The sequence below is a fragment of the Pholis gunnellus genome, assembly GCF_910591455.1.
Source record: "Pholis gunnellus genome assembly, chromosome: 11".
Lineage (NCBI taxonomy): Eukaryota > Metazoa > Chordata > Actinopteri > Perciformes > Pholidae > Pholis > Pholis gunnellus.
This window is the reverse complement of record NC_136538.1, coordinates 19,593,449-19,737,627: the sequence shown is the minus strand read 5'-3', so window position 1 is coordinate 19,737,627 and position 144,179 is coordinate 19,593,449. Positions and strand designations below refer to the sequence as shown.

Below are 144,179 nucleotides of genomic sequence, written 5' to 3'. Positions count from 1 at the left end.
GATTATGTAAAGACAGATCTCTGTCGCTGAAACCTGATAACGCAGCAGCCATATGTCAAGGCAAACAGCTCAATGTGTGGAGAGGACTGTAAAAGATAAAGCATATACAGTCACTCAAAGTCATTCAGTGCTACAGATTACACACTCGCTAGTCAGCATATGAATGAAAATCCACACACCCTTTTAAATCCTCTTGGATCTTGGTATTTTGGCTTCAGGCATTGAATTAAATCCACTTAAACCCACTTTTCTGGATGCCCATTTGAAAATGATATATTATGATTCTTCCAAATTAAAATAAAATAATGAAAAAAGATCTTTTTAGTGTAAACTCATTCTCATGCGGAATACTAATTTGTATGTAGATTAAATCATAAAAACTATTTTTTGTCTCAAGTGACAAGCTGTTGTCAACCGCTTTGGATGATTTGTGAAGAAAAAAATCATCTTTAAATGACTCACTTTATTTTCTCTATCTAAATTCATCATTATTATTTTTGAGTTGAGTTCAGGTATTTGGTTGAGGTTGGGATGAGGTATTTGGCATAATCTACACCGGGATGATAAGAATTCATCCTGATTCTTTATTGCAGAAGGCAACAGATTTCCTCCAATAATGTATTGGTATATAAGGCTCTACAGCCTACCCTGCACAAAAGACGTTGCATAGATACTAGTAATTCACATTTCAAGGACAAGGATTTAATTATTTAGAATTTTTATCTCAGAACACTTGTTCACTTGTTATGAACTCTCTTCTCTTGATTATTTGATAAAAAATCATTTTCTGATTGTTGATGACATTAAAAAGAAAACATAGATCAATTCAGGTCGGATATGAAGTCACTATGTTACACACTAACTGTTGACTACCAAAAGCACAGTATCAGTTCCTAATTAATATTAAATAGAATATTATTACATGGTCGCTCATTTGGTTGCAGCGTCAGTCAGAAAAAAAAGCTGGATCAACAGACGAGACAAAATACACAAAATAAAGATTCTGTGATCATCATAAAACAAACGTAGCAACATGTATAGCTGTTTGTGAATTTAGCTTCCGTTTCAAACAGTTTGTATATTTATTATAGACCACGCATTTAGTGTAGAGAGACAAACAGCAGCAGCAAGTTACAGCTCTGCTCAGCGGCGAGGTAGACTCGTATCTGTGTGTCTTTGAGTCTAATGGGTTTTAAAGGCAGCACAAAGTGCAACAAAAGACTAAAGCGTTTAAATCTTCAGTAATATAAATCCCCAATCACACACACACACACACACACAATGGCCTGCTCGGACAAAGTTACATGGGCGTGGAAGTAACAGCATATTTCACATATATACTGCATGCTGTCACACACCTGCTGCCATAAAACAGAGTCACACCCACCCACAGACACACACACACACACACACACACACACACACACACACACACACACACGCACAAGGCACCATAGATCTCACATATAGAACACACACGCCTTTCTTTCACACTTTCGCTCATCTCCCTCTCCTTTTTCAGTCACAAAATCTTTATTTTCACACACACACACACACACACACATACTTCTTTATCATCAGGCTGCAAGTCAGACTATTATGTCATCTTTCTATTCCAGAAAACCACGTGTGGCTCAGTGACACACACACACACACACACACACACCACATTCTTGTCAGCATCTCGGATGATAGAATGTGAATATATTTTGGCCTCTTACATATACATTTTTATATCTGTATTACATGTATGGTTTTTATTTCTGTCCATGGCTACTTTGGTCACAGTCTTTCTCTTACATTAAAACATATTAGTGGAAATATTTCAGTTGTATTTAACAGTCCTGTAGAGATTATGAGGACTTTCTGAGTATTGTAAACTGTATGTTCTACTCGTAATGATACACCTAACAAAAATAAACAAGACATTTAAGGCAGCATTTGCATCTCTTTGCCTGGGAAAACCAGGCTAAACAAATCATCAAAGCTGTGGGTAAAAGTCACATGAATAACAAATATACTTGATTAAAATTTGGGTAAAAAGGTAAACAAAGTAAATCCTTCCACAGGGGTCCTCTAGAAGGCATCGGCCCAGTATCAAATCAGCAGGTTCACAGGCCAGACTCATTTACATTTTGCAAGGACAGCTCCTTATTGAATCTGCCACACGGTCCTTATTTCACAATTCAAACTCACCAAGAGAGAGAGAGAGAGAGCACCTCTTTCAACTTTAAATCATCCTCCTGCTGCTGCTGCTGCTCCCATTAGGTTGGAGCAGAAAATAGAGACGCACTTTTGCATAATTCATTTCGGACACACAGGACAGAGAGCGACTCCTTTGAGACAGTAAACACCAACAACTTATACAGTTGGGGAGCACATGTAAAGGGTTTCCAGGTTTTTGTTTCAGTTTGTAGCAAGTTCTCAGAGATGTGCTCCACACACCCCATCAGTGACGCATGCACTTAATAGTATCACAAATCACATGCTCGGCAGGCTCTCTCATGTACTGTATCCGCCGCCTCCTGAGCCCTCACACCCTGTTAAATCTGAAGGACCTCTGACCTGCAGCCATCTGCAGTCATGCAGTCACTCCTCTGACATCCTGACCGCCAGCTACAAGTAGCTGGCTCAGTACACCAACATGACATTCCCACGAATGGCTGTCGTCGTTGAGCCATGTGCTGAGTCAACTGCCCTGCTTGTCGTCATAACCGTCGCTAACACACTCCTAGTATGTCCAGCAAAACCCTCACATACGGGAATAGGCAAAATGAAGTCATGTCAGTTTGATGTAACGAACTAAAGCTGTCAGAAATGCAGTTGAGTAAATATTTCCACCAGAAAGAACTCAACTAAAAGCACCTTCAAGTATTCTTAGGTACAGGACTTGAGAGATGAGGAATGTACTTAGTTACTCTTCACCTCAGGTGTCTTGTGCAATCAGAGAACCAAATGTGAGCCCCTTCTTCTGGGCTGATTTCGGTGTCGAAATCAATTCCAGTTAGCAGCCAGCTCCGGGTCAGAGATGAAACATGGAACGAGCCCAAGTATGCTCGAGCTGATTCTGGTGCATCATCCATCACAGGCCTGACATGTCTCTGGCAACCACGAATGCCAGATTGAGGCCATTCTTGTATAGGGCCACTTTGGCCATCAAGGATGTTTAACAACACTAGGCACTGCTGGCAGAACCATTGCTGTTGTTTGCACTGCTCGTGCTGTTAGCACCGCTAGCTGCTAACTGCCGGCTCAGCCGTCGCCATGTTGAGAGTCTTTTTTGGAGGCAATCCTTCAATCATAGATATGTTCTAAAATTATAATTTAGCACTTTTATTAAACACACACACATTCCTACATGCATGTCTCACATATGGTCACACATAAACTGAAGCAGACGCTTTGACATTAACTTACAGTTACACATGTGTCCGCTGACACACATTCATCACATTCATCATATGCATACTGCAGCACTGTCACATGGCGTTATACATGACCTCACATACATCAAACACAAATGTCTAAAGTTAATCCTCACACCACGCCTACAGACGAAAATGTCCTCATCCTCTTTTTAAAAGTCAAATTGGTCCTTTAAATAGACAGAAGTACAAGACACCCACCCACACACACATCTACACACCATCTCCTGTAATGTCACTTATGAAAATAACTTACATGTTCATGTTATAAATAGCTCATACCTCAGAATCAGAATCCACTTAGAATCATATTTTATTCATTTCCTCATTCATTCATATTGATTCACAATAGCAATGACTTGAAATAAAAGTAGATACATATTTGGTGACATCAGTTGTCTGTCGCAAGTGCTACTGCAGAAGTAAAAGGTAAATATTAACAACACTCCCACTTAGGGATCAGCACGCCCAGCCCGAGAATACACACTGCCGCTGCGTTACCGCCTGTTACCGCTACCATTACTGTTAAAACTAGAGGCCACTAAAAGTTTGAGTTAGAGTCGGGTAGTCTGTGGACTAAATAATCAACACAAGGGCACTCGATTAAATGTCATTTTCATTTCACTTTGTCTTTAATATACTGTATTTTGCAGTGATCCAACAAACACAGTGTGAACATGCACTTGTGATGCCTCAGTGTCACACATGTAGGCCCTCTCAGCAGGATTCTGCTGGCTGCTGTTTCTCTAAGCAGACACAGTGTCAGCTCCGCTCTGTCTACGGGACGTCCCGTGCCATCTGCTCTTGGCCCAACCTTTGACACACTGATATCTGTGTCGAGTGTTGATACCCAGTGGTAGGATGGTCTCAGGGTGAAGTAGCGTCATGAAGCTGCAACCATGACACATACTTCCTCTGATATCAGAGGGTGGCAAGTTCCCGACAATTCCTCTCAGGTTATCTAATGCGCCAAATGGAGATGTTCTTAAAATCAGGTGCATTGAAACATACTGGTTTGAGGCCACGTCAAAATGTTGTTGCCGACTTTAATTATTCCAATGGGATTGCAGTGATTTGTGGATTTGCTCGGGTTGGCGAAGTGACTCTTCATTCATTTATTATTCAAATTGAGCTCAACTTTGGTGACCCTCAAATATGAACTGTTGACCAATAGACCCTTTTACAGTGGACGTCATGAAAGACACGCGTGTACATGTTGGCAGCTGAAGGGGCGTTCTCACCCAAGTCAACCAGACAAGTTAGCAAGCATTAAACATTGAGTTAAAACGGTGAACAGCATCAACATGTCTGGTTTTTGCATGTTCAGTCGTCAGAATCAATATTCCAACAGCATGATCAAGATCGCTTCAGAGCAGCAGGTGTTTCAGTTTAACGAGTTACTGTGTTAACTGGTGACTTTCAGCCGAATATGTCTGTGGTTGCTCTTCGTAGTTTACCTAAATGGTTGGTGTGGAAAATAAACACTGATGAGTAAGCATTTTAAATTGATTAAAGGCTCTTACTAGGACAGCTACAACAGCAGACGCATCCGATTGAGAGTCACCAGTGTTTAGGTTGCATTTACGCTCTTTGGTGGTTAATGCCTTTGCATCAACTTTGCTAGTTAAGCTATTGCACTCTATTGTACTTCCAATGCTAGCAAGCTAACACATCTGCTTCCTGAACTTGTTATACAATCAATACTCCTACAAATAACTCATGATTCTGTGTGCACATTTTCATCTTTGTCAACACTCTCTTTCTTGCATATTATACTAAGGAGTGTATTCAAGGTCAAGAATGAACTTTAAATCTCACTGACAAATATGTTATTCAGCTTTACAGTAGAATCACACTGAGGACAATATATTCATAAAAGAAGGACATGGCTGGATCCAAGGTTGAAGCTCCGCTGTGACTGCTGCTGCTGTCGGTGCACCTGAGCTGCAGGGATGAAACAAAGTCGTATCTCGTGCCAGTTACTGCTTGCCTTCAATGCCACTGATACCACTGCATTGTTTCTCTCTGTCCGACAGACTGGCAGGAGTCCAGAGCTGCAGGACTCCGCTTCAGCCTCCAGTGTGATGTGACAAAGGATGTCTTTAGAAACTGGACTGAATTCAATATTGTTTTTTACATTTTTTTTAAATTTAGAAATAATGATTGAAGAAATTTGCATTATCTTCTGTTGCCTCCTAATTGTATGTAAGTGAATTTGAATTTGCCACTGTAGAGTAATGCTATAACCTGCTACATCAACATACATGATTCTATTATAGCAACACAAACTAATAAAAAGTATTTTTGTATGTAATTTAAAACATAAGCATGTGGGCATATATAGCATATGGGTGATGTGAAATTAGATATATTGTGACAAACAAATCGTAACTCATGGTCTACTTACTAGTTTTCACAATCTTCATTAGTTGATTGAGTCAGTTGCATCCCATCATCACTAAGTAAGGAACTTCAATGTTGACAACTGAGCAAAATTCATCTGCTGATAAAGACCATGAGATCTGGTTAAAAGCTCTGGAAAAAGCTTGTGAACCACCCTTGAGTTAGGTTAATCAATGTATTTATTCATGGCTGTGTTATTTGTTTTGTGTTGGTGTTGAACTACTGTTTGGCTTATGACTGAGTCATCGTGTGTGCTTTCATTTATCTTTTAATTCGTCGCCCTTTTTTAGTCTGGTTTGTCTGTGCGTTGTTAGGAAATGGTGACAGACCCTGTTGTTGTTGCCACGTCATCAATATAAAGTGTCCGTTTCAGTTTTTCACCCAATCCTTTGTTTGATTTAAGTTTGAGCACCTGTAATGAATCAAAGAAGAAGTGAAACTCATCTGCCTTCATACAGCAGCTTCACTGAACCAGACGGCAGGTTGTGTTCTGAGTGCAGAGACAGAAACTCTCTCTTTCACTTCTTCACAGATAGAAACACTATTGCTTTCTTGTTGTTACTTTCAGTGTTGATAAAGCTCATTATTACTCTCCATGCACATGCATAACAAAACCACAGCAGGGAGAGAGAAGTTCAGACACCCGCAGAAGGTTGATGAATTGCATTCTGGGAAATGTAGAACTTATACAAAGCAGACAGAATTTTAAGGAAATTCGAAGCAGTTTGAGTCATTCCGTACTCAACATTTTAACCACAAATTCTGTTTTGACTTTTGACGTGAGACCCAGCAATGTGTTGCATTTCATTGTTTCAATGATTCTCATGTACAGTGCAATGGAAATAAAGTTCAATCTAATCTAATAAAAGAGGCAGTATTGGCAGTGACAAAATCAACTGATGAAGTTGAAGTAATAACAACGCTGTTTTGCTTTGGTATCTGGAAAAGGGAATGTGAAAAATAAAGTATAAACAAATAAATGATAAATAAGATTGCAGAGCGATTTGATAGATTAAGATAAGGTATTTATACTCCAGCACGTATTTTTTGTTAACATTTAAGAAATCTTCTTGTGTAGCCTTACAGTCGGACAAATGATGAATTCCATTGTCTGTATGATTATAGATTCTCCATCAGCCCCTTCTCTGAATGAGATATAAAACTAAAGACTTTTGTTTTTCATGGCTGCATCATTCCATCTAATAGAAGACATCTTGTGCTTCATTTTATACATCTAAAATTCAGCCTCACATATTCTATCTTGTATGAAATTTTGGGGAAATTCTGTGGGCCACATTCGGCTGCACAGCTGGAGCCTGGACTCATTGACCCACTGGTGGGTCAGTGTGGTCGAAGTGTTTTAGAAGGTGAGCTGGTAACTTCTTATTTCAATCAAGATTTGTCTACTTTTGCCTTTAATTCACCTTTCACATAACCCCAGTGGGTTTTACAACGTTGAGGATCGCTGAGTCCTGTTAAAGAACCACGGGGACCTGTGGCCGACATAACTGACATGAAAAACCAACTGCAAGGGCAAGACCAGCAGCTGGAAGGACGAGTGTGTGTGTTTGAGGAAAGCGTAGACACGAGCCTGTGAAGGTGTGTACAGTATGCATGCGCGTGAGTCTGCATTCACACAATTGTAGGTGTCAGTGTGGAACGGATGCTATGATCTACTGCAGTGTATATATAGGTCGTTTTGAGGTGTATTTGTGTGAGTGTGTGTGCACTTATATTCCTCCCTGCTATTCTCTGTCATCTTCATTTGGAAATTCAGACACCAACATTCTTCACCTTGTAACATGGTTTAGTGAGCAGACATACTCTCTGTCTGTAAAAACTAATATTTTACTGTCCCTTTAATAAAATGACCTTAATCGATAAATGGTTGCATGTAATTGCTGATAATCATTGTCATCACCTCTCTGCAAGAGGCAGAGCAGCACTCAGTTATTGCCCTCATGACTCCCTGAGCTTTGAGTCACCAAAACCAAAATGAGCAGTGAGAGCAGTGAGGGATGGAAATAGAGATGGAAATGATTTTGGCCTTTTCAATGGAAAGAGATGCTCTGTCTGTAACTAATTAAATAAGTTCATGTAATGTGCAGTCCGTGACAAGTGCTACATCGTCTGTCAAGAGGGTGAAAATTGAGTAAAACTATAAGTACACATTTCATTTGGACTTACTTCTTCTTAAAGCCTTCCGCCAGACACGTTTTAAATCATGGAAAACTCTGCTTTAATTAATATCACGTTTGAAGTGGTTTTCCCACTTTAAAAGTACAAAAAAAAATACTCGGAGGAAAAGACTCGGAGCGACACGTTTTGGCCTCTTGAATAATTTCTCTGCAAGAGGAAACATCGGAGAGATTTAGCCTTACATGTTTGACTCAGAGACTAGCCGACATATTAGAATGGTAAGTGTAGTTAGCATCTTTTAATGTTATTGTTTAGCTTTTAATTGGCAGTGGTGGTTGTGAAACACTATCTGCTATGGCGTTCCAGTGTGCTCACATCTGCCATTGTTTTGAAATGATATACGGAACAGGTATTACAAAATACCTGTTCCTACACCTGGCTCCCCCTCCGACGCCCCTCATTTCGCCCGAGCATACGCTATGATAAAGAAAGCCCCACCCGCAAGTTGACTGGATTGGTTTCTTAGGTATGTGACTCATTAAACCCTGGCTGTCTGACTGTGTTTCTAACACTTATTGGTACACTGCAGGGCAGAAATGCACAGCCATGGGATTGACTGCTTATTTTCCTCAGAATGTGTCTATAAAAAAAACATCATAATGGACATATCAACAAGGTTAAAAACTTGATTTTCATTTCAGCAAAGATCTCGGATAGATATGATGTATCAGACCCAGATAAACCGTACAAGTTTTAGGCTGACCGTTAGTTCTATTAGCCTTCAGATAGTGAGAGCGAACGCGATAAAATCCAAGTGCAGAGGCCGACATCAAAACAACCATCAAACAGTAGAAAATCAACATTTAATCTACAGAGTTAGACAGGCAAAGTGAAGATATGGTCATACTTCATTTGATCTCAACAGGTTTTTAGGCACAGGGACAAACATTTAAAAATATCATATATAATAGCATATATTATTCTATGTAGCATAAAACCTCTTTACCATGACAACGTATGCACTTCATCATTGGCTGTACAAAAATACATTTGAATCTCTCTTTCTCTGCACATTGTGGGCATGTTTGTAATTGTGTTTGTCCAGGTGCAGATGTAGGTGCTCCTAATGTTTTCTAAACTTGTTATGTATGCCTGTGTGTGTGTGTGTGTGTGTGTGTGTGTGTGTGTGTGTGTGTATATGTATGTGTGTGTGTGTGTGTGTGTGTGTGTGTGTGTGTATTTGTGTGTGTGTGTGTGTGTGTGTGTGGTCCTCTTCTTGCAGCTGTGGTTCAGCCAAAGTCGATTCGTGGGCGGTACTCAAGAACCATGGGATATGTCTGAGGGAGAGACAGAAAAACGTGAAACTGTTTCAGAGGAGACAACCTGTCGTTCTTTGGTCTTCAAACCGTAAACGTTCACCACACGGCTGCTGGAACACTGAGGGCAATAATTAGATACTGAACCACTGAAGCTAGAACATCCTGTGCACAGGTTATCGTTTATTAAACAGGCTTTTGGAATTTTTTGAAAAGGTGCAAGAACAGTTGTCGCATCAACAACCTGTATTTTCAACCCAATTCCACATGACATGCTGAAACACAGACACAGACACACACACACACACACACACACACAAATCTCCAGTAGTTAGATTTGCAGCCGTAAGAAGTCAGACTGACAGAGCGAAAGACAGACCGGGCGACTCCTATTTCATCTGACGTCAAACTGCAGGTTTTCATGAATTCAGAGCCAAAGAAGAATGTGAATCCGTTTCCATTAAACTGCCCAGGATCGACCTGGCTCTGCTCTGCGAGGATAGAAGCCAAGTGTCTGATGCAGAAGAGCCATATATGAAAAAAAAAAAGTAATAAAGGCGGCTGCTCGCTCTGCTGAAGCTCAATTGAAAAGTGTATCATTTGATATCTGTGGAATACAGAGGGCTGTGTAACAAGCTACTCTTTCTATTAGCTTTAATGGAGCATTCTTTTTCCAAATATGAATCCAGAAGCAAGCCTGCTTATCACAATGTATTTGGGTTTAGCTTTTGATTTCAGACAAAAATAAAAAGCCTGTACGTGCTTATTTGGTGCATTGAAACATGGAACTAGTGTAACCAGATGTTTGCACGTTAGTGCTTTCATAACAATAAATAGTCTCAGATTTCTGAAGTGATTTAAATGGGTCTGGTGTGCTCAGCAACAGCTCTGCCAGATTCACCAGAAAGAAATCGGGTGAATCAAACTGTGACCAGCTTGGATGAGATCAATGCAGCTGTCCAGGTTATTGTTATTCAACTTGACACATCAATATAAAAACAATTAACTGTTCCAATTTATGTTCGTCAGATGGATAAGTCTCTTGCCATAGATTGGTAAGAAGAAAACACCATAACACGAACACAATAACAGACTTCAATCAAAATCAGTCTACAACATGTTCAACCACTCTCTATGGCTGTATTCAAACAAAGATCTTGTTGTCGACATCACGAGGAAACCTTGCTCATGTACGTATTTGTCAAGTTGAGAAACATGTCAACATGTCAACAAATAGCAATCTCTGCAACTTTGATCACGGTTGCAACATGAACATTCTTGCAGCGGCGTCTTGGAGCCTGTATTGCACAATGTCAAAAAAAAGTACAGCAGGACAAACAAACACTTCCTGATATTCATGTCAATATCTGTCATGTAGCATGCTCATGGTGAAAGTTTAGGTTGTTTCAAAAGTTAACACTCTCTTCGTATATAGATGAGCCTTGACCTTGCAGGTCCCTGTGGCTCTTTCAGTAATTCATCCATCATTCTGGATAACTAATAGAAATGTCAATGAGGACAACTTGTACATCTTGCCTCCTTTGGTTGTAAAGCACATTTGAAAGAGTTAAAAGATGTGCGCTACCCTTTTCATAAAAAATTCAAAAAGTGGATGTTTGTCAAAGCAGCTGCAAAGTGAAGACTCGGTCTCCTGTTTTTGGAGACTGTCTACTATTTCTGGCAGCTCGAGGCTGCTGGTGCAGCAGAGTACAGCTGCTGTCGTCTCCTCTGGCTTTTTGCATTTTGCTGCATCATGCCTCGGAAATAAAGAACAACACTGAATCCAACCTAAGCAGACTCTCGCTGTGCCTTTGTATCTGCATCCCTGACAGCATTTTGCTCTCCAAACACTTGAATTATACTGCGGTAACAGATTTTCTCTTCAGCTGTCAGACACTTTTAAGGGATTTTGTTGCAGTGTCAAATGACGACTGTAGAACCTTCCAACCTGCAGCACCAGCAAATCTCCAGGAAGGTGAAAATACTGAAAACTAGATTTGCTGTGAAATATTACAGAATTTACGTACTTTTCCATTGTCTATTTCCTTCAGGAATATGTGGTTATTAGACTTAATGCAAATATATTCTACTTTCATTTGTCCCCTCTGGAGTCACACTTAAGCTCATTAAATGTACAAAGTGTAAAAGGTTCTTCCACTGGGGACCCTGACTATTCGCAACATCTCAGTCTTTGTAATCTTCTGTCATGAAACAAAGTATCAGGGTCAATGCTAAAAGAAACAGGGGTCAACAAAATCATTAGGAATCATCCTTCAGAGTTCTGAAGAGTACACACTTCTGTAGCTTCAACATGGACCTGCCGGCAGATAAAGCAATGATTCACCTTGTTGATGTAAAACTGATATTATTTATCAAGGACGAGGGACGTGATTCATGGGAAGGTTCTCATTCCAGTGGGGTTGCCTGTCGAGATGGTTTAACCCGAGTAGATACGATATAGGTTTAAGGCCGGGTCACGCCGCTGAGTATCTGCTCTTTGCTTGGGTGAGTGTAGGAATGTAAGGCTGCTCAAAAGGTACATTACTCAAGCGTTAGAGAATGTTGTCACTTGTCAGAGGGCTCAGTAGATTTATGACGACAACGCCTGATACCCATTTCAGGACTGGGACGAATGCTCATCCAACTTCCAGCACACATTCAGCACATAGTACATTGATTCAATGAAAGATTTTAAATAATTTAAAAATAAATATGTGACATGTGTTACATTTTGATTCAATGAAATGCTGGCCACCCTGGCCAAAAGTGTTGAGCTTTTTATTGATGAGATAATAAAGTGGTGGACTGCCTGTAGGAAAACAAAACAAAAACAACGGTATCAGTCATTTGATTCATAGATTAGGATTTCAGATTAGGATATCTGATATAATAATTGTTTTAGTGGCAACTAAACTGTACTTTAATAACAAATGATGTCCTCTTGAAATTAAACATGTATGTGGTTTTCTCTGTCTCAGTGGGATTTTCGCCTTATTTTAAACTCCACATCTTGAGAGTGTGCTGTGTTTGAGGTGGTGAAGAGGTTCATCTTTCTCTGGTTGGGCCATTTGCTTGAAGGTGTTTAGGAAAGAGTTTTGTGTTTCATTTGTAAGTTATGCTCCATCACTCAGACAGAAAACCTTCCTGCTTCTGAACAAACGGTGCCAACACCTGAAACTGATTTGTGCTAACGAGGTGAGTCCACTGCGTCTCAATAAAGAGGAGGGATGGAACGACTGCCACAGCTGCAATAAGTGACTTTGTCTGATCTCAGAAACACCGTTTGAGGTTAAAAACGATGAGAGTGCTCTTTCTAATCTGAGAGGGGTTTGACCTTCATCTGAACAGAGTACACAGAGACGGACTATCTGGGACGGCTCCGTCTATCCAACACGGCCATCTAACATTTAGGCATTTAGTATGTTGTTTAGACACTTCAGGACAACAGTCCGGTTCAGGGCCGTAGTCTATTTGATCATATGACAAAGAATATATATTTGAGGACATTATGTGTAATTCTGTACTCCCCAGATGAGCATCTTAGCCACTTATTGCGCAGTCCAAAATGATTTTAATCTAAAGGCCTTAACACACCGGGGGTGTGACAAATGAACAACACAAAAATGTGAAATAATCTCCTGTGAATATTACATATCCAGGGCTTTTATTGTGAAAATTAAGAACAGGAGTGGAATATGGTTTGTGCTGCCTTTGTCTAGTGTAATAAAAACGCCAAACTTGGTTTGGACTACGGCACTTCCGTGATGTTTCATAAAGAACTCAACCCTCTTCGCACAACGCGATTGGTTGATGCCTTTATTTGTGGAAGTGTTCGTACTTCTGGATCCCCAGTATGAACACTTGAATAGCTCTTATTTGTATCATTAGATTCTTTCCCTCTATTCATGTGAAAGAGCACGAGAAGGTGGCTGGACCGAGGCGGGGTTAAAGGAAACGATAGAGCGCTATCTCATATGGGACCATGGATGAAATATGGGACCATGAAAGATCACCGGATGAAAAGGCTAATTTTATACTGTGAAGTCAAACTTTGCTGTTCCACTCATTATTTCAGCTCTCGGGTCCGGTCTTGCGTCCTAGGGGGAAGAGCTCTAGACCAGATAGCAATTACATTTTACCCAAAACAGATTTGCTTTAGGGTTGCTAGGACAAAGTATTCAATGGTAGAACGTCTTCCTGATGCAATTTAAATTAGTGACAATTTAGTTATCTAACCTAATAATTTTGGAACACATGACAGTTAATAAATCAAACTGAACAAACTCAACTGCTCAACGATATAATTAACTGCCAGTCAACAATAACAGGCATCAGAATGTGTTCATTACCCAGTCAGCACAGACAACAGTACTTCCCAGATACATTTTGAGCGAGTGTGCATGTTTTTTCTTCTTCTCATCACCATCAAGGCAATCAGAAGGTAGTGTCCTGTTCTGGCTAAATGACATCCCAAGACACTGAGTGGTAAAAGATGAATTTTTCTCATTCCCATGTGAGTGCAGCCATCCTGACCGGCCTCTGTGTGTCTCAGCGTCAGAGGGAGAAAATCAAGTCAAGCTGCGTAGTTGTCAGTAGGATGAGACTGATGAATGACTCGGATCTTCTTTCCCTCCCTCTTCTGTCTCCATTCCTGTCTTTCATGCTTGGAATCTGTCTCTCTCACCCTCTCCGTCACTCCTCTCCTTACCTTATCCTTAACCGGACAGCATTTCTTGGTGTTTGTCCTTCTGACTCACCAGGAGGGACATAAATAATTCTGACGGGCTGATTTCTGTCTGTTGTTTTGGAGCATGCGAGTTGTGGGCAAAGTGGGGGCGGGGGAAACACTGCTAAGGAAAGATTGTGCTTATAAAGAAGCTAGAAGAAGCTAGTTTTTCACTTTGAAGAAGCCATCTTCACATATTCAAATTCAGTGCTTCAAATACATTCAAATTCAGAGCCTTCACCTGGAGTAAATGTGATTCATCCATGGCATCTGCCAGTCTATATAAAACCATCAGGCGTTTCTCGTCCTCATGGAGTATGTTGAGCCAAGTCACCACGTTTCCACATCTAAACTAAGTCATAAAGACTTGCATGCTATTATATATTTGTAATCATTGATTGGTGATTTGCCAATCCATCATCCTCCTCTCCTTGTCCTGACCTGGTATCTGATGCCACCTTCGGTAACAGCTGTGGACGGGAACTTTCAATAGCTAATCATTCATGTGAATACACACACACACACACACACACACACACACACACACACGCATGTGCAGATGAACGGATAAACAAGTCCCCATATACAGGAATTAATGCACTCCACCCAAGCACGCACATAGTCCACTGTAAACTATATCCAGATGACGGTCATGGCCACACACGCACACACACGCACACACACACACACACACACTAGTCCACTGAACCAGATTGGACCCAAAAGTGTGAGAACAGGACAACTCCTCCTGGTGCTGTGTGTGTGTGTGTGTTCTAGTGCTTCTATCTTTGTGAGGACCAATTCACATTTCAGACAGAAGACGTTTCTTGAGCAAGAATTTGTCTTTTTTGATGGTGGACGTTAAGGTTCACACAAGTGTTAGTGCAAGCATGTGTTTTTTGTGTCTATCTGTGTATGTTGTTCGACCTTCATTCCCTGAAGAACACTCCCATACATCGAAGTGTGTGACTCCATCTCCAGCACTCGGGAGTCCTCATCCGCAAAGCATTTCCTTGACTCTTACTACTATGAATCTGTCAATATTAACTTTTATAATCAGGAAGTCATTAATTCCTGCGATGATATTCAAAGGAACATTTATAAGGATGGATATTGTGTACCACTGGATTGAATAGAAAGCTCATACTGATTTTAATTTAAGATAACGTGGGAGTCAATCCAAAGTGCAGTCAACTAGAATTTACTTCAGTATTCAATTTGACCCTCTGAGTTTACAGTGTTCACAGTGGTGAAGAAACCAAACAGAATGTAAGCCTGTGGCACTTGAGTATATATAGTGTGTAGTCAGAAGTACAGAATCAAGGCTTTGAATAAGTGAAAGGAATATTCAGTGTACATGTCTAAAACGCTGATCATTAAAGGAAGCATAACTTTCTTTCAAGAATCCTGAAAGAGAGTTTTAGTGATGACAGATTATTTGACTAAAAACTTTCTTCCTGTAAAAAATATTTAGAATAGAGAAGTAATTTAACCAGTGCTTTCCTGCTCCAGTGCATCTACACACAAGCATGCAAACACGCACACACACACACACAAACAGGAAGTGAGGGTGACAGCCTTACATTCTCTCCATGTAGCCTCCATCGGGTCATGTAGATGAACTCCAGAGTGTGATCTCTTCCCATGATCTCTCCGTTACACAGCACATCCAGCTGGACACAGCAGAAAGAACAAAAAAAAGTTAAATTATTTTTAGAAAACAAAATTAAAGAATAAGATTAAAGAATCAATTTTATTTAATAAAAGGATCAAAATGACAATGCGGTGCGAAAACCTCAAAGGGTGATATGACACGGAAATTGACAAAGGAAATGAGAAAAAAAAAATCGTAACCCTACTGCACAAAATGAAAGAAGAGGGGAAGTTCACTGCGGTAATGCGTGGGAGGCTGCACTGAATGTGTGAAAGACTGTTTGAGATTCAGTACAAGCTCAGTCTAAAGCAAATGTGGACGCCGTCAGTTTTTAATCCAAGCTGACTGATTTTTTAAAAGAGTGGTTTATGTTTTGTGTTATGTTTATTTTCTTAAAGTGGGACATGTGTTGGTTATTTTACTTTAATTGTATTTTTGTGTTATCTTTTAATTAACAAGTGTACTTATTGGATTGGCTGGTTCATAGTTCTGTGTGGCAGCTTGATCACTTTTGGGGTCTTTTGGGTTTTTGAGTCTGTAGCTATTAAAACCATTGCACTAGCTAATAATAAAGCATTTGACAATAGTTGAGATAAATGTTCCTTATTTTGCTTTAAACTCACAGCGTATAGGTAATGTTGCTGGTGGTCAAGTCACCTAGCCAGTTACTCATGATTGAAAATAATTAGCAATAAACTTTAGGCTATATGAGACCAGTTCAATCATAAAGTCATAGTGTTTGAATAGTAAAATGTCTGCATCGTATAGCATATAACGTAACTGTTTTGTGTGGGTTGTATGATTCACTGGTAATATCATGTGATTATCACATGTATGTATTTAAAGATGGCATCTCAGTTGATATTATAAGTGTGAAGAAGAGCATTAACTCGAAACGTCAGTTGTTTATGTGCTAATAAATTGCACTTAAGGGAAGCTGCAGTTTACGGACCTGAATTAAAATTTGCAATGAATCTGTTCCTTACCTCATAAGAGCTAGGCAGCTTCAGTTTAAGACTGAGAAACTTCTTAATTGTTCCCACTGTGACTCTACTGGAGCAGCGGATGAACCTCTTCATCAAATCCTAAACGGACGAGAGACAAATTCCATTACACTCTAATCTAATGAGAGAGATAACTAAAAGATATAATTTAGGAAAAGTCCCCAAAACACATTCAAACCTTTACAAGAGATTAGTTACTAACTGTCTAAGAAGCTCCGAGGCATTTACAAACCAAGCTGTTTTTAAGGCTTCTTGATGAAAAAGTTGCACATATAATCAATAAAACACACAGACGCACACACACACACACACACACACACACCGTGACAGTGCTCTCCCCCGACTGTCCCGTGTTGCGTAGGCAGTCCAGACAGATGGCTATCTGAGGGTCACTCCTGTGGTAATCTTCATCGCCGCCATCGTCATCATCATCATCACCTCCACCGCCACCATAATCGTCTCCAACATCAGGCAGTCCAATCCGCTGACACCTCAAAGTTTCTGCTGTGGTATGAGACAAGCACGCGCACACACACACACACACACACACACACACACACACACACACACACACACACACACACACACAAATGTTAGAGTGTTAATAAGTGAGATGTGAGCCACTCAAATCTTTCTTTGAATAGGAAAAATTGAGTATCAAAATGTCATAAGGATATGATTAAAAGTTGATAAATGACAATATTTGCCCTCTACAAAGCTTGTGTGGGGTGTGTGATGCATATGAGCAGGAAATTCCCTGATGTCCCACATTTTGATGAAACTTCATCAAAAACTTCCCTCATCTATTTATTTGACTTCTGCCTACTCTAACAATGAGAGGAAGAAGACAAAAACTGTAACATGATTTACATACACGACATCTGACATTACTACACATCCCAGGGTTTCTCCTGGTACTAACAGACAGAAAAATACAGTATAACTGTATATTAATCCATTACAATTATACGGTTCAATTATAATCACAGTTTAAATGTGACAGCTTACCTTGGCCGTTTTCTCTGGGTTGGTTCTTCTTCCAGAATTCCACTTCCTGCTGTTCCTCTTCTGGTTCACATAAACAGATAAAACAGAACAACAGGTAAAAAGACAGCGTTAAAAAGCAGCACGGAGAACTCAGACAGGAAGTATTTCTATAAAGAAGGAAAGGTGATTCTGATAATGCATAAGCTAGTGCACTGATTGAAATCCTGTCCAGATAGAGACCATGTGTTTAAAGTATTTGTGTTTGAAGAAATCTATTTTTCTTGATTGAGCTTAGCGTTTAATTCAAGTTCTTTGGGGTGTAATGGAAGAATCTGGGAAGGTTCATCCTAATTATCAATGCGTACAAGCTCCTTTGCATACAGTTCTAAATTAAGATTATAAAGAGTAACGCAAGCTTGTAAAATAGCCTACAGTATGGATTCTGTCCAGACAATAGGCTGCCTTGCCATAACTGATTTATCTACAGTGGAATTTGTTGTCTTATATGAGCTCCCTTCACTCATTTGGAAATACAAAACATAAAGCACTGTCTGGGTAGCCGGAAGCGTATGGATAATATCTTTGTTTATAACAGACCCATTTAGAACTACAGTGCAACCTAGACAATCATTTCTGTTGTTGTTTCTGTCTCCTGTGGTATTTCTGTGAATTCAATTAGATTTATTTCACACTCTGTATGAAGTATGTTCTAGCCTCTAATGAACAATGAAAAGAGAAATTGTAATAATGCCAAATGAGGTAAAGCTAGCCGCGGGCTAGCTTGATTTTAATGTATAGTGCAAAGAAATCCTCTGCATGGACATGACACGTGTGTCAGGTACAGAAAAAAAAACAACAGTCTACTCTTCAAAAACCATAAAACAGAATTCATACGATACAGATTTTTACAGCACTTGGCCGAGCGACACAAGCCCTACTAAAACACAATACGTTTGTTCCATCAATCGGCTGCCAGAGCGCTCCGTCACCGGAGGTAAAGTTATGGAGTCATAAAATTATAGCACCTTCACAGCTTTAGTTAGACATTTTGACTCGGCTTCTTGGATCAAAACTGCAGAGCAGTGCCCAGGAGCTTGTAGGGATTCTGTTTTGCTCAAAAGCACTTCAACATGCTTTTCGGCCATGCAGGTTTGAACCCAGTACCATTTGAGGCCATTGGGTCTGATTAATTACTAGCTTCTATACTCTGAGAACAGGCATGTGTTCATGTGTGTTACTGTAATGTTAATCCGGATGTTGCTTAGCACAGTATATAATAATATGTGCCTTGTAAAAAAAACGATGTGATCAAAGTGCTATTGTTTACTAAATAACATGTCCACCCCCCCATGAATAGTCATATAATTAAACATGGACTGCAAACTGAGAAGACAGATTGATGAAACCATCTGGCAAGCTCACTTTCTCTGAGTCCAGGCACCAGCTTGAAAATGATCTCCTCCAGGGTGTTGTCCAACCTGAGAATATGGAGAGAGAAGAGTGTGAGAAGGAGGTGGAGGGAGAACATGATGACGAGGAGGTGAAGAGGAAGTTGCATGACGATTTAAAGTGACAGTGAGCAGTAGTGGAGGTAAAAGAGAAAAGGGATCAGGTGGGCAGAAAGCAAAGAGAAGAAGTCAAGAAGGAATACAAGATTAGAGAAAAAAGGAAGATATAATAGAGAGGAGAATGAGTTGGTGCAACAGATGAGTAGTTGTGGTATAAGACAAAGCAGATGACAAATCAGAATGAAACATGAATGAAGAATAGATAGCACATAAGGTAAAGAGACAAAGAGAAGGATAAGAAGACTGAGATAAGGTAATAAGGGATGAGATGATCAAAAAGTAGAAAGACCAGAACATAGCAGGTGGACCAAGGGGGCCACTAATCAAATGGAAATTAATGGAATACAATGTGTGGTACTTTTAAGCGTTGAAAACCCCATTTTTGAAACTTAGAAACAGAATCTCTTTTAAGACGAAGAGAAAGAGCCTTAAAGTAGATTAAAGAAAGTGAAGGGTGACAAACTACCAATGAAAAACAGAGGAAATAAGCTCACTCAAATAAAAGAGGTCAGAAAAAATGACATCTTACCTGAGCATCTCCAGAGGGTTGGTCTCATGGACCTGAATGCCACATTTAGGACAGTCATTACTGTCCTCAAAGTGCTGCACAATACAGCTCTTACAGACTGCAGAAGAAACAACATAAACACAATTTATTGAGGTTAAATTAGTATATCTAATGGCTACTCTTTGTCAAGACAGTTTGACGTCATCTTGTTTAAGGATTCCAAATAAAAGAAAGAAACCTGCCTTTAGCACTTGACAACCACATGCTAGTTAGCTTAATATCTCGCTCATTAGCAGGTTAGCTAACTTGTCGATAGTTTGCTCACTCACAAGCTTGTTTATAGGTAGGTTAGCTTGCTTTGGTAACAAGCTAATAATGTGTTCACACAATGCACTGTGGGACAATTCCAAACAAACCACATGATGTCAAACTGTCCTGATCTTCTGCCGTTGATTTCCACTCATTGAAATGTGTAGTGTCACAAAGAAAATATGGCTGTTGTTTCACTCACAGGTGTGCAGGCACTCGGTGACCGTGGTCGGTTTTATCAGGTAACCTCGACACAGGTAACAGGTGATGAAATGGTTAAAGTCCCTCACCAAGTGCTTCCTTCCTGTGGCAGCCATGTTTGGAGTCTTTTTTTAGCAAAGCTACAGCGAGATACTAACCAGGAGTCAGAGTTACAGTTTAAAGCTGAAGGGAAGCTTTAGAAGAGTCAGACGTCCATTCACAACAATAAGGAATGGAAAAGATTACAGTTACAGGTGAATATTGGGTGTCAAAGTTTGGTATCTTCACCAACACTCGCTAATGTTAGTCCAGGCTAGTGCATACAAATGTTCGCTATCCACAATTTATGAGAGAAATGAGAGAGCCTACTGTGTAAAATCCTGCTCCATCCTTGACCCAATTTCTATTTTGTGATCAGTTTTTCGTTATCAACATCTCCCACACAGAACTTATTCCATCTTCACTGAACCATGTTACTCCCATTGAAATAAAAAATAAGACACCAGGTTTGTCCAGTCTGTGCAATCCTGTTTCAAACAACCACGCTTGTTAAAGTCCCAGAATTCCTGGAGAGTAAGACGTCACGCTTCCCTCCGCGTCTCAGCCAAAGTGCCATTTTTAATCCATGAGGGGTCAGAGGTCAGCTGACGACAGTGAGGCCAAAGACCTCTGCGTAGTCGGCCTCATCCCAGTCAGTTCATTCATCATTATGGTGCTGCTGCTGTTGACGTCCTTCTAGTGGCACATGGTGACACGGGACCGTCTGATGACCTTTTAACCTCAAACTCAAGTTACCTAAAGACAATAAAAAAACAAATATAAGGAAGTGTGCTATGTGCAGAGTACAGATAAAAAAAACTAGATTTAAAAAAACTGGAATTGAAAGATATATTCATGAAGATATTTACAGACATATGCACAACCTTGCACAACTTAAGACACAATAAGAACATTTTGAAATGTCTATAGAGTCCCTTATAACTGAATAACAAAGACAAATTAAATATAACTATATCTTTACAGTGATTTTTGAGGAATGACTGTTTGCTCTCGTAACGCATTTGATAAGATTCTGAGTAGAAAAGAAAACATAATTCATCAACATTCAATCAGATCAGAAAGTTGTGTCCATGACGTGCAATACTGCCTTCAACACCAGGAATATTATCAACAACCAGAAAAGCTCCATATGACGATTTCAGGCTGTGAACTGGCTCACAGTCAGTTTAAAGGGCAGTGATTTAACCTATTTATCAAAGTCACCTTGTACTGACTTTCTGACTCGTGAGGATTAGATCTCTTCAAAGGATTGAATAACTCCTGGCTCACCACAAGAAGTTACATGTCGGTCAAACATGAACACAGGTTTTTTGAAGTATTTGGACAAATGACCAATGTTGCCGTCTTTCTGGTCACTCTCTTATTGTTCTGTATTATTATGACCCTCGGTGGTTTATGTTTCTAGGGTTTTAAGACTATAACTGTCAGGTGTTTAAGACTATTTTTCTATATCTAGACAGTGTATAGCTGTAGGGTGTACACAATCATCATTTTACTGTAATGCTTGTGCATCTTCATTCTTTCCCCAGCTTTTTGGTTTGTTCTCTCCTATCTGCTTTGTTGTCTAATTAATGTATTTATCATTAACTAACAATGAAATGAACATTCACAGGGTTGTTGCAGTTGCTGACCTACATGCATCCGTCTCTGGATTACCATTACTATGAATAGCTAAAGTCTCCAACTTGGATCAACTCCATCCCCATTTTGATGGATTTGAATGAATTTTAGTTGCCCTACTTCAAATATATTAATATACAATATTAAGCGTCATAGCGGTGGCGGCAATTCCATTCAGAAATGTCCTTTCTACTGTGCAAAGCCTTTTATTCAGATGGTAAGGTGTCAGTGCTGCTATTACAGTAAATTAAGTGAGCAAGCCGGTAAATGATTCTGGATGTGGGATTAGTCACTGTTCTCAGGTCTGATTCATTTCCTTTGGAAACACACAGCAGTCTATAATTACCTGGTAATATCAAATACTAATCATCGTGCAGATTATTATAATAACAGTTACAGAATAAACAGTTTGGCAGGCAGGTTGTATTTATTGACTTTATCCAAAATCAGTTTGGCTCTTCTTACTCGATTTTTACTATGAATGCAACCAATATGCAAAATGAGTTTTGGTGGGTTTACCTCTTTTTTTTATTAATGGTAGGGGGATACCACAACATATGATTGTGCCAGAAGTCAACACAATGAAGCAGGAACAACTCACCACTGCTTATCACAGACAAATTATACGTTACTATAGGAATACAATCAAAATAAAGTTTGTGATACTGTAGCTCCTGTGTGAATACTGTATGTATAGGGCTCAAATAGCTGCTCTAAATGCCATAGAACAATATGGTGACATACACAATATATCTGCCAATGTGGGCTGTCTGCTGCTTTGACAACTTTCTTTAGATATGTGCACACCATGAAGAGACCAAGCAATACAGTCAATAAGTCTTATGTTATGTTACTGTTATATTTCAAAATTAAATAACATACTTCTCCGTACTAGAGAATTTCTTCACGTGAATTAAGTTATATGTCCAAGATACTTTTACAATTATATGTCTAACTGCGTAATTACTTAGTCTAGCATATAAAGTAGTATTTTGACTATATATGTCTGTTTTATATTGTCAATTTATATGTATGGGAAATATGCACTTGAAATTGAAACATTGTGCCAAACTTTGCACAAAAAAATAGCAATAAGCTCAATTCTGGTAACTGCTTAAACTCTACCAAGACTTTAAATACTCAGAGTGATAGACAATTATGGGATACATGTGCCATGTTTCTAGGTGAAGAAATATTTTTTAAATTCCAGCAACCCCAACACAAACGACCTCACCTGTCCCTTAATCCATGGCAAAACGTTCTAAGAAATTAAATAAATCAAAATCTGTCAAGACAGGCAAACAAACTGATGTTTCTTGGTACAGCTCTGTGTATTGAGATGAGGCAACAGAACTGCATGGCTACATAATTGACTTACTCAGCCAAATTTATCATTATCAATAACTAAGTCATAATATTGACTCACTGTCAGATGTATGAGATGTAAAACGTTATATTCATTTTCTTTTCAATTTATTTTAATTTGACTAATCATCTCAAATTAATAAAAGTAAATGTTGATGTAGGTGTTCATTTGTGGCATTAGTTTGTTGTTCTAAATCGTAGCTCATTTTATATCCACCTGATGCTGCAAACATAATAGGTGCCAACTGTAATATTCCCAGAACCAGCTACTTTCATTTGGGGTCTACTTTATTCTCACGTGCATACTTCCATCATTTTGAAACGACGTCACACAAACGTCTACGTCAGGTGTGTAAACAGTGTTGAACACATGCAGAGCTGGCTCCAGGCAGCTTACTCACTGAGGAAACAAACAGACAGGGGACATGTTGTGTACTCGACTCCAGACGCCTGCGTCTTTTTTAGCGTGTTTCGCTTTTTGCTAGAAAAATCTCAAGTGCGCAGTTCTGAAATCCTCCCCCCCAGTATCCGTCAATGGGGAACAGTGGCGCGCGCACAGGCGTGCTATTTATTCACACGCAGCGGATCTGCTTATCTCATCGTTGAGGCGCGTCACGGTTTACGTCACCTGTGTCAAAACAACATCAATGGACGACACACGCACATTACAGTGACATACGCCGATACATAATAGCCAACACGTTCAAACGCGCGCAAGCATACGCGCGTGTCGCAGCTCTACCCATCTATCTACACACTCGAGCACACACGTAGACACGCGCGCACGCAGCACGTATCGACAGTAAAAGTTGCAAAGCTTCGTTCCACGGCCTTTTAACGACACCAACGGGAAGCGCACTGTACGCGGGTTATTCGCTGTTTGCGTGAACATACCGTAATCCCGCATGTGAGTGTGCACGGCGACGCACTTTGCGTTTCAGGAGAGCGAGAGAGCGAGAGGGGGAGGGAGGGGTGGAGAGAGAGAGAGAGAGAGGAGGTCCAGCCAGCAGCGTCAAAGTTTGGCTGTAACGTATCGCGACCGACGTCGACTGATGAATTCGCAGAAATAATAAGAAATAATAACACATTCCTCACCTCCGACCACACTTTCCCTCTGCCCCCGGAGTTATGGATGCCGCGGCTGGGCAGGAATGTCCACCATGACACTGCCCGGTTCTCCTGTTCACTCCGGTCCGTGCACTGGGTGAGGAGAGAACGCGGAACTGGTCGGCTCGTATCTGCCCCAGTCCGCCCAGCAGCCAGGCAGTCGGGTAGGCAGGCAAGCAAGCAGGCAGCAGAGAGAGCAGCGGTGGGCGGGGAGCCACCAGGCAGGCAGGCAGGGCTCGGAAACTGAAAGCGGTTGTGTAACTGAGTGACTATTGGCCTACAACACACACACACACCACACACACACAGACTCTCATGTGTGTAGTGATGATCAGGGATGAAGCGAAGGCAGCTCAGTTTGGTTTGGTTTCATTTTCATGCATCATACAAAGTACGACTACAATAGCAGATCAAGTCAAGAAATAACATTTTAAATGTGCATTACAGTACAGGTACCATAAAATACACATCATAAAATGCATATACAAGTGGCATTTATCAATCATATTTAGGCCATATATCATGAGAAGTCGAGTTTATGAGAAAAGTATTAATGCTCCCAAAAAAATGTATTAAGTACAGTTCAGACGTTTCAGCACAATTTCTTAACAAGATACCGAGCATGGGAAAGTATCAAATACAGACCTTTAAATTAGGCTACTCAATCTCCTCTGGGATTGAATAAGGACACAACATTAAACCTTATGGAAGGTTCTGTTTGTCCGAGACGCCTTATTACCATTCAGTACGTACATTAGTTACTCATGTGTGCCACCATCCTGATGAAGACGTAATGGCCCAACATCATATAAAGCTGTACCCAATAAAAAAGGTTCAGTGTGCTGGTGCCTGATATTCGGATGAGCATGTACACTACTTTGTGCCTTTGAGAAAGTTACGTTAACATTGTGAGATAAAAACTACTATAAAATACTAAATCATATTAATGAGAAGGTTTTTCATCATATAAAACCGCATTCACCCACCTCGATCAACTAAGATTACTGTCATCCAAAATGCAAAAACACCAGCATCTGAGGCGATTAAGACTGAGAGATTAAGTGCATTGTTGTAGTTGTTTTGTCATATTATCATGTTTACTATTTATTTTGTCACATAGCTATTGCAGATTTCAGTGTAGTGTTTTTGTAATCTTGGTGGTTCTTCTATTGTATATAATAATGTTGTTATTATTCTATAGTCTTTTAAAAGACTTATGTTGGATGTTAGTTACACCTGATAGCTCAGCTGGTTCAGAACGTTTGTGTGGTTGAATCTAGTTGGGGACATTTAATGAATGACTTTTCTCCTGTTCTCAAGTAAATAAACATGATGACAGTATATCACACATTTCCTTCTTCTCATGTTGCATATGCAATAGTCTGATTTGTGGCTCCCTTGGTAGAGAGATCAGTAGGACTGAAAGAAGACCTTGAAAGGAAAACAAGAAGTTTCTCTCTCTTTCACGCTCCTCCTCTCTTTGCTTCAGCTGACATAAGGTAGAGAAAGATCCGAGGAAAAGAAAAAAGAAAGAAGGACGTTGATGTGGCAGGAAAGTGAGAAACAGGCTAAGAGATGCAGACTCAAGTTTGATTTACAGGTTTAATTAGAAAGACGGAGGCAGTGAATGATTCAACTGTCCTCCCACTCTGTGATCCCACTGTGGGACCCTTAAGTGTACCACATGTTAATGAACGCACATATACATGTTCCACAGGCTTCATCAGGACGGGGGACAATTACTACTGCCAAGCACACCTCTCAACACACGGACAACGCCTCAGCAGGCAAAATAAATGTTGTTTTGTCTCCCAAAATCCACCAAAACAAAGTTCATTTGAAAACTGTATAATAACATCAGTAAACACAAGGATTGCATTGGTGTGATATACCATATATACGGATTGCCCGATACCGTTTAAATCTAAACACAAGGTATTTGTCAGTGTGCACAAGCGCAGGCTCAACGCCCGACTGACAGAAAGCGCTTCGAGCGTCATAGCAATAGCCTTGACACCGACACATTGACTGACTAACAAGCATTCTATTATTTCTATTCGTATTTCTATTATTATAATGTAATTGTTCTTTTCACTATGTAAAGCGGTATGTTTGAGTACTTTACAGATGTTTGTTGGGACTCGGGACACCCAGCTTTAAAACCGGAACAAGACTCGGAGTCTGTTGCGATATCGGCTCTGTGAGGCTGTGCTTACACTCAGCAGGGCTTTAAGCTAAATGCCAATGTCAGCATAACATGCTCACAATGATAATGCTAGCAAGCTGATACTAAGCAGGTTTATTGTTGATGTTAGCATGTTGCTCAAAGCACTGCTGCACAGAGTCACAGAGCTGGTATGTGGCTGTAGATTCTTATTTTGCATCTGAGGAGTCTCTTCCAGCTTTTTGTCAGTCTGCAGGCCTTTCATCTATATGTCAGGACTGTTAGCCATGGCTACATGTACCTGATGCTACTTCTTGTTGGAATCAAGAGCACAAACCTCTACTCCTCCTCCTCCTTCTGTGAGTTTGAATCAAAAGAATTTTAGAAATGCCTGTAGTTTTTTAGCAGAGTTGTTGGAGCAGCACTGACACACATACAGTGAGGGGCCACTGGAGGGATAACAAAGTCTTCAGTGACATCACCCTGTGGGACATGACCTCTTGTTTTGGGAAGTGGAATGTATCACCACGGCAACACAGTCCCCAGCCACACAGTTGGACAGTTCTTTGGATTGTAAATTCCAAAATGACATTTTTGCCCTGCAACATCTTCAGTGAAGAAATGTGTCTTTTTCTCTTGAGGGGCAACGATCCGTATTGTTTAATGAATCCGTTCCCACCGTCTCCTGAGGTGCTGATAGTTCTCATTAGATGTGGCCCAGACGTCATGCATTATTTCCTACCTGCCAGATGAGTTGACAAAATGGAAATAATGTCTGTTTTCATCAAAAAGAGGGACTCACAAGTCGTCCCCAATGAATGATGCTGAATGATAGTTTGAGCATGAATATGAGATTGGGAGTGTGACAGTTTTAGGGGTTTGGAAGTTTGAAATGTTGCCTGTTAATTGCAGTGCTTCCACTTGTTACAGACTCAGGTCGGATCCAAACGCAGGACACGGACAGTGGTGGTGGTAAGAGGAGAGTTTTTATTTTGATGATGGAGACTGGTCTGAATGGTGAGCAGAGGTAGGTTGGAAGCTTGGTGGTTACTGCAGGCAAGCAGGGAGTCAGTCAGGTGTATATATATATATATATATATATATATATATATATATATATATACAGTGATACAGACCTTTTCCAACTTCACAACATAAACATTCTAACATCCTCCTTTGTATTTCCTGTTTGCAGTATAGCTGACAGGAAGTAAACTTGGACCAAAGTTGTTGAGAGAGAGAGAGCGCGCGAGAGAGAGAGAGAGAGAGAGAGAGAGAGAGAGAGAGAGAGAGAGAGAGAGAGAGCGAGAGAGAGAGAGCGAAAGAGAGAGAGAGAGAGAGAGAGAGAGAGACACACACGAGACCACTGGGAACACAGGGAAAGTGAAACACAAGGATACACCAGGGATCTTCAGGGGACACAGCCACAGCTGTAACACCACTGGCACACAAAAGCAACACATTGTTTGGGAGTCTTTCTGCAAGGTAAAATAGCGATGTAAAAATGCACAAGCGGTGGCATAAAAGCTATCTCGTATAAACAGATGCACAACAGAAGGTTAAAAAAATACAATGATACAAATTGTTTTTTAATTTAGGGCAGTGGGTTTCACTAGGAAGTGTATGTAAATATCAAAATTGTATTTCAATTTGTGTTCCTGTTTGCCACAGAAGTAACCACAAAAGTAAAACCACAGAAGTAAAAAAAAAAAGAAACTGAGAATAATAATAGCAAAACTAGTTGTAATAATAATAATTTAATATATCAGTTTAATGCATAATTTATTGTTACTGTGACTGACCAGTAATGTTGGCGCTCTCATTAGACCAATTAGTGCCAACTGCAAAGATTGGTGTAGCGAGGCTTATGTCCGTCCGCATTAGGAGTAAATATAGAAAACAGCGAGAAAATAGAGAGACAAGAGGCTACACCTGAAAGAGCAAGACAGGTCAATGAGAAGTGGGAAAAGACACTTAGCAAAACATACAGATACAGATGAATCGATGAGACAAAGCAGGGAATGAGAGTGGTGGAAGGGGAACAGAGACACAATGGAAGTGAAAGTGACAGGAGAGACATTTTATACTGTATATTCAAGATAACGAGACAGAGGAGGAGGAATATGGTGAAAGAATCAAGGGCAGAACTGAGATGAAGAGAGAAACATAAGAAGAGGTAGAGGGACAAATAGAGAGAGAGATAAAGAAAGGCAGACAGTGACAGGACTCAGATACAGTAGGTGGATATCACAGGAGAACAGAAGACAGCTGCAAAGAAAGAGAAGATTCAAAAAGACCGACAGGGAAGAGGAGAGAGAATGTGTGTGTGTGTGTGTGTGAGAGAGAGAGAGAGAGACTCAGCTGTCTACTTAGGATGCTTTATAACATGGCAACAGTTTCAGCAGTTTGTTATTTTTATCTGTTTATTTAAATAACACAGCGTCATACTTTACTGTGCAATGTGCACGCCAGTCTACATAGATACAGAAGCTAAATACGTGTTGTTGTTTTTTATAGCTGTGTGAGAGTATTTTATAAATTCAATTCTACTAATGAAGAGGTATCAAGTACGAATCTACAGCCATGCTAATGGCTCTGTGAGGCTTTCCTTTGGCACAACGTTGTCAGCCTGCTAACATGGTAACAATGACAACATTAGGCAAGGCAAGGCAAGTTTATTTGTATAGCACATTTCAACAACAAGGTAATTCAAAGTGCTTCACATAAAACCTATTAAAAGCATCAAAACATAAGGCAAAAGAAAAGGAGATTTAAAAACAATTAAGAACATTCATTGAAACATTAAAAACAGTCATTAAAACACAAACAAGCAGTGTAAGAAATAAAATACAGTAGAAAAATGCAGAAATGTAGGAAATTGATTAAGATCCTTGAAAATGGTTCAATTAAAGGCAGCAGCAAACAGAAACAAAATGAAGGTTAATTGTGTTCCCAAAATGCTAACGAACATTTGTCGCGATCAACACAAAGCACAGCTGAGGCTGATTGGAATGTCATTCGTTTTTTTCTGGGATTTTGTCATAAACCAAAGTATTGGACAATTTACAAATTGGAGCCGGGGATGGTGCTTCAGTAACATTTAGGGTATCAACAAAGTACTCAAAACCCTCTGGGCAACATCAATATGTCTTTCAATTGCCATATCAACCAATGCAATAGTTGATGAGAAATTGTACATGAAACCACAAATGTCAACCTCATGGTGGCGCTAGAGGAAAAGTCCGGGATCACCAAAGACTGTGGGATTCATTTTAAGGGGATCATAAATATTTGCATATCATTTATTGACAATCCATCTCATAACTGTTGAGATATTTCAGTCTGAACAAAATGACATGGCGAAAATAATAATGCAGTTTGACTTGTTTAATTTAGTTTAATTTGTGAGGATAAAAGAAGGCTGATTACTGATAGATTGAAGAAAAGATGGACACATTGTTGCATACCAGTATTCCTTAGAGCAAATGCAAATGATAAGAAAAGGTTACTAAGGGGAGAAGCATCTGTCCTCCTCGTCTCTCTCGTCTTGAACAGGATCTTGGGGTGTCTCTGATGTGCCCTACATACACTGCTGGCAGCCATTGTTCTATATCCTCACTCTACAGGAATGTGGATCGACTTCTGAACCCCCCAATTACTGACCACTGCCTCAAGAATTCCCCTCTCCTTTCTTTCTTTTTCTCGATTCTGATGCGCTCTGTTCTCCTCATTTCTCTCTTTTAGCCCATTCAGCCCTTAGCTCTTTATTTCTTCTCATCCTCTCTGCTATCTTTTCCTCTCTTGTCTCTAAGTCCTTATGCTTCTTTTTCATTATTTTCCTCTTCTCCTCAAATCTGAACCTCTAATTTATAATAATTCCCTTCTGTTCTTTAATCACCTCTCTTCATCCATCCTCCTCTCCTCTCAACTTTATTCTCTGTCTCTTGATCAGCAGGTTCCCGAATGACTGACTGGCTGACTGACTCATCATCATTACACTTGGAATGACTCATTATTCTCTGTGCATGATTTACACCAGTCACACACAGAAACACTTCCAAATTTACAAGCAATGCGTTAAACACAAGTTAATTTTACAGCAGATTGCTGCTGAGCCGCAGTTACATTACGGGCATTGGTTCAGACTGAAAACCACATGTTCCATTGTAACTCTTTTACTTCTATTCTTTGTTTTATTTTGATTCATATTTTGTATTTTGTATTTTCATGTTGATTTGCCTTTAGATGGTGTGGTTCAACAAGTTAAAACATTAATTGTGATCTGCACTAAAGTGTCCACATGTCTGTATCCAAGGTCTGCTCAGATGCTCGCGAACATGGGCAGATAATAAAATATATGTTACTATCAACCTCGTATCATTTGAGTTTAAAAGAATAAGTCCAGTTGCTTTTGACTAAGTTCTTCTATAAGCTACATTATGACTTGGATGAATGGGATCCTTCAGATACATTTCTCTTATTCATTCAATTGAATGTGATTGTCATTTGTGCATTTAACACAAATGTAGTTTTACAATATGTTCACCCTATAGCCCAGAGTAAAGACTGGAAAAAGCCACTTGAAGACAACACAATGAAGACATTGTACGCTCGAACCAACGACTTTTACATCTTCAGCCTAACTCTCTCCCAACTGATATATTTCAGCATAAAGTAGTGCTAATGCACCATTAAACCCTGAACAGTGTAGAAAATGGATGAATGAGTATTGAGAGTATACTGCTGTCAAGTACCTTGTAGGTTCAGATTAATGATATCGGCCTCATCAAACCAAACCATACAAACATTACATTCCTAGCTTCTTGCCCTTCTTCATGGTCCGCCGAGCAGCAGGTTTTCTGACTCCACTTGCAGACTGCATTATTGATGCCGTCATAGCTGAACTCTACGGTCACTTCCTGCGTCCGTGAGGGACGTAAGTTTCGTCATCAGAGGGAGTAGGCTCTGTGCCCTTCGTCCACGTACCGAAAATGAGTTGTGACCACAACAAGCTATTTTTTCAACAAGAAAATCCAGTCAAATAGTAAACAAGAAATCGAAATTTCAGTATCCTTACAAGTAACTTTATAAGTCGCTCTTTTTGCCCCACAAATTTACTGTGGTCATTTTGTTCCAAGCCCATTTATTAAATCAAACCCTGTTTTGTATCCAGTATTGCCAAATGTTCAGGTTGAGTGCCCAACCCTTTACATGAAGCGAGCGGCAGCTGAACAGCAGCTGAGTCAGGAAATAAAAAAACTGGGATTATTTTCGGGGTGTGATGGACACCAGTGCAAGCAACACTGCAGCTCTGACCACAGATATGCTCCTGGGAATTAAATCATGCTCATACAAATCACACATTGAACTCCTTAATGATAAAACACACCTTTGTTCACTTGAATATAGAAAACATTCTTACATGAATGGTGGTTTATGATGACTAATGTTAGCAAACATAACTGACATTACTGAGTCAGTTTTTTGGACTTTATGAACATCCTCTATCCTCTACTTTTTCGCATCACATAAACACTTTTATCACAGCAGTAAAACAAGAATAAAACCTCGAGTGAGTCGCCTCACTCTCAGTCACGACGCATTATGCCTTCACAGCAACTGACTCAAGAGGATTTTTTCATAAACAAACAAAAGTTATGCTTACATGCAGTGTATTCTCAGCAAAACTCACTGTGTGGATCATTGAGGCCCGACAATATGCTGCTGAGTGCATTTTCTTCCTCATGAATTATTTGCTTAGCCAATATTTTGCAAAGTTTGAAAACTGAATTGTTCACAACTTAGTTTTTTCTGTTATACAAATGAATACAGAGCAATGTAAATAAACCAAAGTGTGAGAAGGCCGGAATTATTCCTTACCCGGTATGGCACTAACCTCGCTGCAGAGGCATGTCACATGACACTGTGGCAGTGTATTACATTATTAATCTGATCATTAGCTCTCCCCTCCCTCTCTCTTGTCTTTAACCTTGAACCTGGGGATCAGCGCTAATCCTTCTGAAGCTGCCGTTTGGTGGTGACGAGCCTTTCTTCACCACACGGCCTCTGACGCCGTGTTACTGCGCCCGTTCCACCTGTTCATGGCGAGCAGTTGGCATTCTATGAAAACACACACACACACAAATTCATGCCACAGGATTGTTGCGTCTGTGTCTGGTTTAGCATTGGTCTCTGTTCACAGCATGTAGAGCTGCAACTTCTGTGTTTGTGGACTAGCTACTTAAAAATGATTACGTTTTTCAAAAGAGAGCTTCACATTCTATCATATATACAATCCTCACATGCCCAAATGTAGATTGAAAGAGTCCACAGTCCTCATTGTGTGTAAAGAATACAGACAAGCTTAACACAACAATCTGATATGTAGCCATTAGGTAAGGGGGTCTCCTACTGAGCCTCTCAGTGCTGGTGTATCTGGTACCTTCTTCTTTTATTACATTCTACATTTTTACAGTGAATAAAAGACACTAAATTATATTTACTTGACTTAAAACGAAGCAATTTCACATCATTTTGAACCATTAATATTTCTATAGATAATGCCCTGAAAGCTTTAAGACTAAACTTGCTCAATACAAAACTCAGAGAATATATATTCTCCACATGGCCCTCAACATAGCGACGGCTGAGCCGGCGGCTTGCAGCTAACGGTGCAAACGACTGACAGAGTTAACTGTGTTTACCTAAGGGGGAACCGGAGTGTGGATACTACACCTCTGCGGCAACGCCGTAGGTCTTAAAGAGTTATCTGCCCAAACCGCCGTATTAGAGCAGTGAAGAGCTTCGGCCGTATAGAAGCCAGTGGGGCACGCTCACGTGCACTAAAAGCATGCGTGGCTATTTCAACAAAGCACAGAAGGAGAGCGACCTCATTCTCTGTTCAGGTAGACATTACTTCACTATATCTTTACATAGCAAATAGTTAATACTCGTAACAAAAACTTTAAGCAGTTTGGCCATGTATTCGTTTTTTTCCCAAACATCACGAATGCAAATTGCTCGTGAGTGCAATTCATAGAAAACATGCTTGAATACAGAAATTCTGATGCTTAATAGAGATTAATTTACAGATTTCATCTTATTTGATTCTTTCTTTTATGTGACCAACAATTGATGAACCGTCCTGTATTTCTGTCCACAGCTGGACTTCCCTTTGTTAATCTGCTCTGTGTTGTTGCAGAGTGGAACTTTGTTTGAGGAGTGAAGGTGATTAGAGGAGGATTATGGATTGTTTATTATCAGAGGTGTCCAACAGAAATAACTTGTATAGGGTGTTGTGTAGCAGTGTGTGTGTGTCTGGTTACAGCAGGTGCTGGATCGTTGCACTTGACTTTTGCCCACACTTTTATGAGGATGATCACATGTACACACATGAAACCAAACATACACACACACACACACACCTACACAGTTCCCCTGTGACCTTGAGCGGTGAATCTCTCTGATAGCAAATGTTGTGAGTGTCCATGTATGCTGATGTGTGCATGTGTACATGTGTGTGTGCGTGTGTATGTATGATCTCAACACATTCCCACCATCTTAAGTTAAATACCCTCATTACTGCCATCAAGCTCTCTGTGTCTATTATACCAATATGCTCCACTCCAAAGCTCTATTAGGGCTCAAAGAAGAAGTGTTTATATGTGTGTGTGGCTTTTTTTGTGTTTTTTTGGAGGGGGGGGGGGGGGGGGGGGGGGGTATCACCCGTTTCGGACTCGTGTCACGACATCCAAGCTGACCTCATTCACACACTCAATACAGTCCCTGTCAGACACACAGTCTACCCACTCACAAACGATACGGAGAAGAACACTGAGTAATGAAGCAGATGAAAAATGGAAGCTGTGTTCAAGTTTTGATTCATTCCAAAGGGTATTTGTCAGCAGACACCGTACCAAAGCGTTCAAATGGGAAAATAGTTGCACACTTTCAAAGAGTCTCTCCTCAGTCATGATGTTACACTCGGCTGTAAACACTGAAAGTGACTGAAGTTGCTGCAGTGAAGAGTGAAAAAAAGAGAGCTCGAGAGGGAAGTTAAAAAAGGCCCTACTTTCACACCAACTGGCCAGTCGCCGAGCAAAATAGGCATATATAACACACCATTTTGTTGGATGCAGACCCTCTTCCACTGTCAGTAAGGGGGTTTGAGATGCTGCTAAATGATCCGACAAGCGCTATTTTAAATCATACTGAGGTCTTTAAAGTCGAAAAAATGGAACCCTCCTCCAGCCCATTCACCTCCAGTCTCTATCATATCCAGTGCCCGGTCCTGCTCCTCATCCCATCATTGGATCTTCAGCAACTAACCACAGCTTCACTACCCTCTTTTAATAGACTACGCCACGATGGAGTCCAATCGCCAAAGACTCTTCGCTGATCATTTCATTGAGTAGCAACTTGAGTAGCAACTTGAGATGCACAAATTGGATTTGAGAGACGACTTCTACAACCAGATTGTTTCACAAGTAGCCAGTTTACAAAGAAATTTAAAGCCAATTAAAAAGTTAATAAAAAGCCAAATCATAGTTCGCATGAGCCGAAGGGTTCCGAGAATCCATTTCGACCAATGCATTCATATTCAGAATCTGTTTTTGGACATTACCATTTAAGTTGATAAGGCAAACGTAGTTGTTTATTTAAACATCCAACAGTTACAGAGCAACTTTATCATTCATTTAAAATCAGATCTGTGGCCAGCTGATGCATTTAAATCCAAGAATCCCCCTTTTTAAGCTCTGTTTCTTTTTGCTCTACCAACTCCTGGGGGACATTTCTTGATCTTTAGCTGCTAAATGCTCCACTATGCAGTTCACCACAGTTATTTTTTTTCCTCCTTTTTTTCTTAAAAGCCAGCTACCTCCTGCGGCCAAAAGCAACAGAAGAATAACAGAAATGTGACTGTTTTTTATACTCTCTGACACTGTAGCTCTTCTGTGGCACAATCAACCCTCTGATGAATATGTTAATAAGCATGAGTCATCCAGGTTGAGAGAGAGAGAGAGAGGAACAGTGCTGTGAGATGTGCATGTAAATGATCAAATCATTCTTTGCATTGTGGTTACGAGTTTGTGACAATTTTCCTTTGCACCAATAAGCATTAATCACAGATTGAAACAGTTACAGAGATTTATGCCCCACACTAAAGACTTCAGTATTTACAACCGTCAAGAAGTCGACATGCAGCCGAGCCGTGCTGCTCAAACAGCTTGTTTGGTAGGACATTTCAAGTTACACAACTTGCAAGACAGACGACTACGACAGTCTTTGCTCACATGGCCAATAGATAAACACCCAAAACAAACACTTTTAGCAAGTCAACTTTCTCTCGGTGTAATTTCTTCTCAATTTCTAGGCCCAACTCCAATCTGTGATCCTCTCCACACAGCAGACAAGATATCTTTGTTGGCTTGTCAGGTAACTTTGCACTAACAGCTGCTACAATGGTGGCAAAACCTGCTACCTTCTCCCTTGATGTGAGACTTTGTTTCCACCTTTTATATTTTGGTGGTGAGAGATATGTGTCCTGAATGTTTCCACAGAGTGGCTTAGAAACAACAGACACAATGAAAGAAGTGACCGACTGCTTGATGACACGTGCTTCTCCTGCATCTCAGTGTTAAACTGTAGTTCACCATTTTCCCTCTGTTTATATGGTAACTTCAAGATTATAGCACACATGTTGGATGTCATATTCATTGCTGACTTGAAACTAGAATCCTCCATGGCCTTACAGCAGACGCATAGAAACAAAGCAAAAGTTTGCAAGGCCTTGACATCCTTTGATTTCACTGGTGACCTTCTTGTTAAAGTGCCCTTGGCCTTTGATATTCCTTGTAGGATGGCATGTGTTGACAGCTCCTGACCAGCTACCTAGGTTGTCCTTTGGTGCACTGTTTCAAAAAAGCCAGCAGTCCCCACTGATAACCTTTCCTTCCACTCTATGCTCAAACACTCGGATGGATGTGCTGTACTCCTTCAACAGTTGCTATGTCCCTTGAGGAAAATGATAATGAACACTGCTGCTTTACTAGTAGAGCCATTGTGTAATGTTTCTTTTGCCTGATGCTGAGAAGATTGCCATATTGGTTTACCCTAAACCAGCACACTGGATTCCTGTGTGTGACGTGTGGTGTGTTAAGTATGCTGAGATCTTTGAGGTATGCCTGGTTTGGGATTCAGAGGATGAGCTTTTTGGTCCCACTCATTGTAAAATGGTTTCCTTGGGTTGTGCATCCCTTTGGCGTTGCAGCTTTGCTGCCTCTAATTGGTGGAGGATTGAGCTGATTGGTTTGAATCTAGTAGAACAAACTCCATAGCTGAGGATCTGAGGGAAAATTTGTATTTTTAACTTTCTGGATTCAGTCCATCTGAATGAGCTCTGGAGCTCTGTACATCAGAACTTAAGAACTCAGGCGTGCAGATGAAGTAGCAACAGCAATATTTACTCTGGCCACACACAAGATATAGCACACAACAAAGCTAAGTAGTTTTGTTGACTTAACTTACAGTAGTTCAGTTTCACAAAGTGTTTAATACGCTGCGACCGTTTCACAACGTGGCCAATGGACGATTCTGTCGTTTAGGTATGAGTACGTGTTGCACTGAACGGTGGCATTGGGCGTAAATCATGTGGAGTGCAATTGTCCAATACAAACATTGTTCCTTGGAAAACTAGGCTATTTAAATGTAAACGCTGCCTGACACATATGCCACAACGCTGTCTGCAACGCACCTTACAGGAAGACTGAGCACTATCTTTCTACCAACATAAGTTTCATGTCACATTTATTTTTTATCTCATCTCGTTTCCCCTGTCATTCGCCCTCACGTCTGCTCTGAAAAATGCGGCAGCAGTGTGACAAATTACCTTTACATTTCATCCCTGTCAGAGTTACAGCTCTTTCAGACAGATGGATAGAGGACGGTCGGGGGGCTGCCGAGCCTGCAGGCGCTTGTCAGGATGCAAACAGCGCTGTGAATTACGACCGGACGGTTTGTCTCTCTGAGTGAAGGATTATCTTCATACGATGACACACTCATAAACAGTGCTTAGGTGCTGCAATCGGTCCCACAGATGCAGTGCCTCCCCAAATGAGGATAGTGGGTGAGAGGAGGATTTACGCTGCTAATAATAGAGTAAACTAAATATATGTCCAGAGAAGGAATTTTGCATGTGGACTATTTATAATTACAGAACCCTATGATGCATCTCTAGTGGGTTAAAGCCAAACCAGTCTTGGACTACCGGCACGCCGCTGACCAGGCTGCAAAGGAACTCACACACACATATAAAGATAGCGTCATCTTTAAACTCTCCTTTAGACTGCTGACAAACATGAGCGAAGGATATAAGGTGTGTGTGTGTGTTTGAGAAGAAGGAGTGGCCGCTGAAATAGGCACAAGGGACTTTATTTTGATGACCTGCACCTTTTTTTATTTAGTCTCCCTGTTGGTGCCAAGCGCTCGTTGCAACAACGTGATATTTCTGTTCATGATCGAGCTTGTGAAGCTGTCAGCAAAGGAATCGCAGACTTCATGACAGCACTCAAATCAAAACTAAAAAGGTGTTGCTTTTCATGACCAGCTCATAACTTCATGGTCAGTGCTACTGCTGGCAGAGAATAGGCCTTAATAAATACAGGGTCGCTGTGATGTTGTGTTCAAATCGAATGAAACTGGATAATTTACACAAGCGTGGTATGTTTTTAAGGTCTAACATGTTTACTGCAATACATTTTCCCAGGTAAAAGAGGGTCTCAGCATTTCAAAACTACTCCCAAACTGTGATTTAATGCAGTCATATTCACAACGTTGTTCTCATTGACACATTTTCCGTCTCTTTTGTCAGACAACAGAACTAGTTTGAAATTTGGTCACAGCGTGTTACCAAGCTGCCGCGCTGTGAATCCAATTATTTTGTATAATCACAACATCATCATCAGACACACAGAAAAAACTGACAGTAATCACTTCAAATAAGCGATCACGGAGAACGTGAGTGTAAGGTTTTAATTTTAAAGTACATTAAAGGTTTACTAAACAGAAACCCCACGTGCAAAACATTTCCTGCGGATGCTGGAACTGCGACAAATCCAAAATGCATCCGGATGAACGTGTATGTGTCAGCAGGCTGAATCTGAAAATGCTGTTCTTGTGTGTGTCAGATCTCTTTACACACTCAAACACATACAAACACTGTTCATCTTTGTCCTCTTTCGGTTGACAAACAACAACACTTTACGAGAAAACCAACATCTACTGAGCAGTGGGACAGACGGTCTGTTACTCTGCTGGGCAGGTTACGCCTCAGTTCTGTCCCATCCTGCTCTCAATCAACACATATATTTGTTTTAATACACCTGTAACCATGAGTCCCATGATGTGTCGACCGGTTTATGTCATATTTTTCTAAAATTTCAAGTTGCAGGCCTGCAATTTCAGATTTACTCTCTTTGGAGACCGCTTAGGAAAAGTTCATTTTTTAATTGTACAAAAAAAGAACAGATTCTTAATGCAACCCTTTCCCCTCGATATTACATTTAGTCTACTAATTTGTTTTACCAAAAATATTTGACAGAAATGTAATTGCTATGTGGATTACGTTCAGTAGCAACAAATATCTGGGTGGATATTGGATTCATCCTGAGGGACGACTTTGGTTAGCTTTAGGCAGCAAAAACATTTTAGTTGAGGTTTAGCTAAGATTATACATTACATTACATTATTACAGTCATTTAGCAGACTATTTTATCCAAAGCGATTTACAATTCAGATTATATCACAATTCTATACCGTAGGCACAGCTACAGGAGCAATTTTGGGGTTAAGTGTCTTGCTCAAGGACACATCAACATGCAACTAGTGGAGCCTGAACCGAGGAGCCTGAAATAGTGGAGGCGGTTTGAACCGGGGATCGAACGCCGATCCTCTGATTGAAAGACGGCCCTGCTATCTACATCGCCACAGTCGCCCTATACTTTTAGCAAGATGTTAATAAAGTAAACATGTCCTGTGTCCTGTCTTCCTGCCTCAATTCACTGTTGACCTTTCCAATATTAAACCCAAAAGTCATCAAAATCCATGCAGGAGAACCACAGATATCATATTTTGTATTACACAAATTCCTTTTCAATACCTGGTGCCTACATTACCCAGAATGCAACTCGACGGCCGACAGTTCGGTCAGAGATTCGGGTGTTTTATTTGAGTAGTGGCTAATGTAGCCTGGAGCCTGGATCATTTTTTTGAATGGCAGCAGTGTAATGTTGCGCTGAGAGTTTATATTCTGCGCAGAGCTCTGAACGTTTGGCAAATTTTTTGTCTGATCGTCGAGAGTTGAAAACATTTTGAACTTTGGGTAAAACGCTGCGCTCGTCACTGTCACCTTCAACTCAACTGTCCAATACCTGGAAACACATTTTGATGTTTAGAATCGGTGAAGTTCCCCTTTGACCAAGCGAGAGCAAAACAAACAAAACAAAAAGATGCTTTAGTTGCTGCAGGCTGATATTGAAGGAAAAATAAAGTAAACACATTGCCATTGAACATTTTCCTACTTTGCAGGTATTTTCTATAATAATAATAATATTAATACATTGATACAAATTTAATTCCAGTGACATGTCTCTCTTAGTTGTTCTAGGAAACAGGGTTGATAGTGCTGACAATAGGCCAAAACCAAGAAAACTGATTTTTCTTTTGAAGACACGAGACGTTGACCTTGATGAACGCACAGTAATTGTAGCCTTACAAACTGCTTACCTGAATACCTTAAATATAACTTACTGTCTCAATTTATAAACCGACTTCTGTGACAGCATCTGCTGTCCCCATTAATTCCTTTAATTGTGTCACAGCTGCAGGTTCAAATCAAGGCGCCCTGTCCTTCCGGCTCTAGTGCACTTGAGCAGGACATTGCCAATACATGTACAGTATACAGCTAGATGTGAAGGTATTGTGCAATAACTTTCAAGGTCTCCATCCAGAACAGTTTCCCCTTTTACCATCTATTTCAGTCACAAGGTCAGTTTCAAAAATAGCTCGCAGCTATAAATTCACTTTCAGACAACACGGCTGCTAACATCTGAGTGGCGGCACCGTTTTGAAGATAAGCCAACCACTGTTATGTTCTATTTCTTTGTTCTTAACATTTTTTTTATATTATACACACTGATACTCTGGATCGGCCTTGATTCTTCTTGACTAGCAAATGTAGTTTTGTCAAAATAATTGTATTGTCTCTTTGTGTCTCTGTGTCTAGTTTAAGACCCCTTTCAATGGGTTGCGTTGTTTTAAATAGTAAGGTTTTCGCTAAAATGCAAGTTTGTGAAGTAGAAGTTGTTTTTTTATGCATTGCACCTGACATCGTCACTCTCGGGCTCCTGATTGGTGAACGGTGAGCTCACGCAGCTTGTGACCGTCACATACCATCAGATGTCATCACTGTCAGTATGCGTGTACATTGCCATGAGATATGTGCAACATGCATTTTGACTACATTTAACAGCAGGACAAAGAGCATCTGGCATGACGTTACCCGTTGCCAGCTGTCAATCAAACTCTCAGGTGTCCTGCTGACCTCTGAACCTGATCTGTGACTTGGCTGCAGTGCAGTGAGAGGATGTTTTGGAAGGGTGACTATTTATTTCTCAGCCACCATGAACCTGTCTCCTCACAGTGATATCACTGCATTTCTGTGGCCACATGCCCAGCGTGACGAGACGCTGCAGAGGACTGTCTATGTTTGAGAAGATGAATCACTCTGCAGTTAAGAGTAAAAAACAAAAAAACGGTTTACTTAAAAAGGACGTCAACCTTAATACGCATGATATCCTTCTACAACTGGATCGCTTTACTTCTCTAATATTACATGAATATTTGTATCCTTTCTTTCAGAATTGATGCACCTTGCTCAGAGTTTACTAAAAGTTTAAAGAAAAAGAACATTATATTGTAGCTCTATAAATTGGGGAGGCAGGAGCTTCTACCAAAGTTGTTTAGGAAATGGAACATTCGCCACATTTGACTCTTGTCTTTTGTTAGTAAATGCCTCAGTCAGGTGTGCAGCTTCTCTCTTCTGGTGTACAATGTTCAAGCCTAAGCCAACAAGTTTTCTCCTCTACTCGGTGTCTCTGTGATATCATTTGGTGGCATCATTCTCACCTGGACTGGATCAAATGAACAAACGGAGTAAACATTGTGCTTTGTTACTCTGCACATTATTTTAATTACAGTAAAAATCTCTAGTTGAGACAGTTTCCTGTAGTTCTAGTGATGAACATCATGATGATTTTTAGAGCAGTCAGACAATCTGAAACAAATTCTCACTAAAACTATCCAAACTGTCCATTGGTATTGAACAGTTGCCTGTGTGGATTAGTGTTCCAGGTTTAAGTTAAAGGTGAACCAGATGAAGCTTTGCACAAATATCTTGTTTCAGTGATGCTTTAAAAGTTTACTTCAGTTTCCACTTCTAAATAAGTGACTTAGAGATTTTTTTTTAAACACGTCTACTTGCTCATGTTGCTCATCTCATTGTCTCACAGCCCACAAATGTGAGGCAGAGTGACCCCTCTTACCTCACCTCCGTCTCTGCATGATGACATAGAGAAGCCAGCAGCAGCCCAAACTGGGCAGAGCTGGTGGTGGGAGGGACTGGGTACAGAGATGGAGATAGGGGTTGGTGATGTTGGTCACACTGAGCGTGCCAAATGAGCACATGAAGACAGTAATGTGATCTGAGTTGAGTGACAGGACCCCTATTTTTTTTTTTTTTTGTACAGAGGATTGACAGAGCTATATAAGAGGCCGAGGCTCCGGCTGCAGACAGAAGAGACAGACAGAGAGAGACACTGACCATCACAGCAGAAGACCAGTGGACTTAACTCTACATACAGTTACCCACAGCGCTTTTAAACTACTGAAAATCAAGGAGAAGAATGGGACTGCACAGCGTAGAGGAACTGGTAAGATCAGTTGTGTAAATGTAAATGATGGCAACTATGAGAGGAACCAGAAAGCAGATTGGTATCAAAAAGAATCTGTAGTTTTTCTACACCAGGAAATGTGCACTTATTTAAAATAAGGGGTAATAAGTATGAAAACTAGAAGTTAAAGAGTTTTTTTTAATACGAAAAGATTATTTTTCTCTGGTTACAATTCTTAAAGGATTCTAAAAAAAAATTCAATCAAGTGATTATAAGTGATTATGCTCAGAGTATGTCGACTACTCATCTGTTAGACAGATTTTTTTGTTGTCGTTTTTCCATTTACATGTAAAGTTTGTATCATTTCCCTTGATTTTCTTGATTTGTCTTTCTATCACTCAACATGTGACATCATGGAAAACAAATGCATAGTGTTGCATATGATATGAGGTAAAACAAGAAGAAGACAACCTACTTGTGTAAGCAAAGGACAGAAAAGAAAACAAACACATAATTTCAGCACTGGTGTTTAAAATGATGTGACATCAGAACACCTGAAAACGAAAACCAGCCAATCAGGACCAACAATCCTTAAAAGCAACAGAGAATTACCTCAATTATCTCTTCTTATCTAAACTCAGGGTTCCTTAAATCACCTCATTTCATTGCTTAATTACCTCTTACTTTGGAAGCTTAGGGGATGGGCTGCTTAATTACAACTTAACTTAGATAACAGTAAGAATCTCATTAAAGTCCTTTACCCATCACTGTTGTTACTGCACATTTTATCTTAATAGTTCTTCTTTTCTTTATATCTTAACTGAGGGGTTCTCTTCTCTAATGACTAAGCGTTAAATAGAAAGCAGTTTGAATGATTACATGAGCACTTCAATAACTGGACATACAAACAGTTGTAACTCATTAAAGAGTTGAAGTGTGTGTGTTAATATATTAGAGATGGGGTGTCAGCCGCTGAATGTGAGAGCTGCTCACAAAAATTGAGATTAAGACATTAGTGTGGGAACCTTTTTTCTCCAACAAATCTTGGAATTGTGTTGACTTTGTCGACTCAAAATGCAAAGAAGTTTACTGAACTTTCAAATGAGCATGCTCAGTTTTGTAAAGCTATTGACAGAGATTTAGATTTTTTAGAATTTTCCATAAAAACACATGACATCAGTGTGTCTCATGTCTACCTGTGTCATGACTCAGGCTCGGAGTGTACAACATCTCCATCTCTTCCCTCCCTCAGGTGTCCGGTAAGAGGTCAGAGGGCAAAGAGGCGGACGACTTCCAAGGGGGCGTGTACGAGGCGGCTGTCAATCAAGAGAAGCAGGATGACCGCAGGTCCCACAGGGAGCAGGTGGACGGAGGTCTGTCAGAGGAGAGTGACAGTGGCAACGAACAGGAGCAAGTCAGTGTTGCAGCTCTCCATGTAAGAACACACACACAAAAACCACGGACATATAGGACACATATAGGACATATATACTTGAACTACTGTAAGGGGTCACACATATATAATAAAGAGTCTAAAAACAAGATTTTAAATCACAATTTGACCTAGTAAGTTAAATTGATAATCAGCTAAATGTACTCACAGTAGAAAATATAAGGACACATATTGTTATACTATTGGATCCATAGTATTGAAACATTAGCAAATAAGAAGTAGTACTGCTTTACTTTACAAAGCTCAATATTTTCCGCTGTAAAAGGAGGAGGAAGAGTTGTAGCTTTAACATTAAGTGAAGATTCTCAAGTAAAGTACTTAAAACATAAATGTACTTAGTTACATTTCACCACTTGTAGTTAGTCAGTTACTTTGCATGGAATGCCCGGCCCACATGGACTAATAGGCTGAGTTAGTCTTAGAAAGTCCGTGGTTGCCTCTTATGAGTTCGTCTCTTGGTGCATGCTGCCACCTGAAGGCGTTGGCAGTATAGCACATCTTGGTAGCAGTTTAATCAGGAGTACATTATAAACCTCATCATTTTGGTCTTTACATTAGTTTTTGCGTTGAAAGTTTCTGAGACTGAAAAAAAATGTATTGTAATTTGCAGTATGTAAATCCAAACACCATGTTCATTGCATATCTATATAATTAGTCTTCTATGATCCTGTTTCCACACATACCATATGTTGCATACCCACGGGGTGAAACGTCTGTGTGAATGCTGCATTTGACAGATCTTTAGTAATCATTCAGTCTGAAGATACAGCTGTATGAATGGATCACAATAGAGTAATGCAGACAAAACAAAGAGTAGTAATTTAAGTACAATTCTTCAGATTTTGTTTCAGTGGGAAATATTGTGAACCATTAATCTCATTTGCAGAATAATATTTTACCTGCAAAGCAAATTAAATACTGTTTACAAGTTAACATTCACAGTATCGTTAATTCACATTCTGATATCTCTACTCATGTGTACCTTTACACACTACTTTTGTTATTTAAACCCATTTGACTGCCAGGTACTTGGTAAGCTTTTAACGCAGGGCTTGCAGTGTTCTGTGCCCTTTCACTTGATTATTATTCAGTGAACATGTAGCAAAATAAAAGCTGTTTTTTAAATAAAAGTTCCTTCTTTCTTTGCCGTTGTGTGCTGAAAACCTCTGTGTTGTCTCCGCCCCTCAGACGGATAAATGCGGCAGGCTGAAGTTGGAGACCGTTGATGACCTGTTCAACATCCTGCAGCTGAGGAAGAGGAGGAGGGAGAGGAAGGCTCCCGTCCACAAGAAACAGCCAGAGCCTGAGAGCGTGGTAAGATTATGTTCTTCATTTCTCTGTTATAATGATCAGTGTCTTACTTTCCCGACTCAACAAACGCAACATTTTACTTTGCTCTCCATAAGAGGAACATACTTATATACCATAATATTATTACTTTGTTTAGTTTATCCTGAATTTCTTTCTTTTATCCCTCAACTGATACAGTTTTATTCTGTAGCTCTGAGGATGACATCGGATGAATGAAGAGAAAGTTAGAGCTGAGGTGTTCGGAACTGGCAAAATCATAAATTTAACAGCTTCATGTAAATGTTGTACAGATATTCTTTGTAAGGCTTGTAGTGCATTTGTTTTCATAAAGAAACACTACAAACATGTATTTAAATGTTCTGACAACAACATCTAGTAATTGAATCTGAAGCTGACCAGAGAGCGAACTCTCTGTGTGGATGATCCCTGGTACACTGTCCCTTTACCTTCAGTTTATATGATTTATACGTATATGATTGTGATTGTTTTTGATTTTCTAGCCCGAGATTGTGGATGATCAGCTGTTTCTGACAGCAGCCATGGAGAACAAACTGCCTGTGGTGGAGAAGTACCTGACTGATGGAGGAAACCCCAATGCAGCCGACCACGTGAGTGTAACACAGTAATGTCTGCAACTTGTCCGAATCTCATTAAAACATGCTCATCAACATGCAAAAGAAATGTTCACATGTTATCATACTTTCATGATAAACATACTTGAGGCAGCTGAGGCTAATGATGATAATAGCAGGCTGTAAAATACTACTATTATTAGATGCATGAAGCTCTTTTAGATGGAGTATAATTAATTAAATACACTTTATGTTTTGTTATCTTATCAGTTTCAGTAAACCAACTGTCTTTAATCAATTTAATGTCCAGTTCCAGAGAACAGCTCTGCACAAAGCCTCGTTCAAAGGACACGTGGAGGTCATGAAAAGACTCCTGGAGGCCGGCGCTGCCGTCGAGAAAAAAGACAAGGTAAGAGATTTAAAACGCTCAAATGCTGCACAGACGCACGCACGCACACACACACACACACACACACACACACACACACACACACACACACACACAGCGTCAGTCTAACAGTTCTGTGTGTGTGTGTGTGTCAGCTGGAGGCCACAGCAGTCCACTGGGCCTGCAGAGGAGGCAGCCTGCCGGCCCTGCAGCTCCTCCTCGACAAGGGAGCCAAGTTCACCTGCAGAGACAAGGTTGGTACAGTCACAGAAACCCCTTAGTTTGGCACCATCTCCTGGTGGAAATAAAAAAAGACAACTGTTTCTTTGAGGATTTCTGTACATCTCTCCAGTAGTGACCACAAAATTGTACATATTGAGTATTTTCCTCGCATTAATCAATTAAACTGAAACTCTTTTTTCTCTCCTCAGTTGCACAGCACTCCTCTTCATGTCGCTGTGCGGACAGGACACTGCGAGTGTGCTGAGCATCTCATTCACTGTGGAGCGGACGTCAACGCCAAAGACAGAGTAAGGACTTAACACAACGCAGAGATCATCAGCTACATTAATTGCTAAAAACGATGCTGAATACTGTTTTCCTCCCCCGCTGAAGGACGGAGACACGCCCATGCACGATGCTGTGAGAATAAACAGATTCAAGATGATAAAGCTGTTGATGATGTATGGGGCCAGTCTCAACACCAAGAACTGTGTAAGTTCAGAACAAATTGGCACATCTTCCCTAATCCTCTGGAAGTAATCAGAGATAATATTTCAAATTATGGCATGAAAGGCAACCTATTCAGACACTTACTTCAGCGCCATTAGCTTTTTAGACTCTTTTTTATCTTTTTTCCATTGAACGTGCTGTGGATGCTCAATGATCCCCTGAGGATGATTCCTGACGGTTAAAGGTCTCATCTGCAGTTCGCTAAAGAAATAAGTCGATCCCCACTGGGTGCAAAAGAACACAATACACGGTACAATATTCCTGTGTGAAATGTAGAGGAGTAGAAATATAAAGCAGCATCAAATGTAAATACTCAAGTGAAGTACCTCAAAATTACATTTTTACAGTGAATTTACAAAGTTACTTTACACCAACAGTGGACTTAGGAACGACTCATTGTCGTGCTGTTTGTTAAGGTATTTGGATTGTGAAGTGCACAGCATGAAGCTGTATTTTACAAGACATTGATACTGACATGAAACGTACCAGTCGAGTACCATGCACCAACGTCTGTAATTAGTAAAACAGGTATGCCAACTGGCACAAAGCCAACAATGCAGCTTCTACAGGGACAACTATGAGGTGTGTACATGCTTCAGTTTTTACAGTTTGGATTTCAAGTCCTGTGTGTTTCTTTCTCCTGTGCAGGATGGAAAAACTCCACTGGAGACACTGTCTTCGTGGCAGAACGGAGCCAAGAGCCTCCTGTGCAACTTCAGCCAGGAGAAGCCCAACCAGTAGAACCCAACACATTCCGCTAAAAGCAGCAATTCAACATGAGACTCCAAAGGATCTGCTTTTTTGGATAAGTGTTTATCCAGCGAGGCTGTGGCAGGTGCTCACGTCACATTCAAACAGTCCCACGTTTTGACTGACAGATGTTGACGCCCTCAGGAAGCAACTGTATTATGAAATCTAAAGTTGGCACAGGATTGCTGGCAAATATCTTAACTAAGTCATTCACACCTGGTTCAGCATTTTGAAGGTTACCGGCAGAGTTACATTTCTCATGATACATGTTCATGCATCTTACATTCAGATGCGCAGCAGGAACCTGAAGAAGACTTTGATCAACAATGTGAAATCGAATCAGGTTGTTAATAATGTCATAAGTAGCAGCGATAGATTAACTGTTCGCCAAATATTGCTGGACAATGTCTCGGCTGACAACATGAAGATGTTTTCTTCTTCTTTTCTTAATTTTTAATTTAAGCTGAGTTGAAGTCAGCGATACTGCATCGAGAAGATGACGTAATTATTGATTAATGACAACTGTCAGCAATCAACCTATTGGGTTTGATTGATTTATATCAATACCATACACTTAATAACAAAGTGACTGTCTAGAGTTATACTGTAGTTAGATCTTTTGAAAATGTGTCATGGTTAGACTTTAGACTTTATTTATTGATTTTCAGTTACTAACTAATGGAAACTGGGGAGATAGTGTTTTTTTTCCAGATGTACAACACCTGGTTAACATTTTCCTCACAGTTCCATTGGATCAACAGTCTGTGGATCCATCCAAGTGTAAAACTGAAGTTATATATTTGTTTAAAATGACTCCAGCTCAGTGTAAAATGTTAAAAAAGGGAGGAATTTAGCCTCACCTTGCTGGCAGATTTTTTGTGTTATACTTAAACATTCAGAAGAATTTAACCAAGTTCTTTGGTCTTATGCATTTTAAGATTGAGAGATGTGACAGGATGAAGAAAGTTTTTGGATTAGGATGAAAAGAAACTCTCCACTTACTCTTTCGAGACACACGCACATACCCATACTGGCCTTTTCTCCTGCAGCAACATCATAAGTAAGCTGTCAGTTAAACAACAAGGGTGCTTGATATTCACACTTTCCCACATAAAGTCAAGTCAAGTTATTTTGACTCATCTTAATCTTGGCTGTAATTTTGTTGCTTTTCTTCTCCTTTTAAACACCACTAATCATTGTGAAAATTAGTTTCATTGTATAATTTGCGCTCCCAAAAGCAATCCTACAACCCTCTTACTCAATCCACAACATTGATTAGGCATTTGTTTGGAGATTTAGTCTCTAGAGAACCTTCTGAAAAAAGTTGATCTTTTTCAGATTTTCCCAGTTTCTCCTACCAGAGCTAATTTTGAGCATCTGGGGTCCATATACCTTAACGAAGGTCACCTCGGTGATACAAATGATTCACATTACCCTAGCTGACATCCCAGCTGCTGGCCCATTTTGTCACACAGACACACACACAAACACACACACACACACAGAGTGCAGGAGGGAAGAAGCTGAAAAGTCCGTGTTGGTTCAGAGGATGTTTGACAAGTGTTTATGTGGATGAAACAGGTCTTGATATATGACTGGAAATAAGATTTATTTTTTATTGTCAAAGATGCATTTTACCTTGTATTTATGGAGTGTTTAAATAAAACCGATTTTGAATTTGAGCTTGCTTTCTTTATTGAGAGAGAGAGGGAGAGAGACACAGGGAGGGGGAGGGGGAGAGAGAGAGAGGTACAGAGAGAGACAAAGAGAGAGAGAGGGAGAGAGAGAGAGCGAGAGAGAGGGAGGGGGAGAGAGAGAGGGAGAGAGAGAGATCACTGATGTACAGAGAGAACACAACCTGCATGAAACACAGACAAAGACAAACATGGCTACCAACACAAGCTTTACTCTCACTGAGAAAAATGCAAGCTGTTGAGACAGACCTCCACTTACTCACCGAGTGCACCAAGTATTCTGAATAAAGAGAAGAATTCTACGGAGCCCGGAAGGTGTCATGGAGGAATTAGTGATGTGTGCTCTTGATTTAATATTGATTCAGAGTGAGAGAGCATGAGACTGAGCCAATATTATATCGAGAGCACACAATTTATTCAACCTAGAGCACCAATTAGTTACTAATACAGGGACACAAATAGTCCGTATTTTGCGTGTCGCTCTGAATTACTTTTCTTTTGGGACGACAAAACAAAGGTTAAGTTTAGTCAACAAAACCACTTAATTAGGTTTTGGAAAAACATCACGGTTGGGCTTAAAATCACTACATACAGTTAGGTTTAGGCAACAAAACCACAACAATGAAACCACAAGGCGGTGTCTGGTCTCTCCTCCCCTCCTGCACACTTTGGTATTAAAAACTACTTCACTTGCTCTGAGTGTTGCATAGTCACATGGAAGAATTTAATTTGAGTGTCCATCACACAAAAGGATCCTAATTGACTTTTCATTGGTCTTGTTTTCCTCCTGAGCGACACAAAAAAAAGACAATTAACGTCCATGTACACGAAACCAATAGATTTGGCATTTTATGACTATTTCGCAACCTGCCATGATACTCGGCTGGAAACACTGGAGTTTCTGTCTTACAGCTTTTCTCAGTTGCTATCGTATACACAGATACAGCCTCTGGCTTTTAACCAGATCCAGTTTTCCAGCCTTAACAGGTCTTACGCTGTCTCGAGATCGAGGCCAGGTGGGAGCAGAGTGAATCTTCTCCCTCCTTTTTTTCCTTATGGTGATCTCAATCAGATGTGTATTAGCCTATTTAAGGATGGAATCTCTGCCCATAGGTTACATGCGCCATCTTCACATGATTTGAAGAGCTGTGTGGATTGGTGCATTTCCTGAAAACATTTCGTCTGTCCTTGTTGTCATAATCACTGAATTACTTGCATTACACCTCATTTAAATCAAAATAAATCTGCGCTGGTCAAGGAATTACTTGACCGAAGGGCAAGGCACTTCAATATCAGAATTGAAGAACTGCGTAATGTGCACTGACACAAAAATATTATTATATTTATTATATATATTATAATAAATTATAAACACTTCTGTTTACATCATCATGACAGTTGTAAAACCGTAATATGTTGTACAGATTTAAAGACACCGGAGCATTGTTCAATGTATTCCCAGAAGGTATCGTCACTAAATGATTTATGACCTCTAAATTGTTTGAATTTCAGTTGAGCGCCAAGAGGTGTGGTTGGCAGAAGAGGTGTCGTTGGCAGACGTTTTGTAACCTTGCATTATTCCTGTTAGAAAAATTCACGCAAGACCGAATGGAAAATCATAAATCAGTTAACATTTATTCTTTGCAAAGAAGGAGACAGAGTTGATTCACATACAGTATACATGGATCAAGGCTGCTCAGAGGTCTGACTCTGAGCCTCGGATATTTATACCAAGTAAACAATACAGTGTCACAGGCAATACGTCACGAAAGCATAACACACACACAAAATGGCTTCCACGCCATGTAGTAGTCAGGAGGCTATGTTCTCATAACATAGCTCTGTACCCATCTTAACGCTCCCACAGTCCTTATTATCATTTCAATCCAGGACATGCTGCTGAGTGTTCTTTCGCATAGACTAAACAACTGTGGTGAGGCAGTTCACACAACAAGGACACATAAGGACACCAAGCTTTTAAAGCACACCTTATAATTAGTCATTTAGATTTTCCCCAACAATTCCCCAGTACTTTTTCATGGTCTGACTACTGACTTCATGATTATTCTTTATCAACAGAAAAACACAATCAGTCTCCATGTGTTTAAAACAAATTGTATATTCATCCAATATCTCTGGTTTCACCACAGCAACTCACAGAATCCAGATCTTGCATGAATGTATACATTATTATTATGACTTCCTGTAAAAAGTATGACCTCTCTGCCTAAAGAGGATCTCAGTGGGACAAAGACCTGAGAGCTAGTGCGTGCGATGCAAATTCTAGAGGGAGGAGTGAGACAGCCGACAAAAAGGCAATATTATCTCATTGGTACGGTCATTACTCTGTCAACACACAATCTCACTCTGTCAAACAAGTGTCGGGTTCAGGATGGCTGTCAGTATCCCAGGAGTAATAGTAATGGCTTTCTTCTACCTGCTGATCCTTGGAGTTGGCATCTGGGGTTCGTTCAAGTCCAAAAAGAAAAGGAACAATTCTCCAGGTGGTAGTATGGAGACGGCCCTGCTGGGTAACCGAAGCATCAGTAGAGTTGTGGGGATCTTCACCACTGCAGGTGAGTTCACCTTATATTGCAGCCCAGTATCATGACAATGATAACGGATAAGAATTGAAAACAAGGTAAAGGCAAAGTCAATAAAGATCCTTTTTCATGGTTGACAGACAAATGAAATGCATCCATGTGACTATGCAATGGGTCAGAGGAGCTAGTTGCGTATGAGCATTGACAAAGACCACTAATGGTGGGCTGGAGGGGAGGTGAATGGATCCAACAAACACAGGACTTTCAACCATGAGATTGGTGTTCAATACTGCATGTCCCAGAGTGCTGTTGTGAAGAGACTCATTTCTGACAGTGTTCCTAAACCTAACTTTGTTAAAAAGTTGTCTTTGAAAGTATTGAAACACATTTCCATGCACAATTTAACCTTAGCTAATTACATTCAAAACTGCTGTTTTTAATATGATCTGCAGTCCAAAGGGTATACTTTCCCTGTACAAAGGGAACAACTCAACAGAGCGTGAAACAATGTCAATCATACTTGTTGGTGTGTGTATGTGTGTGTGTTTTCATATATGTTTATTTCATTTTTCAGCTACGTGGATTGGAGGAGGCTTCATTATTGGAACGTCAGAAATGGTGTACAACCCGTCAAAGGGCCTAATCTGGGTTTCCAGCTTTTTTATAGGAGAAACACTAAGTTTGATTATTGGTAAGTCTGTTTTGAACTACTAAAGTGTAGTGTGTTTTATTTGTGTTGCCAGACACAACTAACAATGTTGAAGTTGTACAATTTTGTTGTGCTGCATGCAAGCGCCCCCATGAACTGTACCTTTTTGGCATGTGCAGTTCTGTTCAAGAGGAATTTCCTCCTAACGAATGGAACCAGAGATTATTTCCAGATTAGGAAACATTGCAAAAATTGCCACTGAATGTATCTCATCTGAGTACATTTCTTTCACTAGATTCTCGACAGTCTCGTTTGTCTAGAACTGTTAATCCAGTCCAAAATGTTAACATTCATAAGCATGCAGAGGTACTCTACGGAAAATGATGCATGCCAACATTGTATTGAGTATGTCAAGCAGTCAAAATTGCAGATCACGGGTGGTAAAATGGTACAGTGGTTACCACTACTGCCTCACATTAAGTGTGTTCTGCATGTTCTCTGTGTGAGTTACTTAATAAAAACTGTCCTTGTCTCATTAATTAGGTGGTCTTTTCTTCGCTGGGCCAATGAGAGAAAAAAAATATGTGACCATGATGGATCCTTTCCAGATCAAGTATGGAAAAGTACCGATGGCTCTTTTTGCTCTGGCCGCACTGGTAACTGACATTTTGTGGGTGACATCAACACTGATTAGTTTAGGTATGTAAGCCCCTACAGTTGAAAACTGATTATTACATTAAAAAAATATTAGATGTTTACATGTTTAATACTGTAATTTGCACAACAATGAATAATTGCCACCTGCGTTTCCACAGGTGCAACCATGAGTGTGATTCTGGATTTACCATTCATCTTATGCATCTGGATCTCTGCTGCTGTGGCCATTATCTACACACTAATGGGAGGTCTCTACTCTGTGGCCTACACAGATGTAATACAGCTTGTCCTCATGTTTATTAGCTTGGTAAGTTTTCTCACATCCTGGTGACAGGTTTTGCTCGTATTTTAGAGCAGGTTTATGGTCTCTACTCTCATAAAACAAGCATGCGATAGTCACACACGGAGTGAGGGGCGTTGACTAACAAACAGGTATCAGCATGCGAGAGGATTGTTGCTTCTTTGGCAACAGAAGCTAAAATATAAAACGTCTGTCTCCTATAAATTATGTTCATATATTACTAACTTGTTTTGCTAATTATGTGTTAAGGGTGTTTGGTAGCCATATGTTTAGTTTATACAACAAAAGCACAGGTTCAAGTCGGAGAAAGATCGGGTTTTTTCAACAAGTAAAAAACGTAAACACATTGTATGGTCAGTGTCAACTTCTTCAATTCATTTTAAAGAGGAGCGTGAGTAGCTATGGAAAATTCTCATATTTTTGTTGCTGAAAAAGGATGTGGACTCGCCATTAGAAGCATCAGATCACCTTTATGTACTGTTCTGGAAATCTGGGTGGGTGCCTCAATATTATGTTGCTTGTCTCTGCAGTGGTTCTGTGTCCCCTTTGTCCTGATGAGCCCCTCTTCCTCTGACATCATTCAGACGGCCCTCAACAACACTTTACAGGCTCCCTGGCTGGGTACAGTAGAAGCAGACAAAGTCTGGAGATGGATTGACGATTGTTTTGTTTTGGTAAGTGGAAGATCACATCATTGCTTATAAAAAAAAAGAAAACATGTGCAGAGCCACAACCCTTATGTCTAAGCCTGTGTTGTATTCCTAGTCTCAATTTGGAAAATGGTTGTGATTTTTATGGTGTGTTAAATTGACATTGCTTTTCTTTAAAGACTCTGGGTTGCCTAGGCTATCAGGCGTTCCATCAGAGGACTTTGTCTGCCTGTTCCACAGCCACAGCTAAAATCAACTGTTTTGTTGCTGCTCCAATTCTCCTTATTTTTGCAATTCCTCCTGTCCTGATTGGCGCAGTGGCCGCATCAACAGGTAATTTATTCCCAATCAAAACTCTTTTTTTTTCTTACTGTTAAGGCATGCAACTTCCCTTTAAACCACTTAATGTGTCTCAATGTGTACTGTGTACACATTTGTCCATGCATTAGATTGGAATCTGACTTCTTATGGTTCTCCATCTCCATTTGAACGTGGGGAGGCAACTCTTATAATGCCCATTGTCTTGCACTACCTCACTCCAACATATGTCTCCATCATTGGCATTGGATGTGTCGCTGCCGCCGTGATGTCGTCGACTGATTCTGGCATGCTCGCTGCAGCTTCCATCTTCACCTCCAACATCTATAAGAGCATCCTGAGGACCCAGGTCACAACCTTGAAGTTGTTTTCATAATCATAAGCCAGAGTTAGATTGACAGATGGTTCTTCCAATCCCCTGCCGTGTATTTTGTGAATGTTCCTGCTCTTTCAACGGTTTCCAATGAATACTTCTCAGATGGTTCTGTGAAGCAAACCATCTGGCAGGTCAGGTTAATGGATATAACCTCTATGCAAAACACTTGAGAAAATTTATCTCTTTTAGTCTTTCTGCCCACGGTGGTGAAATCCGCTAAAGTAATGCAGCATTAACTACAGCAGTGTTTTAATCACTACACACATTTTGGGATAGGTTAAGAAGAAAAGAGAGGAGAGGAGGGAAGGAAGGAAATGAGCATTGTGATAATGGAAAAATGGAGTAGGAGCAAACAGGAATAGGATTGAGTTGAGACAGGTGGTAGATTGGATAATTAGCTCATCCTGCCATTTTTTTTCTATTTCTCTTTTCCCAGGCATCAGAGAGAGAGATCCAGTGGGTGATTCGTGGCTGTGTGGTGGGAGCAGGCTTGATCGGCACATCACTCACCAGTGTCAATACCAACACCATCGTGTTTTGGTTTCTTAGCACATTGATAACCTACATTATTATCTTCCCTCAACTGGTCTGTGTTCTGTTCTTTAAAATCTCCAATGGTTATGGGGCTGTTATGGGCTGGCTGGTAGGGCTGCTGTTAAGACTGTTGTGTGGAGAGCCGTTGATTGGGCTACCGCCCATCCTCCATTTGCCAGGATGCACCCTTGAAGATGGTGTTTATGTCCAACGCTCTCCAGTGAATACCATCTCCATGTTGGCTGTCTTGGCTTCCAACCTCTTATTTTCCTACTTGTTCTCTCTGCTCATCCACAAAAACCTGCTTCCTGAGAAGTGGGATGCGTTGAACATGAAAGTCCAACAGTTGCCAAAACAACAGACATCAACATACAGCGTCAAAGGCAACAATGACAATATTTGTGACAATGAAGTTTCAGAGCCTATGATGAGTACAGCGAGTTAATTAAGCAAAACCATACCTTGCGTGAGATACAAGCTGAAGCAAGATTTTGGGGGCAGCGGTGCATATTCACATTATTTTGACAGCAAAGAGGCAGACAGGAAACGGGGAGAGAGAGGGGTGTGTGCATGCAACAATGTTTGCCAGCTGGAATCGGTTTTGGTCTTCTTTCTCTGTTCATTTTTGACTATTATTTTTCTGTAAGTGTAACAAAATAAATACATTTAATTAATTGTCAAATAATACTCATACAATCTCCATTTGGTAGCTATCATCCCTGTTCAAGCACAAAGAACATGTGCCAACCAGCTAACTGATGTCATCACTGACATTTTTTAAATATCACTGTCACAGGAGAGTGTTCCCAACTGCTTCAAGAGAGCTACCATCGTCCCTCTACCTAAAAATTCTGCAGTGTCTGGATCAAACGACTACCACTCTGTGGCACTCACCCCCATTTTGATGAGGTGCTTTGACAAACTGGTTCTCCAGCATATCAAAAAAAACATTCCCAGCCAAGGTGCACCGTCACCAGTTTGCAAAGAGAGCCAACAGATCCACAGAGGATGTCTTCTTCACTGCCCTCCACTCAGCCCTCACACATCTTGAAAATAACAACACATACATCAGAATGTTGTTTTGTAAATTTGTTTTGTAAAATAGCACTCTGGGCTTCAGTAGCACAATCTGCAACTGGTTATTTGCATTCCTCTCAAACAACCCCTAGGCAGTTCGTATTGGCGTCCACACCTCCTACACAGTGTTGAACCCCGGCGCCCCGCAGGGCTGTGTGCTCGGCCCTTTCACCTTCACGCTGTAGACCCACGACTGCAACCCCAGACATGAAGAGAACTGTTGTGAAGTTTGCAGATGACACTACCATCATCGGCCTGATTACAAACAACATAGAGACTTAATATAGAAAGGAAATCAACCATCTTGCAGAGTGGTGCTCAGAGTTCCATCTATTGCTCAATGTCGGTGAACCGGGCTTATTGTTGATTTAAGAAAAAAGTGAGGCAAACACACACACACCCCTGGAGCTCAGGTGGAGCAAGTGAACAGTGTTTGCATCACAAACAACGTGACGTGGTCATCACACATCTCCATCCGGGTGAAAGAAGCCCTGCATATTTCTATAGGAATCGTAAGAATTCAAAGTTCCTGTTCCCACTTCTTGTTAACTTATACAGAGGAGCAAGAAAGCATCCAGACTGGAAACATTACAAACCGGCATTGAACATACACGGAGCAGGACAAGAGGGCTCTACAGCAGATGATTAAAGTCCAGAACACCATTGGTACCCATCTACCGAGCTTTAATGATATTGGAGCCAACGAAGAGCCCAGAGGATATTCATAGTCAATACCCAGCACAGCCACAAGCTGTCCGTCCTGCGGTAACCTTGTATTCCTTCCATTGACAGTTGGAGACAAAACAAGCGTGTTGCTCAAGTTCTGTCTATAGGATAACTGTGATTTGTACTCTATATTAAAGAGAGCATGCTTTTATGCTAAAAAGTTAAAAACATCTGAGAAATGAAAAGTGCGCTCAACAAAATGTCTCTCTTCAGAATAATAAGTGGTAGAATCTTGTTTTGTGTTTGTCCCTAGACTCAACAGACTCAAGTTTAGGGCAAAGGTTGGCAGCTGTACTTTCTCCCTCGTTTAAGCTATGTGCACAGGATATGGCCCACCCACAGACAGTGCACGTCAAAGAACAGACTTGCTGCCAAAACCAGTTGGACTCGCACGTCACGTCTTTCTTCCCCCCAATTTGAATATTAAAACATTGCAGCCGCTGACAAGCACCTATAGAGTGTTGTCGTCTCACACTCAGGACACGAACACGGTAAGTAGCTAACAGTAAATCATGCTGTCAAAATACACTTAATTTGTACAATTACCTCGTAAAATTATACTGGTTATAACGTAGTTATTTGGCTTTGTATACTGTTTTTAATTCTTAAATGTGCATGGTATACCGTGAAACGACTGTGTCATTGACTTAAAGTGCATTTATACATTGGTTTAATGGAAATGTGTAGTTTATTGTTGGGTTTTTTCAGTTTGTCTGAAAGCAAATGACACGTTACAGTGAGTGCTATACCCTGTGTATTAAAGCTAGTATTTCACAAACAAAACGTAATTTGACACAGGTCACGTCCGTTCGCCTGCCCTAACTCCCGCACGAGCTTCCACAGCTCGTTAACTGTTGAACGTGTAATCAAGGAGTCTAAAACCTCATTTCAGACGTGCACGCCAGTCCCTTCGACGAATGCGTCTGTGATGAAATGCACCCTCCTCACTTTTAAACCGTGTATTTTTCCTCAAGTGTTGATGTGTAAAACACAAACTGGTAAGCTTTACTGCTTAAGTTGTTAAAAAGCTAAATATATTATATTGACCTGCATTAAGTTAAGTTTTGGCTTGTAACTAAAGAAAATATATTGATTTAGGTATGATTTTATACAAGATATGTTGTATTGTTTGTACTGAATCAGAAATTTAACTTGGGAAAAATGTATATAATTGCTTGTAACAAATTAGTAATTTAATCAGTTTATTTGAAAAAAACTATACCTGGATGTGTGAATGTAAAGTTTTGTCTTTGGCCAAAGCAATATTTGGATTTAGATCCAAGTCCAAATTTTTGCTTTCAACCAAATTGAAAATATAACTTGATAAAAACCAAAAAAAATACGTGTAACAAAATTAGATTGATTTAATTAGTTTATTTGAAAGTAAAAATTATACTTGGATGTAATAGTAAAATTTTGTTTTTTCCAAATAAAGAAATTAAGTTGTAACTAAGTGAAAAATGGTGTGTGGTCTTTTAAATAAATCATCTTTTTACTTTACTTTACAAAAATGTTGCTTTCAACCAAATTGAAAATATAACTATATAATAATAATTAAAAAAAATTACGTGTAACAAATTAAGAGTGATTTTTTTAAGTTAGTCCAAAGTATCATTTTTTTCAGTGCCAAGTGATACGGCTAATGTAATATTAGATTTCAATTAAAAGTCAACTAAACCCCATTTGGACAGGATACATTTCCATCTGGGAGGTGGGGTGATTTAAACATTAGCTTGTCAGTGATTTCTTTTCCAGTCCTGAGTGCATAACATTAGTAGTTAATTCTAGTAGAACGAGGCCCCTTTGTGATGTCAGCTAGGATTCAGAGATTTCTGTCCCCGTCCACCGTATCACAATCAAGAGCGATGGAATCATCCTTCATTTGTTTTTGGTCAACCTGGTTCTTTTAGAATTTAAATATCTGTTTTGTTTTCTTCGATCAAGATTTGAATAGTCCAGTCCAGTTTTTCTATCAAGCTTCCCAGATTAATTTGGACAAATACAAGACCTCAGCGGTTTATTAAGAGAAGAGAAGTATCTAAAGATCAGAAGTAGTGATAGAAGTCTGTAGTGCAATTGTAATTTAATTAGAGGCAGGAGCAGTAGGATTTGAATAATAAAAAGAGTCATCTAAAAGTGATTTCAGTTGGAATGAATTAAGTAGTAATATATATTCAACCTTGGATATGATCAAATCAGATATATGAGATACGTGGAAATCTCCGGTGTTAAAAAATGAAGCCAACACGCAAGTGCCAAAAAATTTCCACTTGAAACTGTCTCGAAAAAAAAAATTACAACTGTACAGAGGGGAATTTGATTATAACTCACCAATTTAAATGATATTTAGGCTTAAAACTTTGCATCAAGGGTGTAGAAGCTTTGACTGAGAAGTGCCAATAATCTTGAAGCTGTTAATCCAGTTGACTCTTGATCACTTGGAAAGTTTTATGGAATTTATGGGAGTTGACAAGCTGCTACTTTGTGTAATAACAGGATACTATGGGTGTTGGGAGATTTCTATATTAAGTCAACAGTATAATTAGCCCTGACGATGTTTGGTTCCACCTTTGCGGATATTTTTGTCAGGCATCCAGCATAGCAGAGAATGACTTGAAGAATTTCTTGTCACTGTTCATCAGACTTGCACAACAAGGTATCTACAAACCCGCCCTTCTTCAGTTCATTGGTACCTCTGAACTGTCTTGTGTCAACAGCTCTCGGGTTGAGATCAAGACTCTGCAGTGGCCCATTCAAACAGTGGCCCCTCTCAATGTAATCCAGCTTTTTGGATACTTGTCTTGTTGCAGCACCGAACTTCTATCAGACCTCAGGTAAGAGTCTACAACCTGGTATTTTTATGTTTAAAAAAAGAAAGTTTTACATGTTTTTAATATTTTAAAATCAGACTTTGTCAGTAACAAAACTTTGTGTTTTATTTAATAGGGGAGAGCACTTTTAATTTAAACCTACAATCTCAGTTGACCTGGATCACTTGGAAAGTTTTATGTAATTTCTGGCAGTTGACAAGCTGTTACTTTGTGTAATAACAGGATACTATGGATGTTGGGAGATTTCTGTATTTAGGTCAACGGTTGAGGCATTTAGTGGTTATGTCACCATCCATCCATGTCTGGATATTGAGCTGACAATTGAATGAAAGAATGAAAAACAGTATAATTAACCCTGAGGATGTTTGGTTTCACCTTTGCGGATATTTTTGTCAGGCATCCAGCATAGCAGAGAATGACTTTGAAGAATTTCTTGTCACTGTTCATCAGACTTGCACAACAAGGTATCTACAAACCCGCCCTTCTTCAGTTCATTGGTACCTCTGAACTGTCTTGTGTCAACAGCTCTCGGGTTGAGATCAAGACTCTGCAGTGGCCCATTCAAACAGTGGCCCCTCTCAATGTAATCCAGCTTTTTGGATACTTGTCTTGTTGCAGCACCGAACTTCTATCAGACCTCAGGTAAGAGTCTACAACCTGGTATTTTTATGTTTAAAAAAAGAAAGTTTTACATGTTTTTAATATTTTAAAATCAGACTTTGTCAGTAACAAAACTTTGTGTTTTATTTAATAGGGGAGAGCACTTTTAATTTAAACCTACAATCTCATTTTAAAATCCATACTTTGAAAACAGAAATTACTTTTCTAATGCTGTGACTTCAAGGGACATAAGACCACAATTTATTTTGTTTTATCGTTCATCTTAGAGAATATAATTTTCCCTGTCAAACAGTTTTGCTGCTTGCACCAGTCTTCAGGTTCAGCATGGCTGTCAACATTCCCGGACTGATAGTAATGCTGCTCTTCTACCTGCTGGTTCTCGGAGTCGGCATCTGGGCTTCAATCAAGTCCAAAAAGGAGGAGAACAAAAGTTCGGCAGACAAAATGGAGATGGCTCTGTTGGGAAACCGAAGCATAAAAAAGGTGGTGGGGATCTTCACAATGACAGGTGAAGCATTACATTGTAGATAGGTAGAGGAGATGGCACTTTAACTGGATTTAATTGTCCGACCTTTACAACCTGCAGGCGGTGTTGCCAATTCCTTTCACTGGAAAGTAGCTAAAGCCTGCTTAGACATGTGAACATACTCCAACTTGCCATCACGTTTGCTACCACAACATAAATGGGAAAACAAATTAGTATTATATAAACAGAAATTCTAGAAGACGGGGTTGGTGACTAACTGAATTCTACAGCATCAGAAAAAAATATTTGCTTTTGTATGCATGTACTTTTCTCTATACTGGTTTCTCTTGTGAACTAATTTCTGTGTTTGTATGCATCTGTCCATCCTGTAGCCACGTGGGTTGGAGGCTGCTTCATCATGGGCATAACTGAGATGATATACACCCCCTCTATGGGACTAATGTCGGTGGTAATCCTTTTAGCAGCATATTCTTTTACGTTTATTTTCGGTAAGTATTAAAGAATTACAATCAAGAGAAGTTTCATCATGTTTGCATATTTCATACAACAAAAACTGATATTGCTTCAATCAAAAGAAATAGTTTGGGCCCATTCATTACGATAAAAGATGCTCACACTGAAAACGTTTTTCAGGCTTTTTTGTTTATGCTGGGCCCCACTCTGCTGATTGGCCAGCTTGAAATGACTGACCTGCACAGGTGGAAATCAATCACCTGATTGGCACCTGAAGAGGAAACAAGGGAAGGAGAGAGAGAGAGAGAGAAAGAAAGGGGGGGGGGGGGAACATAACAGGCCCACAGAGGCCTTCTTTGGATGAATTAGTTGACTTCCTCTTGTCTGGTGATTCAAGATTTTAGAAATTTTGTCCGACCTCATGAATTAAATACAATTCTAATCATATATAGTAAATTAGAGGTGTTTGACATTTATTCATCTCATAATTATCATTTTACAGCCATCTCTTTTGTGATGTCTACCCACCAGTTTGGCTCGTCCTGTTCCCGGTTTCCCCGTCTGCCTTATTTTGACTGTATGCATCTTGCATTTGCTAAATCTATCCGTCTGTTTTATTATTCAGGTGGCCTTGTGTTCATCAAGCCAATGAGAGACAACAAATATGTGACCGTGTTGGACCCTTTCCAGATGAAGTATGGAAAAGCATTCACAGCCATTCAGTCACTGGGTGCACTTCTAAGTGATATTTTGTGGTTGGCTGGAACACTAATCAGCTTAGGTACGGTATATCAGCACTTTACCTACAACTTCTTTGTAGTTTCTATTTTAACAGTCAGAGTTGTAGTCAAGAGCAGCTGACATGAGTCCACGATGAAGCACAGTTAAGTCCAAGTGAAGAATGAGTCTAAACCCAGGGTTGCAATGAAAAGGCTTCGCTACATTAAAGGGATAGTCCAGGTGTTTTGAAGTGGGGTTGTATGAGGTACTTATCCTACTGTAGATGGAGGTCGGCACGCCTCAAGTTTAAGGAAACGGGGAGGATTACCGACACGAGAGCAAAGCAATATACAGCTGTGGACAGGGTCACAAAAACATACTTTAGCCACCAAAAAGAAAGGCTCCCAAAAAAATAACAAAAATGTGTTTAAGTGTTCGCTTTGTGTCAAATATTTTTACCACTTTATCTTGCCGTCAGACAGTCCTTTCCGACAGGGAACTGAACTGAAATGGAAAATTATCGCTGCAATCTTCAAAGCCACTTTCACTTTTAATTCAGTTCCATTTCGGAAAATACTCAAGTGTACACATGAACTGATATAGATTTTTTTAGGTGGCTTTAATATGTTATGCTGCTCCTGGTACTCCTGTCTGCTTATAGGGACGCACCAACCACCGTCTACTGTTGTTAATATACCGACTATGGATAAGTACCTCTTACAACCCCACTTCAAAATACCCAAACTATTCATTCATACCTTCTTTTTTAAGCACAATCACACTATGGGGACTTATAGTACAAAAATGGTGGCTGTACTTGTTGGGTAGTGTGGGTCATCCTGTAACCACAAGGTTTGTAGTTTGATCCCTGGCTCCTACTTTATGCAAGTCAAATGTCATTTATGTATATGATGAGTTTTGAGCTGTTCCCAATATGTGAACCATGCCATTTTACAGCAAGGATATGTTTTTTCCCTTAAGTTTAAAAACATTAAGATTATTATGTGGGTTAGGGCTGCATGTAGGTTGGGAATTAAACTAAGTCAGTGCGATATCTTCTCAAGTTTCAACCACAGGTGCATGTATGTGTTTCAGGTGCCACCATGAATGTGATTTTGGATTTGCCCTACTCTGTGAGCGTCTGGATCTCTACTGCTGTGGTGATTGTCTACACACTGCTGGGCGGCCTCTACTCTGTGGCATACACAGACATCATACAGGTCATCCTCATTTTCATCACCATGGTGAGGATACTATACTTTTATGCTATACGTTTTAGGAAAACACGAAGCAACAGTCTCTTGACTGTGTTTGGAACAACCTGTGACTAATCATACTTCATTAGTGCAGAAAAAATTGGAACGAAAACACACTGTTCTAATGAAATCCTATACAGCAGTTGTGCAATTAAAGAATATTCCTACAGTTTGTGGTGATCTATTTGGTTGAATCATATTTTTCTAATGATGCTGATAACATATTCTAATAAAAAACAATGATGTCCTAAAAAATGATTTATTATTACATTATGAGCTTTGCAAAGGTCTTTTCTGGGGCTGTTTTAATGGATAGCATTGGAATGCAGATGTATACGAATATTAAAAAAATGTTTTGTCTTTAGAAGGAATTTGTTTCTCATATTGAAATGTACACACACATTTTCTGTAGCTTACCTTGCCTTATTTTGCTGTTTAAATGATTGTTTTTTCCTTTAGTTGCTGTCATGTGTTCTTTGTCTTTGCAGAGTGTCTGTTTACCATTTGTACTGATAAACCCCACCCATGTGGACATTACTCAGACGGCCCTGAACAACACTTTTCAGGCGCCCTGGATTGGTATGCTGGAGAGGAAGTTTGCTTGGACCTCTATCGATACCTTCTTATATGTGGTGAGCTCAAGACATCTAATTATGGTTTGCTCCAGTGTAAATAGATCAGCCTCCGTATAATGTTGCAGCTAGATACATACAATAAATGGCTTTATTGATTTGTATAATAACAGTTCCATAAGTGTTTCATGAAAACTCACAGGAATATGATTCAAATATTATCATCCTCATTTGAATAAAATTGTCACTTTCAAGTTGCATTCAATTCGCTGACAGAATATTAAGCAATGGAAAATGTACTGTAAATGTCCCACAATGGTCTAAGTCAGTGGTTCTCAAACTGTGTGCGCGCCCCTCTAGTGGGGCGCGAGGGGAAATGCAGAATTTGATTCATATCTGCAAACTTGTCGCTTTTCTGCGAAATTCGCAGTTTTGAATCAAAATATATCGTCCACGTGAATCGTGTAGATCCGTAGAGTTTTTTTAATTTTTTTTGGGTGGGGGCGGGTCAACTGGCCAGCCAGCGTTTCTCAGATTGGAGTGAGACGAGGAGAAAAGGTGATGTGGTGATCTTCACAATAAAACATCTTTGATGTGACGTGTCGAGTCTTAGCCAATCAGTGTTAAGATGTCTACAGCGTCTTTCCCTCCGTTAAAGTTTAAGTTACGTTAAGTACCGTTACAGTTCACACTTGCTGGGTTAAGTTAACGTTCACTGCATGCGGAACCTTGTGGACTGTTAGCGTTCGTCATTATCGCGATTTAGGAGGAAAAAACGTAACGTGATGAAACATGCAGCCCCCACCCCGTGTTCCGGTTCAGTTCACGCGGTCACTCATTAACGTTAAACCCGAACACCGGCGGATCTGTTTGCAGGTTGTTTGTTTTAACTCAAAGTAGAACGAAAGGCCCAGATACTGATGAGATGATGAGGTCAAAGAGCTTCCGGGAGAGGAGGTTGTCTGTGTAGCGCAGCTTGACGCAGGGCTGAGATGTGAAGGAGCTGGGCCTGGATAAAGGTGGAGGTCTAAGAGTAGATTATCATTTTCATTTAAATAATTGAACTGGATTGAATGCATTTTAATTGCAAATAGAAGATAGGCCACAATCCTAACAGCTGTACAGTAACAGTAGAAGTTAATATTAAGCCATACAGTAACAGGGTTCAATGAAAACTAATCACTTTATTTGTACAGGCGATGGTTCTCGCTACTCTTGCTATCTTTGTTTTTATATGACAAACTTTTAAAGGTTAATAATAATAGAGCTGAAATACTGATTATAAACTGAATAATAATTTAGTTTTTTGCTAAAAGTAAATGTCTTATCACTTAATTTTCTTCTCAGAGTACACCAGAATGCTACATTTTAAAGCTCATATTTAAAATAAAATTCTTCTGGAATGTGTGAGCATATGGCATCACAAAATGTTATTTCAATAAAAGTTCAACATGGACCATTTTGTTACAATTTTGTTGGGGCGGTGGAGCATGAACATTTTTCTTCCTCCAAAGTGGGGCGTGACAAACACAGTTTGAGAACCACTGGTCTAAGTGTTTCTTCAGACCTTCTCCACCCTGAAAAGCGAAGGGAAACGAAGTAGGCCAAAAAAACATCATTCAGGGAACTTGTTGTGAAAAACACCCTACACAGTGCTAGATTGGTTGATTGGGAGTCCTGCTTCGGTCCAGTTTTGGGAACTGATGCACCTGGATTGATAAAACGACATTGGTAGATGTTATTTTGATTTCTTCTTTCTCCTGTTTATTCAACCCGCAGCCCACCTAGATTTGATCAATTTCTAACCATACCCATGCACGCAAATTAAGAAATCCATATTTGTTACCCATTACAAGAACGTTTTGTGCGTTACCAGACCCTGGTTACCATGTGAAGGACCCTAGAAGATTGCCAGTGCTGATAAATGATGAGCACTCAGTTCAATTGTTATCTAATGGTTGTCTTAATGAATTAAACTACTTAAATATGATGTGTGATTGACTATCTCAACTTTCACAGATTCAATAGGAATAACAATTAATATGACTGTATTACTTCCAAGTCAATGGGATGCCTGGGAACCCAAGCCTTCCACCAGAGGATCTTGTCTGCTACTTCCACATCGGCGGCTAGAACCACATGCTTTGTTGGGGCTTTCACTGTTATCATATTTGGAATACCTCCTATACTGATCGGGGCAGTGGCTGCATCCACAGGTAATAAGAGCTTCGAAAGACATGAACAGATTTTTATTGAAAAGATGGTAACTAAAGTAAAAGTACATACATTGTGTGTGAGTTAATGACTGCATTAAACCAAATCACACAGAAGTTATTACATTTAATGCTGTGCTTCTCAACATTTGGGTAAGAATCCCTAGCATAGTCAATTGAAGATTGCATAGATTGGATCAGAGGAGATGTTTAAGACCAAAAGAAATAATAGTTTAACTGCCGAGACATTTGAGTTCCCAAAGAAAGCTGAAACAAGTAACTGTGTTAAGACAGAATAGGAAGTCATTGAAATCAGCAGAGACAAATGAATGGAGAAAAGATAATTGTTTAGTATAACAGATGTTGTGTGAGATGATAAGTCTTGATTGAAAGCCCCAATCAATGACAGCATGGAGATTAAGAGTGAGCATGTCTGAACTGTGTGGCAGAAAGTATGGAACTACAGGCCTAAGCATGCAAAAGGGAAGTCTTCCTGACTGGACTTAGTCCAGCGCTTCATTTGGCGGACAACATTATATACAAAGTTAATGGAAAGACAGGATTAGGTGCAAATTCGCACCGGCAAATTACACAATTGCAAATTGAAGCACATACTTTAAAATTGCAAAATTTGAGCTGCCAATTTGTGCGAATTCCAAGGCTTTGTGAATCTGCTTCATTAACGCACAGATATTAGTGGAAGAGGGAGAGAGACATGGGGACAAATGATAGAAGGAAGCGGAGCTCCAAGTGAGATCATTTAGAGGCTGAACTGAACTCAAACACAAAAATGGTCAAGCTGTTAAATTCCTGCGAACATAGCTGGTCAGAAATATGTTTCATTCTCTCTTTGTTTATCATCTGTCTACATGCCAGACTGGAACCTCACTTCTTATGGTTCTCCATCTCCGTTGGAACGTGGGGAGGGAGCTATGGTCATGCCTATCGCCCTGAACTACCTCACCCCAACCTTTGTCGCTATCACCGGCACCGGAGCCATTTCTGCCGCTGCTATGTCATCAGCCGACTCTGCTTTGCTGTCTGTAGCCTCCATTTTCACTTGCAACATCTACAAGGCTATCCTGAGGCCTCAGGTGTGAACAACTAAGAATGTTTCTTAAATTGCTACATCTCAAAAAAACAGGAGGCAAAACTTCCTTTTCAAAGACTTGAATGAGAAACTAACTAAGAGTTGGAAGCGACTGCGAGTGAAATAAAAGTAATGAATGTGCATTGTGGAGCAAAAGGGCAGTAGATCAAGTAGAAGGGTAGAATGAGAAAAGATGGTCAGAATGTAAAACCTTACCTCCATTACTTCTCTGAAACAAATCTATCTTTGCTATTTCCTTTTTATTCAGGCTTCACAGAGAGAAATCCAGTGGGTGATCCGTGCTACTGTGGTTGTGGCAGGCTTGATCGGTGCATCACTTACCAACCTTAAAAATAGTATCATTTGGATGGTGTTCCTCGGTTGTGAAGTGTGCTACATATTGATCTTCTCTCAGCTCGTCTGTGTCCTCTTCTTCAACATATCCAACTTCTACGGGGCTGTTATGGGCTGGTCGACAGGGTTGGTGTTAAGACTGCTCAGTGGAGAGTCATCACTAGGGGTAGCACCAGTCATACACTTCCCAGGATGCACTCTCGAGGATGGCTTTTATGTTCAGTACTCCCCAGTGAAGACCATCGCCATGCTGTCTGCCATCGCTGCCAACTTGTTGTTCTCCTACCTGGCTTCTGTGCTTTTCAACAAAGGGTTGCTTCCTGAGAAGTGGGATTTGTTCAAAGTGAAAGCCCAGCACTCAGCACAACCACCGACACTAAGCGATGACAGCAAAACATACAATGAGAAGGAGACGCTTGATGAAAAAGAATCTCACCAAGATACATTAGAGCCAATGATTACCACCACATGTTAAAGATTTTATGTGCAGTACTTTAATGATTATTATTATTATCAACATGCAAGCGGTTTCTTTTGGAGTATTTGAGGTACTGTATTTGGGTTTTTCAAAAACGGGGACTTATCCCCAATCTCAACACCATCCTTGAGAATCAAAGATCATTGAAGCCTTAAAATCCGGTAAGGAATGCATATAACTGGTGGTGGTGACATGTTCACTCGATTGTTATGTTATTGGTAGGTCACATTATTAGTATCGACTCATAGCAGGGGATAGCATTATATCCTTCTGGAAATGTTCCTTCTAATAACACTAAAGATATTTCTCTAGCGTGCTAATGGATAGTCTCTCATCACGGTATAATACCGTGCCCTCCCTGCTGTGTTTATCTTACTCTATTTTCCTCTGGTGTGACTCGACCGTTTTCCCAATCTGATTGGTCTAACACTGTTTCTCAATCTCCTGGTCTCACGTGACCTGGTTTAACGTAACTGTGTTTCCTAGGTGACCGTGACCTGGCTTAACGTGTCTGTTTCCTGGTCTGACGGGACCGCTTTCCATTCCTAAAAGAAAGATGGGTCTGAGGTGCCCTATTTCTCATTTCCTGGTCCAAGTGAAAAGAGACCGGTCCAAGGACACAATTTCTAGTTTCGCAGTCAGAATGACATCATTTCTAGTTTCGCGGTCCGAATGTTGTGAGACCTGTCAAAAGCTTGACATACGTTCTAGTTTCCCGGGCGGCCCGGTCTGGTTGTGCTGAGGCAGCAAGACCCCCAACCATGCTGTTCTGCGTTCTCCCTTGAACCCCCCTATTCTGATCTGCGGTCTAAACGTGACTCCCGACTATCCTAAACTGCGGTCTAACCTGATCCAACCTATCCTTGTCTGCGGTCTAGCTTGACCCTCACCTATCCCGTCCTCCGCAGGGCCGACCCCACCGTATATTTCGGGATTTGTTGAAATCCTACCATACTTCACTATGGGCTATCTAGACCCGCACTATCCTGTATCTACGGTCTAACCTGACCCAACCTATCCTAGTCTGCAGTCCGTCGTGACATTCCTCTATCCTTTGCTTTGACTAAACTTGACCTCTTTCCTCTGGTCTAACATCTACTCACTCACATTCTAGCCTTGAATTCTCTCTTGACTAATTTTCTATGTTCTTAGGAAATTCACCACAGCAGTAGGTAAGGTATTTATTCATATAAATACATTTCTTTTGGGGGATTAAGCCTATTGGACCTCAGTATCCCTACCCTCGGTGATAGTACTTCAGGATGGAGTCCAATCGCCAAAGACTTTGCACTTTTCATATTTCATGCATGTGTAATAAATCATTGTTAAACTATAAAACAAGTCTCTCCTGATTGAAATGAGTTTCATTGTATAATTTGCGCTCCCAAAAGCAATCCTACAACCCTCTTACTCAATCCACAACATTGATTAGGCATTTGTTTGGAGGTTTAGTCTCTAGAGAACCTTCAGACAAAAGTTTATCTTTTTCAGATTTTCCCAGTTTCTCTTACCAGAGCTAATTTTGAGCATTTGGGGCCCATATACCTTAACGAAGGTCACCTCGGTGATACAAATGCTTCACATTACCCTAGCTGACATCCCAGCTGCTGGCCCATTTTGTCACAGACAGACACACACACACACACACACACAGAGTGCAGGAGGGAAGAAGCTGAAATGTCTGTGTTGGTTTAGAGGATGTTTGACAAGTGTTTATGTGGATGAAACAGGTCTTGATATATGACTGGAAATAAGATTTATTTTTTTATTGTCAAATATGCATTTTGCCTTGTATTTATGGAGTGTTTAAATAAAACCGATTTTGAATTTGAGCTTGCTTTCTTTATTGAGAGAGAGACGGAGAGAGACACAGAGAGAGGGAGGGGGAGGGGGAGAGAGAGAGAGAGAGGTACAGAGAGAGACAAAGAGACAGAGGGGGAGAGAGAGAGGGAGGGAGAGATCACTGATGTACAGAGAGAACACAACCTGCATGAAACACAGACAAAGACAAACATGGCTACCAACACAAGCTTTACTCTCACTGAGAAAAATGCAAGCTGTTGAGACAGACCTCCACTTACTCACCGAGTGCACCAAGTATTCTGAATAAAGAGAAGAATTCTACGGAGCCCGGAAGGTGTCATGGAGGAATTAGTGATGTGTGCTCTTGATTTAATATTGATTCAGAGTGAGAGAGCATGAGACTGAGCCAATATTGTATCGAGAGCACACAATTTATTCAACCTAGAGCACCAATTAGTTACTAATACAGGGACACAAATAGTCCGTATTTTGCGTGTCGCTCTGAATTACTTTTCTTTTGGGACGACAAAGCAAAGGTTAAGTTTAGTCAACAAAACTACTTAATTAGGTTTTGGAAAAACATCACGGTTGGGCTTAAAATCACTGCATACAGTTAGGTTTAGGCAACAAAACCACAACAATGAAACCACAAGGCGGTGTCTGGTCTCTCCTCCCCTCCTGCACACTTTGGTATTAAAAACTACTTCACTTGCTCTGAGTGTTGCATAGTCACATGGAAGAATTTAATTTGAGTGTCCATCACACAAAAGGATCCTAATTGACTTTTCATTGGTCTTGTTTTCCTCCTGAGCGATGTTGTGGAAATTTATCATGTCGTTCTTTTAGATATAACTTGTATCGCTTAAACCTACATGTAGATGAAGCCAACCAGACTCATTTAAAACCTAATGATAAATGATCTCATAGGTATTTTAGCATTTCTGGCTTGCTGTAGTGTAATCCTGATTTCACCACCTAACCCTCTTCCCACGAAAAGGCTGGGAACCTGGCCTTGGTGGGTGCAGCCAAAAAAATGTAAACGAAACCAATAGATTTGGCATTTTATGACTATTTCGCAATCTGCCATGATACTCGGCTGGAAACACTGGAGTTTCTGTCTTACAGTTTTTCTCAGTTGCTATCGTATACACAGATACAGCCTCTGGCTTTTAACCAGATCCAGTTTTCCAGCCTTAACAGGTCTCATGCTGTCTCGAGATCGAGGCCAGGTGGGAGTAGAGTGAATCTTCTCCCTCCTTTTTTTCCTTATGGTGATCTCAATCAGATGTGTATTAGCCTATTTAAGGATGGAATCTCTGCCCATAGGTTACATGCGCCATCTTCACATGATTTGAAGAGCTGTGTGGATTGGTGCATTTCCTCAAAATATTTCGTCTGTCCTTGTTGTCATAATCACTGAATTACACCTCATTTAATTAAATCAAAATAAATCTGCGCTGGTCAAGGAATTACTTGACCGAAGGGCAAGGCACTTCAATATCAGAATTGAAGCACTGCTTAATGTACACTGACACAAAAATAGAGCCACACTGTTTTTTCTTTTTTGACCCCAAAAATAGACTGTATTAGTGTTTTAGAGACACAGAAGCTCAAATGTACTCTTTATGACCAGACTGATGTGTTTCACTTTACTACAGATTATAAACACTTCTGTTTACATCGTCATGACGGTTGTAAAACCGTAATATGTTGTGCAGATTTCAAGACACCGGAGCATTGTGCAATGTATTCCCAGAAGGTATCGTTAACAAATGATTGACAGTCTCTAAATTGTTTGAATTTCAGTTGAGCGCCAAGAGGTGTGGTTGGCAGAAGAGGTGTCGTTGGCAGACGTTTTGTAACCTTGCATTATTCCCCAGTACTTTTCCATGGTCTGACTACTGACTTCTGTCGAGGGGAGACCTTTTCAGGGGAGAGCCAGGCCGCTGGACTTCTGCTGCTGCTAACTTTCTGCAGCAAAGTCCCACCAAAAATGAACTGGATCCGGCTTACAATCAAAAAGTATTTAATTAACATGAGAAGCTAGAACAGTTGCAGACAGAATTACTCTATCGATATCAATATGTCCCTTGGGGCTGAGTCCTCACTTGCCCCACCTAATTGGCCAGCCCAGCTGGTCAACTCCCGAGTGGTAACGGCGCGAACAGAACCCAAAACTCTCTGCAACTATCCTATATTTAAAAGTCTCTGTCCGAATGTTTAAATGTCCAGTATCAGCCTCTGTGATTGGCCGAAATACAATAAACCCCTAATGGCTTTGGCCAGTTATCAGCTCAGTGTTTGGTTGAAGTCGTCCGGACTCCTCCTGCTCTGTTGGTCATCTGTCCAGCTCCTCTGTGTCCCCTTTGATGTCCCCTTTGATGTCTCTGGTCCTCGACCTATTCCCTTATATGGTCGTGAAGAGCCTGTCCTCTGCATTCCTCACTGACCCTATCTCCCCTTTGATCTCTGCCTCATGGCTCAGAACCCCCTAACCTATGTGACTATACTTTGATTCAATACTTCCAATGATTATGTTAAAGACTCCTACAAGTAAACTTATTGCAAACATATAATATCTTCTATAAGTAAACATCCTGTAAACCTATATTACATTCCATAGGTAAATATATTGTGACTCTTAACATAATTTACATTCTCATCATTGTGACGATTTTATTCACCACTAGGGGTGCTATAAATTCTACTAAATAATGCTTCTTAATACTGTAATTCTCCACACTTCATGATTATTTCAACAGAAAAACACAATCAGTCTCCATGTGTTTATAACAAATTGTATATTCATCCAATATCTCTGGTTTCACCACAGCAACTCACAGAACCCAGATCTTGCATGAATGTATACATTATTCATACTGATCAAGATCATTTTCTTGATAATATTGGATAAGTAGATTGATTTAAAAATAGCTCGTTCAATTGATCTAGTTGTTTAGTCTGCACCAGATTTTGATTGACAGCTGTCACACCAGCCTAAATTTAATAAAAGCCAACCGACAAACCACTTAACAAATTAGATGAGTAAGCACTTTCAAATTCTAGAGGGAGGAGTGAGACAGCCGACAAAAAGGCAATAATATCTCATTGGTACTATCATTACTCTGTCAACACACAATCTCACTCTGTCAAACAAGTGTCGGGTTCAGGATGGCTGTCAGTATCCCAGGAGTAATAGTAATGGTTTTCTTCTACCTGCTGATCCTTGGAGTTGGCATCTGGGGTTCGTTCAAGTCCAAAAAGAAAAGGAACAATTCTCCAGGTGGTAGTATGGAGACGGCCCTGCTGGGTAACCGAAGCATCAGTAGAGTTGTGGGGATCTTCACCACTGCAGGTGAGTTCACCTTATATTGTAGCCCAGTATCATGACAATGATAATGGATAAGAATTGAAAACAAGGTAAAGGCAAAGTCAATAAAGATCCTTTTTCATGAAATGTGCACTTATTTAAAATAAGGGGTAATACGTATGAAAACTAGAAGTTAAAGAGTTTTTTAATACGAAAAGATTATTTTTCTCTGGTTACAATTCTTAAAGGATTCTAAAGAAAACTTCAACCAAGAAAATCTTTTTCAAGAAAAGCAACTCTTTACATTCTATGAAATTTAGTTTGATAGTGACGCTCTGCTGGAAAGTGATTATGCTCAGAGTAAGTTGTTGTCGTTTTTACATTTACATGTAAAGTTTGTATCATTTCCCTTGATATTCTTGATTTGTCTTTCTATCACTCAACATGTGACATCATGGAAAACAAATACATAGTGTTGCATATGATATGAGGTAAAACAAGAAGAAGACAACCTACACATCATTTCAGCACTGGTGTTTAAAGTACTTTTTCTGTATGAAACTTCTTCTGCTTGCCTTAATTAGTGTAATCAACGTGAAAAAAATTAAATAAAAAATATCATGTATTTGCAACCCCCCCCCTGCAGGTTTATATTACAGAGATGATGTTCGGCAATTTGACCCGGCAGTAAAAGTGGAGGCTATAAGGGATCAGAACGGTCAAGTTTAGACCATTTCTGTCTTTGAAAATGTGAGACAAAGTATTTCTTACTCCTCCCAACATGTTTCACCCCATTTCACACACCACACACACACACACATATATATATATATACACACACACACACACACACACACACACACACACACACACACACACACACACACACACACACACAGGTGCGGTCTCACTACCGCACCTGTGCGAGAAAGATACTATTTTGGCGGGAACCTTTTTTTTTCTTGCGGGAAAACTCCGCCGACACTTAGCAGGAGAGGGGAGAAACATACGAAAGGGTTGCTTGGGAGTCCTACCAACATTACACTCTGCAGATACATACAACACACCAGCTTACTGGAGGACAGCATGAGCAACAGAAACAAAAGGATGACAGCCCTGGAGGCTCTGGAGCACATCCTTGATAACTGTGATTTGTACTCTATATTAAAGAGAGCATGCTTTTATGCTAAAAAGTTAAAAACATCTGAGAAATGAAAAGCACGCTCAACAAAATGTCTCTCTTAAGAATAATAAGTGGTAGAATCTTGTTTTGTATTTGTCTCTAGACTCAACAGACTCAAGTTTAGGGCAAAGGTTGGCAGCTGTACTTTCTCCCTCGTTTAAGCTATATGTACAGGATATGGCCCACCCACAGACAGTGCACGTCAAAGAACAGACTTTCTGCCAAAACCAGTTGGACTCGCACGTCACGTCTTTCTTTCCCCCAATTTCAATACTTAAACATTGCAGTCGCTGACAAGCACCTTGTGTCAGGATTGGGCCCCTCTGTCTCTGTCTCTCTGTCTCTGTAGCTCCACCCGGCTCTCTCCTGTGTCTCTGTGTGTTTCCTTATTGTCCTCATTCACTACACCTGTGCCCAATCACCTGCCCCTGGGTTTTCCCTCTGCCAACCCCTCGCATATAAACACCCCTGCTTCCATGTTGTTTTGTCGGATCGTTTTAGTTGCTTCCCTGTGTGTGCGTGCCGTGTTCCAGGTTTGTTCCCGCCATGTCCCAGGGTTTGGACTTTGTCTTTTTGGACTTTGCCTGTTGCAACTTTGCCTTTTATTTTCAGTTTGTATTTTTCGCGCTCCCTGTTGGAGTTGTTTTTGGTTCCTGTTTTTGTGCAAGTAAACAACCTTGCCTTTCACCTCGTCTCCAGTGTCTGTGCTTGTGTCTTTGCTCTACCTCTACTCCTGCACCATACCCCATGACAGAACGATCCGACCATGAAAGACTCAGCAGACCAGTTTTGGGGAACCCGCTTGGCCAGGGGATGGCCTCTGAGCATCCAGAAGGCTAACCTCGAGCTAAGCCGCCTTTCTACCCCAAAGAGGACCATGTCAGACTCAGCAGACCACCATTTGGAATGGTACGAACAGTTTATGGGATACCGCCTTATCCAGAAGGCGAACCAGGACGTGTTGGCCTCAGCGGACCAACGCTTTGAGCGTTTTTCTGCTGAGTGGTACGATCAGTTTGCGGGAACCTGCCAGGCCTTTGGAGGGCCTCGGAGCATCCAAAAGGCGAACCATGACCTAATGGACTGCCCTGTCAACCCTCGTAGGAGGCAGAGGAAGGGACAGACACCCTGTGTCCGGTCGGCGGTCCAGCCGACGCCAGCTCCCCGTGTTTGTTTGGTCGGCCGCCGCTGCCTCAGCGCCGCAGCCTCTCCCGGACCCGGCCGCCGCCGCCAATGAGTTGAGCCTATTCTTGGCAGGCTTTGCCATTTGGTTGAGCCTCGCCGCCTCCGAGCAGCAGCGACCTACAGTCCCGGCCTCCTCCGAGCAGCAGCGACCTACAGTCCCGGCCTCCTCCGAGGAGCAGTGACCCAACAGTCCCGGCCTCCTCCGAGGAGCAGCAGCGACCGCCAGTCCCGGCCGCCGCCGTCCCCGAGGAGCAGCAGCGACCTCCAGTTCCGGCCGCCGCTGTCTCCGGGCAGCAGCGGGCCCCTGATCCAGCCGCCGCCACCATCGAGTCGCAGCGATCACCAGTTCCGGAGCCCGCTGCCGAACACCGGCGGCCCCAGTTCGGCTCCCCTGAGCTCCAGTCGGCGCCCCAGCCCTGTCCACTGGAGCCCCAGCCTGTCCGCCTGTCTCTGTCTCTCTGTCTCTGTAGCTCTGCCCCCGGCTCTCTCCTGTGTGTCTGAGAGTGTATCCTGATTGTCCTCATTCACTACACCTGTGCCTAATCACCTGCCCCTGAGTTTTCCCTCTGGCAACCCCTCGCATATAAACACCCCTGCTTCCCTGTTTTGTCAGATCGTTTTAGTTGCTTCCCTGTGTGTGCTCCTTGTTCCAGGTTTGTTCCCTCCATGTCCCAGGGTTTGGACTTTGTCTTTTTGGACTTTGCCTGTTGCAACTTTGCCTTTTATTTTCAGTTTGTATTTCTTGCGCTCCCTGTTGGAGTTGTTTTTGGTTCCTGTTTTTGTGCAAGTAAATAACCTTGCCTTTCACCTCGTCTCCAGTGCTTGAGTCTTTGCTCTACCCCTGCACCACACCCCATGACACCTTGGAAGAGTGTTGTCATCTCACACTCAGGACACGAATACGGTAAGTAGCTAACAGTAAATCATGCTGTAAAAATATACATTTATACAATCACCTCATAAAATTATACTAGTTATAATGTAGTTATTTGGCTTTGAAAGCTGTTTTAATTTTTAAATGTTCATGGTATGAGCATTATGAATGTTGTTTTTAAATTAAAAGTCAACTAAACCCCATTTGGACAGGATACATTTCCATCTGGGAGGTGGGGTGATTTAAAAATGAGCTTGTCAGTGATTTTCTTTCCAGTCCTGAGTGCATAACATTAGTAGTTAATTCTAGTAGAACGAGGCCCCTTTGTGATGTCAGCTAGGATTCAGAGATTTCTGTCCCCGTCCACACAATCCCACAATCAAGAGCGATGGAATCATCCTTCATTTGTTTTTGGTTTACCTGGTTTCTTTTAGAGTTGAAATATCTGTTTTGTTTTCTTGGATCAAGATTTGAATAGTCTAGTCCAGTTTTTCTATCAAGCTTCCCAGATTAATTTGGACAAATACAAGACCTCAGTGGTTTATTAAGTCAAGAGAAGTATCTAAAGTTGGATCGGAAGTAGTGATAGAAGTCTGTAGTGCAATTGTAATTTAATTAGAGGCAAGAGCAGTAGGATTTGAATAATAAAACGAGTCATCTAAAAGATTTCAGTTGGAATGAATTAAGTATATTTATATTCAACCTTGGATATGATCAAATGAGATACATGGAAATCTCCGGTGTTAAAAAATGAAGCCAACACGCAAGTGCCAAAAAATTGCCACTTGAAACTGTCTCGGAAAATAAAATGACAATTGTACAGAGGGGAATTTGATTATAACTCACCAATTTAAATGATATTTAGGCTTAACATTTTGCATCAAGGGTGTGGACGCTTTGACTGAGATGTGCCATTAATCTCGAAGCTGTTAATCCAGTTGACACTTGATCACTAAACTCGCCTTCACCTGCTAACCCCTGCACCCTACATGACCCATTCTCCAGTTCTTTTTTTTACCAAAAATGTTGTTTGTTTTGTTTGCTCCTGTCTCTCTTTTTTTTTTTTGTCTCTGCGCTATGTAAAGTGTCTTTGGGTACTTAGAAAAGCGCTGTATAAAATTTATATATTATTATTATTATGACTTGGAAGGTTTTGTGGAATTCATGGCAGTTGACAATCTGTTACTTTGTGTATTAACCCTCCTGTTATGTTGTGGGTCAAATTGACCCGTTTGAAAATCTAGAACGAATTTTAAAGTACTTTTTCTGTATGAAACGTCTTCTGCTTGCCCTAATTAGTGTAATCAACGTGAAAAAAAAATGTATTTGCAACACCCCCCCCCCCCCCCGGCAGGTTTATATTACAGAGATGATGTTCGGGGCAATTTGACCCGGCAGTGAAAGTGGAGACTATAAGGGGTCTTTGAAAATGTGAGACAAAGTATTTCTTACTCCAAACATGTTTCTCACACACACACACACACACACACACGTGCGGTCTCACTACCACACCTGTATGTGAAAGATCCTATAGATACCTTTTTTTTTTTTCTCACGGGAAAACTCCGCCCACATTTAGCAGGAGAGGGGAGAAACATACGAAAGGGTTGCTTGGGAGTCCTACCAACATTACACTCTGCAGATACATAGGAGGAGGATGTGTCTGAAGATGAAGACAATCTTGAGGTCAATTCGGATTATATCAGATGACGAAACTGATATACCTGTTCCTCCAAGCGAAACATTTGTGTCAAGAAATTGTGAACTACAGTGGTCATCCTCACCCAACACACGCCAGCCAAGACTGTCTGCCGAAAATATAAAGACAGTGGCTAAATGTATTTGCACAAAGCACACCGTGAGGACATGTCACTCGTGTGCTGTGTAGACACAGATACACAGACAAATGCATACAAACAGACACCAGACACACACAAACGCACACCTCGTTCATTGTGTTCATATCTTGTTCATTTTTGTAAATGTCTGTTTCGTAACACTAAGTAAACCTAAGTAAAGTTTACTTTCAATACAAATCCTTATGACTCATTTGGCTTGATTTTGAGTGAGCGGGTCAATATGACCCTGAACAGCAGAGGTGTCTCTTCTCCATTTATCTACATCACCCCATGAAAAAAAGAAAGTTTCAAAATGTAAAAATAATTTAGAGAAAAATACATGTTATGGTAGACTAATGCAATTTACATCTAGGTTTTTCCAATGTACCTAAAAAATAGTTTGAACATGTATTTTTCATTAAAACGAGTGAGTTATCCTCATTGAACTATGATCTATGGAGGGGGGAATAACTTCATTCCACTAAATACTGATTGAATTGTTAGTAAGGGTGTTGGTGATGAGGTACAAACTATATTTATTAGGATTTTTTGGTTTCTGACAACTTTTGGATGATTAACATGCACCGGGTCATATTGACCCGCGGACATCATGGCTGTACCTAAGAAACGAACATAACAGGAGGGTTAAGAGGATACTATGAGTGTTGGGAGATTTCGGGTGATGCATTTTATGGTTATTTCACCATCCATCCATGTCTGGATATTGAACTGACAATTGAATGAAAGAATGAAAAACAGTATAATTAGCCCTGAGAATAGCAGAGAATGACTTGAAGCATTTCTTGTCACTGCTCATCAGACTTGCACAACAAGGTATCTACAAACCCGCCCTTCTTCATTGGTACCTCTGAACTGTCTTGTGTCAACAGCTTTCGGGTTGAGATCAAAACTCTGCAGTGGCCCATTCAAACAGTGGCCCCTCTTAATGTAATCCTGCTTTTTGGATACTTGTCTTGTTGCAGCACCGAACTTCTATCAGACCTCAGGTAAGAGTCTACAACCTGGTATTTTTATGTTTAAAAAAAGAGAGTTTTAAATTTTTTTCATATTTTAAAATCAGACTTTGTTAGTAACAAAACTTTGTGTTTTATTTAATAGGGGAGAGCACTTTTAATTTAAACCTACAATCTCATTTTAAAATCCATACTTTGAAAGCAGAAATTAGTTTTCTACTGTTGTGACTTCAAGGGACATAAGACCACAATTTATTTTGTTTTATCGATCATCTTAAAGAATATCATTTTCCCTGTCAAACAGTTTTGCTGCTTGCACCAGTCTTCAGGTTCAGCATGGCTGTCAACATTCCCGGACTGATAGTAATGCTGCTCTTCTACCTGCTGGTTCTCGGAGTCGGCATCTGGGCTTCAATCAAGTCCAAAAAGGAGGAGAACAAAAGTTCGGCTGACAAAATGGAGATGGCTCTGTTGGGAAACCGAAGCATAAAAAAGGTGGTGGGGATCTTCACAATGACAGGTGAAGCATTACATTGTAGATAGAGGAGATGGCACTTTAATTGGATTTAATTGTTCGACCTTTACAACCTGCAAGCGGTGTTGCCAATTCCTTTCACTAGAAAGTAGCTAAAGCCTGCTTTGACGTGTGAACATACTCCAACTTGCCATCACGTTTGCTACCACAACATAAATGGGAAAACAAATTAGTATTATATGAACAGAAATTCTAGAAGACGGGGTTGGTGACTAACTGAATTCTCTACAGCATCAGAAAACAATATTTGATTTTGTATGCATGTACTTTTCTCTACACTGGTTTCTCTTGTGAACTAATTTCTGTGTTTGTATGCGTCTGTCCATCCTGTAGCCACGTGGGTTGGAGGCTGCTTCATCATGGGCATAACTGAGATGATATACACCCCCTCTATGGGACTAATGTCGGCGGTAATCCTCATAGCATCTTATTCTTTTGCGTTTACTTTCGGTAAGTATTAAAGAATTACAATCAAGAGAAGTTTGATCATGTTTGCATATTTCATACAACAAAAACTGATATTGCTTCAATCAAAAGAAATAGTTTGGGCCCATTCATTACGATTAAAGCTGCTTACACTAAAAACGTTTTTCAGGCTTTTTTGTTTATGCTGCGCCCCACTCTGCTGATTGGCCAGCTTGAAATGACTGATCTGCACAAGTGGAAATCAATCACCTGATTGGCACCTGAAGAGGAAACAAGGGAAAGAGAGAGAGAAAGAAAGGGGGGGGCATATAACAGGCACATAACAGGCCCACACATAACAGAGGCCTTCTCTGTAGGAATTATTTGACTTCCTCTCGTCTGGTGATTCAAGATTTTAGAAATGTTGTCCGACCTCATGAATTAAATACAATTCTAATCACGTATAGTAAATTAGAGGTGTTTGTGACATTAATTCATCTCATAATTATCATTTTACCGCCATCTCTTTTGTGATGTCTACCCACCAGTTTGGCTCGTCCTGTTCCCGGTTTCCCCGTCTGCCTTATTTTGACTGTATGCATCTTGCATTTGCTAAATCTATCCGTCTGTTTTATTATTCAGGTGGCCTTGTGTTCATCAAGCCAATGAGAGACAACAAATATGTGACCGTGTTGGACCCTTTCCAGATGAAGTATGGAAAAGCATTCACAGCCATTCAGTCACTGGCTGCACTTCTAAGTGATATTTTGTGGTTGGCTGGAACACTAATCAGCTTAGGTACGGTATATAAGCACTTTACCTACAACTTCTTTATATTTATATTTTAACAGTCAGAGTTGTAGTCAAGAGCAGCTGACATGAGTCCACAATGAAGCACAGTTAAGACCAAGTGAAGAATGAGTCTAAACCCAGGGTTGCAATGAAAAGGCTTCACTACATTAAAGGGATAGTCCAGGTGTTTTGAAATGGGGTTGTATGAGGTACTTATCCTACTGTAGATGGCGGTCGGCACGCCTCCAGTTTAAGGAAACGGGGAGGATTACCGACACGAGAGCAAAGCAATATACAGCTGTGGACAGGGTCACAAAAACATACTTTTGCATAGTTTTAGGCTTACTGCTGCATTATTTCAAAGACAAAAGTGCTTTCTTTTCCAGGCGAACCTGAACATTTTAAATTTGAGCTGTGTGTTATATTCATTCAGCATTTACCAGTAACATATACACTGATGTACACATATTAACAAACTATCACAAGTGTTAGTGCTATAATCCCATTGAAATTATTCAAATAGACCTTGTAGTGAGCGAGATAAGCCCCTTTGAGTCTGGGTATGACATTTTCGAGGAGAGGCCTCAAAATAGGCTTAGAGGTTAAAAGGTTAAGTGTTCGCTATATGTAAAGTACTTTTACCACTTCATCTTGCCGTCAGACAGTCCTTTCCGACAGTAAACTGAACTGAAAGGGAAACTTATCTCTGCAATCTTCAAAGCCAAGAGACTCCGTGGACGATAAAAGTATATGTCACGATTAGGCTTTGCCTCTGTGTTCTGGGTGTCTGTGTTACTCCACTCTACCTGTCAGTCACTCCCTCAGCCTAATTCCCTTCACCTGCCGCTGATTAGTAATCAAGCACTTCCCCCTCATCAGCACAACTCTTCTCACCTGTTCTTCCCTCTTCATAAGCTCCTGCCCATCAGTCACTCCTTGCCAGATTCTTGCAATGTCTACCCGCCCGTTCGGTTTGTCCTGTTACTGGTTTCCCTGTCTGCCTGCCCTGTTTTCTGTCCTGCTGGATTTCCTCCCCTCTTCCCTTGTCTCTTCCGTGGATGCCCCATTGTGCCTGTAAGTCTGCTGTTTGATTTGAATTGTTCATTAAAACACCTTCTACACGCTACTCTGCCTGGTCTGCGCTTGAGTCCTCCACCATGCCCCGTGACAGTATAGATACGTTTCACTTTTAATTCAGTTCCATTTCGGAAAATACTCAAGTGTACACATGAACTGATATAGATTTTTTTAGGTGGGTCTTCCTTTTTAGGTGGCTTGAATACGTTATGCTGCTCCTGGTACTCCTGTCTGCTTATAGGGACGCACCAACCACCGTCTACTGTTGTTAATACACTGACTATGGATAAGTACCTCTTACAACCCCACTTCAAAATACCCAAACTATTCATTCATACCTTCTTTTTTAAGCACAATCAAACTATGGTGACTTATAGTACAAAAATGGTGGCTGTACTTGTTGGGTAGAGTGGGTCATCCTGTAACCACAAGGTTTGTAGTTTGATCCCTGGCTCCTACTTTATGCATGTCAAATGTCATTTATGTATATGATGAGTTTTGAGCTGTTTCCAATATGTGAACCATGCCATTTTACAGCAAGGATATGTTTTTTCCCTTAATTTTAAAATCATTAAGAATATTAGGCCAGTTAGGGCTGCATGTAGGTTGGGAATTAAACTAAGTCAGTGCGATATCTTCTCAAGTTTCAACACAGGTGCATGTATGTGTTTCAGGTGCCACCATGAATGTGATTTTGGATTTGCCCTACTCTGTGAGCGTCTGGATCTCTACTGCTGTGGTGATTGTCTACACACTGCTGGGCGGCCTCTACTCTGTGGCATACACAGACATCATACAGGTCATCCTCATTTTCATCACCATGGTGAGGATGCTATACTTTTATGCTATATGTTTTAGGAAAACACGAAGCAACAGTCTCTTGACTGTGTTTGGAACAACCTGTGACTAATCATACTTCATTAGTGCAGAAAAAATTGAAACGAAAACACACTGTTCTAATGAAATCCGATACAGTAGTTGTTCAATTAATGAATGTTCCTTCAGTTTGTGGTGATCTATTTGGTTGAATCATATTGTTCGAATGACGCTGATAACATATTCTAATAAAAAACAATTATGTCCTCAAAAATGATTTATTATTACATTTTTGAGGACATAATTGTTAATAGAACTTTGCAAAGGTCTTTTCTGGGGCTGTTGTACTGGATTGCATTGGAATGCATGTTTATACGAATATTACAAGTTTTTGTTTGTCTTTAGAAGGAATTTGTTTCTCATATTGAAATGTACACACACATTTTCAGTAGCTTACCTTGCCTTATTTTGCTGTTTAAATGATTGTTTTTTCCTTTAGTTGCTGTCATGTGTTCTTTGTCTTTGCAGAGTGTCTGTTTACCATTTGTACTGATAAACCCCACCCATGTGGACATTACTCAGACGGCCCTGAACAACACTTTTCAGGCGCCCTGGATTGGTACGCTGGAGAGGACGTTTGCTTGGACCTCTATCGATACCTTCTTATATGTGGTGAGCTCAAGACATCTAATTATGGTTTGCTCCAGTGTAAATAGATCAGCCTCCGTATAATGTTGCAGCTAGATACATACAATAAATGGCTTTATTGATTTGTATAATAACAGTTACATAAGTGTTTCATGAAAACTCACAGGAATATGATTCAAATTTTATCATCCTCATTTGAATAAAATTGTCACTTTCAAGTTGCATTCAATTCGCTGACGGAATATTAAGCAATGGAAAATGTACTGTAAATGTCCCACAATGGTCTAAGTGTTTCTTCAGACCTTCTCCACCCTGAAAAACAACATTCAGAGGGAAACAAAGTAGGCCAAAAAAACATCATTCAGGGAACTTGTTGTGAAAAACACCCTACACAGTGCTAGATTGGTTGATTGGGAGTCCTGCTTCGGTCCAGTTTTGGGGACTGATGCACCTGGATTGATAAAACGACATTGGTAGATGTTATTTTGATTTCTTCTTTCTCCTGTTTATTATTCAACCCTCAGCCCACCTAGATTTGATCAATTTCTAACCATACCCATCTACGCAAATTAAGAAATCCATATTTGTTACCCATTACAAGAACGTTTTGTGCGTTACCAGACCCTGGTTACCATGTGAAGGACCCTAGAAGATTGCCAGTGCTGATAAATGATGAGCACTCAGTTCAATTGTTATCTAATGTTTGTCTTAATGAATTAAACTACTTAATATGATGTGTGATTGACTATCTCAACTTTCACAGATTCAATAGGAATAACAATTAATATGACTGTATTACTTCCAAGTCAATGGGATGCCTGGGAACCCAAGCCTTCCACCAGAGGACCTTGTCTGCTACTTCCACATCGGCGGCTAGAACCGCATGCTTTGTTGGGGCTTTCACTATCATCGTATTTGGAATACCTCCGATACTGATCGGGGCAGTGGCTGCATCCACAGGTAATAAGAGCTTCTAAAGACATGAACAGATTTTTATTGAAAAGATGGTAACTAAAGTAAAAGTAGATACATTGTGTGTGAGTTAAAACCTCTTGAACCCGAGAGTGCCCCAAAATGGGCTCTAGAGGGGGGGTAAAGAGTGTACACATGTAGTACAAATCACTTTTGAGAACGAATGAAATGATATTTTAAAATATTTAAAAAACGTACATGACGAAGAGATTCTGATCAAATGGACCATGTAACCTATTTTAATCACTCAAAAACATATACAGGACTGTCTCAGAAAATTAGAATATTGTGATAAAGTTCTTTATTTTGTGTAATGCAATTAAAAAAACAAAAATGTCATGCATTCTGGATTCATTACAAATCAACTGAAATATTGCAAGCCTTTTATTCTTTTAATATTGCTGATTATGGCTTACAGCTTAAGAAAACTCAAATATCCTATCTCTAAATATTAGAATATCATGAAAAAGTATACTAGTAGGGTATTCAACTAATCACTTGAATCGTCTAATTAACTCGAAACACCTGCAAGGGTTTCCTGAGCCTTGAAAAACACTCAGCTTGGTTCAGTAAACTAAATCACACGTATGGGGATTATCACAATATTCTAATTTTCTGAGACAGTCCTGTATATACACAAAGTGCTTCAAGGTACTACAAGTACTACCACAATTTCACCTATTTCTCGCCAGGAGAAGGCGAGCAATGTTCACCGTTATCGTTCCCAGCCGCGACCTACGGCACTTTCACACACACACTTCATATCCAGGAGCACGAGGAGAACAAACTGCATCGAACTATCGCCTCCAAATTATTCTACTTTAAACCGTTAGAAAGTTACTATTGATCTACCACAGATATCAACTCAGCCCATCATCATAAACATTGAAACGCTCCGTACCTTTTAGATGTTTCCTGGATGAAAATCGAAAAAAAATAAAAATTAATCCGTGCCGGCATTTCGCTGCGTCTCTCTGCTTGTTCTGTTAAAAAAACTGAGTCTCTGACGAGCTTCTATGATGAATGAGTAATAATTTCAGTTTTGGCCAATGGGTTTGACCCATGGGGGCAGTTTTCGATTATTTTATTGGCTTAAAATTCTGTAAACAACTCAAAGAACCAATAACTGCACTGCCCTGACTCTGTCTGCGGAGTTCAAATCTGTGACAATTGTGCAAATCGGCCGATCACAGGCTGTGTTAGGTTCAAATACATCACGTAAAACTGATGTAAAACATAAAGATTCTGACGAAAATGAGCCATATTTTACAAGTTTTTATATGGCCCAGGCTCTCAAAATGATGCCAAACTTCTTTATTAGATAGATTGAACACTATTAGTGATAAAAGAAGTGAAATATATAGATGTATAGTATTTAAAAGTACAATAACACAGCGATATCGGCGCCTTCCAAAATCAGAATTGACGTTGGCTGACCAAAGCTGACCTGTACACCGGCATTGATTTCTCAGGCATACTTCACTCTATCAAAGCCAATTCTTTTTTTAAAAGGACTGCTGACATGTTTTGATATGATTTGGGAGAGTTTAGGCCTCCCTGTGCATAATTTAAAATCAATGAAAGTGCTTTTAAGGCACAAAAAAAAAGAAACGAACCTGAAAATTTTAAATTTGAGCTGTGTGTAACATTCGTTTCAGCATTTACCAGTAACATATACAATGATATGTACACATATTAACAAAGCTAACATTTATTTGTGTTATTTTGCCATTTAAATTATTCAAATAGACCTTGTAGTTAGCGAGATAAGCCCCTTTGCGTAAGGGTAGGACATTTTCAAGCACAGGGCTAAAAATAGGCCTAGGGTTCAAGAGGTTTTAATGACTGCATTAAACCAAATCACACAGAAGTTATTACATTTAATGCTGTGCTTCTCAACATTTGGGGAAGAATCCCGAGCATAGTCAATTGAAGATTGCATAGATTGGATCAGAGGAGATGTTTAAGACCAATATAAATAATAGTTTAAGAACTGCTGAGACATTTGAGTTCCCCAAGATAGCTGAAACAAGTAACTGTCTTAAGACAGAATAGGAAGTCATTTAAATCAGCAGAAACAAGTGAATGGAGAAAAGATAGTTAATTAGTATAACAGATGTTGTGTGAGATGATAAATCTTGATTGAAAGCCCCAAACAATGACAGCATGGAGATTAAGAGTGAGCATGTCTGAACTGTGTGGCAGAAAGTATGGAACTACAGGCCTAAGCATGCAAAAGGGAAGTCTTCCTGACTGGACTTAGTCCAGCGCTTCATTTGGTGGACAACATTATATACAAAGTTAATGGAAAGACAGGATTAGGTGCAAATTCGCACCGGCAAATTGCACAATTGCAAATTGAAGCACATACTTTAAAATTGCAAAATTTGAGCAGCCAATTTCTGTCAATTCCGAGGCTTTGTGAATCTGCTTCAATAACGCACAGAGATTAGTGGAAGAGGGAGAGAGACATGGGGACGAATAAGAGCAGGAAGCGGAGCTCCTAGTGAGATCATTTAGAGGCTGAACTGAACTCAAACACAAAAATGGTCAAGCTGTTAAATTCCTGCGAACATAGCTGGTCAGAAATATGTTTCATTTTCTCTTTGTTTATCATATCTGTCTACATGCCAGACTGGAACCTCACTTCTTATGGTTCTCCGTCTCCGTTGGAACGTGGGGAGGGAGCTATGGTCATGCCTATCGCCCTGAACTACCTCACCCCAACCTTCGTTGCTATCATCGGCACCGGAGCCATTTCTGCCGCTGCTATGTCATCAGCCGACTCTGCTTTGCTGTCTGCAGCCTCCATTTTCACTTGCAACATCTACAAGGCTATCCTGAGGCCTCAGGTGTGAACAACTAAGAATGTTTCTTAAATTGCTACATCTCAAAAAACCAGGAGGCAAAACTTCCTTTTCAAAGACTTGAATGAGAAACTGAAAAGAGTTGGAAGCGACTGCGAGTGAAATAAAAGTAATGAATGGGCATTGTGGAGCAAAAGGGCAGTAGATCAAGTAGAAGGGTACAATGAGAAAAGATTGTCAGAATGTAAAACCTTAGCTCCATTACTTCTCTGAAACAAATCTGTCTTTGCTGTTTCCTTTTTATTCAGGCATCACAGAGAGAAATCCAGTGGGTGATCCGTGCTACTGTGGTTGTGGCAGGCTTGATCGGTGCATCACTCACCAACCTTAAAAATAGTATCATTTGGATGGTGTTCCTTAGCACTGAAGTGTGCTACATATTGATCTTCTCTCAGCTCGTCTGTGTCCTCTTCTTCAACATATCTAACTTTTACGGGGCTGTTATGGGCTGGTCGACAGGGTTGGTGTTAAGACTGCTCAGTGGAGAGTCATCACTAGGGGCAGCACCAGTCATACACTTCCCAGGATGCACTCTCGAGGATGGCTTTTATGTTCAGTACTCCCCAGTGAGGACCATCGCCATGCTGTCTGCCATCGCTGCCAACTTGTTGTTCTCCTACCTGGCTTCTGTGCTTTTCAACAAAGGGTTGCTTCCTGAGAAGTGGGATGTGTTCAAAGTGAAAGCCCAGCACTCAGCACAACCACCGACACTAAGCGATGACAGCAAAACATACAATGAGAAGGAGACGCTTGATGAAAAAGAATCTCACCAAGATACATTAGAGCCAATGATTACCACCACATGTTAAAGATTTTATGTGCAGTACTTTAATGATTATTATTATTATTATTATTATCAACATGCAAGCGGTTTCTTTTGGAGTATTTGAGGTACTGTATTTGGGTTTTTCAAAAACGGGGGCTTATCCTCTGAGGATGAGGAGGACTGGAACAAAGAACTGGACCAGGGAGGATCACATTGCTTGTGATATGGATGAGGTGATGTAGCCAGACCCTGAGAGAAGGTGGGATCCATTGTCAAATTGTCAAAAGTTGTATAAACAATGTATTTATTCCCATTGCCATCAGACTATAACAGTGGAAACCACAGACTCATCACTCTCCATCTTTTTTGACTCTCTGTTGGGCTGATTTATTAAGTTAATATACTTTGATATATCTTTCTATATTATAGGATCTTTAGTTTATTGTATACTATACTGTACCATACATTGCCGTAGTCCATTTGATATTCTGTTACACTGCTATATTCTGTAAGACTGCTATGTTATAGTTTCAACATCATATACTTCATTGTATTTTTTTTGTGTTTTTAAATATATATTCTGAATATTCTGACAGTATACAAAATAAAATGTATTTCATTCTGAACTCTAAGGGACGGTAGCAACTCGACAGTTACTTTTAACATTTAAAAACACTTGAAGGTAAAATTTGCAAATTTTTATTTGGATGTTCAATCAGTGCTGATGGTAAATGCAGGCCATTGAAGAAATAAATTCCCCAGCTATTGCTATATTGACGTTGGCTGCTGCATCGTAAAGCAGCCTCTCTCTGTCTGAATAGAGCTGAGTAACCGAGTTAGGACAAATGTCCCACCAGGTCCGATGCTCGGACAGAGTAGGGGGAGTATGGAGGTTGGCTTCGGCGGATCTGAGGTTGCGGTTGGGAGCGTGTCGATGCAGGAAGTTGAAAAGGTATGAAGGGGCGAGGTTATGAAGGGCTTTTGAATGTTCTTTGCTGTATGGGAAGCCAGTGGAGGTTTTGAAGGACTTGGGGTGATGTGATCTCTGGTGCGGGAGTGGGAGAGCAGATAGGCAGCTGAGTTCTGGATGTATTGTAGTTTGTTGATGATTTTGGTGGATGAGCCGTACAGGATGCTGTAGCAGTAGTCCAGTCGAGAGGTGATGAAGGCGTGGAGTGTTTCAGCAGCTGTGAAGGAGAGGGAGGGGCGTAGACGGGCGATGTTTTGAGATAAAAGAAGCCGTTTTTGTGATGTGATTGACGTGGCTTTCACAGGAGAGGGTTTGATCAAAAATGATACCAAGGTTACGGACATGTGTGGAAGCAGGAACAGTGGTGTCATCGATGCAGAGAGAGAAGTTGTTTTGGCATTTGTTTAGTGATTTGGGGCTGATGATGAGGATTTCAGATTTTTCGCTGTTTGAGAAAGTTGGCTTGCATCCAGGTGTTTATATCTGTGAGGGAGTTGGTGATGGTGGAGTGGGTGGTGGGGTTGATGGATTTGGTGGAGATGTAGAACTGAGTGTCGTCAGCAGAGCAGTGGAGATGGAAACCATGGTGGCGTATGTTGTCGCCAAGGGGGAGCAGGTAGAGGATGAAAAGGAGGGGACCGAGAAAAAGCACTTTTATTGATTTTAAATGATACACAGGCAGGCCTAAACTCTCCCAAATCATATCACAACATGTCAGCAGTCCTTTTAAAAAAAGAAATTGGCTTTGATAGAGTGAAGTATGCCTGAGAAATCAATGCCGGTGTACAGGTCAGCTGAGGTCAGCCAACGTCAATTCTGATTCTGGAAGCAGCCGATATAGCTGTTTTATTGTACTTTTAGATACTATCTAACTTTATATTTCACTTCTTTTATCACTAATAGTATTTAATCTATCTAATACAGAAGTTTGGCATCATTTTCAGAGCCTGGGCCATATGAAAACTTGTAAAATATGGCTCATTTTCGTCAGAATTTCAGTTTTACGTGATGTATTTGAACCTAACAGCCTGTGATCGGCCGATAGAATCGTGTTTTGTGTTTGTCTCTAGACTCAACAGACTCAAGTTTAGGGCAAAGGTTGGCAGCTGTACTTTCTTCCTTGTTTAAGCTATGTGCTCAGGATATGGCCCACCTACAGACAGTGCATGTCAAAGAACAGACTTACTGCCAAAACCAGTTGGACTCGCACATCACGTCTTTCTTTCCCCCAATTTGAATACTTAAACATTACAGTCGCTGACAAGCACCTTGGAAGAGTATTGTTGTCTCACACTCAGGACACGAACACGGTAAGTAGCTAACAGTAAATCATGCTGTAAAAATATAATACATTTGTACAATCACCTCGTAAAATTATACTGTTTATAACGTAGTTATTTGGCTTTGTATGCTGTTTTTAATTCTTAAATGTGCATGGTATGAGCCAAGTGATACGGCTAATGTAATATTAGATTTAAATTAAAAGTCAACTAAACCCCATTTGGACAGGATACATTTCCATCTGGGAGGTGGGGTGATTTAAAAATGAGCTTGTCAGTGATTTTCTTTCCAGTCCTGAGTGCATAACATTAGTAGTTAATTCTAGTAGAACGAGGCCCCTTTGTGATGTCAGCTAGGATTCAGAGATTTCTGTCCCCGTCCACACAATCCCACAATCAAGAGCGATGGAATCATCCTTCATTTGTTTTTGGTTTACCTGGTTTCTTTTAGAGTTGAAATATCTGTTTTGTTTTCTTGGATCAAGATTTGAATAGTCCAGTCCAGTTTTTCTATCAAGCTTCCCAGATTAATTTGGACAAATACAAGACCTCAGTGGTTTATTAAGAGAAGTATCTAAAGATCAGAAGTAGTGATAGAAGTCTGTAGTGCAATTGTAATTTAATTAGAGGCAGGAGCAGTAGGATTTGAATAATAAAAAGAGTCATCTAAAAGCGATTTCAGTTGGAATGAATTAAGTAGTAATATATATTCAACCTTGGATATGATCAAATCAGATATATGAGATACATGGAAATCTCCGGTGTTAAAAAAATGAAGCCAACACACAAGTGCCAAAAAATTGCCACTTGAAACTGTCTCAAAAAACAAATGACAACTGTACAGAGGGGAATTTGATAATAACTCACCAATTTAAATGATATTTAGGCTTAAAATTGTGCATTAAGGGTGTTGACGCTTTGATTGAGAGGTGCCGTTACTCTCGAAGCTGTTAATCCAGTTGACCTGGATCACTTGGAAAGTTTTATGTAATTTCTGGCAGTTGACAAGCTGTTACTTTGTGTAATAACAGGATACTATGGATGTTGGGAGATTTCTGTATTTAGGTCAACGGTTGAGGCATTTAGTGGTTATGTCACCATCCATCCATGTCTGGATATTGAGCTGACAATTGAATGAAAGAATGAAAAACAGTATAATTAGCCCTGAGGATGTTTGGTTACACCTTTGCGGATATTTTTGTCAGGCATCCAGCATAGCAGAGAATGACTTTGAAGAATTTCTTGTCACTGTTCATCAGACTTGCACAACAAGGTATCTACAAACCCGCCCTTCTTCAGTTCATTGGTACCTCTGAACTGTCTTGTGTCAACAGCTCTCGGGTTGAGATCAAGACTCTGCAGTGGCCCATTCAAACAGTGGCCCCTCTCAATGTAATCCAGCTTTTTGGATACTTGTCTTGTTGCAGCACCGAACTTCTATCAGACCTCAGGTAACATTCTACAACCTGGTATTTTTATGTTTAAAAAAAGAAATTTTTACATTTTTTTTAAATTTTAAAATCAGACTTAGTGACAACTTTGTGTTTTATTTAATAGGGGAGAGCACTTTTAATTTAAACCTACAATCTCATTTTAAAATCCATACTTTGAAAACAGAAATTACTTTTCTAATGCTGTGACTTCAAGGGACATAAGACCACAATTTATTTTGTTTTATCGTTCATCTTAGAGAATATAATTTTCCCTGTCAAACAGTTTTGCTGCTTGCACCAGTCTTCAGGTTCAGCATGGCTGTCAACATTCCCGGACTGATAGTAATGCTGCTCTTCTACCTGCTGGTTCTCGGAGTCGGCATCTGGGCTTCAATCAAGTCCAAAAAGGAGGAGAACAAAAGTTCGGCTGACAAAATGGAGATGGCTCTGTTGGGAAACCGAAGCATAAAAAAGGTGGTGGGGATCTTCACAATGACAGGTGAAGCATTACATTGTAGATAGAGGAGATGGCACTTTAATTGGATTTAATTGTCCGACCTTTACAACCTGCAGGCGGTGTTGCCAATTCCTTTCACTGGAAAGTAGCTAAAGCCTGCTTAGACGTGTTAACATACTCCAACTTGCCATCACGTTAGCTACCACAACATGAATGGGAAAACAAATTAGTATTATATAAACAGAAATTCTGGAAGACGGGGTTGGTGACTAACTGAATTCTACAGCATCAGAAAACAATATTTGCTTTTTGTATGCATACTTTTCTCTATACTGGTTTCTCTTGTGAACTAATTTCTGCGTTTGTATGCATCTGTCCATCCTGTAGCCACGTGGGTTGGAGGCTGCTACATCATGGGCCTAGCTGAGATGATATACACCCCCTCTATGGGACTAATGTCGGTGGTAATCCTCATAGCATCTTATTCTTTTTCGTTGATTTTCGGTAAGTATTAAAGAATTACAATCAAGAGAAGTTTGATCATGTTTGCATATTTCATACAACGAAAACTCACATTGCTGAAATCAAAAGTCAGATTAGCTGTGTGTAATTTAAAAAGATAGTTTGGGCTCATTCATTTCAATAAAGGATGCTCACACTTCATCTTATAATTATCATTTTACAGCCATCTCTTTTGTAATGACTGTATGTATAGGGAGAAAAGGTATTTTAGGGCCCATGTGCATCATATGATCTGTGGGCTTGGTTTGGGTGTATTAAGAGAGCTGGATACAGCACTGCCACCTAAATTAATAGAACCAGCATTGCTTCAGGAGACTTTTAAAGGAAAGAACCAGGGTTAATAGACCAACAGGGATAGCTGAGTTAGCATGACTTCCTCTGTACGTGAGGTTAGCCAAGTTAGCAAGGCTGAAGGTAACCAAAGAAGGTAACCTTCTACTGTCTGTCACATTGTGCCTTGAGTCCCTCATAGCTTGACTTGAGACTTGAGACCATGTTTGATGAAGTCTGCCTGATCTGCCACTTAATGAAAGCAGGTGTGAATGCAAGGCTCATAATCAGATGTTCATGTAATGTTCAAATAGATCAGATGTTCATATAACGTATCCAGACGACACACTGCATGTGAATACCAGGTAGGTGATATTTTTCTTTTGACTGTATGCATCTTGCATTTGCTAAATCTATCCGTCTGTTTTATTATTCAGGTGGCCTTGTGTTCATCAAGCCAATGAGAGACAACAAATATGTGACCGTGTTGGACCCTTTCCAGATGAAGTATGGAAAAGCATTCACAGCCATTCAGTCACTGGCTGCACTTCTATGCGATGTTTTGTGGTTGGCTGGAACACTAATCAGCTTAGGTACGGTATATAAGCACTTTACCTACAACTTCTTTATAGTTTCTATTTTGACAATCAGAGTTGTCATCAAGAGCTGACATGAGTCCACAATGAAGCACAGTTAAGACCAAGTGAAGAATGAGTCTAAACCCAGGGTTGCAATGAAAAGGCTTCGCTACATTAAAGGGATAGTCCAGGTGTTTTGAAATGTGGTTGTATGAGGTACTTATCCTGCTGTAGATGGCAGTCGGCACGCCTCCAGTTTAAGGAAACGGGGAGGATTACCGACACGAGAGCAAAGCAATATACAGCTGTGGACAGGGTCACAAAAACATACTTTAGCCACCAAAAAATAATAATAATTTGTTTAAGTGTTCGCTATATGTAAAGTATTTTTACCACTTCATCTTGCCGTCAGACAGTCCTTTCCGACAGTAAACTGAACTGAAAGGGAAACTTATCTCTGCAATCTTCAAAGCCAAGAGACTCCGTGGACAATAAAAGTATAGATATGTTTCACTTTTAATTCAGTTCCTTTTCGGAAAATACTCAAGTGTACACATGAACTGATATAGATTTTTTTTAGGTGGGTCTTCCTTTTTAGGTGGCTTGAATATGTTATGCTGCTGCTGGTACTCCTGTCTGCTTATAGGGATGCACCAACCACCATCTACTGTTGTTAATATACCGACTATGGATAAGTACCTCTTACAACCCCACTTAAAAATACCCAAACTATTCATTCATACCTTCTTGTATTGTTTAAGCACAATCACACTATGGGGACCTATAGTACAAAAATGGTGGCTGTACTTGTTGGGTAGAGTGGGTCATCCTGTAACCACAAGGTTTGATCCCTGGCTCCTACTTTATGCATGTCAAATGTCATTTATGTATATGATGAGTTTTGAGCTGTTCCCAATATGTGAACCATGCCATTTTAAAGCAAGGATATGTTTTTTTCTCTTAAGTTTAAAAACATTAAGATTAATATGTGGGTTAGGGCTGCATGTAGGTTGGGAATTAAACTAAGTCAGTGCGATATCTTCTCAAGTTTCAACACAGGTGCATGTGTGTGTTTCAGGTGCCACCATGAATGTGATTTTGGATTTGCCCTACTCTGTGAGCGTCTGGATCTCTACTGCTGTGGTGATTGTCTACACACTGCTGGGCGGCCTCTACTCTGTGGCATACACAGACATCATACAGATCATCCTCATTTTCATCACCATGGTGAGGATGCTATACTTTTATGCTATACGTTTTAGGAAAACACGAAGCAACAGTCTCTTGACTGTGTTTGGAACAACCTGTGACTAATCATACTTCATTAGTGCAGAAAAAATTGGAACGAAAACACACTGTTCTAATGAAATCCGATACAGTAGTTGTTCAATTAATGAATGTTCCTTCAGTTTATGGTGATCTATTTGGTTGAATCATATTGTTCTAATGACGCTGATAACATATTCTAATAAAAAACAATTATGTCCTCAAAAATGATTTATTATTACATTATGAACTTTGCAAAGGTCTTTTCTGGGGCTGTTGTACTGGATTGCATTGGAATGCAGATGTATACGAATACAGTATTAAACGTTTTTTTGTTTGTCTTTAGAAGGAATTTGTTTCTCATATTGAAATGTACACACACATTTTCTGTAGCTTACCTTGCCTTATTTTGCTGTTTAAATTATTTATTTTTCCCTTAGTTGCTGTCATGTGTTCTTTGTCTTTGCAGAGTGTCTGTTTACCGTTTGTCCTGATAAGCCCCACCCATGTGGACATTACTCAGACGGCCCTGAACAACACTTTTCAGGCGCCCTGGATTGGTAAACTGGAGAGGAAGTTTGCTTGGACCTCTATCGATACCTTCTTATATGTGGTGAGCTCAAGACATTTACTGTAAATGTCCCACAATGGTCTAAGTGTTTCTTCAGACCTTCTCCACCCTGAAAAACAACATTCAGAGGGAAACAAAGTAGGCCAAAAAACATCATTCAGGGAACTTGTTGTGAAAAACACCCTACACAGTGCTAGATTGGTTGATAGGGAGTCCTGCTTCGGTCCAGTTTTGGGGACTGATGCACCTGGATTGATAAAACGACATTGGTAGATGTTATTTTGATTTCTTCTTTCTCCTGTTTATTCAACCCACAGCCCACCTAGATTTGATCAATTTCTAACCATACCCATGCACGCAAATTAAGAAATCCATATTTGTTATCCATTACAAGAACGTTTTGTGCGTTACCAGACCCTGGTTACCATGTGAAGGACCCTAGAAGATTGCCAGTGCTGATAAATGATGAGCACTCAGTTCAATTGTTATCTAATGGTTGTCTTAATGAATTAAATTACCTAAATATGATGTGTGATTGACGATCTCAACTTTCACAGATTCAATAGGAATAACAATTAATATGACTGTATTACTTCCAAGTCACTGGGATGCCTGGGAACCCAAGCCTTCCACCAGAGGACCTTGTCTGCTACTTCCACATCGGCGGCTAGAACCGCATGCTTTGTTGGGGCTTTCAATGTTATCATATTTGGAATACCTTCTGTACTGATCGGGGCAGTGGCTGCATCCACAGGTAATAAGAGCTTCTAAAGACATCAACAGATTTTTATTGAAAACATGCAAAGATGGTAACTAAAGTAAAAGTACATACATTGTGTGTGAGTTAATGACATGCAGTAAACCAAATCCCCCAGAAATTACTACATTTAATGCTGTGCTTCTCAACATTTGGGTAAGAATCCCTAGCATAGTCAATTGAAGATTGCATAGATTGGATCAGAGGAGATGTTTAAGACAAAAAAATAATAGTTTAACTGCCGAGACATTTGAGTTCCCAAAGAAAGCTGAAACAAGTAACTGTGTTAAGACAGAATAGGAAGTCACTTAAATCAGCAGAGACAAGTGAATGCAGACAAGATAGTTAATTAGTATAACAGATGTTGTGTGAGATGATAAATCTTGATTGAAAGCCCCAAACAATGACAGCATGGAGATTAAGAGTGAGTATGTCTGAACTGAGTGGCAGAAAGTATAGAACTACAGGCCTAAGCATGCAAAAGGGAAGTCTTCCTGACTGGACTTAGTCCAGCGCTTCATTTGGCGGACAACATTATATACAAAGTTAATGGAAAGACAGGATTAGGTGCAAATTCGCACCGGCAAATTGCACAATTGCAAATTGAAGGACATACTTTAAAATTGCAAAATCTGAGCAGCCAATTTGTGCGAATTCCGAGGCTTTCTGTATCTGCTTCATTAACGCACAGAGATTAGTGGAAGAGGGAGAGAGACATGGAGACAAATGAGAGAAGGAAGCGGAGCTCCTAGTGAGATCATTTAGAGGCTGAACTGAACTCAAACACAAAAATGGTCAAGCTGTTAAATTCCTGCGAACATAGCTGGTCAGAAATATGTTTCATTCTCTCTTCGTTTATCATCTGTCTACATGCCAGACTGGAACCTCACTTCTTATGGTTCTCCGTCTCCGTTGGAACGTGGGGAGGGAGCTATGGTCATGCCTATCGCCCTGAACTACCTCACCCCAACCTTCGTCGCTATCATCGGCACTGGAGCCATTTCTGCCGCTGCTATGTCATCAGCCGACTCTACTTTGCTTTCTGCAGCCTCCATTTTCACTTGCAACATCTACAAGGCTATCCTGAGGCCTCAGGTGTGAACAACTAAGAATGTTTCTTAAATTGCTACATCTCAAAAAAAAGAGGAGGCAAACTGTCCTTTTCCCTCTTCATAGATTTCAAAGACTTGAATGAGAAACTAACAAAGAGTTGGAAGTGACTGCGAGTGAAATAAAAGTAATGAATGGGCATTGTGGAGCAAAAGGGCAGTAGATCAACTAGAAGGGTAGAATGAGAAAATATTGAGAGAATGTAAAACCTTAGCTCCATTACTTCTCTGAAACAAATCTATCTTTGCTATTTCCTTTTTATTCAGGCATCACAGAGAGAAATCCAGTGGGTGATCCGTGCTACTGTGGTTGTGGCAGGCTTGATCGGTGCATCACTCACCAACTTTAGAAATAGTATCATTTGGATGATTTTCCTCGGTTGTGAAGTGTGCTACATATTGATCTTCTCTCAGCTCGTCTGTGTCCTCTTCTTCAACATATCTAACTTCTACGGGGCTGTTATGGGCTGGTCGACAGGGTTGGTGTTAAGACTGCTCAGTGGAGAGCCATCACTAGGGGCAGCACCAGTCATACACTTCCCAGGATGCACTCTCGAGGATGGCTTTTATGTTCAGTACTCCCCAGTGAAGACCATCGCCATGCTGTCTGCCATCGCTGCCAACTTGTTGTTCTCCTACCTGGCTTCTGTGCTTTTCAACAAAGGGTTGCTTCCTGAGAAGTGGGATGTGTTCAAAGTGAAAGCCCAGCACTCAGCACAACCACCGACACCAAGCGATGACAGCAAAACATACAATGAGAAGGAGACGCTTGATGAAAAAGAATCTCACCAAGATACATTAGAGCCAATGATTACCACCACATGTTAAAGATTTTATGTGCAGTACTTTAATGATTATTATTATTATCAACATGCAAGCGGTTTCTTTTGGAGTATTTGAGGTACTGTATTTGGGTTTTTCAAAAAAGGGGGCTTATCCTCTGAGGATGAGGAGGACTGGAACAAAGAGACCAGGGAGGATCACATTGCTTGTGATATGGATGAGGTGATGTAGCCAGACCCTGAGAGATGGCGGGATCCATTGTCAAAAATGTATAAATAGTTTATTTGTTTTGGTTTTTGATGAGAGGTTTTCAAATTTGATAATAATGCCACTTAATCAAAAAATTGCGTTTATTTAGTCTACAGCAGCATTTACACTATTGTTATAATGAGGAAATATTTTAGAAAGAAAGCCATCAATTAAATATTGACTGACTCATTTACCGGATCGTCACAATCCGGTCCAAACTGGGCACTTCAGTTGATCTTTTGTTCCCATTGCCATCAGACTATAACAACAGTGGAAACCACAGACTCATCACTCTCCATCTTTTATGACTCTCTGTTGGGCTGATTTATTAATATACATTGACATGTCTTTCTATATTAGGATCTTTAGTTTATTGTATACTATACTGTACCATACATTGCTGTAGTTCATTTGATATTTGGTTACACTGCTATATTCTGTAAGACTGCTATGTTATAGTGTCAACATCATACTTCATCGTATTTCTGTGTTTTTTAATAAATATCCTCAATTCATCCTAAGGACAGTATACAAAATAAAATGTATTTCATTCTGAACTCTAAGTGACGGTAACTAGTCAGTTACTTTTAACATGAAACACTTAAAGGTAAAATTTGCCAATTTTTCTTTGGATGTTCAATCAGTGTTGATGGTAAATGCAGGTCATTGAAGAAATAAAGTCCCCAGCTATTGCTATATTGATGTTGACTGGTGCACCCTAACTTCCTTTGAAGTTCTGATTATTAACTCATGTCTATCACCTCATCACTTCACTTCTGAACACCCCATCTTAGCTGGCTTTCACCTCTGTCATGTGTGCTAGAGACTGCCAGCACAAAGTCATGACAAAATGAAAGAGATATTTTTACTGATAACCTTAAAAGTGCTTACATTGCTGGATTGCTGCTCCCCTATACTTCAGAGAGCAGCCTCAGGCAGGACTGTGCTGGCTGTTCCTGTGCCGACTCAAAACTAAAGGTGACCGGGCTTTTGCAGTCGGGGCTCCTCGGCTGTGGAGCGCCCTGCCTGAAGATTTAAATCCCTTTTTAAAACTTAGCATTTTTATATTTTGATTAATGCCAGCATTTAGTTTCTTTTAACACCTCTTATCTGTATTTTATTCCATTATTTTAACTGTTTGATGACTTCTTTTTTTGCCTCATTGCAGTCCTGACATGTTTTAATCCTGGTTAAACCATGTAAAGCACTTGCAACTTTATTTTGAAATGTTATGATTGGATGCACATTCTTGCAGGCCTAATGCGGCCAGTACAAATATCCAACATTCTGCACATTTACCTTTTTAGGACAGGTAAATCCTTCCTCATGAAAAATGAACATGCACAGCTTCTCACTGAAGAAATCTTATTTCAAACCCAAACTCTTTGTTTTCTAGATTCAGTGTATTTGTTTGCAAACTACAATACTTGACGGTAATGTCTGTGCATTGTTGAGAAAGGATAGCCTATGTGATGTGGAAGACAGGCAATGCAGTCTGAAAGAATAAGTATCACCCTATAACGTATGCATGGAGAGTAGAACTTTAGTTCAAGGATATTAGGCATGGTCTGAAGTATATTAGTAATTGCTTAACGAAGTAACCACTGAATTTTTTTTACATTTCTTTTACCCTGTTAATTTTATTGTATATATATATTTTTACACTGTTACTTTGATTGCTTACCCGTATCATAATGCTGCTGTAGCGAACAAATTCCCCCCTAAGGGATTAATAAAGTATCTATCTATCTATCTATTCACACTCCATACCAGTTGGTGGCGGTAATGCACCCTAACGTTGTTTGCCAACCGCCATAATAAAAGAAGAAGAACAACCAATGTACGCATGCGCAGTTTCTGCTTGAATCCGATTGGTCCGTTTCAAACTCAGACCGCGGCTGTGTTGTGTTGTTGTCTTTAGTTAGCTAGCACACAAATACTACTACTTTTTCTCACCTAATGTCCTACATATAACTGCCAGGTAAGTGCCTCTGAGTACGACCCAGTTGTGGTGTTGTCGTTCATGTCTTTTCAGAAAAGTAAACGGACATTTTAAACTATGTTACGTTAATCAACGCTACAAGTTGACAGCTGCTAGTCATCTGAACATTTCTAGCTAAACGGCTAACATTAGCTTGTTTGCTAGCTTGTCTAAGAAACGCTAATTAAGCGGTTGGTGAACACAATTTGTAACGATTCAAACTTTTGCAGAGAAACCGTTATAAAACCGTTCATGAACTGGCAAGACACCGATAACTTTAACAATGCACCACTATAATGATCATTTGGAAGGTATTAAGTGCATCACTAAGTGCCAGATTTCTGAAGGGCGTGGCTTAACTTAACGTTACTGTCCGTTTAGTTTGTCTTGGTGTAAGGCAACGTTTTTTTTAAAGTGAGCTAGCATTTGATCAATTGGCATTTTTTGCTTTGCTTTGATGACTTTTATCTCGTTTTTTTATTTGTGGCAGGATGACGGAATCATGCCTGAACAACCAGGCTGACAGGCGGGAACAGGTAGAGGTCGACGATTTGAAGAGAGATCTCTCATCAGAATTTAGCACCTTACCAGACCCTCAGGTAAACCTGGTGAAGTCATTGCAATTCACAATGATGCTATCAATACTAATGTCGGCATATTCAAGGTGTATTCTACCTATAGTCACGTATATATGGAATATATATAGTTTTGCCCGAAATGAGGACTGAGGGTTTTGTCCCCCCATCACTTAAATTGAAAGTGCATTATGAAGGGATCTTACAATGTCCTGTTTTTGATTAAATCCTGATGTGTTGTGCAGCATTCCAGCATTGAGGAGAGAGGACACCTTAAGGTCTACCTCCGGATCCGACCCTTCAGCTCAACAGAGACCATTAATGGAGAGTCACAGGTAAACATGAAGAACATACAGAGAGTTGATCAGAAACAAATAACAGTATGCTTGGTAGCTGCTTTGTTTTGTGTTTGTTTTGTTTATATTTACTCAGAAAATAATGACTTCAAGACCCCCCCACACCCTAAAACAGGCTGTCTGTCTGCCTTCCTCTTTTGTTTTTAACAGTACTGTGTTACCATCGAGCCCCCTGACACCGTTCTGCTGAAGCCTCCCAGGTTGTCCCTCTCAGCGAGGCTCAGCGTTGAAAAATCACTTCCACAGACTGGACAGCGCTTTCAATTCTCTCAGGTTCGTGTTTCCTGGCAGATAAGAGAGCCAACAAAGCTTATTGATGTGTATTGCAATGCATTTTGGTCTGCTGCCTTTCATTTTCTGGACCTACAAACAGGGCCACAGGCAAGGAAAGGTTGAGAAATCCTCAAAGACAAGAAAGTGTCCCTACTCATTACCTCCCTTTTAACAGGTGTATGGTCCTGAGACGATGCAGAAAGAGCTCTTTCAAGGCACAGTAAAGGATTTGGTGAAAGATGTTCTCGAAGGGGGGAACTCTCTGGTTTTCACCTATGGAGTCACCAACGCTGGGAAGACCTTCACATTCTTAGGTGGGTTCCTCTTTGTTATTGTAGATTCTGCTTTGTTTGGTCTATTTGTACCACAAACCTTAGCTCGGCTAGCTATCAGGAGACTCGGGCTGATATTTTGTCAATAAGTGAGTGAACTCTGAATTTCTGCTCTGCCTTTGCTGAAACTGATTACTAAAGTCAAATGTGCTCTTATGTAGTTGAAGCATCTGGGAGGAATAATACTTCATAAATTACCCATTATCTGCCGATAATTTGTCGGGCCTAATTTATATCTTGCATCCCTACAAGTATCTTAATAATGTAATCATCTGCTCTTGTCACTCCAGGTCCAGATGCTGATGCTGGTATCCTGCCCAGGTCTCTCGATGTCATTTTCAGCAGTATTGAGGAACAGGTGTTCACTGGGATGAGCATCAAACCTCAACGCTGCCAAGAGTTCACAAAGCTCACCAGGGAGCAGCAGGCCGAGGAAGTGACGTTCAAGAGAAACTTCTTCAGTCAATTTAAAGAGGTAACCAGTCCGTCCAAGCCTGCTGCAGAGCAGCAGCTCCAGACCTCCATCAATGTCTACACGGGGTTCAGTCAGGCACAGAACCAGCGTAAACCCCGATTCATTTAAATGAAAAATGGAACGGTTCTTCCCTAAGTTGCACCTAAGAGAAGTTTGGCTTCAGGGCTTTCTGCCAGAAAACCCTTCCTGCCAAACATCTACTTAGGTTTTATTCAACAAACCCTACTTGGTTTGGGTTAAAATACACCCTTTCTGGCAGAAAGCCCTAAAGCATATACTCCCATGTGCTGTGGGATTCGTGGACAGATTTTTAGAGGTTTAAATTGTCATTTCTACATAATGCATATACTTCATGCCATCTGGAGGGCTGGAGGTTTTTAGTCCTTCTTTCTTTTAAGCTGGTAAAGTAAAGGCGAATATCTCCCCCCGACATGTACTGCCTTAGAATGTATTTTAACTTTTACTTCATCTTTTAGAGTGAGAAGAGCAATGCCAGCCTGAGTGAGAAGACCAGTGCCAGCCAGAGGACTCTCCTTGAAGGCAAGATTTACATTTTTATTTTATTCTATTATTGCTAATTTTTTTTTTTTACTCTTGAACATCTGACACTGAAAGCACCTGTGCACTTTGATCATGTTGTTTTAATACTGATTGAAAGGACTATCGGGCTTTGTTTTTATTATCAGAATTTACTGCTTAACCTGAGGGCAGGAATGCCAAAAAATCTCTTGGAGTTCTGTTATACAGAAAAGTAAAGCACAGAGTTGCTACTGTTACTGAGTACTGTAGAGCGTGTTACTACAGGTCATTGATTTTTAGCGTTTTTTTTGTTGCAGGCTCCTCCATGCTGGGCACGACCTTCGCAGCAGAGGACAAAATCAGCCTGGCAGTGGAAGCCCACACTAAGTTCTCTGTTTGGGTTTCTTTCTGTGAAATCTACAATGAGAACATTCACGACCTCCTTGAGGTGGTACCCAGCGGGGCGCCGAGGAGAACCGCACTGCGCCTGTCCCAGGACGTCAAGGGCAACGCCTTTGTCAGAGGTCTGAAGGGTCGGGGGGGCAGCAGACACGTACCACATTGGTCCTATATTAAAACAATGCAGGCAATTTAAGCATAGATTTGATCTGTTGCAAATTAAAATACAAATCAGCCGTCTGCTAGTAGATAGATCTGTTCCCATCAAACTTTATTGATTTGTATGCAATCCATTTACTTTTCTTTTCATCCCACCAAATGTACTCTAATGCACTATAATGCTTAGTGACATTCGTTGCAGCTCTTGTTTAAAATGAGTAAAATATCTCCCGGTGCTGTATTTATGGGTTGGTGTACTTTGCTTTTTTGGCCTAATGAACTCTCTACATTTTCTTAATATATAGTAATTTAGGACCTTTCCCTTTGAATGTTGAGAAATAAGCATATGAAGAAATGAATGCCATGTTGCTCAAACTAATAGTCAGAAACATTTTGAAACTCTAACTCTTCCTACCTTAAGATAAAGAGTGAAGTGTTACCTGTCAGTTTTATATGAATCTCCCGTTTTACCACATTTGTATTTAGATCTGCGATGGATTCAGGTGAATAGTGCAGAAGAGGCTTACAAGGTGATGAAGCTGGGCAAGAAGAACCAGAGCTTCTCCGCCACCCGACTCAACCTGCTCTCCAGTAGGAGGTGAGGATGTCAGCCAGCAGCAGTTACAGATACACACAGCAACGTAGCACTGAGTGCAAAAGTCACATACACATTCATTCCTAGATCACCAGCTTTACCTGCAGCAATAACCATTGGTGTATTTAGTGGAATACCATGGTCATGTACCTGGATGATATTCTTAACCGGTGGCGTTGCAGTGACAGATGTACATCACACATTTTCAAAGTTTCATTTCATTTTATCTTGGTTATTGACCCCTTCATATAAGGAAGACTATCACTTTTCTGTGCACTTGCTCAATTGTGGTTATAGTTTTACTAAAATTAACACAACATAAAAAGGGGAGCAAAATATATCGGAGCTAAGTCTCTTAAGAATTACATCTGTCCACTTTATAACTGTTGTATGCATTTTATTTCTCTAAGTTTTTGTGCTTATTTCTTGTGGTAATTTCTCTTTTAAGATCCTGTTCGTTCCATCTTAATACAAAGTTACTGAAACGTATGCTCCATATTTTTTGTCTTCCTGCAGTCACAGTATTTTCTCCATTCGTATATTGAGGATTGAAGATATTGGGACTCTGAGGGTCCACGCAGTCAGCGAGTGAGTGACACTTTAGACATATAGACTTGGTTTTAGGTGTGGAACTGCATTGAACATGTGTGCAAATTATAATCTTTAGTTGGATGTACAGCGCCTGCTTTTTGTGACCGAGTTATCGTGTACTTCTTGGTGTGTTTGCCATCAGGTTGTGTTTGTGTGACCTGGCTGGTTCGGAGCGATGCGCCAAGACCCAGAATAAAGGAGAGCGCCTCAAAGAAGCCGGAAACATCAACACCTCATTGCTCATCCTTGGAAAATGCATCAACGCACTACGACACAATCAGCAGGCCAAGTGAGATTTTTACCTATCCGTCATTTTCTCCTTAATAGGCTTTATGGAATATGAAGGGTCACTCCATAATGCTCTATATCCTCCCTTTAGCACACTGTTTTTGTTTACTGTGGTTGTATTATTTTCAGCAACTACAAACCCTACTTTATACAACTTACAGCAGATGGAAAAAGTTTGTTATACAAGTTATCGATGCCAACTAAGCTGTTCCCTCCCCCAGGCTGCGTCAGCATGTTCCCTTCAGGGAAAGTAAGCTGACCCACTACCTGCAGAGCTTCTTCCGTGGTCGAGGTAAAGCCTGTATGATCGTCAATATCAACCAGTGTGCCTCCATGTACGATGAGACACTCAACGTCCTCAAATTCTCTGCTGTGGCACAGAAGGTGCATATACATTTTCATTTTCTCTCTTATTGTGCTTTGCTCTCTTGAGTGTTCCCCCTTTTTTAAGTGTAATATTGGTTATTTTTATATTATATTTAATATATTATCTTTTGGTGTTTCTTTTCTTTTTATTTCCTGTCTGTTTCCAGGTTGTTGTTCTGTCCACCAGGCCCGCTCCCATCATCATGCCCCAGAGGTCCGCCAGTGATATATCCATCATCATCAACAATGCTGAGAGAAAGGCTCTGCGGAGCAGCAGGAGGAGCTCCCTGATTGGCTGGGATACTAGCCTGGAAGATGTACAGGTGGGGTGGAGCCTGGGTCACATCATGAAGCGTTTGCTTTACTTTATTACAGTTTATACAATATTTTAGTGCTCTTCTTGCTTTACTTGGATTATCACTTGAAATAGTTTGTAAACATTGTGTTTAAATCTTTTGTCCAGGAGGATGAGGACGATGAGTATGAGGAAGAAGAGAGCCTGATGGAGGGCACAATGGATCAGACAGGCAATGACGAAGACGCAGATGAAAGTGATGATAAAATTCTCATCAGTGAGCGGATGCACCAGGTCAGTCCCGTAACAATATTGGATCCCATCGGCTATCAATCTGGCGACTGATGAGCCTCTCGGGGACACAGGGCTATAGTTCTAGGATTTCAGACTTCCTTCTCCGTACACTTCTCATTGTTTACAGTCCGATTAATAACTTTAGATGCCAAGTAGACAGTGTACAAGCTAAATATAAACCATTAGGAGCTAAATCATCGTCCGACAATAGCTGATGGGTTCCGAGATTGCATTTTGGCTCTTCAAACAGTCAGATTAGCAACTTGAGATGTCCGTGGAGTCTTGTGACTTTGAAGAGAGCATAGCTCATTTTCAGTTCCCCGTCAGAAAATAGTCTCATTATAGTGTTCACTTAAACGGATATTGATTTGTGGCGCTAGGCTCTTCTTTCAGGTGGCTACAAAATGTTTTGCTGAGGAACTTTTTTTTTTAATTTTAATTTGTTTTACTAAACTTCCCTATTTTATACGGTTATGTTTTTTTTTTTTCATTTTCTGTGATTCACAAGGTTTTATTGTCTGAGCAATGAGCACTTGTTTACATCTAATTCCTCATTGCAGGATGCTCATTCCAACACTGGAGAAACAATCTTGAATTTCCTGTTTTTTTTCCCCCAAGTTTCTGCTGGTGCTGCATTTTTCGTTGCCCGTTCCTATAGATAGAAAGATTCAACATCTTCATTTTAATAAATGGGACATATACTTATGTATACAAATATTCAGTAGTCTTAATCATAACATTTCTTTTTCGATGTGAAAACTCTTTATTGTTTGATACTATGTTGTGTCCCGTTCCTCAGAGGCAGTTGGCTTTGTTTAACCAGCTGCAGGTACAGCTGAAGAAGGAGCGAGCCGAGAGTCTGCTCATGGAGGCGCGACTCAGAGAGGAGATCAGCAGAGAGTTCTCAGAGATCTTCTCAGAGATGCAGATTGACTATAAGTGAGACTTTAAACAAATATATATTTATATTCCTATATGATGTTACCAGGAATGTTTTGGGCATGATAATTAAGTCATACAAATGTGTGTCTGTGTGTGCGTTTGTTTCAGTGACCGCCTGGCGAGGGAGAGCGAAATCTTAGAGGAGCGAGCAGAAAGGAGGATGGAGATCTTAAAGAGCCTCATGGACAAAATGGCCAGCGCTGGACCCAGTCAAGACGCACAATCTATGATGGTAACACCATGTATTGTGTGTTTTGTTTGCTTATTGGTTGGGTGAATGTTACAAATTCTAAAACAGATTTTTGGTACCAATAATGTAATGATTAAAACATGAATGAAAAGGCAATTATGTGGAGGCTGTATTTGATGCCCATCCTATTGTATCTTAGTGACAAGATTCTTATGCTACACTCACACTTCATACACCCAGTTCTCAGTAAGAAATAACATAATAATGATATTTCTTGGAACAACTTTCTTCATTGCATTTCAAGGTTTCTAACATTCCATACAAAGTCAGGCAAGCTTTTTGGTCTCTTCTTGACATCCAGTATGTATAACGCAAGCAGAAATTTGTAAAGTATTTGCTTACTTAAGCAAGTATAATTTGAAGTATCTGGCTCCAGGATAGTGTTGACAGGTTCGATGTTTCCTACCTCCCTCAGGACACATCTCTGGACTCCCACTCCTCTGAATTGGCAGGCATAAAGAAGGCCGCTGATGCCGATCATGCATGTCTGGGTTCAGACCGAGCAGGTGCTCAGGAAGAAAGGGGAGACGCTGGAGAGGAGCTGGAGAGGAAGATGTTGGAACGAAGTGAGCACCAGCCGAAAGTCCAAGGGCAGATGCCTCACAAACACAATGGTAAAACCGCGTATGAATCCATCAAGTGGAGGAGGAAAATACAAACTGTGCAGTCATGTATGTCAATATAAAAGTGACAAGATGTTTTATTGTTTCTTTTTTGATGTAAATACTGGTTGCCTTTTTAAAGTTTACATTTTTTTTTTTTTTGGTGTCATTTCCTAGGTGAAGCCAGTGGATTAGAGGATGAAGAGAAAAGGAGGCTTCTCTCTCAGCTTCAGGAGAAGTCGTCAGAGATTGACCGGCTGGAGCAACAAGTGAGACAGTTGCAGAATGTGGCAGAGCTAAGCTCTCAGAGCTGCGCCTCGCTGCTCGAGGAGGGGAGTTCACGTGAGAGACAGCGGCTGCAGGTGAGAACCCTGAGGAAAGGAGCACATGGTGGGAGGACCAGGAGAGGAGCTCAATGCCCTGGCATCAGTAGCCTGATCATTCTTAGTAGAACCAGTTTTTAGTGAAGGTCAAGCTGAGCATTATTCTTTACAATATTAGGTTTGGGGTTTTAAGCTGTATTAACTTCTAAAGTTCTCCTCCTCGTGGTTATGCAGCTCTGTTCATTCATTCTGCCATAGACGAGTGATGTTGACCTATGACTAAATCAGTTCGGGGTGAATGCCTTTTTCACTGGTACCTTGACAGCTGGAGAGTCAAATGTTTCTGTTTCTCTTTGTGCGCTCACACATTTATAGGTTCATGGAGTTAAAGCAGTAACCTAAGCTAGTCTTTCTTATCCCGAGGCTTTCACTGGCCGACATAGTATTAGCCTGATGTTTGTTCTGCTGTGAATGTACAGTATGTCAAGGGCTTACTCGTATAGTTCACAAATAGGTTAGCATGTAGCATTTTGCTCAGTTACTAGGAATAGGAATAAATGATTCAAGAGATGCACCGACCGATCAGCTGCCAATCAAAACCTAATTTTCAGCTGATCGCTCGTGACTTGTGACCTTTACACACACGTGCCTCCGCCACATTATAGTTTTATGCTGGCACAGCAAGTCCAAAGTAAGCTATGGAGGAACAACATTTAAAAACATGTGGAGCAACTAACTTAATCAGACAGTTATTATATTGTAATTCATTCCTTTGCATGCTGCTCCGAGTATTCTCAGTGACCGGCTGATCTGCTGACAGCATGGGGTCCCTCCTTAGCACAGCGCTGCTTATAAGTTAACATTAACGGAGGTTGCATTAACTTGCATTGTGATGCGTCCAAGCTCTATTCAGTTAAAAGGAGTAATGGGCGAAGGTAAATTGTAACTCCATTATGATGTGTTCAACTGTAATCTTATAAAATGTCGTTTTGGGCTAGAAACTTGAATATATCCTGTTGTTAGGAGAGAAAATACTTTGATATTATTTATAATCTTTGACGGTTTACTCTGACTTGTGGTTAAAACATTATTCTGGAGCTATTAATTATAGTTCTTAGAAAGAAATGTGGAATTGGCAAAAACAGGAATCAGCAGTGCAGACTTAAGAAAATTACAATCTGTGCATTTCTGTTTCACCAGGAAAACAAGAAATTACCAAGTAACTGAAGAGCTTCTCAACAGCTGATTTTTTTTTTCTTCTTTGTCTAAATGGAACTTAAATATAGTTTAAACATTAAAATAGGAAATAATCATTACTCTTATCACCCAGGAGGCGTTTACTGCCCTCGAGAAGGAAAAGAGAGGCAGAGAAGACGCCCTCGCTGCTTTGGAGTGCCAGACTAAGGGAAGAGAGGAGGCCCTTGCCACACTCAGTGAGCTGAAGCAAAGCAAAGAGGAGGTGCTAGCATCCCTTAAAGAAGAGAGAGAAGGCAACAAGACAGCCATGGCAGCCCTCGAAGCTGAACGGAGAGCCAAGGAGGATGCCATGGCAGCCCATTCAGAAGAGAAGCAAGGCAGAATGGACATAATTGCTGCTCTTGGTCAAGAGAGGAGTAGCAAAGAGGAGGCTCGGTCTGTTCTGGAGGTGGAGAGGAAGGAAAACAGCAGGCTGGTGGAGGAGAGAGAAAAGAGGCAACAGGAGAGTGATGCACTTCGACAAGAAGTCAGAGAGCTGACTGTCAGACTGGAGGCCTCAGAGCACCAGGTGGGCAACAGAAATATTTTGATCAAATTGTTTTATTATTTGTGTTTAATTAAATTGTCTTGGTGCTAGATGACTTAACTTAAGTGATCTTTTCGGAAATAACCACAGGTGACCGGCAGGACAGAGAGCGCTGAACAAGTGTTAACCCAACTACAAACTGCTCAGGCACAACTGGACAAACACTCCACGGAGATCCTGGAGAAAACGTCCCACATCCACACCCTGATGCAAGAAGTTCAAAGCCTGAAGCAGGAATTGCAGACTTCAGCATCGTCATCTGATGTTGTTGATGATCAGCGGAGAGAGGAAGTGTCTGAGCTTAGGAAGAATCTGGCTGAGGAAACGGAGACAAATGAGAGCAAGGCCAGACAAATGCTGGAACTGGAGCGCCAGCTAGGACAGACGAAAGAACAGTTGGCACACAAACAGCAGATCTCTGACCAGCAGCTGCAGCGGTTTACAGACGAGCAGAATCAACTGGAAGCAGCTTCAAAACAGCAAGTTGAAGAACTAAGAAAGAAGCTTCAGGAGCAAGAAGAGATGTCGCAGCGAACACTGGATGAACTGCGGTCCAAGCTCAAATGCCAAGAACGTGCTTCCAAAGAAGAAGTAAAACAGCTGAGAGCCAAACTTGAGGAACCAACTCAGGCCTCAGAGGAGCTCAATGAGAAGCGACAGGAACAGGAAGTGATATCACAACAGCAGTTGGAGGAGTTAAAATACAAACTTGTCGAACAAAAAGCAACTTTCGGCAAACTTGAAGATGATCTCAGGCTAAAGCTCAGTGAGCAGGAGCTTAAGTTTAAAGGTTCAAGCAATTCTTCTAGCTCTGCTGCTGAAGAGGATCTCAAGGAGTTCAACTCTGATCTCCAGACTGAGATTGCATCCCTGAAGCCAAAGGTTTTCAACAAAACTGAAGTTCCGCAGGCCTCGTCAGAATTCGAAAGCATGCTAAAAGAAAACCACAAACAGATGGAGGAGAAGCTAGCAGAGGCGGCGCAAGTGTCTGCAGAGCTGCAGAAAAAGCTGCTGGAAAAAGAGGCAACGGTAAAACTCCTGCAGAAGAGCCTGCAGGAGGCACAGGAGCAGCGGGAGGAGCAGGAGAGCCAGGCAGTCCAGGAGGCTCGGCGCCGGGAGGTGGAAAGGCGCCGGGAGCTGCTGGCTGTGGCGCATGAGGCCATCGCTCAGAAGGACGCAGAGCTGGAGAAGAAGGCCGAGGAGATCAACAGGTAAGCGATCAGTTCCTCTGCATATCACGGCGGGAAATTATATTCTCCAAAGATTAGAACATGTTCATAATTGTTCAGAGATGTCTTAAAACTTAAATTTGACTTTAAAGGTACTGACGGTACTGAAGGTACCGGCGTTTCTTCTACTACTCAGCTCTGTAAGAGTTCTGTCCCATACACGACTTTCCAGATAATGAACTTTTGGGTTATGCTTCCAGTTCATATCTAATCAAATCTCAACATCCATGTGCTTGCAGCATTCTGATGCATGTTCAAACCCTATATCGGGTTTCGTGTTTGAGGCCGGCCCAGAGATGAGACTATTACTGTAATGAATGAAGAAATAAAGTAGGATAATACTACTTTGAAACAGAGTAGGGAGATGAGACTCATTAACCAAATATGTGTTTATTACAACAGTCCAAAAAGTAAATATATATATATATATAGTTTTTTGTCTCTCCTTTCCAGTCAGTCACAGGTCTCTTTGTCACAGGTCTCTGTTCAAAAGTAATTGAAACGGTTACTCATCATATTTTTAATATTTGGCATCAAAATCATCTTCAAGATGTCCAGTAAAGTTGAGAATAGCAAAGACCGTGACTAAGAAATAGTGTTGCTCTTCAATTAGCAATTATTGCTGCAATGCTAGCTTTGTAGAATAATAATCTGTTCAATATCTAAATGTAATATGCCGATCAGAAAGCAGTCTCTCTGAACTAGAGTATTTTTTCCTGGAGTTGTTTACTATCCTCACTGTCTAAGAATATTCCCCCTGAGCTGCAGAGAAAACTAGTATATTACCTTTTGTTGTGGCTCCGTTCTAAACCGTATTATTCTGTCACTGTAAATACATGTTCTCCTTATTACCTTGCCTGCCATCTCTCCACTAGTACATTGGGTCCAGGGAGAGCTGCATTAAACCATCTGTCCCCCCGCTGTATTAAAAAGCGATGGTGTTGCTCTGGACCACAATGTACTGTCCTGTCTTGTTTAAAGAATCTGTTGCAGCTCATTGTGTTCTTGTCTCACTCTCCCAGACTAAAAGAAAACGCCAAGCAGGACTCGGACAAAGTGAAGAGCCTCAGCCTCGACCTCCAGAGGAAGGAGGACGACACTTCAGACCTCCGTGAGAAGCTAGCCGACTACAAGAAGCAGATCCAGCAGGTCCAGAAGGAGGTACACAGCATTCTTTTATGTCTCTGTGCCTCACTACTTAAAACCCCCCAAAATGTCTGTCAGACAAGGTCAGTAAGTCATTGGCCAATAGTGGGCATTTGAATACATTTATAAATGTAATTAATGCTTTAGAGGGACCAGCTTCTGTGACAAAAAGAGATCCAGTGTGTAAAGATAGGATAGCGAAGACAAGAGCCTCTACGGAGGACTCGCACATATTCCTCGTTAACATACTTATTTGTCCGATTTTCTGTTTTTAATATTTTCATCCATTCTTGAAAAGATGAACAGTGATCAAGAAAAATGTAATTAAGGGGAACGTGAAAACAAACACTGGATAGCTGGATACTGATTGGACGCTGATATGAACAGCAGATAGTTTATATTACTTTTTTCTATAACGTTTTGTTTTTATCTGAAGATCTCTGCCATGAGAGAAGAGGAAAAGCTTTCGAGGCAGAAGCTGTCTGACACGGAGAAAGCCAAGAAGCAGCTTCAGTCCGACGTTGCCAACAGAGACAGAACCATTCAGCAACTCAAAGTGGTAAAATAATCTGAAGGCTATAACTATGTATCCTCCATACTGGTGTATTCATTGTCCATCTTCATGTTCGCCGCGTTTCTCCTTCCCTCCTCTAGGAACAATCATCTGACACCAAGTCTGACCAGACGCTCTCCCAGAAGACCTGTAAAGGTAAACGATGTGTGTCTTTGTATTTGCTTTTGAGATCATTTGAAAGTGATCTGCCGTTTAAATCAGTCATTTAGCAGACGCTTTTATCCAAAACGACTTACAATTCAGATTCTATCACATTTCTACACCGTAGGCACTGCTACGGGTGCAATTTTGGGGTTAAGTGTCTTGCTCAAGGACACATCGACATGCGACTAGCGGAGCCAGGGATCGAACTGCCGATCCTCTGATTGAAGGCCCTGCTCTCCACTCATCCAGTCGCCCTTCACTGTGGTCACTCTCATAAAGGGCTGCAAAAGATGATTATTGTCAATATTGATCTATCTGTTATTTTTTATCAGATGAATCATTTTGTCTTAAACATTTTAAAAAAACAGTAAAAATTCCCCCAAATTTCCCAGTGCTGAAGATGACATATTTAAGTATGGGCCCACAGTGAATCTCCCTGTTGTAAGGTCCTAAAACTCTGGCTGAACTTTGACCTGTTTGTGGAAGGGCAATACAAAGAAGAGTACCTCAGGGATCAACATACTGTATATCGCTCTGGCCTGGTGTTGGTTGATTATGGCGTTCTGCGTGTAAACCTGTATCCGTGTGTGTTTCTGTTGCTTTGTAGACCTTGAAGCCAAGGAGCGTGTGATGGAGGACATGCGCTTAGCTCTGACGGAGCAGGAGGAGACGCAGGACCAGATGGAGCAGGTCTTGGAGGAGAAACTTAACCTCATTCAGGAACTCTCTCGCGGTAAGAATTTGAAAAAAAATCAAAAAAAGAACATGAACAGAAATCCGACCTAGCGAAAAGAATGTGGATTTTATTGTTCTGAAAGGGGTTTGGCCCACGGGCCGCTTAGTCTAATCCTCTTATGCTTGAAAGCTGCAGAGAAACCAGAATGTTCATAAACGACATTAAATGAAACTGACTGGACACTGAGACTGGAGTAAATTTGTATTTCCTCACAGTAATAACACATTTAAATTGGATACCAAAGTCAGTTCAGTGAGTCAGTCAGTGTTAAGTCACTATGAGGTCAGAAACAGAGGATGCAGACTGTGAAGTATAGCACACATGACAGCAGAAGCAATAAAAAAGCTTTATGTGGTCACAGGCTCATAAAACCAGACCAACTGCCATAAGTATTGGTGGACTCTCTCCTCCACCACACAGGTTTATTCTTTCTATTTTGGAGGCTGGACTACTTTAAGGATTTCTAAGTATAGAAATGGAAGTCCTCGAAGTCTGTCACTAGACAAAGATAATAACTCTGTATTCTAAGCAGGTGTAAAAAAAATGATATATTTGGAAGTTATATAAATTAATAATAAAAATGCTTAGTTTCTTTGAATGCTATGCAAATATTAATGTTGTGTCGTGTCTTGCTCTCTGGTTTGAACCATTACAGAGGTGGAGAAATTGAAGGGGATGCTGTTGCAGCAGGACCGGCGTGGAAACGACACTCACCTTCACGTGGACAGCCAATCGGATGACCTCAAACTGGCCAAACAAGAAACTGCCCAGGCTCAGGAAAGCTTGAAGGTAATGAAGGGACGTTATTTTCAAATGTGGATTTAGATGCTGGGACCAGAAATGTGTGCTCTCTGAGTAAACATTAAAAAGGTTCACATTCCAATAGGAATATTGGTTATTATAGATAATTAGTTAATCCTTGTTAACAATTTGATAGATGACGAATATTTAAGAGATTCTAAAAAACAGTATTTATACATCCCTGTTTTGCATTTATACCTTACAGAACTTAAATCAGACCAGATCTTCCAACAACAACAAAACACTTTGTTATAACAAGGAATTACAGTAAACAGACAACTCACCCTGATCACATGTGTGTGCTGAGGTCCTTTATAAGAACTAGGAAGGTCAGATCAGGGTAGCTCATCTTGATGTAGACAGTTGTAGTGGGCACCAACCTTTTTGTTGGTAAATGCATTTTTATCAGGGATTTCACGTGTTCCAATGTGTTCCAGATACTTAAACTGACATCATCTTTAGAAATAAAAAGAATAACCACTTTGTGTACAGCTGTGTGCAGAGAAACACCAGGCCGAGCGCAAAAAGTGGCTGGAGGAGAAGCTGTCCCTGATTGGCCAAGCTAAAGAGGCGGAGGCCAAGAGGAACCAGGAAATGAGGAAGTTTGCAGACGACAGAGAGCGCTACACTCGACAGCAGAGCCAGTTGGTAGGAAAAGGATGATATGAAACACTAGCTGTAACATGCAGACATGTCAACATGTTAGAATCAATCTCAAAGCACAGTTGGTGGTGTTCTAATATTAATATATAAATACATAAGATCTTGATTTCTTCACTCGTATACATACTGTACATAACCAGTATTGTTTCCCCCCCCCACACACACATATTTTATATGTACATTTCCCTCTTTGTCAGGAGTCCTTGTCGTCCCAGCTGGCTGAGAAGGAGCAGATCATGGAGAAGTGGAGGAAGGAGAGAGACACTCTGGTAGCAGCTTTGGAGGTCCAGCTACAGAAGCTTCTCTCCAGCCAAGCAGAGAAAGACAGACTCATCCAACAGCTCCACCAAAATGCCACACAGCCACCACAAGAGGTCAGTGTAACATAAAGATGATTACACATACTACAGGGACCACACACTGAAGATGTAAACTGTCAGAGCATCTAATAATGCTAAATCTGCTTCAGTTAGAGGGGGCATAGAGATGAGGGGTATTAGTGTATCACATCTCTTATTCAGATAGCATCCCTCTTCTCTATAAAGTCCTGAGGATTTTAATGGGTAAATCAACCTTCAGTAAAAAAAAAAATAAGATAGTAGCTATTCTCCTGTATATGAGACATCCCAGTAGTGTGTTTCACCTCTGTACACACTCCAATCAATAATGTCAGAGCAATTTGTTCCCATCATCTGTCAAGACAAAACAGCTGCTGTGAGATCATTGATTGTTTTTTAGAGAGGTGAAACTTCACTGAAAGTTTGAGCCACATCAACCGTGTTCTAATCCGTGTTGGTTTACCCGTTGGATGGGATTTACTCAGAGAGCAGACCCGACTGTGGTGCAGGGAAAGCATCTCTCAGCCAGCAACTTTACCGAAAGGAAGGCAAGGGCAGCTTTGGAACCCAGTTTGTAACATAATTCCACTAACGAAGATAAATAATAACCCTCTCTGCTAATTGGTTCCTGTAATGTTGCACAACAGAGGAGTTCACTTGGCGGAAGAGATTCTTCCAGTTTTGTCACACTTTTGAGTAGCCTGTTAAGCTTTCTTAACACTGGTAGTTCCTTCCTTCTTTCCTTTCCTCTCTGGTGAATTGCAGGTGGTTTTGTAGCATTGTGAACTTGGAGCCGTATCTCTGTTCCACACACATGACATTTCAGTGCATGGCACTTTGCTCTCTCACATTCTGTCCTCACTGAGCTTTTATTAGATTTTTCACGGTGACCAGACAGCTTCCCCAGGATAACCACAGAGCAGGCTGTAACCATTAATTAAATGACTTTGATGCTCGCCTCCATCTCTCGTATAGCTATATTGATTTAAAAATGTGGTTGAGAAATTGCAGCTAATTTTATACAAGGCGTCATTGTATCCGAAAAAACACAAATAATTTGAAGTGAATCGATACATTCGGCAGTGAAACATCCAAACTGCAGTGCTAATCATACACGGGTTATTGAAGTGTTGACTTCAGTATTTGTTGAGTCCCTAATCGCATCTCGTCTTTATCATAAGATGACACTGTCTTGTTTGTGTTGGTGAATGAATCTTAACTACATCCGTAATCCTCTTCGTTGCTTGTGGAACATATTGCTGCGACTATCTGCTTCCATCTGGTCCTATCCTGTGCAGCATGTTGTGCTCGTCCCAAAGTTAGCTCAGCCCATTTCAGTTCCGAGGTCAGAGTTCTCCGCCTGGTGGTTTTTGGCCTCTCTTGTTTCCTCTTTCCAGTTGGAGTCCATCTTAAGGCTGCTTCAGGATTGTGCCACTGGTCCATTCTCTGGACCCGTCCGAGGCCAAATGTTTACGCAACTATTAGTATTGAGACATAAATTCACTGAACGTTTTTGTCAAAAAATAGGTTTATAATCAGCAAAGTAAATTACTGAAAAAATTACTTTTTGGACTTAATATTGAAAATGTTAGCAAGTTATTAAATGAGTGGGTTAATGCAAAGTTCTAGTACTTATGGCATCAAAAATTACCATTGAGTTGATTTAACTGATAAGCTCCATAAAATGGAATTGACTGCATGACTTGTATTGGCTTGCGTTAGATTAGTACCGCTGTATTATCCCAGCATCACATAACATTACTGCTCAGACACTTTTGGAAACCGTTTGAAGTTTCATGCCGAATGAAGCAGAGTTGTCATTTTGTTCTTGCATTTAAAGATGTGTCTTGTTTTATTCTCGTTGATGCTAGCTATACGTCGCTCTGTGCCAACACTATATTTTGCTCCAGGATCTTTCTGTCAACACTTCTGCATTTCATGATGTTTTTAGGGAGAGAGGAGAGTTCGGAGTCGTGGTGCATTAGAAGCAGTTCCGTCATTTGTTTCACATACAGCTCAGTCTTGCCAGAGTGTTCCACTGACTGTGTGGTCTGGTGGATATTGGTCATGCCTATTAAGGTTTCCATGGTTCCATGCTCGCTCAAAATGTTCAGTTGCCTTATTTTTGGTTTTCCCTGAATATGAACTGTCTGAACTGAATCTCCGATCGTAAATGGCAACCTCATCTTTGTGTAGGAAAGCAATATATTATTTTGTTTGTGTACAATATGATTAGAAAGTAGCAACTTGTCCTTAAGGTCATATTTGGTGAAAAAGTTGTGAAATCAAATGATATTTTTGCATACATATTTTAAATCTGCAATTGTTTTAATACTGTTGACATTTTTTGATGAAAATTACTTTTAGTTTAGTGGATTCTAACTGATATTTAAGTTCTGTAGTGCCTAGTCCAAAAGAATCCTTTGAAATGACTCATTATTGTTTGCTTGTAAAGTTTCCATTCTAGCTGTTTTAATCTATTGCATTCATTGTTGCTCTGGATAACATGTTGGTTGAAAAGCATCCTCAGTGTCCGTGATCTTCCTGTTACAGAGTGGTGGTGGTGATGCCGTCTGTGTGGCAGAGCTGCAGGCTGCTCTGTCTGAAAGGGAGGCAGACATCTCACGACTGAAGGAACAGCTCAAGGCCTTAAATGGCGAACAGGAGGATGCAGTCACACAGGTCGGTCTTACAGGAATACGAATTAGTATAACATCATTTAAGCACCCAGGCTTGCTTGAAAGGTGGTCCTTTTGAATTTATGCCTCTTACTGCGTTTTCAAGGTGGATCAAAATGTTGCAAGTTTAAAAGAGTCCGCAGAGAGAGATCCAATTCTAGCTTATCAGAATGATCTTTATTTTTTACATGAAGCACAACTGTATAGGAATCTTATCAAAACTGAGCAAGCTTCTCAAAACACTCCGGCATCATGGTTCATTACGGTACAGCAAGGATTTGTCATCTTTCACTTTGTTGAAATTGCTAGTATTAAACTTGTTTGACAGACTGTCTGGTGGATTTAAGAGGATCTGTACGTGAGAGACCTTCAGCTCCAGAAACAGAGGAGGCACTTTAAGATACATCAGATTGTGTTCTATGTTTTTGTATAGCTTTGTCACCTGGCATATATAGATGTAGGTAAAAGAGCATTACTTAATGCATTGAATGTATTAACATGTTTTGGATGTTATTCTTGTAATCATGATTCATGTGATTTTCAATTTCTTATTCTGCCTGTGACAGATTAAAAGCAATGTGAGCCATGCGACGTTGGTTGGAAAACCCCAGTGTGAAACCATTAACAGGAAATCAGGAGGAAGGAGGGATGCCAGAGTGTCAGTCAGCAGTCAGGTACGCCCATGAGATGATATGAATATGGAAGTCACGGATCGGATCTCGGATCAGCACAACAGGGAGCAAATATAACGTTTATGCTGCCATCGTCACAGCTCCTCCTGTCAATTTAAAGACAGATTGATTACAATGTAATATTTTCAAAGATTGGCGACTAGAAAGGCATAAAAGCCGATCGCATATTTTACTGAATATTCAGGACACGATCATCTTTATTGTAATTTATTTCTTCAACATTGCCAAACACTTGGAAAGGAGGAAAAAAAACAAACATCCTATTAAAAGTCATTCTTCAGATAGTTGACATAAGGTTGTCTGAGTGCTCAGACTGCTCACATTTTGGTCTGCACATTATCTCAGTCTACAGATCACTTGTTTGGAGATACTTGGAGCAGCTGACTAGACATTAACTCAGGACAGAAAAAGAATAACGTGGCCAGTTACCTCATCATAATACTCACCTGAATCATTTACAACAGAATATGATTTCTAATTCACTTATTCTTTTGAGGCATCTGTATGTTTTGTATTTTTTTTTAATGAATCAGTTTTTTTATTTTACATTTACAAGACACACAGGTACATAAGCATTTTAGAGGTTGCTAGTGATGAGTGTCAACATTCGACAGCCCGAACCTTTTCGGATGCCGTCTTGCTCAGCAACAGTCCACAGGTGTGGATACTTTGGCTTTTGTGGTGGCTCACCTCGACACCTTGTCGTAGCACACAGACAACCCTGTATTCTCAGACCTAGACACATCTTTTCTCTTGAGTAACCAGGAAATGACCTTTAATCTAAAAATCATGTGCGGTCCCACAGAGCTCAGCTGGCTGTCTGTCAGTGCTAGACTCCTCTGAGATTTCCACAGAGAACGGCAGGGTGAGCCGCTTCCCCCGGCCGGAGCTGGAGATCTCCTTCAGCCCTCTGCAGCCAAACCGCATGGCTTTACGACGCCAGGGAGAGGAGAACGCCGTCACCGTCAAAATCACGCGCTCGGCACGCAAGAGGAAGAGCGGAGAGATGGAGAAGGTAAGAGCCAATCAAACAAAAGCAGCTTGTTCACTAGGTTTACACTTTTATTCATATCCAAAGTTAGAGGTAATTGAAATTTATTAATTAGCAATTACGAATTGATTGAACATTCATGTCTTTTGCCCTTCGTGGATACATTTCCCACGATCTGTGTCCAACTACAAAAGATGGTGCACTTGAAATCATCCCACTGTAAGATCCTGTATTTGTACACAATGTAACCCTCTAGGTTTCCTAAAAACACATCCTCCCTAGATAACTAGAAAACAACTGCACAACATGAGACTCGGAGATGGGCTTCTTCACTTATTTTCGGCGATGGTAGTTCATTTTGTTAATTTTGAAAATGTCCCTGTGAAACCTTTCCCTCTGCTACTATCAATCCAGCACCGGCAGTGCAGGATTGTCTCAACAGTTACTTTTGAGAATGAAACAGCAGTTGTAATGGGTGTTGTTGCTGTTACACCAGGACATGGCAAACTCAGAATGTTTCCCATCCAAACATACCCAAATGAAATATTAAAGTATTAAAAAGTATATAATGGCATTGTCAAAAATTGTGTGCAAACTCTGTGATTGCAAAGTCCTTGTTATGAATCTGGCAAAGAAATATCTATAGTATACATATTGTCGTAATGTGGACATTGATCATTCAACACTCAACAAATGCAGTTTGTATACTGGTAGGCAATGTGTGACTATAGTACAAGGTCAACAAGCCAGTCCCACCTGTGCCATTTGGAAATGCAGTAACATCCTGTGAACTAGTCGATACTATGGATGTTCTTTAAGTCACATTAAACTGATCCCAGATCAGAGCAAAGTGCTTCTGTGGACAGGAGCAGACTGTGAGACAGACTGTAGAAATGTGAAAGTAGCTGCACTTATGTTCATTTGTTTTTCCTACTAATGTAAGGGAGGTAGGCTTTGTCGTATTTGGCCTCCAAAGGCATGTGACACATGATGTATTTACATATACAAGACACTACATATTAATATAAATAAGGGACATTTTTTCAAATATAAAGAAAATCATTGCACGTCATTTGCATGATACATTTTTCAGAACTTTAATGTCCACCACACAACTTGTAAATACATATACAGTATAAAAAGTTAGCCATTCAATTTGTGAATATTTGTACAACAGAATATTTTCTGATGGTAATATAGTTCTAGTTTTGTTGAATTATTTCATGAGAAATGAACACTGAGTGATGATACATCATACAGTTCGCAGAACTTTCTTCCCTTCTGAATATTTTACAGTATCTGCCAACCTCAATAAGTGTGGAAAGAAAATCAATTTCATTGTAAAATGAAAGCTCTCAAGCGTCTAAATAAGAAACGATGTTTTATATGATTCAAGGCCATATTTTTGCTTCATATGCATGCGTCTGTAGTTTTGAAAGAATATTGTTAGGGAAAAAATATTTTAGTGCTCACATTGCACCACAAGTTATAAAGCATACAGTGTAGTTAGTTAAAACACTCCCATGCATGTCCCATGAGGGAAAACAATCTCATTAATCATAAATACCAATAACAAGGAGAAACACTTTAGAGATAGCACAAGCACACACACACTTACACTCACTCCCCCTAGAGGACATTAAACAAGGTCGGGTACACCCGTCACATCACTGTTCCTCTGTCACTGTCTGCAAAGGTTAATGCTGGTTGCAGCTTCTACAACTCCTGTTTCACAAATCACTCACTATTTTACTTTTTCTCTCTTTGGCCAGCATCTTCAGAAAAATACAGACGTAAAGTACAAGATTTTACAAAAGCAAATTTTAAACTATAATTTCTACTCATCGTTTCTTTTTGTTAATTATATTTATTTAGAAAGGTAAATAGCCAAACATGAAAAACAAGCCATCTCTGAGAAAAAGCAGATACGTTCTATAAACCACTCAATGTTTTCCTGCTGCTCTTTCATTTTGTCCTCTAGATTGCAGATATTGTACTCCACTCAAAGGTTTCATATACAGCCACATAGTCAGAACCTGTACTATTAGATATCATCATCATTGTAAGGTCAGTGTTGGCTGCTTGTTGCTCATCTCGTAAACATTAATCTGCCCTATTTCCACATAATCCAAAGTGGCGGTGTGCTTGAGACGTGCTGATTTTTCTTAAGCATGAAAACACCGTGTGTTGATTATTCATACTGGCTCTATTCATAAGTTTACTACTGATAACGTTAATTTAATAAAAACTGCAATACAAGTCATCGAGCCAATTTCATGCATGGCAAACGAGCTTGATGAAATGATAATATAAAGATAAAATAAAAGGACGAATAAAGGAGACTGTGTTATGCTTGATCATCGTAGTTGAGATGATCTTTGCTGAGTGTAGCAGCGTTTAAGTGATCGCTTGATAAATGTTGCAATCTTCATTTCATATGGTGTAAACGTTTATATATAATATTTTCTCTCAGTAGCTATTGCTTCCTTGTATGAGCCAACTAAATATACTATGATGTTCATTTTTGTCAGGGTTGAATAGTTTATTGACTTCCAGCCAGTTCATGTGTTAATAGTTTTGCTGTTATCCTTTCATACATTTTCGGTCAAATTTATGATTTTGAGCAAGCTGCAGTTTTAGTCCAACAAAGAAAAGTAGTTCAATTATTTGTTTTACAGTGGAAAACTTTTCTCTTTCCTATTTCATTTTCAGCAGTTTGATCCATTTTTTGCTTTATCCAAGTTGTTTATCTATGTATTAGAAACTGTAATATATTAATATTATGTTGATTACTGCAGAATTAGGGATTACTTATCAAACATTTCATTTAATTGATGCAAGATAACTGAATACAGTTGTATTTAATCCAGTCTTGGATTTAAAATTGGATTAAAATGTAAGGGATTAATATACTTTGACCATTTCTAATTACTTGACTTTATATGTTTAAATTAACCTATATGCCTAATCAAACAATGACGTTTTTACTTTATATTCAAAGGTAGTCCTAATCTGGAGTTGATAGTTGTTTGATATCTTGTTGTTTTGTTGACTGAGAGCATAAAATCACCTGGTGATGCACCAATATCCCAAGTATACAAGCATAACACTGTTTTCTTATGCAATATGCATCATGAACACAAGTTTTAAACTTGTATGAAAATATCAAATCCCACGTTTAAGAGGGTCGTGGTTGTGTTGCCGTCCCATTCATGTGCGTTTGACACCCTTGCTCACAGTGTTGTTGGCTGTATCTTCACAGCAATGTTCACACCTTCAGTGACAACAACACACTTTAATGAACAACACTTTGTCACCCAGGCCAAGGCTATGAATGCTAATCCATTTAACATCTACACATTAATGTAAAGGACATTCTGCTTTTACCAAATCACCTACGCATTCTGTAGAGCAGCTTGTACAACCTGAAGGCTTCAGCACTTAAAGGGTAACCGTTTAAACTGATTAGTGAACGCTGGTTATTTTGATTGCAGCAGTCGGCATATGATGCTGAAAGGTACCAAAATATTAATTACTGACGTTATGTAAATCTTCTTGAGAATCTGTTTTCCCAGATGCATCTTGAATTTGCAGTTATGGAAAGTGAACCTTGCTGAATAAAAGATGAAAATCATTTTTTTTTTAGATGGCAGCAAGAGGAAAGCTATTTAGAAACTGTGAGTCAACTGTGTGATGCAGCAAGCTAAACCATGTTGCTCACTTCCGTGTTTTTCATCAACAGTTTGAAAGGTTCGGGTAAAAAATAGAAGTTTTCATTTTACTTTGGAAGGGTATCATTTGAATTTTTTCAATACTAAAGCCGAGGCCATACCAGTTTCATTACTTTTTATTTGATACCTAACTTTAAGGAATATTTACATGTTTTGTACAAAACCCCTTTTTTTATTTACCAAAAGAAAACAAACTTTTTTTTTTATCTTAAATATCTCATCAAGATGTTTGTCCAACTAAAGCATAGCAAATCGGTGATTTTCCTTTATGAATATCTGATTAAAGAATGAATAGATGACATGACTAGACATTCAATGCCCTGACAATTTAGAAAATTGGGGTTACTGAAACATTTAGGTCAGTATTGAGTCGATATTTGTGCATCAAACCTGCACTTGAAAATCATTTTCATTTATAGCTTTAAATACCCTTTTCTTGTGATTAGGAGAAGTAGCATTTCAAAAACGACGTTTCACTGCGGTCGAAACTGTATGAACGGGGTGGTCTAGCATAACGGCACCACAGACATTCAAAGCCCAAAATCTAAGCTTTGAATACAACAAATGACGTTTTATACAGCCCCTTCTGCTGACCTATCCAGTCGATCAGGAGAGAACCAGACAGAATGCTGAACCCAGAGGAGGTGCTGGCAGGCCGGGGCCAGGAGAACACAATGAGGTGGAAATCAGTCAGAAGCGGCTGATGAGTTCAGATCAGGGCGGAGACGCATCAAAGGCAGAGACTGCATATGTCAATATTAGGGATGTTGGGATTAATACGTTTTCCAATAACTGCTGTTATATTGCATCACAACTTCATAATCGTAAGAATTGAAGAAGCTACGATATCTATGTGGTCCTGATTCCTGCATCCACGTCTGTCCGTCTGTGTCTGAAATCGCTTGTGCGAGTCACATAACGTGTGCGCGCCGGTTTGTGCGTGTTGGTCGTGCCACTTACCTGAAGCATTGACAAGAAGGGTCGTACAAATGTCAGAGGGAACCGATGTACCAGTCTTACATCTGCCAGAAGCCTCCAAATCGGCAGAGTGGGAGCATTTTGCATACAGAAAATGACCAGGGAGTCGTGTGAACCGCAGATTAATTACAGTGTAACCATCATAGTGGGAAAAGGTTTTACTGACTTTCATTAATTGTCTAAATTTAGTAAAAATATGCGAGCAGGAGATCAGCATCAATGCTTTATAGTCTCCCATTCCTGATATTGCTGCATTGAGAATAACGAATACGTGTTTAAATCGGCAGGAGGAAAGTTAGTAACCGTGTTATAGCAGACGGAGGTTCTCTTTAGTTACATTAAGGTGCGTTCATGCTCTATGGAACTTGCATAAATACAGTTTGTTTGAAGCTGTTTAACTTCCTAATACTAGCTCTAAGCAGCTTATAATACATAATTAAAACTGGCAATGCTAAGATGTTTTTTATTTCCTTATTTGATATGGATAGACCATGATATTTCCCCCAACAATAATTGTGAAATATAATTTCATATTGTAACATCTGTAGTCAGTATGTCATTTAAATGTGAAAATTAATAAAATCATACGTTTATCCGACTAGCGAGGATGGCAGCGTTTAACCGTGGCAGTGCCAAACCTGTAGTTGCTTTTATTGTATTCCAGAATGTTGAGCTCCTCACGAGACTTTGAGCAAAGAGACTGACTAAAGCTCATTAGCTGAAACTTGTTAGCATCCAATGTAAGAAGGCTCTTTGACTCCGGCTCCCTGTACTTTGCTGGTATGACGACATTTTGTCTTTTGATACCAGCAGTGGGAGTGTTTGTACAGCGATGGAAGTAATTCCACTGATGACTGCGGTTCTGTTCACTGACCTGGGTTCAAGGGGGAGAACTGGAACAGAAACAGAGGAGAGGGATGTGAAATGAGAAGCCCACAAAAAGATATAGATGTTCTTGTTGTGTTCTACAGCACAGCCAAAGCGATGTGAAGTCAGATTTTACTCTGCGGATCTGGGGCACTTCAGTCAACATTAATGAACATGAACACATCTCTTTTTAAAAGGGCAGTAAGGACTGAGATGAGAACATGGGAGAGACCCAGACAAATTCCCTGTGGGTATAAAGACATTTTGGTTGTCCATAACTGCAAGACAGTGAAATAGAAATCCTTAGACTTAAAATGAGGATTGCCAAAATCATTTGAGCTGCATAGAAATGTCATTCTTTTTCTTTTTGTACTCTAAACCTATACCCCTACTCATGCTGCTACAGTGACCCAGTTTCCACTTGGAAAGCAATAGAGCCTTCCTCCTCTGAACACATAAGAAAGAAAGACATGGGGGGGTTTGAAGTGTCAAGAGCCCAAGGGTCATCGGAGTGTCAACACATCAATGACCCTGTCAGCCTTCATACAATAGCAGGCCAATAACAGGCTGAAGTAACGTTTGTTCCCAGCAACAGAAAAGGGGAGACAATACGGTGTAGAGAAAGTGAGCCTTAAACCAAGGGAGAAATGGCCCAAAATACATTGAGGGAAAGAATGCAGGAGGTGGAGGCAGCACAGAAAGAATACATTTGGAGAGATTAGTTAAGGGTTAGATGGAGGAAATGCCAGCAAGGGAAGTGAAATAAGACTGGGAAGAAGGACAGATGGACAAAGACAACTGAGGGAGTACAAGAGGGTAGGAGGAAAAGAGAAGAAACCGGGGTGGAGAGAGGAGAGGCTGGAGATGAAAGTGGCAGGCAAGAAGAGATGTTGATGGTGGTGTTTGGGGGGGGGGGGGGGGGGGGGGGTAGATGAAACAATAAAAAGCAATGTGGGAGAGAAAAATGTGAGCAGAAGAAGCTGACACAGGGGGTAGCTGCTGAGAGTTTAGATCTGAGCCGAGTGTAACTGCACAGCCCATATGTACACATCCCTGAGCACACACATCTCCTTCATGTTCTCTCTTTATCACACAGTCACATTGTGAAATGATGTGTATACTTATTGTACTGCCGGAAACCCAGCAACTTGTCTTATTGTCAGTTGGCAATATTGCCCATAAGTATTAACTCTGAAGCCCCATAGTGCAACGTGTTTAAGTTACCTTAATGATAACCGAGAGAAAAAACATACAATGTGCAAATCAACTTTTAGTATACTCACGAGCCAAACTAACAACGATGATAGGATCATAACTCATCGCTCAGTCACATATTTGTTCACTCTTTAAAGACATTGCCTATAGTTATTGCAATATGGAAAACCTTAGAAAAGTAGAAGTCTGCAGATATGTCGTATGCTTGTGTTATTACATGTATATGCTCAAAGCCACACAGTATAAAGTCACACAGTCTACGCTCACTCACATTTATTGTTCCCATTCACAGCACGTAGTTGATCACAGCCAGCTCCCATTGTCCCTCTCCCACTCCAGTTACATAGCCTGTAACAGAGGCGATCTAGTTCCATCACATGTATTGGAAAAGAACATTCACAACATTTGCATGTAGCCTGAGGATATTTTGAACGCCCCGTTAAATAGGATCAAATCAAGGGCCTTAGTGTAATGTGAAAGGGTCATTCATACTGCAGAAACCTAGATGAATAAGGCGTGTAAAAACAAAAGGTGTATGCTAGTCACCTAGCACCAAACGGCAGGTAGAGGAACATGTTTGATGAGCTGGTAAAGCTCGAGGAACATCTAGCAGCTGCAGTAAATAGTCAGACATTGTTTCTCTGGAGTTGGAGGAGACCAAACCAGAGCTAAAAGGAAAGTGAATGTTGGCTTTCGGTTGTTCATATTTTACACAGACATGTCTCTAAAAGAATGATAATGTGACTTTCTGGCTGCTGAATGTGGCAATAGTCAATTGTTAGCAGGTTAACACATACAGCTTGATAGGGCTGTGTGTCTGCATCCGTCCTTCTGCCCTCTAACGTAAGGCTTCCCCTGAATATAAAAAGTACCAAAAGGATATGGATTGAAACCACAATAACTACATATTTTCATTGGTTTCTTTGGATACTGCGAATTTGTACAGTGGGTATCGTATGTTTATTATATTAAGCTACTCAAAGCCAATGTTTTGGACATTTTAGATCTGAAAAACATTTCAGTCAATCTCTCCCCGTCTGTGGGTTTATCAGCCAGCAGGATCTTGGCCTCTCCTTGATCCAGCCGAGAGTCAGCAGGAACACGGGCACAGAGCAGGTTCCCCCTGTTGATTAATGGGACACTTAATAGAGCCTCACATAGGTCAGGGAGAGAGTGGGAGTCGAAGAACGCAGACAAACAGTGAAGTTCTCGGCGCTATTCGCAGACACTGCAGATCTGCAATTTCTCCATTCAGTCAACTATAAACAACAACCCATCCATCTCGTTCAGTTTGGCTCCTCATTAATTGGATGGAGTGGGTGAATTTGTGCTGCGGGAGTTCCTGATTGGCTGTAGTTGTGATGCATCAATGCAAATGTATGGGAAAGTCATGAGAATGTACTGCATCGAATCTTTTTAAATATCCTTTTTGTTGCTATGGAGCTTAAATAGTTTTTGTTCGGTACCTTTTGACGAAGCCCTTTGGTCGTTCATAATAGAGTATTCTTTGATTATGAGACCGTATGGGCTGGGCAGCTGGACATCATACAACATCAATCTAGAAAACAATCTTTCAGGGAAGAGGACTGTGCTTCTACAGTAATAAAGTGAATTTGTAGGCGAGCTCTCTTCAACTTTAAGCGGGTTACTGTGAAGATGAATTGGGGAAACATTGTACAACTGAAGTACCTGGACTCCACCATGTCCCTTCACTCTGTCCACTTAATCAGTAGAGGAGGTTTAAGGGTCACTGTTAAGTATGATCTCAGTAAAGTTGGGAATACAAAGGAATTACCGCTGCTGCCTCACAATCTCCAGCAAAAAATGTGCCCATTCACTAGTATCTAAAAATAAACTATCACTGCTGTTTGCGATAGTCATTCCACATATTTCTCATTTGTGAACCGTTATTTTAACGGTGCTGCTTGCATTAGAATTGACATATGTGAGGCAGAAATGGTAACGAGTGCCGGCCACACAGACGATGCTTGTTCAGACAAGTTGATTTTTGGCTCACCCATTACCTCTCGATAGTTTTCACTGTGTCCACCCTAAAGGGGGACAAGAATATTATAATGACCTTAACTCTACAAAACAGAATATGACCTAATAATCCTTTTCAGTACAGAATACTCTTTTCAACATGAATGGAGCACAACGGAAAACATCTTGTGGCCTCAAACGATACAAACCTTAATGATCCTAGAAACCGCACCAGCAGTGAAATGTAAGACAATGCTTCCCCGACGTCCAGTTTTGGTTATGTTCCTCATGACGCTTGAATAGCTGTATTTAGTGGCTCTGTCACAAAAGGCAAGCTTGTGCCTGCTGAATGTACCCTCTGTGAACAACACACAGTTTATACGAGTGATGCGCATCTTCAAAAGCACAGAGCCTATTGGTTTTGAACATTAAACACGCATGCAGCAGGGAGTAGTGGGACACTTTACGGTCCAACAGAGCTTGATAAAGAGACTCCGCATCCCACAGTGGCATCGGTGGCACTTTATATCCGATCCCATCAGGACCTGGACTATATAAACTACTCTATAATTGAATGATTCCTTCCAAAATGACATGAAACATTAAACCATGTCGGTGCTTCCATCTCGTTAAATCGAACTGAAAAGATACACAAGTTGTTACTTAAGTATACATTTTTGTGTACCGCTTCTCTTAACAAGTAGCTCTTATCTGAAGAATGCTTTTGGGCAATTTACATGCTGCATTTTTTGTGCCCTCAAATCCATTGCTGTCGAAGTAGATTTACGGAAGGCTCGCACGCACAAAAGTGAGAGCGGCACTCCGGGGATTTTTCAGGGTGAAACGGCTGCAGCCCAAAATAGTTAGTCTTTTAGAGCGCTGCAGCACGCATCGCATGCCATGTGACGAGGTAGAACCAATGACAGCCGGCAGAATTATTTTCTTCTGTTCATACGTTAAATATGTGGAGGAGAAATGAATCATTTTAGTGCGGAGGCTTCCCGGAGCTTTTCGATCTGTCCCACTGTTTTACTTGCTTCATCTTTTCCATCCAAGTATGTCACAACATCCGGTTGAAAGGTCGGCCAGATTGACACGGAAACATCCAGCAGTAAAGCTACTGTGAGGGATTTACAGCTCTAGAAATCTATTCATCCTTGTTTTGAGCACAGAGATGGTCGGATTACAACACAAAGAGGAAGTAGGACTTTATTCCTCGCTGAGGAGGGCGCTAATAATCTGTTTCATTTTTAAATAGCAAATAGTTGTTTGCTGCTAAATTAATGCTCCAAATTTTGGTTTTAGCACCTCTAAGATTCACGTAGTCTGTTGTCTTTAAGTTATTCTAGTTTTGTTTTTTGAAGTAATTGTTATAGTTGCCCTTATTATAACCTAGTCAATACATGGGCATACATCCTGGGTTTGTGTTGGACTGCTGGTTAGCAGTACAATTAGCAACAACACGATGTGAGCACAGTTTAACCAGATACTCACCCTGATAGCCAAAACATGTTTCAAAAATTCTTTGTTTCAGTTTTCCTGTTCTGTTCAGTAAATGGTTTTGCAAATTAATATTTTAATGCACTGCTTTGATTTTAACCAAGTTTTCTTTTCTGAAGTGTCACATCTTCAGGAGGAGTAAACGACGAACCAAAACTGAGGTACTTTTCAAAACAGCATCATGTTCTCATTCCTCCGTACTCATAATCAGTCAATCATTCCTCATCAGTCATCACATTCTTCGTCACCTTTCACCATGTTAGTTTTCACTTCCGGGTCAGAAAATTTGATGCCTAATTGCTTACTCGTCTTGGATCTGTTACATCATTTGGTAAATAAATGTATACAGCATCTTCCTTTTTATAGCGGCAGCAAAAGTGTAAACGTTGAACGAGTGCTTCAGAGAGAGAAAGAGAGGGAGAAAGAGAGGGAGAGAGAGCGAGAGACAGAGAGAGACTTATTACAGCCAATACCCAGAGTACGGCATCGCCCCAATGAGGATGTTTACATGGCTTATTTGTTGGAGCGTTACGTTAATTTACCCGTTTCCATGCTACCGAGCAAAGTGACTAATGCCTCAAGACGCCGCTGTCAAATTATTCTGCAATGTCACAGATGCCCTCCAGTATTCTCCTTCAAAAACACATTTCTCCCATGATGCTAATGTGCTATAACCTTGTGCTACACTATGGGCCCGCTGTCCAATCTTATTTTTCTCCGATAAGATTTTAGATAAAAGATGGCAAAACTTTCTCAGCATTTGTTCAGCAGCTAAATTGCTGTGTTGAAAAATTGTGAAAAAAGTTGTTGTAAAAAAAAATTGTAAAAAGTGATAGTTCATAGTTGAGTAAAGTGTTTACAGGTTCAAATTCCATTCATGCAACTCTGTTAGAAGTATTCTACACATCTTACTCTGATCATGCTCATTGTAACTGAGGTTAATCACATCAACTTGAAATCATATTATAGGTTTTACATGTGCTGCACCGTGCTTGTATTTCTGCCTTGATCACATGGTCATTTCATTGTCGGCGTGCATGATAATGTAGCCACAAAGAGCAGCACTCTGCGTGGAAGACTGAGCAGAACTCAGGTCTGCTTTGTACTGTTGGAGCCACTGACTCTTGGTGTTTTGGGTGAAATGCAAATCCAGCTGTAGCCTGTTCGTCCCTCCTACTGGGAGGTCAGAGTTGAGGTTGAGCCACAGGGCCGCGCTCCTTGAAATCTTTGGGATTCAGTTCCTTGTTCAACGACCCTTGAGCAGATAACTCAGGATCAAATCATACAATTATTATTACAGGGTGGCTTGTATGACCACAGGCCCCCCAGCTGAGTGTGGAGCTGCTAATGGAATCATTTAGTCCAGTACGACTGCGTTTCCCCGGGGGAGCCATGTAAATGTGCCAGATTTAGCCATGCAGGCTAATTGAGTGCACACGTTTTCCAAAGTTAAGACCCTGTATACCCGTCATGTTTTTTTCTTAAATCAAGATTCATGTAATCCGTTTCTCCGATTCAATATTAATTATAATTTCATAATTATGATCACTTTTTAAATGCATGTCACATGAGCAGTGTTCCTCTTTCTGATTTTATAAAAAAAAAAAAAAAAATGCAAAGTAGATGCTTCCAATCTTCTAAAGTAATTACACTGTCAAAATCAATGGAACAATGTTAATTTAATGAATTGGTCCCTCTTAAATGGAGTGCTCTGATTTCATCCGTGTTACAGCCGGGTGCCGAGTTTCGTGGTAAAGTCGGTTCCCATCTGATGGGTTTGACATCTGTAGGCAGTGACCCAGCAGCCGATCTCATCAGCCATTTAGACTCCTGCACCATTCAATTTCTCTCCGAGATAATGGACTGTTGGCAGGCTGATCCATGTAAACTGGCACAATGTGACCACACGCAAGCAGCTTTTACTCTTTGCACACACTCCTTTTCTCTCTCTCTCTCTGTCCTTTAACCTCTGTCAGTCATTCCTCCTGCCTCCATCTCTCCCAGCCGGCCATGTCTGTCTGTTCAGCAGATCATTTCGTACTGATTTATTGACGATGTTGCGTCTCTTCTTTAGAGGAGACATCGCTGCCGTCCCAGAAAGTCTTTATCGGAATTTTTGTCTTTTATGATTTTGATGTTGTATGGCCCTGTCAACAGAAATGCTGTGCACCGAGTCGACCTACCACACACACTGATATATAACTCTGTCTGTTCTCTTCCTACAGTACAGCATGCAGTCTTTGTTATTCTCACCGCCTGTAGTCTAGTCCTCCAAAATCCCGGTGTATTTAGATGACTCAGCCATCAGTTATTTTTGATCACTTTTAACAACTAGTGACTCTGGCTAGAAAGATTAATGCCAGTGAGACTAAAATGTTATTGCTATGATTACACAAAATATGTGTGTGTGTGTGTGTGTGTGTGTGTATATATATTAATTAACAAACTATTATATTTGTTCAACACTACATAATTGGAGTCAAAATCTATCAAGAAACCATGTGCTTGCAGCACAGCTCGGCCTCTCACTATCTTGTCTGCATCTTACTGTGTCCAGAGTCTTGATTCATATCATCTCATTTACTTTCTCCACACGCTCCCTCTATCATCTCATCTCTCTCTCTCTATCATCTCATCTCTCTCTCATCTCTCTCTCTCTCTCTCTCTCTCTCTCTCATCTCTCTCTCTCACACAGACACACATTTCATCTTGTTTACTTTCTCCACACTCGCACTCCAATTACGGTTTATCGCTATCACTTATAACTCCACTACTCATCTTTATCTTTCCACTTCTTTCTTCCTCACACACACACACACTCTCCAGCTCCATTATGTACTTTCTTCAGATTGTTTTTATCTCTACCGATCTCTACTTCCGTACCTCTCTCTCTCTCTGTTCCGGTCTTCCTTCCCTCGGATTATTTTTAAAACCGTGAAACTGAATCACTGATGACTTCACATGTTTTGACCCTGTTTCTGCTCCTCAAACTGGAGCATGTTTACGCCGTTCACCGCGCCCACTCCACCGCCCGGCCGGTTAGCCACCCTCTCAGGTCGGCCTCGTCCCCAACGGCTAGGTGTGAGTCAGCAATCTGTCCAGGGATGTATTGAACTGACTGCTGAGGAAAATACCAAACAAATCACTGTTGGTTCTTCATTATTAATGTTTTATTATTATTGGATATATTTTTGAACACTTATTTCCCTCATAGTTCCCCTGTGGTCATGGGCCACTGCTGGACTGCGTAAGATGTAGAGAGGAGGCCCCATTCCAAACCTTGTTGCAAAAGTAGAGATTGGTGGAGATTTAAAAAAAAAAAAAAAAGTGTAGAAAGTACATAATGGAGCTGCAGTGTGTGTCTGTGTGAGAGGAAGAAAGTTACAATGTAGAAAGAATAATCCAGGTCCCTCTGTTGGTGGGAGGCTGTGCACCCCTGGTTGTGAAAACATGTGAATTTGAACCTGCGAAGAGAAGGTTTCTTGTAAAAGATAAATAAACGTTTCAAGGCGGAAAGGGTCCACATTTAGGATTTTAGAATCATTCTCCATTGACTCATATGCCATCATGTCATTCAACTCATCAAGTCAGATGTTTCACCTGATAACAAAACTCTGATGGCGAGGTGGTTATCCTCGGTATGTCTCAACTATGAAAAGAAAGAGGAAGTCAAAGACTTACTTACAACATTGTGTTGACTGGGAACAACAGAAAACATCACGCTGTTGATAAAAGGTGTTCTGCACATGGTTGACAATAGTGCTCGTCACTGCTGTCAGAATGTTGTTCCAAAGTGAAAGCTGATTCATTCTGTGAGACGTCCACATGATATATCTGGAATCGTAGCAGTTGAGCTTGTGGCAGGTAAATCGCCCTAAATTGGAGCTTGTTTTCTCCTCTTGAAAATTATTCCAGCTCGCAAAATGGTAAAAGTGGAATTGAGCGACGCCGGCGCTCAAAGTGTCTGACCGCTTTTCTTCTGACGTCTACCTTCTATTGATGACCATCTCGTTCAAACAGTTCTGTCATTATGAAACATGTTATGGTTGCTGTTTTTTTAGCTCTTTGCCTCATTCTAACCTCTCTGAGTCATCGGTACCAGAAGATTTAGTAAGAGGCTGACGAGCAGTTTGTTTGTGTCTCTTCATTTTCTGTGTCTTTGTGAATTTCCCTCCTGTGTGTGTTGATAGGAAGAGATGGAGGCAGAGAACAGAAGGAACACTCGGACCAAAATGACGCCAAAGCTAACTCCGCACCAAGAGGAGGTGACAACCAGACAGTAACACACAGACACGCGCTAAACCATGCAAAACATCCTCTGATACATCCTCTGATGCATCCTATACACGTACTAAGACAACAAACTCAGAGTTAAAGCCTCGATGTAGCAAAACCTACTTTTCACAAGGGACAGTTCTTCTTTAATGTTTCCTTTTCACAATCTGTGGTTTAGTTGAACTAGACTTCCCCACCAGTCATGTTTTCAGTATGTTTGCACTGGAGGCCACATGCGGAGGGACTAACCACAGTTTACTGTCGTCTGTGATCAGAACTCTTCTCCAGCGGCTCACCACGACTCCCAGAGCATCCGCAGCAGCAGAAAGGAAGGAACTCTGCAGAAGATCGGCGACTTCCTGCAGAGCTCCCCCACGCTGCTCGGCACTAAAGGTCAGTGTGTCCGTGTGTCGGTGTGAGGTATCTAACTTTTATCTGGCTGTGAGGGTAAAGAGTAGCCGTTTTGCAGATACATATATTTCAAGCATAAAGAAGAGTTTATATATGATGAAGCAACAACATTACAGCCATACACCAGTGGAGGGTTGAACCCGTTTTTTTCATCAGCTGTTGACACAAACATTCATTCAATCAATTAATAAAATTACATTTTAGAAGATTAATTTAAAAAAAATAATACAAACCCTAAGAGACTAATGAACATTGGTGCAGAGCTTTCCATAAGTTTTTTATTCTAATAAATGTTATTCTAGTTTTTGTTATAAAGTTGAGATTGGCTATGAGTGCACATTTTTTTTAAACCACTAGCTTTTAATTCAAACAATGCGAGCATGATGCTAGAGAGTCATGCCCCTGAATAATCTATGTGAATGTGTGTGTGCAAGAGTCTCTTTCAGTTTGATTATTAGCAAAATAATTGATGACAAAGCTGTTGTGGAATATTTCTATGTAGATGCGGGATAAGAGTTGATTAAATAAACAGAGTCTGATAAATGCTCAAAGTAGTGTCAATTTAATGCTTGCAAGCAGGAGAGTGGACACACAGACACGTATCTCAGTGAACTGTGCAAACCACTGTCAAAGAAATACAAGGCACATCATGTTTTATGCATACAAAAGGTCACGCCTCCAGTTACCTCGTAAAAAGAGGGGAGTATTAGCAAAATAATTGATGACAAAGCACATTAAGAATTGCATTGATTGCACAGAAATGGGAAATCCTCAGAACTGAGTGTGTGTAGGCTGTGCGTCAGCCTCACACTGTAGTTTAACATTTCAAAATGTCCTCACCACTGAGCTTCCTCTCTGATGCATTGCGATGCATTCTATTCATTCACCTTCAGTCAATTACTGATGGCGTCCAGGAGGTAATCTCATGGCCCTGGTGGGATTTTTAGAATGTCACAGGAACCTTTGTGCAGAAACACAACGCAGGACACACAAGGACAACTTTTGTCGGAGTAATTTATTGAAGGATAACACGGGTTGGAAAAAGTAACCGGGCAAGGACAGCCGAGTTAGGACACTAATGATGGCTTAAAGGGGGAAGTTAAGACGGTGAACATATTGGAATCAACAAGTCATCTCTTGAGTTCTATCCTCAGGGTCGGTTTCACTCGGTCAATTAATTGCAGCCCTGGGGTTCCGACTCAAGGTTGCTGTCGCCATCTGATACTCTCTCCCTCTCTCTGCTTGCTGTTGCTTCCCCCTGTCCCTCATCGTCTTTTATCGCCGTTATTTACTTCCACCAACACATCAATCTTTTCCCTTTCTCTCCATCGCTCACTCCTTCTCTTCCTCCATTGTTCTTTCTCTGTCCGTCCCTTATCCCACCTCCCTGTCCCATCTTTCTCTGTCTCCTGTCCTTTCCTTCCGATACCCTTCAGTGTCCTCCTCGGATTGTTCCACTTTACTTTTTTAGTATTAACAAATTCCTCTTAAAAGACCAATACCAGCCGTATCCTGCTGGCATTGTCTTTTAATCAGCCAATGACGGTCTTTAGACTTAATTCAAAAAAGCTACTGTTGGAATGATTTATTCATAGTAATATGAATACACACAGTTAATAACATTAAATGGTTAACCAACATGAAATTATGTAATAAATAAAAAATATTGATCAAGGTCCTCTTGTCTTTAATCGTCTCTGCAGCCAAGAAGATGATGAGTCTGGTGAGCGGTCGGGGCGATGCCGACTCAGCAGCCTCCTCTTCCTCCCTCAGTCTGAGAGCAAAGAAGAGCAAAAAGAAACTCTACAGGCCTGAAATCTCCTCCCCCATGGACATGCCCTCACACCCAGTAAGTGTCATGAAACAAAAGCTTATTATGCCAACACCTCCAGTCCTCTTAGTACACACACACGCACACAGTTCAGCTGGGTAACTCAAAACTCTTTTTATAGGATGTAAAATCATCAAAAAGCCATAGAAATGTTCTAGTATGTTATTTTGATATCACAATTATCACTAATATCTATTTTATATTGCTGTGATAACATGTCCTTCAAAAACTGTATTCAGGTTTTTCATCAAAACCACATTTTACAAGATTACATTTGAACACATCACGAGAGCAGTAATTCACTTTCTTCCACACTTTTACTGAATGAGGCCTGAATGCACCGTGATGGAACCAATGGAACCAATAGAACAGCAGTTAGCTGGTGCTGCCAAAGTTACTAGCTCTCCTCCTGCCCATTTGTGGTGCACAGTGTAGCAATATCAGGGATGGGCGACTAGACAACATTCATGCCGATCTCCAGATTGGCACTGAAGATTCTTTTTTTTTCCGGACTGTTTCATAATGAGCAGAAAAAATGTTTACACTCTTTAACGGCTCGGAAAGTGTCAAACGACTCCGGCCGTGTCCGCTTTGCTCCTTTCTCTTTACCCGGTTTACTGGTCCATGTCATCACCATAATATCAATACAACCAATGTGTGTATGATTACATTGCCTGTGTAAAGGTGTCCTGTTATCTTTAAATTATACTTAAAGTATACATACACTGACATCCCATAGGAGAGGAATAGGTGGGAACTAATCAATGTTTCTGTAGACAACATCGGATCAGTGCGGACCTTTACAGTTCTGTCACTGAATTGTAAGACTGATCATTGGCTGATTCACTGAACTCATTTCTTGATAGTATGATTGTACAACTGGATGGGGTCTGTGGCTCTAATAACAAATACTCAATGTTTTATCAATGTCTTCTTTTCTTGTAGATAATCAGCAGAGAGCCGGAGGAGAAGGAGAGTGACCATCAGGTCCTTAAGAGGCGTCTTCGCTCCAGGATGGTTAAATAATCATCTTTGTTTTTGTAAACACTTTAACTAAATGAAGGAGGCGTGTAGCTGCTTATAAGTCTTATTCTGTGTTACGGTGATTGAAAAATCCCCAAACTTAACTTAGTTGTGTTATTTAATCTAAAAATCTATTTTATGAGTAAAATACTATAATTTCAGAATATAGCAAAGTCACTAATATACAGCTGGTTATGTGGAAAGATGGCAGTTAAAGTTTAACATTTTGGACAAGTAGAGTTGTGTATTTGTGGGCTCAGTGCAGAGCGGCGTCCAAGAGGCCTTCAGCTGAGTTCAGCATGAAGACTGGAAGCAGTCAGCTACAGCTCACTAACATGTTGTGTTTGTGTTTGCTTAATCGATCCACAAACACAAATGGAACAGCAGTTGGTGGTTTTAGGGGGAAGAACGTGCTGAAACTATTTCATGCAACAGTTTATACATCTGCCGTCTACTTCTTTGTAGTATCTGAGCCAGGCTAGCAGTTGCCCCTTGCTTCCAGTCTTAATGCACAAACATGAGTGGTATCGATCTTCTCCCACAATGTTGAACCATTCCTTCCCAATACTGCTAAATAATTTAATCAACTTGTGTCTGGTAGATGCTATTTTGTCCACATTTATCATCAAATGACTCCAGAGTCACTACATATACTCCGTTAGATAGTAAGCACTCTACATTCGTATATCTTCTACACTTTATACTCAAAATATGCTTTTTTCACTGGGAATCAAAACACCGCGGCTTTGAGAGCACTTGTTTGCAGTTGCGCATTAACGTGATTAACCAAGAATTTAACTTGCAAGCTAGGTCCACTGATTCGCCAAACCTGCTTGCTTGCAGTCTGTGTTCCACCACAGTCCCTGACGTTGGTCTCATGATTCATTTTTTTTCTAAAGATAGATTTTATTTTGTAGCGAGTAACGAAGGTTTCAGGGGAAATGTATCGGAGTCAAAGTATCAGTTTTCTTTGCAAAATGTAGTGAAGTAAAAGTAAAAGTCAACAGAAGTATAAATAGTAAAGTACAGATATCCAAAAAAACGACTTAAGTACAGTAACGAAGTATTTCTACTTCGTTACTATACACCACTGCAAATAAGTGTCATTATTCAAACCTCTGTTATCTCTGACTGATTTATTTTCTAACAAAGCTGCTAAATGTCTTACATTGTTCTCAGCAACTTAATGGTTCAGATGTTCAATGTCTCTGCAGTTTACTTTGTGTTCCTCTGTGAAACATCCACTTCTCACTAAAGTCCTGCACTTTATCTCTTCCCTCGAACAAACTTGTGATTTTACACTTCAGCCAGATAATGCAGGATAAAATCACCAACGGTTCTACTGTGTAGTTGTTACTGAAACACCTTCACCCGACTGCTAAAAGCAAAGGCTTTAGGACTGCTGGATGTTGATCTTTAGATCATTCTGTTCTAGCTGAAGGACTGCTGAGTAGCTTTCTTTGCACAGGAAAATCTTGTTAAACCTGCCCGAGTAAAAAAATAAAAAGTTTGTTTATTTCCTAATTTTGTGAAACTGTGCACTTTTCTGTATTTTCACTGCATACTTCTGTCATTCCATTATGTTTTTATACCTTTTGTTCTATAGGTCTTATTTGTCATTTCCCAAATAAAAATACAAAGCAGTTTTTCTTTGTTTCATGTTTTTTATTGCAAGATAAGTTGCATTTATTTATGCTCTTAAGATTGTTGTAATGTACTACTATATGTTATTCCCTAATTATAATTGATAATCAAATCAAGTAGTAGCAGTTCGGCTTATCTTTTGTCTGTTGTGATACTGCCGTTAAGAACACTTACTGCGTAGACGTGAGGAGAGCTGTTGCTGACAGCGAGAGCCCCGGGTGTGTGTGTGTGTGTGTGTGTGTGTGTGTGTGTGTGTGTGTGTGTGTGTGTGTGTGTGTGTGTGTGTGTGTGTGTGTGTGTGTGTGTGTGTGTGTGTGTGTGTGTGTGTGTGTGTGTGTGTGTGTACACAAATAAAGAAAATGTATTTCAGAAAAGAAGTATTGAAAAGTGTTCAAGGAAAATCATTAAACCAAGAGAAAGAAGTGTTGACCAGAGAGGTCAGGTTGGAGCTCAACACAAAGAATAATGTTTAGGACCCTGGAGTGTGTTAAACCAGATATTTCCATCACAGTTTGTGTTAAGTCCTTAGTAGCTACAAGTTAACTTCAAACTAGTGATTTACTGAATTGAGTTGTATGACTACAATACAGTACTGACTGTTTTGTGTGAGGGCCAAACTCTCAGAACTAGTTTGCACAAAGTGTTGCCCGACCACGCTGGAAGTCAGAAGCGTTATTAGTTGTTCTGATCGGCCAAACTGGAAGGCGAGACTTTGAATATGGGGATAAGGGTGCACATTTTCAGACGGAAGACAGTCATAGTGTGGCATTTGATTGTTCGCGTCAAGTGACCAAAATACCCACCGATGTATACGGACAACTTTCAGTGGATCACTTCAGTTCTGAAGAAAACTAAAAAATGTGATGGTTCTGTCATAATAGTATGTCATATGGTATCAATGTCATAGTTTAGTATTTAAGAAAATGGCTTGGTTGTCTGTATAGTATGTCTTATAATTGTCATGAAAATGTCATATTATGGGGGTAAAAGAAAAAACATTAGCTAATCCTGATCGCTCCAAACATGTTGAATGTGTGCAGAGACGAGCTGAAGGGGCACAAGCAACTGTGACAATATTTAAAGTTGCAATATGCAACACTTTTACATTAAGGTAGTTTAATACTATACTGCATATTGTGCATTGTCAGTCTGTGAACACAGCTAGAGTGTAGTGACTGAGGCAGAGCTTCCACTGACATTGGGAACACAGATGCTGTGCTGATGTCACCTGCCACTTTCTGAAGGGATGTCGTGAAGCCTGGGGGGTCACCACTGACCACCGTCTCTGTCGGGTCATGGAGCCAGAAAATCGAAATTGAGACAAAACAGAAGGCGGCATGAGTGGAGCTGAAGTGAGACCAGCAAGTAGCAAACAACATGGCTGACTCTGAAGAAGAGATGAGGGGAAAAACTAAACAATGTACAGCAGACAGGAATTAAAGGAAAATTCTATACTTTTGTACAACCGGGGTCTTTTACTTGTTTTGTTGATGGTGTGAAGTCGCTGAAATCAAGACTAACAAGGCAGGAATATAAGTAGTCATGTGATCCCAGAGGTGGTAAATAAGAGAGCGGTTAAGTAAGAATACCAGTATTGATGATGTTGAATACCAGAAAAACAAGAATGCATATCTCATCTGATCTTGGTACAATGTTAACGGTTTCAATACTATATGATCACACATTTCATTTGACAGTTAATTAAAAGGAGTGACAAGTGGCAGGATGAAGGCTGTTTCACACTACAGCTTGAAGATTAAACTGCAGAGTAATGAAGCTGAGACATCGAGCACACACCTACTGTAATTACGGAGACTGTCGGTGGCAGGAGGACATATTTGCATGTGGTTCTGTGATTACTAAGGTATGATTATGGGGTTTTGAAACAGCTGCAGTCTGCATTTTTCTGCCTCTGTGTCACATTATTGCTGCCAGAAACCTTCCATGCAGCAGAATGCAGAAGCTATACGCGTGTCAGAAAGACTTTAATCCAAAAACATCATTAGGAGGGAGCATCATAATCACCATACAATGGAGGGGGAGAGAGAATGACAGCCACAGAGGGTAAATGGGGAGAAGATACAAGGAAGGTGGGGTACAAAAAAAATCAATCAGGGGAAGGAGAGTTTACAAAACCAAAAAAAACACATGAGACAAGAGGATGAGGGTTATCAAGGATGGCAGAGAAGGTTTGACTAAGGACACATCCATCCACACCTGAATCTTTCTTGTTCTATTTTTCTTTCAGCTCAGGAACTCTTTCGGAGGATGGAGAGAAAAGAAAAGCAGGCATGTATTCGGTGAATGATGGAGAGGCTGCCATGAGGCAATTTTAGTAATCACTTCCCACACAGCTGGGCCTTTTGTGCTGTCTGAATAACCCGGCCATTCTGTGCACAATCCACACGAACGGGAACAAGGATGTGTACGTGTGGAGTTCAGCATACATTTCATTCATATATTTGTTTTCAGTTCATTACTCAGAGCCGGAGGTGGGACATAGTCATTGTGTTACAAGTCACAATTAAGTCTCAAGTCTTTGCACTCATTTCCCAAGTCAAGCCCCAAGTCAAGCCTAGAATTTGAGTATCGAGCCCTAAACAAGTCAAATGGGTTCTTTGTCAAGTACAATGCTGTTTTAACAGCAACGAAAGTGGCCCCAACTACTGCTCAGTAACGTAACAGTTCTTTGTTTTCTCCTGCAACTTGATTGGATTCTGTTGGATTCGTTCAAACAAAGTGGATCTGGGGAATTAAGTATCGACTTGCTGGGAGAATTAATAGCTTTAATGTTAGTTAATTAAGGAAATTAAGGAAAACAATTGATTTGCGGTGCACCGGATCGCCTATATATTATTAGGGTGCCAGCCAGAGTTACTTCCGACAATTTAATGTTTACATTTTTTTTTACGGTCATGGATACTCTGTCATGAACCCACTTCTCTTAAATCAGTACCAGTAGACAGACTGCAGGCAGATAATTAATCATATAAAATAAGGAATAAGAGCAACAACGCAAACTCAGATCAAGATCAATATGAGAGTGTATTGGAGATATAATGTAAAACCACACCCAACAAAAGCAAATGTCCTGTGCAAGTAAATCCTATTAATCAAATGCAAGCTCAATCATATTCACCAAAAAGAATGAGTTCAGAGTTTAAAAACAAATGTAGGGATGATAGAGCGAGGCTTGAGTTATGGCTAATTGTTATATAAGTATGCAGATAGATACAACAGCTACAGGGACCAAGTTCTGCTTGAGAGGATTATTGTTAGATTTAAGTTTTGTGGAAAGCCGTAGGAGGGTAGAAAACAACAACAACAACCTTTTGCCTGCTGCATCACAGGGTTATCCCCGAGTAGGTGTTGGTCATCTGCAAAACCCAGATTTTAATTTCAGTTCCTCTACTTTATATGATCCATAATAATGTCATATTTTGAGGCTGTTTTCCATTTCCTGCTCATCTGGCTTTTTTCCTCAGGAACCAGAACAAAGTGAAGAAGTGGGTGGTTACCATGAGCCGTGATGGCACAGAGCACAAAATATGTGACTGCAATATAATTATGTGCACAGGGATGATTGAAATGTTCTATTATGAAACGTTTAAATACACTCAGCAGGGGGAGACACTCATGTGTTTCAGGCCCCCGGGTCCTTCATTCTTCTCTTATTTCACCTCTCGTTAAAACATAACGGTGGGATTGAGCTTAATTTCCTGGAGATACATGTGCCATTCACATTTAGAATAAACTTAAATCTTGTTCAACTTAATGTGCTTTCAAGTCTTTGAAGTTCGTCTTTTCCACAGGTAGCCCGTGTGTGTCATTGCAACATGTTGAGGGGAAGAAAGGAGGCCGTTATTTGCATAGAAGCACAATGTCTAAAAGATTTAGGAGAAGGGAGTAACACCACGGAGGCATTTGAAGGTACATTTGATACACTGAACGCCTGCGTCACAGATTTATTTATAGCTTAGCAGGTTTGTCACAAAAGGTTCTTTACCCACGACACATACATTGAAAAAAGAGGACATCACAGCGGCTCTGATGTGGAACTCTTCAAACACAATCCAAATGATAATAGTTGCAGAAGCAGAAAGCCATTTCTTAAATTATATTTAATTTTAATCTATTCTCATCTAAGATCGTCTTTATCCCTCACAGGAGAACGGATAGTCGCCCCGCTTTGTAGTTAAGGAGTTAAAACCGGTTATTAAAATGAAGAAATCGACGATTTCACAGCAAAACATTTGTTCTTTCATTTCCTGTCTTTGTCTTTAATGTCTATGAAAATGAATTTGCAAAGATTTGAAGTTTTCTTCCATTACTAAATGAAGCTATTCCCAAGTGTATCTTCTGTTTAGACCACTGACATTACGACAGTTTACATCTCAGTATTCCTTAATCATTTCAATTAACGGGTTGCTTAAATAGTCAAACTTCGTCTAAGACGGGTAATTGTACAACAATAAATCAGACCTGCCTCAACTTTATGCATCTGGCACCAAATTTGATTAGAACAAAGCATGAAGAGGTTTTGCAAACATCGTTCATTTTTACCATATTTTATTGTACATTTTCTAATTTTAAATTATGTCTCATACTATTGCAACGTGTTTATTGTTATGCACCATTCACCTAGCCAAATTCCTTGTATGGGTAACGTACTTGGCAATAAACAGTTCTCATTCTCATACACACACAAAGCACACGTGCCTTAACACACTCA

At 40.3% G+C, this 144,179-nt stretch overlaps 8 protein-coding genes across 11 annotated transcripts; 7 read left to right on the top strand and 1 right to left on the bottom strand.

Annotated features, from left to right (window-relative positions):
• Positions 1–8,811: 8,811 nt before the first annotated feature.
• Positions 8,812–24,515, bottom strand: LOC306702817 (polycomb group RING finger protein 5-A-like). Of its 2 annotated transcripts, none has more exons than XM_079168527.1 (9): positions 24,381–24,515; positions 20,242–21,035; positions 19,752–19,848; positions 19,077–19,132; positions 17,676–17,735; positions 16,990–17,171; positions 16,650–16,748; positions 15,593–15,682; positions 8,812–9,304 (listed from the first exon to the last, which is right to left on the bottom strand). In XM_079168527.1, exons 2-9 carry the CDS (start codon positions 20,354–20,356, stop codon positions 9,257–9,259), a joined length of 747 nt encoding a protein of 248 aa, XP_079024653.1. In that variant the 5' UTR covers positions 20,357–21,035; positions 24,381–24,515; the 3' UTR covers positions 8,812–9,256. The 2 variants fall into 2 exon arrangements, with proteins under 2 accessions (XP_079024653.1, XP_079024654.1); XM_079168528.1 differs by lacking the exon at positions 24,381–24,515 and adding an exon at positions 23,584–23,668.
• Positions 24,516–42,515: 18,000 nt separating this feature from the next.
• On the top strand, positions 42,516–47,700 carry ankrd1a (ankyrin repeat domain 1a (cardiac muscle); the record flags this gene model as incomplete). The annotated part of the gene is made up of 9 exons (XM_079168549.1): positions 42,516–42,542; positions 43,756–43,938; positions 45,145–45,270; positions 45,768–45,875; positions 46,150–46,248; positions 46,383–46,481; positions 46,659–46,757; positions 46,843–46,941; positions 47,608–47,700. 9 exons carry the CDS (start codon positions 42,516–42,518, stop codon positions 47,698–47,700), a joined length of 933 nt encoding a protein of 310 aa, XP_079024675.1.
• Positions 47,701–51,795: 4,095 nt separating this feature from the next.
• On the top strand, positions 51,796–60,711 carry LOC306702713 (high affinity choline transporter 1-like; the record flags this gene model as incomplete). The annotated part of the gene is made up of 9 exons (XM_079168367.1): positions 51,796–51,979; positions 53,139–53,294; positions 53,411–53,559; positions 54,084–54,227; positions 54,383–54,536; positions 54,653–54,870; positions 55,334–55,746; positions 59,952–60,068; positions 60,591–60,711. The coding sequence occupies 9 exons, from the start codon at positions 51,796–51,798 to the stop codon at positions 60,709–60,711; spliced, it is 1,656 nt and encodes a 551-aa protein (XP_079024493.1).
• LOC306703163 (high-affinity choline transporter 1-like) lies at positions 59,958–70,026 on the top strand. 2 transcript variants are annotated; one of them, XM_079169031.1, is made up of 10 exons: positions 59,958–60,068; positions 60,591–60,707; positions 60,979–61,194; positions 61,545–61,661; positions 62,252–62,407; positions 63,442–63,590; positions 64,091–64,234; positions 66,237–66,390; positions 67,264–67,481; positions 67,746–70,026. In XM_079169031.1, the coding sequence occupies exons 3-10, from the start codon at positions 61,011–61,013 to the stop codon at positions 68,304–68,306; spliced, it is 1,683 nt and encodes a 560-aa protein (XP_079025157.1). In that variant the 5' UTR covers positions 59,958–60,068; positions 60,591–60,707; positions 60,979–61,010; the 3' UTR covers positions 68,307–70,026. The 2 variants fall into 2 exon arrangements, with proteins under 2 accessions (XP_079025157.1, XP_079025156.1); XM_079169030.1 differs by lacking the exon at positions 59,958–60,068 and having other exon boundaries at positions 60,567–60,707; positions 60,997–61,194.
• A 3,257-nt stretch (positions 70,027–73,283) lies between these two features.
• Positions 73,284–92,059, top strand: LOC306702712 (uncharacterized protein; the record flags this gene model as incomplete). The annotated part of the gene is made up of 4 exons (XM_079168366.1): positions 73,284–73,467; positions 76,610–76,694; positions 79,393–79,509; positions 91,939–92,059. 4 exons carry the CDS (start codon positions 73,284–73,286, stop codon positions 92,057–92,059), a joined length of 507 nt encoding a protein of 168 aa, XP_079024492.1.
• On the top strand, positions 80,833–88,883 carry LOC306703164 (high affinity choline transporter 1-like). The gene is made up of 6 exons (XM_079169032.1): positions 80,833–81,214; positions 82,960–83,108; positions 83,630–83,773; positions 84,556–84,709; positions 87,356–87,573; positions 87,837–88,883. The coding sequence occupies exons 1-6, from the start codon at positions 80,950–80,952 to the stop codon at positions 88,395–88,397; spliced, it is 1,491 nt and encodes a 496-aa protein (XP_079025158.1). The 5' UTR covers positions 80,833–80,949; the 3' UTR covers positions 88,398–88,883.
• On the top strand, positions 91,915–99,587 carry LOC306703161 (high-affinity choline transporter 1-like). 2 transcript variants are annotated; one of them, XM_079169028.1, is made up of 9 exons: positions 91,915–92,055; positions 92,339–92,536; positions 92,882–92,998; positions 93,724–93,879; positions 94,943–95,091; positions 95,600–95,743; positions 96,302–96,455; positions 97,336–97,553; positions 97,835–99,587. In XM_079169028.1, exons 2-9 carry the CDS (start codon positions 92,353–92,355, stop codon positions 98,393–98,395), a joined length of 1,683 nt encoding a protein of 560 aa, XP_079025154.1. In that variant the 5' UTR covers positions 91,915–92,055; positions 92,339–92,352; the 3' UTR covers positions 98,396–99,587. The 2 variants fall into 2 exon arrangements, with proteins under 2 accessions (XP_079025154.1, XP_079025153.1); XM_079169027.1 differs by having other exon boundaries at positions 92,321–92,536.
• Positions 99,588–100,507: 920 nt separating this feature from the next.
• Positions 100,508–139,422, top strand: kif20ba (kinesin family member 20Ba). Its single transcript, XM_079168929.1, has 35 exons — positions 100,508–100,580; positions 101,071–101,179; positions 101,401–101,490; positions 101,662–101,784; positions 101,960–102,098; positions 102,407–102,591; positions 103,068–103,131; positions 103,428–103,634; positions 104,155–104,266; positions 104,780–104,851; positions 104,997–105,143; positions 105,364–105,526; positions 105,676–105,831; positions 105,972–106,097; positions 106,897–107,036; positions 107,148–107,271; positions 107,705–107,960; positions 108,069–108,253; positions 109,545–109,979; positions 110,088–111,208; positions 112,249–112,387; positions 112,809–112,931; positions 113,027–113,081; positions 113,698–113,823; positions 114,482–114,615; positions 115,120–115,275; positions 115,488–115,664; positions 118,182–118,310; positions 118,873–118,980; positions 119,804–120,013; positions 130,383–130,424; positions 134,454–134,528; positions 134,814–134,931; positions 136,653–136,798; positions 137,726–139,422. Exons 2-35 carry the CDS (start codon positions 101,072–101,074, stop codon positions 137,804–137,806), a joined length of 5,772 nt encoding a protein of 1,923 aa, XP_079025055.1. The 5' UTR covers positions 100,508–100,580; position 101,071; the 3' UTR covers positions 137,807–139,422.
• Positions 139,423–144,179: the final 4,757 nt, after the last annotated feature.

What these genes read in the sequence shown, in the direction of transcription:
- LOC306702817 (XM_079168527.1), bottom strand. Translation starts at nt 20,356, where the DNA reads ATGGCTGCCACAGGAAGGAAGCACTTGGTGAGGGACTTTAACCATTTC. An exon ending in CACCGAGTGCCTGCACACCT is followed by an intron (nt 19,849 to 20,241) that starts GTGAGTGAAACA and finishes TTTCTTCTGCAG; the next exon opens with TCTGTAAGAGCTGTATTGTG. An exon ending in GGTGCCTGGACTCAGAGAAA is followed by an intron (nt 17,736 to 19,076) that starts GTGAGCTTGCCA and finishes TATGTGAACCAG; the next exon opens with AAGAGGAACAGCAGGAAGTG.
- LOC306703161 (XM_079169028.1), top strand. Translation starts at nt 92,353, where the DNA reads ATGGCTGTCAACATTCCCGGACTGATAGTAATGCTGCTCTTCTACCTG. An exon ending in GGGGATCTTCACAATGACAG is followed by an intron (nt 92,537 to 92,881) that starts GTGAAGCATTAC and finishes TCCATCCTGTAG; the next exon opens with CCACGTGGGTTGGAGGCTGC. An exon ending in AGGCTATCCTGAGGCCTCAG is followed by an intron (nt 97,554 to 97,834) that starts GTGTGAACAACT and finishes CTTTTTATTCAG; the next exon opens with GCATCACAGAGAGAAATCCA.
- LOC306703163 (XM_079169031.1), top strand. Translation starts at nt 61,011, where the DNA reads ATGGCTGTCAACATTCCCGGACTGATAGTAATGCTGCTCTTCTACCTG. An exon ending in TCGATACCTTCTTATATGTG is followed by an intron (nt 64,235 to 66,236) that starts GTGAGCTCAAGA and finishes ATTACTTCCAAG; the next exon opens with TCAATGGGATGCCTGGGAAC. An exon ending in GGCAGTGGCTGCATCCACAG is followed by an intron (nt 66,391 to 67,263) that starts GTAATAAGAGCT and finishes TCTACATGCCAG; the next exon opens with ACTGGAACCTCACTTCTTAT.
- LOC306703164 (XM_079169032.1), top strand. Translation starts at nt 80,950, where the DNA reads ATGTCTACCCACCAGTTTGGCTCGTCCTGTTCCCGGTTTCCCCGTCTG. An exon ending in TCCTCATTTTCATCACCATG is followed by an intron (nt 83,109 to 83,629) that starts GTGAGGATGCTA and finishes TTGTCTTTGCAG; the next exon opens with AGTGTCTGTTTACCATTTGT. An exon ending in TCGATACCTTCTTATATGTG is followed by an intron (nt 83,774 to 84,555) that starts GTGAGCTCAAGA and finishes ATTACTTCCAAG; the next exon opens with TCAATGGGATGCCTGGGAAC.
- kif20ba (XM_079168929.1), top strand. Translation starts at nt 101,072, where the DNA reads ATGACGGAATCATGCCTGAACAACCAGGCTGACAGGCGGGAACAGGTA. An exon ending in AACCTGCTCTCCAGTAGGAG is followed by an intron (nt 104,267 to 104,779) that starts GTGAGGATGTCA and finishes GTCTTCCTGCAG; the next exon opens with TCACAGTATTTTCTCCATTC. An exon ending in GTGAGAGACAGCGGCTGCAG is followed by an intron (nt 108,254 to 109,544) that starts GTGAGAACCCTG and finishes CTTATCACCCAG; the next exon opens with GAGGCGTTTACTGCCCTCGA.